Source organism: Oncorhynchus masou, chromosome 24 (assembly GCF_036934945.1).
Source record: "Oncorhynchus masou masou isolate Uvic2021 chromosome 24, UVic_Omas_1.1, whole genome shotgun sequence".
Taxonomy (NCBI): domain Eukaryota; kingdom Metazoa; phylum Chordata; class Actinopteri; order Salmoniformes; family Salmonidae; genus Oncorhynchus; species Oncorhynchus masou.
Window position 1 is genome coordinate 43609249 of NC_088235.1, and position 144179 is coordinate 43753427.

The 144179-nt window shown below is 43.4% G+C and overlaps 3 protein-coding genes across 4 annotated transcripts; 1 reads left to right on the plus strand and 2 right to left on the minus strand.

Annotated features, from left to right (window-relative positions):
• Nucleotides 1–13102: 13102 nt before the first annotated feature.
• Nucleotides 13103–90270, plus strand: LOC135512226 (testican-2-like). The gene is made up of 10 exons (XM_064934016.1): nt 13103–13468; nt 49347–49395; nt 76219–76333; nt 76846–76951; nt 77424–77535; nt 77907–78044; nt 78492–78710; nt 81395–81457; nt 87163–87300; nt 89144–90270. The coding sequence occupies exons 1-10, from the start codon at nt 13280–13282 to the stop codon at nt 89269–89271; spliced, it is 1257 nt and encodes a 418-aa protein (XP_064790088.1). The 5' UTR covers nt 13103–13279; the 3' UTR covers nt 89272–90270.
• A 16626-nt stretch (nt 90271–106896) lies between these two features.
• Nucleotides 106897–123623, minus strand: LOC135512227 (GTP-binding protein SAR1a-like). Of its 2 annotated transcripts, none has more exons than XM_064934019.1 (7): nt 123568–123623; nt 115875–115947; nt 115193–115312; nt 114993–115058; nt 114762–114865; nt 110239–110370; nt 106897–109704 (listed from the first exon to the last, which is right to left on the minus strand). In XM_064934019.1, exons 2-7 carry the CDS (start codon nt 115930–115932, stop codon nt 109588–109590), a joined length of 597 nt encoding a protein of 198 aa, XP_064790091.1. In that variant the 5' UTR covers nt 115933–115947; nt 123568–123623; the 3' UTR covers nt 106897–109587. The 2 variants fall into 2 exon arrangements, with proteins under 2 accessions (XP_064790091.1, XP_064790090.1); XM_064934018.1 differs by lacking the exon at nt 123568–123623 and adding an exon at nt 122046–122321.
• Nucleotides 123624–124136: 513 nt separating this feature from the next.
• On the minus strand, nt 124137–140386 carry LOC135512228 (inorganic pyrophosphatase-like). The gene is made up of 11 exons (XM_064934020.1): nt 140240–140386; nt 139339–139403; nt 130290–130343; nt 129288–129407; nt 128915–129001; nt 128437–128563; nt 127979–128106; nt 125676–125761; nt 125336–125411; nt 125110–125149; nt 124137–124482 (listed from the first exon to the last, which is right to left on the minus strand). Exons 1-11 carry the CDS (start codon nt 140298–140300, stop codon nt 124451–124453), a joined length of 876 nt encoding a protein of 291 aa, XP_064790092.1. The 5' UTR covers nt 140301–140386; the 3' UTR covers nt 124137–124450.
• Between the last annotated feature and the right edge of the window lie 3793 nt (nt 140387–144179).

The following is a 144179-nucleotide window of genomic DNA, read 5'->3' on the forward strand; positions in this document are numbered from 1 at the left end:
TGATAATGGGAATCGGCACGCCTATGTAGATATTCCATCAAAAATCTGTCGTTTCTAGCTACAATAGTAATTTACAACATTAACAATGTCTACACTGTATTTCGGATCAATTTGATCTTATTTTAATGGACAAAAATGTGCTTTTCTTTCAAAAACAAAGACATTTCTAAGTGACCCCAAACTGTGATGTGTGTGTGTGTACATGTGTATATATATATATGTACACGTATATGTGTCGGAAGTTTACATACACTTAGATTGGAGTCATTAAAACTTGTTTTCAACCACTCCACAAATTTCTTGTTAACAAACTATAGTTTTGGCAAGTTGGTTAAGACATATACTTTCTGCATGACACAAGTCATTTTTCAAACAATTGTTTACAGACAGATTATTTCACTTATAATTCACTGTATCACAATTCCAGTGGGTCAGAAGTTACATACACTAATTTGACTGTGCCTTTAAGCAGCTTGGAAAATTCCAGAAAATTATGTCATGGCTTTAGACTAATTGATATCATTTGAGTCAATTGGAGGTGTACTGGCTCATCCTTGGGAGCAATTTACAAATGCTTGAAGGTACCACGTTCATCTGTACAAATAACAGTATGCAAGTACAAACACCATGGAACCACGCAGCCGTCATACTGCTCAGGAAGGAGATGAGTTCTGTCTCCTAGAGATTAATGTATTTTGGTGCGAAAAGTGCAAATCAATCCCAGAACAACAGTAAAGGACCTTGTGAAGATACTGGAGGAAACAGGTACAAAAGTATCTATATCCACAGTAAAACATTTACATTACATTTACATTTAAGTCATTTAGAAGACGCTCTTATCCAGAGCGACTTACAAATTGGTGAATTCACCTTCTGACATCCAGTGGAACAGCCACTTTACAATAGTGCATCTAAATCATTAAGGGGGAGGGGGAGGGGGTGAGAAGGATTACTTATCCTATCCTAGGTATTCCTTGAAGAGGTGGGGTTTCAGGTGTCTCCGGAAGGTGGTGATTGACTCCGCTGTCCTGGCGTCGTGAGGGAGTTTGTTCCACCATTGGGGGGCCAGAGCAGCGAACAGTTTTGACTGGGCTGAGCGGGAACTGTACTTCCTCAGTGGTAGGGAGGCGAGCAGGGCAGAGGTGGATGAACGCAGTGCCCTTGCTTGGGTGTAGGGCCTGATCAGAGCCTGGAGGTACTGCGGTGCCGTTCCCCTCACAGCTCCGTAGGCAAGCACCATGGTCTTGTAGCGGATGCGAGCTTCAACTGGAAGCCAGTGGAGAGAGCGGAGGAGCGGGGTGACGTGAGAGAACTTGGGAAGGTTGAACACCAGACGGGCTGCGGCGTTCTGGATGAGTTGTAGGGGTTTAATGGCACAGGCAGGGAGCCCAGCCAACAGCGAGTTGCAGTAATCCAGACGGGAGATGACAAGTGCCTGGATTAGGACCTGCGCCGCTTCCTGTGTGAGGCAGGGTCGTACTCTGCGGATGTTGTAGAGCATGAACCTACAGGAACGGGCCACCGCCATGATGTTGGTTGAGAACGACAGGGTGTTGTCCAGGATCACGCCAAGGTTCTTAGCGCTCTGGGAGGAGGACACAATGGAGTTGTCAACCGTGATGGCGAGATCATGGAACGGGCAGTCCTTCCCCGGGAGGAAGAGCAGCTCCGTCTTGCCGAGGTTCAGCTTGAGGTGGTGATCCGTCATCCACACTGATATGTCTGCCAGACATGCAGAGATGCGATTCGCCACCTGGTCATCAGAAGGGGGAAAGGAGAAGATTAATTGTGTGTCGTCTGCATAGCAATGATAGGAGAGACCATGTGAGGTTATGACAGAGCCAAGTGACTTGGTGTATAGCGAGAATAGGAGAGGGCCTAGAACAGAGCCCTGGGGGACACCAGTGGTGAGAGCGCGTGGCGAGAAGACAGATTCTTGCCACGCCACCTGGTAGGAGCGACCTGTCAGGTAGGACGCAATCCAAGAGTGGGCCGCGCCGGAGATGCCCAACTCGGAGAGGGTGGAGAGGAAGATCTGATGGTTCACAGTATCGAAGGCAGCCGATAGGTCTAGAAGGATGAGAGCAGAGGAGAGAGAGTTAGCTTTAGCAGTGCGGAGCGCCTCCGTGATACAGAGAAGAGCAGTCTCAGTTGAATGACTAGTCTTGAAACCTGACTGATTTGGATCAAGAAGGTCATTCTGAGAGAGATAGCGGGAGAGCTGGCCAAGGACGGCACGTTCAAGAGTTTTGGAGAGAAAAGAAAGAAGGGATACTGGTCTGTAGTTGTTGACATCGGAGGGATCGAGTGTAGGTTTTTTCAGAAGGGGTGCAACTCTCGCTCTCTTGAAGACGGAAGGGACGTAGCCAGCGGTCAGGGATGAGTTGATGAGCGAGGTGAGGTAAGGGAGAAGGTCTCCGGAAATGGTCTGGATAAGAGAGGAGGGGATAGGGTCAAGCGGGCAGGTTGTTGGGCGGCCGGCCGTCACAAGAAGCGAGATTTCATCTGGAGAGAGAGGGGAGAAAGAGGTCAGAGCACAGGGTAGGGCAGTGTGAGCAGAACCAGCGGTGTCATTTGACTTAGCAAACGAGGATCGGATGTCGTCGACCTTCTTTTCAAAATGGTTGACGAAGTCATCTGCAGAGAGGGAGGAGGGGGGGGGAGGGGGAGGAGGATTCAGTAGGGAGGAGAAGGTGGCAAAGAGCTTCCTAGGGTTAGAGGCAGATGCTTGGAATTTAGAGTGGTAGAAAGTGGCTTTAGCAGCAGAGACAGAGGAGGAAAATGTAGAGAGGAGGGAGTGAAAGGATGCCAGGTCCGCAGGGAGGCGAGTTCTCCTCCATTTCCACTCGGCTGCCCGGAGCTCTGTTCTGTGAGCTCGCAATGAGTCATCGAGCCACGGAGCGGGAGGGGAGGACCGAGCCGGCCTGGAGGATAGGGGACATAGAGAGTCAAAGGATGCAGAAAGGGAAGAGAGGAGGGTTGAGGAGGCAGAATCAGGAGATAGGTTGGAGAAGGTATGAGCAGAGGGAAGAGATGATAGGATGGAAGAGGAGAGAGTAGCGGGGGAGAGAGAGCGAAGGTTGGGACGGCGCAATACCATCCGAGTAGGGGCAGTGTGGGAAGTGTTGGATGAGAGCGAGAGGGAAAAGGATACAAGGTAGTGGTCGGAGACTTGGAGGGGAGTTGCAATGAGGTTAGTGGAAGAACAGCATCTAGTAAAGATGAGGTCGAGCGTATTGCCTGCCTTGTGAGTAGGGGGAAGGTGAGAGGGTGAGGTCAAAGAGGAGAGGAGTGGAAAGAAGGAGGCAGAGAGGAATGAGTCAAAGGTAGACGTGGGGAGGTTAAAGTCGCCCAGGACTGTGAGAGGTGAGCCGTCCTCAGGAAAGGAGCTTATCAAGGCATCAAGCTCATTGATGAACTCTCCGAGGGAACCTGGAGGGCGATAAATGATAAGGATGTTAAGCTTGAAAGGGCTGGTAACTGTGACAGCATGGAATTCAAAGGAGGCGATAGACAGATGGGTAAGGGGAGAGAGAGAGAATGACCACTTGGGAGAGATGAGGATCCCGGTGCCACCACCCCGCTGACCAGAAGCTCTCGAGTCCTATATGGACATAGCTTGGCAAGGAAGAAGCCACTGCTCCAAAACCGCCATAAAAAAAGCCAGACTACGGTTTGCAACTGCAGATGGGGACAAAGATTGTACTTTTTGGAGAAATGTCCTCTGCTCTGATGAAACAAAAATAGAACTGTTTGGCCATAATGACCATCATTATGTTTGGAGGAGAAAGGGCGATGCTTGCAAGCCAAAAAACACCATCCCAACTGTGAAGCACAGGTGTGGTAGCATCATGTTGTGGGGGTGCTTTGCTGCAGGAGGGACTGGTGCACTTCACAAAAAAGATGTCATCATGAGGCAGGAATATTATGTGGATATACTGAAGCAACAAGACATCAGTCAGGAAGTTAAAGTTTGTTCGCAAGTGGGTCTTCCAAATGGAAAATGACCCCAAACAAAATGGCTTAAGGACAACAAAGTCAAGCTATTGGTGGCCATCACAAAGCCCTGACCTCAATCCTATAGAAAATATGTGGGCAGAACTGAAATGCGTGTGCGAGCAAGGAAGACTACAAACCTCACTCAGTTACACCAGCTCTGTCAGGAGGAATGGGCCAAATTCACCCAACTTATTGTGGGAAGCTTGTGGAAGGCTACCTGAAATGTTTGACCCAAGTTAAACAATTTAAAGGCAATGCTACCAAATACTAATTGAATGTATGTAAACTTCTGACCCACTGGGAATGTGATGAAAGAAATTAAAGCTGAAATAAATTATTATCTCTTCTATTATTCTGACATTTCACATTCTTAAAATAAAGTGGTGATCCTAACTGATCTAAGATGGGGAATTATTACTAAGATTAATTGTGGGGAATTGTGAAAAACTGAGTTTAAATGTATTTGGCTAAGGTGTATGTAAACCTCTGACTTCAACTGTATATGTAGTACCAGTCAAAGGTTTGGACACACCTACTCATTCAAGGATTTTTCTTAATTTTTTAGTATTTTCTACATTCTAGAACAATAATGAAGACATCAAAACTATGAAATAGCACATATGGAATCATGTAGTAACCGAAAAAGTGGTAAACAAATCAAAATATATATTTTTATTTTAGATTCTTCAAAATAGCCACCCTTTGCCTTGATGACAGTTTTTTGCACAATATTGGCATTCTCTCAACCAGCTTCATGTGGTAGTCACCTGGAATGCATTTCAATTAACAGGTTTGCCTTGTTAAAAGTGAATTTGAGGAATTTCATTGTTGAGAGAATTTCCAAGAGTGTGCAACGCTGTCATCAAGGCAAAGGGTGTCTACTTTAAAGAATCTAAAATAAAAATATATATTTTGATTTGTTTGCCACTTTTTTTGGTTACTACATGATTCCATATGTGCTATTTCATAGTTTTGATGTCTTCACTATTATTCTACAATATAGAAAATAGTAAAAATAAAGAAAAACCCTTGAATGAATAGGTGTTACAAAACTTTTGACCAGTAGTGTGTGTGTATATATATATGCATGTATGTGTGTGTATATGTGTGTATATATATATATATATATATATATATATATATATATATATATATATATATATATATATATATATATACTGATATAGACTATATATATATATATATTACAGGATTCAAAAGTTGGAATTTGTTACAGGAATTAAATTCCTCTGTTTTAATTCCCATAAAAAAATCAAACACACCGTCAATTCATAAGGATTTGTATGACCCTTATTTGTATAAAATGGACAGAGCCCAGTCTTAAAGTCAACCATCAGCTTTTTATTCACAAGAGTACTGCTCCTTACACATTTTACCACAGGTTATAAACTTAAAATGACGTCATTAGTTTCAGTACCAGCCCGTGTCATCTCTGCTCTAGTACAATGGCTGTATGGTTCTCACATGTCTCTCCCTATTAAGATAATATATATGACTGAGCCAAGGTCAGCTTGTGTAGATAAGCCTTCTAGCCAGACTGGCTATAAGTTCATTCATTTATTCCATGGTACAGACAGTCATTGTTCTAATTCTTGATTATATTTACACACATTATATTTAATACTAGGATTAAAAAGAAAATTCATACATATACAGTAACATAATAGTATTCTGATTAGTACATATACAGTAACATAATAGTATTCTGATTAGTCAGTCCTGATTGAAATGTATACATAATTAGTCATCATTGATAAAAAATTCCTTTAACAGACTTGTAAGAGTTGTTGTCCTGTCCCTTTCTCTGCGATTGTGATTCTAATGGAATCCAGAAAGAACAAAACCCTGTCCTCAAACATTTACATCAAAAGGTGCAAAGTTATTGACAAAAACACAAAACATACACATCAAAAAAATCAAATAACATGGAAAACAAACACTTTTTGTGCAGTATTAATTTCCCATCATTAAAAAACACTTCATGTGCATTACTGTATTGTACATAGACTGGTCATCTAGGTTTGTAACTAGACTTTCCATCACCATGAAGAAAAACAATGCACAATACAGTAATTGTCACGACTTCCGCCGAAGTTGGTCCCTCTCCTTGTTCAGGCGGCGTTCGGCGGTCGACGTAACAGACCTTCTAGCCATCGCCGATCCACTTTTCATTTTCCATTGGAAAATGTCTTGTCTTCCATCACACCTGGTTCCAATTCCATCATTTACATGTTGTGTATTTAACCCTCTGTTTCTCCTCATGTTCTTGTCAGTAATTGTATCTTGTAGTGCTTATGCACGGCTTGCTGGTGATTACCGGATTTTGTTTGACCCATTTCATGTATTGTTCTGTTAACGGTGGTTTATGTTTATTAAACGACTCCGTTTTCGCTCTCCTGGGCCTGACTTCTCTGCCGCCAGGACGCACCGCATTACAGTAATTGAGTTCATTAAGACATCAAGTGTTATCTGATGATGTGGCTCAGTTGGTAGAGCATTGCCTGTGCAATGCTAGGGTTGTGGGTTCAATTACAAATAAGTACAGTACAAATAAGTATGAAAATATATTCACTCACTACTGTAAGTTGCTCTGGATAAGTGTGTCTACTGAAGAGGAATGATGTATAAACCATTTCAGTTTTCACATAGAAATAAGTATACTGGAAAACGTATATAAAGCAAGTATTTTTATATTCCACAAGTGTTATAAGATTAAATGTTTTGTACAGATAATTATCAGACTCAAGTTACAAATATTGGTAAACAACACAAATACATTTAGTTTAAATTGCTTCACAAAAGTAGTGCACTGGGCCTTTCCTAGTCTTGTATTAGCAGACTGATATACTGATATAGACTTCTTCAATGCAGGCAATTATTTTATTTTTGCATTCCCTGTCTTGCAAAAAACAAAAATCACAGCAACACTACTTACTGCAGCTATGGTAGAAGCTATAGAGTTAGAGATCACATCCTTACCTTTGGGGGAGCAAAGTAAATACAATATAGCAAGTAAAACACTGGAATGGTAGATTTGCAATGGAAGAATGTGCAAAGTAGAAATAAAAATAATGAGGTGCAAAGGAGCAAAATAAATAAATAAATTAAATACAGTAGGGAAAGAGGTAGTTATTTGGGCTAAAATATAGGTGGGCTATGTACAGGTGCAGTAATCTGTGAGCTGCTCTGACAGTTGGTGCTTAAAGCTAGTGAGGGAGATAAGTGTTTCCAGTTTCAGAGATTTTTGTAGTTCGTTCCAGTCATTGGCAGCAGAGAACTGGAAGGAGAGGCGGCCAAAGAAAGAATTGGTTTTGGGGGTGACTAGAGAGATATACCTACTGGAGCGTGTGCTACAGGTGGGAGATGCTATGGTGACCAGCGAGCTGAGATAAGGGGGGACTTTACCTCGCAGGGTCTTGTAGATGACATGGAGCCAGTGGGTTTGGCAACAAGTATGAAGCGAGGGCCAGCCAACGAGAGCGTACAGGTCGCAATGGTGGGTAGTATATGGGGCTTTGGTGACAAAACGGATTGCACTGTGATAGACTGCATCCAATTTGTTGAGTAGGGTATTGGAGGCTATTTTGTAAATGACATCGCCAAAGTCGAGGATTGGTAGAATGGTCAGTTTTACAAGGGTATGTTTGGCAGAATGAGTGAAGGATGCTTTGTTGCGAAATAGGAAGCCAATTCTAGATTTAACTTTGGATTGGAGATGTTTGATATGGGTCTGGAAGGAGAGTTTACAGTCTAACCAGACACCTAAGTATTTGTAGTTGTCCACGTATTCTAAGTCAGAGCCGTCCAGAGTAGTGATGTTGGACAGGCGGGCAGGTGCGGGTAGCGATCGGTTGAAGAGCATGCATTTAGTTTTACTTGTATTTAAGAGCAATTGGAGGCCACGGAAGGCAAGTTGTATGGCATTGAAGCTTGCCTGGAGGGTTGTTAACACAGTGTCCAAAGAAGGGCCAGAAGTATACAGAATGGTGTCTACGTAGAGGTGGATCAGAGACTCACCAGCAGCAAGAGCGACCTCATTGATGTATACAGAGAAGAGAGTTGGTCCAAGAATTGAACCCTGTGGCACCCCCATAGAGACTGCCAGAGGTCCGGACAGCAGACCCTCTGATTTGACACACTGAACTCTATCAGAGAAGTAGTTGGTGAACCAGGCAAGGCAATCATTTGAGAAACCAAGGCTGTCGAGTCTACCAATGAGGATGTGGTGATTGACAGAGTCGAAAGCCTTGGCCAGATCAATGAACACGGCTGCACAGTAATGTTTCTTATCGATGGTGGTTAAGATATCGTTTAGGACCTTGAGCGTGCCTGAGGTGCACCGATGACCAGCTCTGAAACCAGATTGCATAGCAGAGAAGGTGTGGTGAGATTCGAAATGGTCGGTAATCTGTTTGTTGACTTGGCTTTCGAAGACCTTAGAGAGGCATGGTAGGATAGATATAGGACTGTAGCAGTTTGGGTCAAGAGTGTGTCCCCCTTTGAAGAGGGGGATGACCGCAGCTGCTTTTCAATCTTTGGGAATCTCAGACGACACGAAAGAGAGGCTGAACAGCCGGTTGTGGAGGTCCTAGGCTGGCGTGGTTACACGTGGTGTGCGGTTTTTGCACGTTTATTGTTTTGTAGTGTTCATGTTTATCTGTTTTTATTAAACATGAATCAATATAACCACGCTGCGTTTTGGTCCTCCTCTACTTCACCATAGGAAAACCCTGACAGACTGTTGCCGGAGTCTCCCGCCTGCCCGGCGCTGCTGCCGGAGTCTCCCGCCTGCCCGGCGCTGCTGCCGGAGTCTCCCGCCTGCCCGGCGCTGCTGCCGGAGTCTCCCGCCTGCCCGGCGCTTCTGCCGGAGCCTCCCGCCTGCCCGGCGCTGCTGCCGGAGCCTCCCGCCTGCCCGGCGCTGCTGCTGGAGCCTCCCGCCTGCCCGGCTCTGCTGCCGGAGCCTCCCGCCTGCCCGGCGAAGCTGCCGGAGTCTCCCGCCTACCCGGCGCTGCTGCCGGAGCCCCTCAGCCCAGAGGCGCCAGAGCCCCGCAGCCCAGAGGCTCCAGAGCCCCTGCCCCTCTGTCCCGAGCCCCTGCCCCTCTGTCCATTGAGAAGAGTTGCCATGGTTAGGAAGCCACGGCGGCGGACTATAAGGTGGACTAAGACAATGGTGAAGTGGGGTCTGCGTCCCGCGCCAGAGCCGCCACCGCGGACAGACGCCCACCCAGACCCTCCCCTATAGGTCAAGGTTTTGCGGCCGGAGTCCGCACCTTTGGGGGGGGGTACTGTCACGTTCTGACCTTTATTTCCTTTGTTTTGTATTTATTTAGTATGGTCAGGGCGTGAGTTGGGTGGGCAGTCTATGTTTGTTTTTCTATGTTTTGGGGTATTTCTATGTTTCGGCCTAGTATGGTTCTCAATCAGAGGCAGGTGTCATTAGTTGTCACTGATTGAGAATCATACTTAGGTAGCTTTGGTTTCACTGTATGTTTGTGGGTGATTGTTTCTGTCTCTGTGTTTTACACCAGATAGGGCTGTTTTTGGTTTTCCACGTTTATTGTTTTGTAGTGTTCATGTTTATCTGTTTTTATTAAACATGAATCAATATAACCACGCTGCGTTTTGGTCCTCCTCTACTTCACCATAGGAAAACCCTGACAGACTTGTTGGTCTAGTATCCTTAAGTAGGCAACCTTATTACCAGTAGATGTATCCTTATCATTCTGTATATTTGAGGTACTGTTGCTAAGATTCAGTTACTTGTTTGATTGATGTATGGTGTTGATCACTCTATACCAGTAGCAGTGTGTGGGTAAAATCACTGTGGAAGCCAAGCCCCCCCAATAAGAAGACATAGTGGTAGAATAACTTCTACCACACCTTTTTTTATTATCACAAAACCGGATAGCAACCTCAGTCCAGTGGAGTCCACAAAGCTTATTGCATGTACAGTAACAGACAGTTACATGACCTACAGCATGGTCAAGCAAGTTAATGTTTATGACATTTTTGGACCACTAAACAACTATTGATTTAGAACCACCAAGAGTTACCGCAAGTCGCAAAGAAAACAGGATCTGCCATCACTATTCCACTATTCAACTTCAACATTTCAACATCATCAATTCACCTAATTCGTCTAATACAGTGACAACTAAAAGATCCCAAAAACTATTTTGTCCAATAAACGTAAGCTAAATATGATGTGGCGGTCCATGGTTCGGATTTCTTTGTGCGTGTGTGCGTGTGTGCGTGCAAGTAGAGAAACATGTTAACTCACCCTACTTGTAAAGAAACGTCAATGCCATCCTTTCTCTCTTTCATGTTTCCGAAACGGTCTATCACTCTGTCATACAGTACAAGCTTTTACTTGTTGTTGTCCTAGCCTACCTGGCTAAAATGCTTGCTCGCTAGCCTAACTTCCATTCATGGGGAACATTAGCTAGATAACATTAGCTTTCTACATCTAGCTACATATTGAACTTCCATCCTCTCAAACCAGGGGCTCAACAGTGTATGAATTAATGGTTGGCAAGAATTAATCATTGGCCAGTACGGAGAATTAAGTAAAACCACAAGTCCAAATCCCATCTCCATACATGGCTAATTTAGGAAAGGGACAATTTTAGCTAACTGGCTAGCTAGCCACCGGAGGATAACAACACAAAAAGATGCAACAATTGAAGTTTTTCTGTCAATGACGTATGCTCTCAATGGGATTTGATAGGAGTGACGCCAAATCCAAGCAGGCTTCACTTGACACTTTTTTTTGGTGCGCCAGGATCATTCACAGTTGAGCTCGCTCAGATTAGCTCAACGCTGTTTGGCAATTTTTTTACACTTTTTTTTTGTCGAGGGAGGTCCTTGCCTTCAATGCTATGTGCGGCAACAATGTCATACTCGTTTGGACCAGACAGCATCAGATGGATGGCCTACATGTAGAGAGACAGAGGAGTGCTGTTTCGCATGCTTGGATGATTTCTCATATGAGAAAATGATGTAAGATTATAGATAGATTTTCTTTTTCTTGGTGAATTTTCTGGGGGAAGCCTAGGAAGCTTCTCTTGGCATTCATTAATACACGCCACTGCTCTATACAAACAGTGACTTCAGGAAGTATTCATGTATAATAGAGCAAGATGGTGCCGACAGAGATGGTCGCCTCGATTCAAGTCCTTAGGAAACTATGCAGTATTTCGTTTTTTAATCTATTATTTCTTACATTGTTAGCCTAGAAGATCTTAATAGTTACTACATACAGCCATGAATAACTATTGGCTATAAGAGCGATGTCAACTTACCAACATTACGATCCTTTGTTCGGACCACCACCCAGGACTTTGGATCTAATCCCAGAGGCCGATCAAAACAACGTCACCGCAGAAGAGGTAGACGGAGCGGCCTCCTGGTCAGACTTCGAATGCCCACCGCTTCCGAGTATATTACTTGCCAATGTCCAGTCTCTAGACAATAAGGTAGACAAAATAAGGGCAAGGGTTGCCTTCCAGAGAGACATCAGAGATTGTAACATTCTTTGTTTAATGGAAACATGGCTCTCTCGGGATATTTTGCTGGTTTCAGCCACCTGGTTTCTTCATGCATCGTGCCGACACAAATAAAAATCTCTCTGGGAAGAAGAAGGGCTTCATGATTATTGACTCATGGTGTAATCATAGAAGATCAGCGAAGTGCTACCAATTTGCGAAGTGCAACCAATTTGCCAGAGCTTGAAAAATGTGCAGATATTGTACAATCCAGGTGTTTTTTAGAGACTACCCAGAAAGTCTGACAGCTGAGTTTAACATGTATTGACTCAGGGGGTTGAACACTATCTAATCAAGATATATTAGCGTTGTATTATTTTTTATTTATTTTTTATTAGTATTATAATTTTAATTATGATTATTTTTTACAAATGTTAGAATTTGTCTTCCTCTTTAACGTTAGAGTATTTTGTGTAGATCATTGACAACACAAATTACAATTAAATCCATTTTAATCCCACTTTGTAACACAATAAAATGTGAAAAAAGTAAAGGGGTGTGAATACTTTCTGAAGGCACCTTAAGTACTTAAGTACTTCCCCTCCACTTGCAGTTTGTGATGAATGTGAGACATGCAAAGTCTTAACAATAAAGAAAAACCTGCGATATGTAGGCCTACTAGGCAGTCACAATTCCCATCTGAATTCAATTTAGGTCTGTGTACTCGTGTGTGCGTTTTCAATCTAAACGATTTTCTCCCCCCCTCGCTCTTTTGCTGGAAAACTGATTGCTTTCTGTGGAGAGATTAGATTATCCCCTTCGAATACTGGCTTTAGAGAGAGGAGCAATAAAATGGTATATTCAGTGAAGGAATAGTAAAGACGGCATCGGTTAATCCTGTATTATAATTACAGCGCGTCTACAACAGAACTCCCTTGGGGCTGGCTTGTCCAACCTAGCTCAGCCATATGCAGGTAGGAAAGTGAGAGGAAATTAAATAGGCACGATAGTAATAGATAGGAGACTGATATAAAGTGATAGGCGATTCCCAGCTGTGAATTATTTGCACAGACTCATGATCTCTGTTACATCTGAACATGACCAAACGGGTATTGGGTTGTCCGTGTACCTCGAGAGTGACTGTGTTATCCCACTGAGCTAAAGCACATGGCAGTGGCATTGACTTTGCCGATAACTTCTTTATTGAGGAAAAATGTACTTACTACGACTGTGATGTGGTTATCTTCAGATGAATGCACTGACTGTAAATCGTTCTGGATAAGAGCATCTGCTAAATAACTAAAATGTAAAAAGAGTGGTCACAAGAGGACGTTTTAACTGAATGATGTATTGCTTTCTTTAAGACAAGTGGTATATTCAGATCATAGGCTACAATTAGTTAGTTAAATGAGGTAAGATATGATTACACCATCCACCATTTACCATTTGATGCATGTGTAATGTCCTTATATACGTCATATTCAATGCGAGCAATGAGAGGGAATGTCATATCAGTAGACACTATTGTACCTTTAATGCGTAACCTCGCCAGGTGCTATACATTTCGTAACACATGAAAGCGCCCCCCCCCCTCTCTCTCTCTCTTTCTCTCTCTCTCCCTCTACTTCTTTCTCTCTCCCCTCTCCTTTTCGCGGCAGCAGTAGTACGAAGGCGCATCTCCGCAAACAGGTCACATTTCACTCTGGTCGCATCCTCGCCTTTTTCTCCAGAGAGAAGCTATACCGAGTGCCGCGCGCCCTTTCTAAGCGCTTACCATGGTGATAATGACCGAATTGGGGGTCCTTCTCGTCCCGGTGATGATGCTGGTGGGATTCACCTTGCAGGCGGAAATTAAGAACGGGAAAGAGGCAGAAAAAGCAGGGAATTTCATGGAAGACGAGCATTGGCTGTCCACCATTTCACAGTACAGCCGCAAGATCAAGCACTGGAATCGCTTCAGAGACGTGAGTCGCTGTTTTGGTTGATTGAGAGATCCGCGGTAATGCGGTAAGCTGTGTTGATAGGGCAACGGATGCGAGCGGTAGGATTCCGCCCGAGGCACTTCTTTATAATAACCATGTAGCTATTAAAATATCGCATAGTCAGACCATTATTACTGCTCCAGCTGGCTGATATGCTTTATTATATGTAATGTTAAAGGGATTCATCGGGATTTTGGCAATGAGGCTTTTTAGCTACTTCCTCAGAGTCAGATGAACTCGTGGATACCATTTTTTATGTATCTGTGTCTAGTGTGAAGGAAGTTAGAGGTAGTTTCGCGAGCGAATGCTATATAGCATTAGCGCAATGACTAGTTGATGGGTATCTCCTACGTGCTTATTTGCGAACAGGGGACAGTTTCGTTGCACACAATACACACTGATTTGGCATTGGATAAATTATAAGAATAACACAGGCATATATCTCTGTCCATTCTTAGACTGTAATTTCAGTAATTTGTGTGGTCTAAAAAAATATTCTGCTAGTAAAATTATGTAGAATTGCATGACATTTTTAAAAAAGGCAATTGTTTTCTCTGATAGGCAAATACGATGATAGATGCTATGATTTTACTATAAATGAGATCTATCCACGCCTTCTCTTGTCCATGGTGGTCTGTGAACCCGTAACCTTCTGGCCCGTAGCCCTGTACGATATACAAATTCCTGCGTTCACATGTAATGGTGAACGGACGAAGAACAGTTTCTTAAACTGCATATCTAAGGCTCTAGTCTGTCCAATAAATGGTAGACGTTCTCTGCTATCCACTTTGTTTACATTATTATTTTGGTTACAGGGGAGCATCACTTGTTTTGTTTTTTCAAGCGTTTAGGGAGGGTTTAGGAAAACTATTTCCCTGAAGGGAGCGCCATCCATTTTCATTTTTGAGAGGTCAGATTTTCTCCAGGTAACCTTTTATTATAAATAACGTTCACCCCCAACCTTTAATTAGCATACTTCTTCAATTCCCGACTTGGAAGACAACAGGTCTTCTAAACTTCCACACAGAATTCGGCACAGAATCTGCAATTCTCTTGTTGTGTGATATGTGCAACGACAAGTTTTGAGAACGGTGATTGGTCAGGAATGCCCAACGACAGCACAGGAATGGCCAATGAGAGCCAGTGAATAAAATAATAATAATGTCTATTTTTTGTGGAACTCAGTCAGAGTCTGAACATAAGTCAGAATAGTATTCTGAACTAAAATATAAACGCAAGTTGCAACAATTTCAGCGATGTTTCTGAGTTTTTATTTATTTAACCTTTATTTAACCAGGATTGGCTCATTGAGATTAAAATCTCTTTTTCAAGAGCGCCCTGGCCAAGATAGGCAGCACCAAGTCATTACAAAAAAATTACAGACAGACAACATGAAAAACTACAAGTAATCTAGTAAAAACCATTGAATTCACAAGAGTATAAAACAGCAAATTAAAAACATTGACAGGTCAGGGAAATCAGCCTCAAAATCCTTCATCAGTGATTTAAAAACACCAACCGGGACAAGTTCTTCCAGTTTAAAAATATTTTGTAAGGTGTTCCAAGACGATGGCACAGAGTACATTAAAAGCCCTTTTACCAAATTCAGTTCAGACATTTGGAACAGTTAGCAGGATAAAGTCCAGTGAACGAAGAGAGTACCCACCACATTTCTGAACAAAAGGTATACCAGTGACTGAGCCTACGAGTGACTAGAGAAGGCCAGCCAACCCTGGTATACAAAGTGCAGTGGTGCGTAAGGGTTTTGCAGTTTAAAATAAATCTCAAAGTGCCATGGTAAAGAGTGTCAATTGATCTCAAACACTGAGCAGAAGCATTCATATATAAAATATCCCCATAGTCTAGTAAAGGCATAAATGTAGCTGATACTAGCCTCGTTCTGGTTTCAAACGAAAAACGGGCCTTATTCCTAAAATAAAATCCCAATTTCAGCGTCAATTTTTTTGTAAGTTGTTGAATATGCAATTTAAAAGAGAGGCCGTCATCAATTAAAATTCCAAGATATTTATATGAGGTTACAACCTCAATCTCCTTGCCTTGACAGGTAGTAAGTAATAGGTGAAAGGTTCAGAGGTCTATTTCTTGCATTAGAAAACACCATTAGTTTAGCTTTGTCAGTATTGAGGATAAGCAGTAAATAATAACAGTAAATAACAGTATCATCAGCATAAAAATGAAGTTGTGCATTTTTGACATTTTTGTCTAAATCATTTATATAAATAGTGAATAAGAGAGAGGACCAAGTACAGAGCCTTGGGGCACACCATTCAAGACAGACAATTTAACAGACATAAGCCCATCAAATTGAGTGCACTGAGTTCGATCAGGCAGATAGTTAGCAAAGCATGCAACTGATTGCTCCGAAAGACCTACACTCGACAATCTCTGCCTTGGTATAGCATGATCAACTGTATCAAAAGCCTTAAAGAGATCAATACAAAGTGAGACACAGTGCTGTTTTTTGTCAATGACTTCAGTGATATCATTTAAAACCTTAATGGCTGCTGTAATTGTACTATGCTTCTTCCTGAAGCCCGATTGGTACATTGCTAAAATATAGTTAGTAAATAAAAACTATTTTAGCTGTTCACTTACAAGGGTTTCAAATATTTTCACCAGGGGTGACAGCTTTGTGATTGGCCTATAATTATTTAAAAGAGTTGGATCTCCCCCTTTTAAAAGTGGTTGGAGAAATGCTGATTTCCAGGTATTTGGAATTTCATTACATTCCAGGGTTAGATTGAACAGAGATGTAAGTGGTTCAGCTATGAAATCAGCTGCCAGATTTAAAAAGCAGGGATCCAAAAGTTCAGGAACTGCAGGCTTTCTCTGATCTAAGGATTTCAGGGCTTTATGTACCACCTGCACTGAGAATGGCAAAAAGCTAAAAGTTTGACCAGCTCTCACTGGTTCATCCACACAGGGTTGTACAGAGACAGAGGACACTGAATAAAACAGCCTACCAGATGATACAAAGTGCTCATTGAAACAATTCAGCATTTCAGTTTTGTCATATATAGCAACAGAGTCCTTCAAAACACAGTTCATGTAAGGAAATCAGTCAATTGAAATAAATGTATTAGGCCCTAATATATGGATTTCTCATGACTGGGAATACAGATATGCATCTGTTGGTCACATATACCTTAAAAAAAGGTAGGGACATGGGTCAGAAAAACAGGCAGTCTCTGGTGTGACCACCATTAGCCTCATTCAGCGTGACACATCTCCTTCGCATAGAGTTGATCAAGCTGTTGATTGTGGCCTGTGGAATGATGTCCCACTCCTCTTCAATGGCTGTGTGAAGGTGCTGGATATTATCGAGAACTGGAACACGGTGTCGTACACGTCGTTCCAGAGCATCCCAAACATGCTCAATGGGTGACATGTCTGGTGAGTATGCAGGCCATGGAAGATCTGTGACATTTTCAACTTCCAGGAATTGTGTACAGATCCTTGCAACATGGGGCCGTGCATTATCATGCTGAAACTTGAGGTGATGGCAGCGGACAAATGGCACGACAATGGGCCTCAGGATCTCGGTGTCTCTGCATTCAAATTGCCATCGATAAAATGCAATTGTGTTCATTGTCCATAGCTTATGCCTGCCCATACCATAAACCCACCGCCACCATGGGACACTGTTCACAACGTTGACATCAGCAAACCGCTCGCCCACACAACGCCATACATGCTGTCTGCCATCTGCCCGGTACAGTTGAAGTCGGGATTAATCCGTGTGCCAGTGGCCATTGAAGATGAGAATTTGCCCATTGAAGTCAGTTACGACACCGAACTGCAGTCAGGTAAAGACCCTGGTGAGGACGACAAGCACACAGATGAGCTTCCCTGAGACAGGTTCTGTTGTCTGACAAAACTTCACATTTTAGAGTGGCCTTTTATTGTCCCCAGCACAAGATTCACCTGTGTAATGGAGAAATGCTCACTAAGAAGGATGTATACACATTTGTGCACAACATTTGAGAGAAATAAGCTTCTTGTGCATATGGAAAATGTCTGGGATCTTTTATTTCAGCTCATGAAACATGGGACCAACACTTTAGAAGTTGAGTTTATGTTTTTGTTCAGTGTAGAATACACCAGGTGCAATTTTGTAATGTGGTTGTGCAGCAGCAGTTTTTCTCTTGTTATGTCAGGTACTGATAGTCAGCTAACAATTGTTTTGATCGCAATTTGTTCTCCTTTAAAGCACTGCACCCACATTCACCCCTTATACGGTTTGCCATGTCCACTTTCTCACAATATGCATTCTGGCCTGCTGTCATCCTGCTATTGACTCAGCCAAGTGTTTGCAAATGACATGTTACATACAGAATAGGCACAATGCAATAATGCAATTATAATACAAGTTCTGATCATTGATTACCAAGGTAATGCAGTTAGCTTCAAACTGAATCCGGCTTTTAGCCTAAATGGCATCTAGGTATTGCTTTGTCTACGAATATTGTGTGTGTGTGTGTGTGTGTGTGTGTGTGTGTGTGTGTGTGTGTGTGTGTGTGTGTGTGTGTGTGTGTGTGTGTGTGAAATCCTGCCTCTATCCTGCCTCAATATGATTACTAACGATCACAACCTGACTTGGACGAGAGGCCTGTTGGATTATACAATGAGTGTAGAAAACATTATGAAACCCTGCTCTTTCCATAACATAGATTGACCAGGTGAATCCAGGTGAAAGCTACAGTGTGATCAACTCAATATTATGAATGTGTTCTTAATGTTTTGTAAACTCATATTATTTTCAATAATTATATTTCTGTTGTTTTAATTGATCCCATATCTAGGTTGAGGGATTATGACTAAATTGGAGCATACAACACAATACCAGCTTTTTTTTCTCTGAGTTAATTATTGCAAGAAAATGTGTGGAAATAGTCCTTATTTCTGTATTGAGGTGATGGTTGGCCCCCTCCATGTCCACAATAATTCAATAATGTGTCATTGTAAAGGGCAATTCGACATTAATGGAATTACGTTTTGACTCAGATTTTCCACTTTAAAATCTCTTGATGTAAAGTCCCCTGTTTAGGGTACCTGCGTGGTTCTGGTACCGATTCCGACGGACATTTTTGCTTATAAATCGATCTGTGGACACCATAGATAAAAATGGCTTGGTTTGAGCGATGTTTGCGGGAACCAGGCCTATCAAAGATGCACCAGAACCACTGCAAAATCAATGTAATATCACATTTTGCAAAACACGGTTGAAAAAAGCATGTGATTAAACAAAGCTTTGGACATCATTGATGACAACCTTCTGATAAAGTGATACAAGCATCGGCACACTGCTTCAAAGTTAGCTGCTTACGCTTCGATCACACCGACAGCGACCTTGTGCAAAATAGTATGCAGCATCATCTGGATATGTGTGCAACAAAAGTTCAAAATTCACCTTCTGCTACCATTTCTGTCAAGCAGTTTATGCATACGTTGGATAAATACAACGTATGCACCGAGCGCACTGCAACTGCCTCTGCATCGCAATGCTACAAGGCAAATGCAGCGTTTCATTGGAAATGAATGTAATTCTGGTGTACCAAAATGCAATGCCACTGTTGGTGTGATCGAAGCTTTAGTGATTTCGATGCCTGCCTTGGAGCTCCGGTATCAAACGTAACATCACTAGCCAGCATCCCATATGCCTAATGTTTGAAACTATCTCTGCCACGGGATAAGATATTATCTTCCCCAGTTATTTAAGTTGAAGTTATTGCCTTAAAGGTTGACTTAGTGAAATGACGTTGCCATGAGCAGCACCGCAGATGTTGAGATGAGCGAGATGCAAGACTTTGCTCTCAGACATAAACACACTATCTGCGCTTGTGCACGAGTTTGCTTCAAGCTGTTCACAGTGTGTTAGCCAGAGCACCAAAACAGCAGAGAAGTTGAACCTTGCGCTTCAACACTTAGTTGTTGCTGAAATTGACCCACTATGACAGGGGTGTCAAACTCATTACATGGCAGGCCTAGTGTCTGCGGGTTTTGGGGTTTTCCTTTCAATTAAGACAGACAACCAGGTGAGGGGAGTTCCTCACTAATTAGTGACCTTATTTCATCAAATCAAGTACAAGGGAGTAGCAACTAATGTGCAGATACTCGACCCTTTGTGGAAAGAGTTTGACACATGCATTATGCTGTTTACTTTCTGCATCTAGGTCATATCGCTGAGTATACCTTTAAAAGGGCCAGTAGTTGATTTTGAAGGTTACCCATGTTTCTTGGAGTAAAAACATATTTTGTGACCTGAAGGTTCCCCTAGCTACCTGTCAAGCCTTTTGAGTTAAATAAATCCCCATTTGAGAACGGAATTGCCTTGTCTGACTCTTGGTTTTGCACTACCACACATGTGACAGTCCTCCAACTATGGAGTGGTGACACATCTTTGAACAGAAATAAATGGAAAATGCAAACAATTGGAAAATTAGTTAAACGGCAGTTTTTCAGGAAATGACTTGTTTATTCTATGAAGGATCACCCATGACACTGTTAAATAAGCCACATTTACTCAAATTATTGCTGACGCTCCTTTAAGGGACAGGAAGTTTAATATTAATGCAACAATGGAAAACAATAATTATAAGCAGATCATAAGAACATGCACACAAATATGCTTCGCACACACAGTATATACACACACAACCACCAAAACATACATAAATATTAAATATGTATTCTATTTCAAAATAAAGACCTACGGTATGCAGAGCTTGCATTGGATTTTTTGTGGCCGACGGATGTTTCGCTTTTGATAAAATCTCATCCCCTAACTCTAAATAGACTTGATTCTTGTTCTTTCTATATTCCTGGTATAGTCAGTGTCTTCTGTACCCTAGCGTGATTCACTGTTGAGCCAACATGCTTTATCCCTTGGCCTCCTCTTCAAATGGCCATTGTGATGATGAAACAGTCAATTTGCACTCAATTAGTAGTCCATGTTCAATATGAACTCTTAACACAAAGCAAAGGACGCCGAAAGAGGCTGTTGATCCAGCAAAGGAAATTGAATTGGTCGCATACACATGTTTTGCAGATGTAATCGCAGGTACAGCGAAATGCTTATGTTTCCTCTGTCTCAAACTCCATTAAATGTCTCAAACTCTCCTTTTCCACCCAGGTTTCACAGTCACACAAACTGGTCAAAATGTTAATATGTTAATAAAATGTTCAATGAGACTCCATTATAGGGGTGATGAGCTATGATTGCTGTTATTACTCTATCAACCTGGATCAAATTTAGATAGACTCATCCGATGAGTCCGGCTATGTCTTAAATTGCACCCTATTCCCTATGTAGTGCACTACTTTTGACCAGGATGCATAGCACTATATAGAAAATAGGATTTGGGATTCAGCCTCCATCATTGTGTAGCAGCTTACCAGTCAAGCCACCATCTTATCCATTCTTGTTATAAAAATAAATGAGATGACACTGCATTATTGAAATTGCAGTCATTCTGCACGTTATGCATAATTTATCAGATTTAGTCTCTCTGATTGCAGAAGCCAAATCAACAGTGAATACAATTTTATGCTCAACTAACTTCCCCCTATTAACATCACATTGTGAAGTCATACTTCGAATCAGTCTGATCAGCATTGGAGACAGTGGGCTTGTCCCAAATGGCACCCTATTTCCTACATAGAGCACTACTTTTGGTCAGAGCCCTATGGTGTTTTCAATCGTTGATGATGACACAGAATAGATCAGTTTAGAATGTTCATCAGACTGCTAATGAGACGCACCTGTGGGAGAGGATCACACACTCCTTATTTTTAGTTTAGGAGAGTGTGTAGTGGTGCCGAAATACACAAATGCACTCACAGAGTAGCACACTGTTGGAATAAAAACAAGCAGAGCTGACCTATCCGTAGGTCTCTCTCTCTCTCTCTCTCTCTCTCTCTCTCTCTCTCTCTCTCTCTCTCTCTCTCTCTCTCTCTCTCTCTCTCTCTCTCTCTCTCTCATCGAATCGGTTCAATCTGCATTCCCCCTCCAACAATTCTTCCCCCTTTCTCTCGTTATATCCTACTCTTCATCACCCTTCTCTCTCTCCGTGCTGGTTAGAAGTAGCAGTAGCACTAGAGAGCACAGGTCTCTTCCACAGCAGTGGGCCAGGGCTGTGCCACTAAGTCCCTGCCTGCACCTGTTCTTCTCCTCCACTTCATTTTTAATGAACAGAAAACGTTCTGTGCATTCACACAAACCTCAGTCCCCCATGCAGTCGATGCCAGTCAAATATAAAATTCAGGATGGCTGGGCACGCAGGTAGGTGGGGGGGTGTAGACAGTTTGGTTGTCGAAGCGAAGCTCATTATGAAGATGCAGTGATTCAGGCTCGGATGTGGTCATGATGGTGTTGGGTTCAGTGTGTGTCTGTTGTTTGCCAGCTTGATCATCAAATCATGTGGATGTTGTTTCGCTTGTGTTTGTGAACCGTTAAAGCTAGAAAGTAATGCAAGCAGTTGGCTTGGTGGCTAAAGCAATATAACGTGCCACATGGAGCCTAGCATTCACCTGGGCTCCGAGACAATGATCTTTATGTCAGGGTGGTTGCATGACATATATAGGTTGCTCCCAAATGGCACCCTATTCCATATATAGTGCACTACTTTTGACTAGAGCCCAAGTACGGAATAGGATGCAATTTGGGATGCATCCACACACACTCTTCGACTTAACAAAACACACACAAAACAAAGGTTGTTTGATAAACGCCAACCATGGCACCTGTTCCTCATCTTGTCTGATGTTGGCACAACAAACACCCGCCCCTTCAGTCCCCCAAACAGAAATTGTTAGAGACCACACTGTAAAATGGAAACAGAACCATTGGCCTTATTCAAATACTTCAGAAATGCATCCTTCCTTGAGGAAGATTGTGTTTGTCACCAATCCAACCAAATGAGGTCTGTGATTACTTCAAGGAAGGATGCATTTCTGAAGTATTTGAATAAGGCCAATGGATTCTGTTTCCATTTTACAGTGTGGTCTTAACAATTTCTGTTTGGGGGACTGAAGGGGCGGGTGTTTGTTGGTGACAGTGCAGCCACATACTCAATTTAAGATGATTCAGGAGATTACTGTGTGGGTGATGTCAGGGAATTATTACTGTAGCTTACTGTACCAGTCCTGGATATTGCCCTTGTTCGGAATGTCAAAGAGAGTGCATGCATTCCCTTTAACAGCTGTTTATTTAATTATTGTTTATTTAAAGTATGTTTATGTTTTTAGATTGAGATATTTCATGTACTTTCCTCATTTGGTTAGTATTTATAGCTTTTTTCAAGAAAGATCCCCTCACCAACACTTTGTTGTCTTGTGAACATAGATCAGCAGGCATGGCGTAGTAGATAGTGTGCCTAGCTCAGCAGCTATATAGCGCTGTTGGGTGTCTTGGCCCAGCTCCACAAGATGTGGGCTCTTGGGAAGTCTGCGTAGATAGACTGTGCATAGATCAGCAGGCATGGCGTAGATTGAGTGCACCTAGATCAGCACTGACAGAGAGAGGGGTTGAGAGCATCATGCTGCTCTGTGGGGTGTTTAGGCTCCGCATCAGAGGTTGAGAGCACAGTGCTACACTGTGGGGTGTCTTGGCCCAGCACAAGAGAGATGGGTGGGATGGAATTGCATGAGAACAAAACAAAATATCCTTTCATCATCCTCCACTATGCACTCCCAGACAGCATTCCAAATGACAACCTATTCCCTGTATAGTGCACTACTTTTGACCAAGGCACATTGGGGCAGCAGGGTAGCCTAGTGGTTAGAGCTTTGCAAGTTCAAACCCCCGAGCTGACAAGGTACAAATCTGTCATTCTGCCCCTGAACAGGCAGCTAACCCACTGTTCCTAGGCCGTCATTGTAAATAAGAATTTGTTCTTAACTGACTTGCCTAGTAAAAAAGACACAATAATTTTTGTGAATTCCTATAATTTCCTGGAAAGACACAATAATTCATAATAAGTGTCCTAGTCGGTCTCTGAAATGCCACTGAAGTTGTTGTGTTGTTTTGCCTTGAGGCACTTGGGCCCTGGTCAAAAGTACTGCACTACATAGGGTACAGAGTACCACTTGGGAGACAGCCTGTGTTTCAGTGCAGGCTGTCGTGTTGTATGAAATGTAGACCTTTCTGTTCCTCTTCCTCCCACTGTGTGTGTTGTGGAAGACAACTACACTGTATGTGTGAAATAATTCAATAGTATTGAAATATTCGCAATACTCAATATTTCACAACTGGATTAACCAAGTATTATTGTTTGTTCTACTTTAATCTCACTATACTACCCTCTGTCACTATTGTAGCATTAATGCAGTGACGGGTCATACACTCCTGTGAAATGGTATCAGGCCTGATTAGATGTGAATCACTTGAATTCCCTTGCTGAGTCCAGAAAGGGTTCTAAATTCAGCAGTATTTAGGATGGCCTGCCCGGCCGAGGCTGCAAGCAGCAGCAGCAAGACACGCAATCTATAATCAATTATAGCTGGATACTGTGACAGTACTGTGTGTGTGTGTGTTTGACAGCACTAGGGGACATTAATAAAACAGCATGGGGGGAAATGGAAACACTTAGAGGATTTAAAATGTTCAATCGCTTTCTGCTCTTTTCTTTTTTTCTTGTTTTTCTCTGGTTCTCCTCTCTCTTGCTCTACCACTCTTTCTCTCTCATCCCTCTTTCTCTCTGTCTCTTTCTGCCCCCTTCTCTCTCACATGCTCCCTGTCACTCATTCACCCTCTTTCTCTCTTCATCTCTCCTTTTCCCACTCTCCCTCTGTATTCTCTAAATCCGACTCTCCCAGAGGTACTGAACACCTCTCACCTCGCCGCTCTGACAGTTCTCATATAGCCCTCCCTACCCTCCCTAGCCTCTACTCTCTACCTCCCTACCCTCCCTACCCTCCCTAGCCTCTACTCTCTACCTCCCTACCCTCCCTAGCCTCTACTCTCTACCTCCCTACCCTCCCTAGCCTCTACTCTCTACCTCCCTACCCTCCCAGCCATCCCTAGCCTCTACTCTCTACCTCCCTACCCTCCCTAGACTCTACGCTCTAACTCCATACCCTCCCTAGCCTCTACTCTACCTCCCTACACTCCCTAGCCTCTACTCTCTACCTCCCTACGCTCCCTAGCCTCTACTCTCTACCTCCATACCCTTCATAGCCTTTACCCTCTACCTCCCTACCCTCCCAACCCTCCCTAGCCTCTACTCTCTACCTCCCAACCCTCCCTAGCCTCTACTCTCTACCTCCCTACCCTCCCTAGCCTCTACTCTCTACCTCCCTACCCTCCCAACCCTCCCAACCCTCCCTAGCCTCTACTCTCTACCTCCCAACCCTCCCTAGCCTCTACTCTCTCTACCTCCCTACCCTCCCAACCCTCCCTAGCCTCTATTCTCTACCTCCCAACCCTCCCTAGCCTCTACTCTCTACCTCCCTACCCTCCCTAGCCTCTACTCTCTACCTCCCTACCCTCCCAACCCTCCCTAGCCTCTACTCTCTACCTCCCTACCCTCCCTAGCCTCTACTCTCTACCTCCCTACCCTCCCAACCCTCCCTAGCCTCTACTCTCTACCTCCCAACCCTCCCTAGCCTCTACTCTCTACCTCCCTACCCTCCCTAGCCTCTACTCTCTACCTCCCTACCCTCCCAACCCTCCCTAGCCTCTACTCTCTACCTCCCTACCCTCCCTAGTCTCTACTCTCTACCTCCCTACCCTCCCAACCCTCCCTAGCCTCTACTCTCTACCTCCCTACCCTCCCTATCCTCTACTCTCTACCTCCCTACCCTCCCAACCCTCCCTAGCCTCTATTCTCTACCTCCCTACCCTCCCTACCCTCCCTACCCTCCCTAGCCTCTACTCTCTACCTCCCTACCCTCCCTAGCCTCTACTCTCTACCTCCCTACCCTCCCTAGCCTCTACTCTCTACCTTCCTACCCTCCCAACCCTCCCTAGCCTCTACTCTCTACCTCCCCACCCTCCCAACCCTCCCTAGCCTCTACTCTCTACCTCCCTACCCTCCCTATCCTCTACTCTCTACCTCCCTACCCTCCCTAGCCTCTACTCTCTACCTCCCTACCCTCCCTAGCCTCTACCCTCTACCTCCCAACCCTCCCTAGCCTCTACTCTCTACCTCCCTACCCTCCCAACCCTCCCTAGCCTCTACTCTCTACCTCCCTACCCTCCCTACCCTCCCTAGCCTCTACTCTCTACCTCCCTACACTCCCAGCCCTCTAAGCGCTCCCATGATCAGCAGCTTCTGAGCTGGATCTCCCCACACAAGACCTGACCCGCCTCCGTACACTTCCCTACAGCCAGAGGGAGGTGTATAGATATATATATATATATATTCTTAATTCCATTCCTCTACTTAGATGTGTGTATTGGATATATGTTGTGAAATTGTTAGATATTACTTGTTAGATATTACTACACTGTCGGAGCTAGAATCACAAGCATTTCAATACACCCACAATAACATCTGCTAAACACGTGTATGTGACCAATAACATTTAATTTTGATTTGATTTGAGAAGCGGAGTGGGCTGGTGCTGCTGCTACTGCAGTATGGGATCTGCCTCCATTCACTCCACACTTTTAATCTGGAAACCCCTGGTTGGAAACGAGGGAGACCCCTGTGTCAATATATACACACATCCATGCATATCAACCAATTAGTAGGCTCTAGTGATCTTTTTTAAATGTATTTTTAAATGTATTGGTTTTAGATCACAACAGAATCAAAACAAAATATATATACATTTACATTTAGGCTCTAGTGAGCAAATCTGTGCTTCACAGCTCCTGTGAAGCAACACACTGCTGACATAGCAACACACTGCTGACATAGTATAACACTGCTGACATTGCATAACACTGCTGACATAGCAACGCACTGCTGATATAGCAACGCACTGCTGACATAGCAACACACTGCTGACATAGCAACACACTGCTGACATAGCAACACACTGCTGACATAGCAACACAATGCTGACATAGCAACACCTTGCTGACATAGCAACACACTGCTGACATAGCAACACACTGCTGACATAGCAACACACTGCTGACATAGCATAACACGTTGGAGGAGAGAAGAAAGTATACAATGTTCTGGAGTCCAGAGAGGATGTCCCATGTGTTCTCCTCTTAGACCATGACTGATTAGATCCAAAATCAAAGGGAGGAGTCTGTGTTACTTATCGTGAAGAGTCTGTCTGGTTCTCAGGAGACTAGAATATAAGAACATGATGTAGCACAAAGCCTGTACATATGTAGCAAAGCAGTACTGCAGTAGAGGCTCCTACAGATGGAACTGAAGGTTTGGTTCTAAACTTCGATCAAATCAAATCTAATTTTATTGGTCACATACACATGGTTAGCAGATGTTAATGCGAGTGTAGCGAAATGCTTGTGCTTCTAGTTCCGACTATGCAGTAATATCTTACAATTATTTGAACAAATTCACAATAACTACCTTGTTGTACACACAAATACACACAAATGTAAAGGGATGAATAGAATATGTACATATAAATATATGGATGAGCGATGGCGTGCGGCATAGGCAAGATGCAGTAGATGGTATAGAATACAGTATATACAGTTGAAGTTTACATACACTTTAGCCAAATCAAATCAAATTTATTTACAGTGGGGCAAAAAAGTATTTAGTCAGACACCAATTGTGCAAGTTCTCCCACTTAAAAAGATGAGAGAGGCCTGTAATTTTCATCATAGGTACACTTCAACTATGACAGACAAAATGAGAAAAAACAATCCAGAAAATCACATTGTAGGATTTTTAATGAATTTATTTGCAAATTATGGTGGAAAATAAGTATTTGGTCACCTACAAACAAGCAAGATTTATGGCTCTCACAGACCTGTAACTTCTTCTTTAAGAGGCTCCATTTAAACTTAAAAAATTAAATAAAATCACTTTCACAATTTCTGACATTTAATCCTAGTAAAGATTCCCTGTCTTAGGTCAGTTAGGATCATCACTTTATTTTAAGAATGTGAAATGTCAGACTAATAGTAGAGAGGGTGATTGATTTATTTAAGATTTTATATCTTCCATCACATTCCCAGTAGGTCAGAAATTTACATGCACCCAATTAGTATTTGGTAGCATTGCCTTTAAATTGTTTAAGTTGGGTCAAACATTTCGGATAGCCTTCCACAAGCTTCCCACAATAAGTTGGGGGAATTTTGGTCCATTCCTCCTGACAGAGCTGGTGTAACTGAGTCAGGTGGATAGGCGTTCTTGCGCGCACACGCTTTTTCAGTTCTGCCCACACATGTTCTATAGCATTGAGGTCAGGGCATTGTGATGGCCACTCCAATACCTTGACTTTGTTGTCTTTAAGCCATTTTGCCACAAGTTTGGAAGTATGCTTGGGGTCATTGTCCATTTGGAAGACCCATTTGCGACCAAGCTTTAACTTCCTGACAGATGTCTTGAGATGTTGCTTCAATATATCCACATAATATTCCTGCCTCATGATGTCATCTATTTTGTGAAGTGCACCAGTCCCTCCTGCAGCAAAGGACCCCCACAACATGATGCTGCCACCCCCGTGCTTCATGGTTGGGATGGTGTTCTTCGGCTTGCAAGCCTCTCCCTTTTTCCTCCAAACATAACGATGGTCATTATGGCCAAACAGTTCTATTTTTGTTTCATCAGACAGAGGACATTTCTCCAAAAAGTGTGATCTTTGTCCCCATGTGCAGTTGCAAACCGTAGTCTGGCTTTTTTTATGGCGGTTTTGGAGCAGTGGCTTCTTCCTTGCTGAGCGGCCTTTCAGGTTATGTCGATATAGGACTCATTTTACTGTGGATATAGATACTTTTGTACCTGTTTCCTCCAGCATCTTGACAAGGTCCTTTGCTGTTGTTCTGGGATTGATTTGCACTTTTCGCACCAAAGTACGTTCAACTCTAGGAGACAGAACATGTCTCCTTCCTGAGCGATATGACAACTGCGTGGTCCCATGGAGTTAATATTTGCGTACTATTGTTTGTACAGATGAACGTGGTACCTTGAGGCGTTTGGATATTGCTCCCAAGGATGAACCAGACTTGTGGAGGTCTACATTGTCTTTTCTGAGGTCTTGGCTGATTTCTTCTGATTTTTCCCATGATGTCAAGCAAAGAGGCACTGAGTTTGAAGGTAGGCCTTGAAATACATCCACAGGTACACCTCCAATTGACTCAAATGATGTCAATTAGCCTATCAGAAGCTTCTAACGCCATGACATCATTTTCTGGAATTTTCCAAGCTGTTTAAAGGCACATTCAATTTAGTGTATATGTAAACTTCTGACCCACTGGAATTGTGATACAGTGAATTATAAGTGAAATAATCTGTCTGCAAACAATTGTTGGAAAAATGACTTGTGTCATGCACAAAGTAGATGTCCTAACCAACTTGCCAAAACTATAGTTTGTTAACAAGAAATTTGTGGAGTGGTTGAAAAATAAGTTTTAATGACTCCAAACTAAGTGTATGTAAACTTCCGACTTCAACTGTACATATGAGATGAGTAATGTAAGATATATAAACATTATTAAAGTGCCGTTATTTAAAGTGACCAGTGATACCTTTATTAAGTCCATTTATTTAAGTGGCCAGAGATTTGAGTCTGTATGTTTGCAGCAGCCTCTCTATTAGAGGTTGACCGATTAATCGGAATGGCTGATTAATTAGGGCCCATTTCAAGTTTTCATAACAATCGAAAATCGGTATTTTTAGACACCGATTTTGCCGAATTTAAAAACAAATATTTTGATTTTTTTTACACCTTTATTTATCTAGGCATGTCAGTTAAGAACATTCTTATTTTCAATGATAGCCTAGGAACGGTGGGTTAACTGCCTTGTTCAGGGGCAGAACGACAGATTTTTACCTTGTCAGCTCGGGGATTCAATCTTGCAACCTTACAGTTAACTCGTCCAACACTCTAACCACCTGCTTTACATTGCACTCCACGAGGAGCCTGGCTGTTATGCGAATGCAATAAGAAGCCAAGGTAAGTTGCTAGCTAGCATTAAACTTATCTTATAGAAAACAATCATTCAATCATAATCACTTGTTAACTACAATTGGTTAGGGCCTCCCGAGTGGTGCAGTGGTTAAGGGCGCTGTACTGCAGCGCCAGCTGTGCCACCAGAGACTCTGGGTTCGTGCCCAGGCTCTGTCGTAACTGGCTGCGACCGGGAGGTCTGTGGTGCGACGCACAATTGGCCTAGCGTCATTAGGGAGAGATATCCTTGTCTCATCGCCCACCAGCGACTCCTGTGGCAGGCCAGGTGCAGTGCACGCTAACCAAGGTTTCCAGGTGCACGGCATTTCTTCCAACACTTTTGGTTTGGATGCGCGCTGTGTTAAGAAGCAGTGCGGCTTGGTTGGGTTGTGTATCGGAGGACACATGACTTTCAACCTTTGTCTCTCCCGAGCCCGTACGGGAGTTGTAGCGATGAGACAAGATTGTAGCTACTAACAATTGGATACCATGAAAAAGGGGTAAAATAAAAAACTACACATGGTTGATGATATTATTAGTTTATCTAGAGTGTCCTGCGTTGTGTATAATCGATTCATACAGCACTTTTGTGCGTTTTGCCAGCAGCTCTTCGCAATGCTTCAAGCATTGAGCTGTTTATGACTTCAAGCCTATCAACTCCTGAGATTAGGCTGGTGTAACTGATGTGAAATGGCTAGCTAGTTAGGGTGGTGCGCACTAATAGCGTTTCAAACGTCACTCGCTCTGAGACTTGGAGTAGTTGTTCCCCTTGCTCTGCATGGGTAACGCTGCTTCGAGGGTGGCTGTTGTCGATGTGTTCCTGGTTCGAGCCCAGGTATGGGGTGAGGAGAGGGATGGAAGCTATACTGTTACACTGGCAATACTAAAGTGCCTATAAGAACATCCAATAGTCAAAGGTTTATGAAATACAAATTGTATAGAGAGAAATAGTACTATAATTCCTATAATAACTACAACCTAAAACTTCTTACCTGGGAATATTGAAGACTCATGTTAAAAGGAAACACCAGCTTTCATATGTTCTCATGTTCTGAGCAAGGAACTTAAATGTTAGCTTTCTTACATGGCACATATTGCACTTTTACTTTCTTCTCCAACACTTTGTTTTTGCATTATTTAAACCAAATTGAACATGTTTTATTATTTATTTGAGGATACACTGATTTTATTGATGTATTATATTAAGTTAAAATAAGTGTTCATTCAGTGTTGTTGTAATTGTCATTATTACAAATAAATAAATACAAATTGTCCGATTAATCGTTATCTGCTTTTTTTTGGTCCTCCAATAATCGGTATCGGTATCGGCGCTGAAAAATCATAATCGGTCGACCTCTACTCTCTAAGTTAGTGATGGCTGTTTAACAGTCTGATGGCCTTGAGATAGAAGCTATTTTTCAGTCTCTCGGTCCCAGCTTTGATGCACCTGTACTGACCTCGCCTTCTGGATGATTGCGGGGTGAACAGGCAGTGGCTCGGGTGGTTGTTGTCATTTGATCTTTTTGGCCTTCCTGTAACATCGGGTACTGTAGGTGTCCTGGAGGACAGGTAGTTTGCCCCTGGTGATGCGTTGTGCAGACCGCACTACTCTCCGGAAAGCTTTGTGGTTGAGGGTGGTGCAATTGCCGTAGCAGGCGGTGATACATATTTAAAAGTTTTTGAGTGTTTTAGATGACAAGCCAAATTTCTTCAGCCTCCTGAGGTTGAAGAGGTGCTGTTGCACCTTCACCACGCTGCCTGTGCGGGTGAACCATTTCAGTTTGTTGCTGATGTGTACGCCAACTTTCCTCCTTCTTCACTACTGTCCCGTCGATGTGGATGGGGGTGTGCTCACCCTCTGCTGTTTCCTGTAGTCCACGATCATCTCCTTTTGTTTAGTTGACATTGAGAGAGAGGTTATTTTTCTGACACCACACCCCGAGGGCCCTCACCTTCCCTATAGGCCATCTCGTCATTGTTGGTAATCAGGCCTACCGTTGTAGTGTCGTTTGCATACTTGATGATTGAGTTGGAAGCGTGCATGGCCACGCAGTCGTGGGTGAACAGGGAGTGCAGGAAAGGGCTGAGAACGCACCCAGGGTCTCGAGTTTAATGACGAGTTGGAAGGTACTATGGTGTTAAATGCTGAGCTGTAGTCAGTGAACAGCATTCTTTCATAGGTATTCCTCTTGTCCAGATGGGACAGGGCAGTGTGCAGTGTGATGGCGATTGCGTCGTCAGTGGACCTATTGGGGCGGTAAACAAATTGGAGTGGGTCTAGGGTGACAGGTAGGGTGGACGTGATATGATCCTTGACTAGCCTCTCAAATCACTTCATGATGACAGAAGTGAGTGCAATGGAAGATGAACTAAGGGGTACGGTTACAACCTCTACTCAACGGCTGGATCAGTGTTAAACTGGGACTGTATGTTGTCATCAGTGATAGGACATGAGAGAGGGAATGAAAGAGGGGAAGAGTAGTTTGAGATGCAGAGGAAGGAAGATGGGAATTAAGAAAGAGGAGAGGGGGATGGAAGAGAGGTGAAAGGGGATGAGATAAAAGAGAGTGAGAGAGAGAAACAGAAGGAAAAAGAAGACAGAGAGAATCACATATGGAGAATAAAACCGAGACGGTGAGAGGAATGGAAATGAGGAAAGTGCAGACTGCAGAGTCTTATATGGTCTAAAATCATTTTTGGGCCGGCGGTCGGGTGCCAGGCAAAATGAGAGCTTCACAGCAGGTAGTGTGAAGCAGCAGGGTGGAACTGAATTTAGTCCGAAGCAAAGAGGCAAAGCAGAACTCACTTTATTTTCCTCTCTGTCATCTCAAAGGGTAATAGCTTCTATAAAGAAGAAACCTCCATTTACCTCAATGATGAGTGGTTGTAGACTCAGTTGGTAAGAGTGTGGTGCTGGCAACCCCATGGTTGTGGGTTCACTTCCTGCAGAGAACAAATACACTCTGATACTGCAGTCCGTCATTGAGTAATGTTAGAAAGGAAGGTGTTGAGAAGCTCATTCCCTATGAGATTTGTGTTGCTAATTGCTCGTGTTTTAAATGCCTCCTCTGATAAATTACTGATGTTTTCTCCTTCCTCGTCTACACATGATGAAAGATTTTTTGGATCCCCAATAGTGTATGGATAGTCATGCATACATAGATTATCAGCGGAGGTGCATGTCCCACTACCTTCTGTTTTGGTATTGTGATCCACCCCATCCCTAATACTTTCTTTGGGACAACTGAACAGGATATGACAGCTGACGTTTACTTAGAAATACCTGTCATTCACAGACAAACATGTGCACGTGAGCACATTCACACACACACAGGCTGAGTCTCGCCCCAGTGATATGAGGGATTATAACCTGTCAGTCAGGGTGTGGATACACAGCAAGGGGTGGAGCTGTCTGCCATGTCAGATACTGAGACATCCAAAGTTAAGTAGATACCTGTCATATACATGTAGCTACCCCCCCCCCCCCCCACACACACACACACACACAGAGAGTAGACATCACTGAGGGATTCTTACATGACATCAGGTGTTCGGCCCATTCATTTCAAATGGTTCAAACATGCTTGAATATGCATCATTGAAGAATGACAGGCATTTGCATACCAGATTGATTTGTGATATCGTGGCCCTCTTTCACACTTTTTTATTTGATTTATTTTTATTTCAACTTTATTTAACCAGGTAGGCAAGTTGAAAACAAGTTCTCATTTACAATTGTGACCTGGCCAAGATAAAGCAAAGCAGTTCGACACATACAACGACACAGTGTTACACATGGAGTAAAATAAAACATACAGTCAATAATACAGTAGAAACAAGTCTATATACGATGTGAGCAAATGAGGTGAGATAAGGGAGGTAAAGGCAAAAAAAGGCCATGGTGGCAAAGTAAATACAATATAGCAAGTAAAACACTGGAATGGTAGATTTGCAGTGGAAGAATGTGCAAAGTAGAGATAGAAATAATGGGGTGCAAAGGAGCTAAATAAATAAATAAAATAAATACAGTAGGGAAATAGGTAGTTGTTTGGACTAAATTATAGGTGGGCCATGTACAGGTGCAGTAATCTGTGAGCTGCTCTGACAACTGGTGCTTAATTCTAGTGAGGGAGATAAGTGTTTCCAGTTTTAGAGATTTTTGTAGTTCGTTCCAGTCATTGGCAGCAGAGAACTGGAAGGAGAGGCGGCCAAAGAAAGAATTGGTTTTGAGGGTGACTGCTGCTGGAGTGCGTGCTACAGGTGAGTGATGCTATGGTGACCAGCGAGCTGAGATAAGGGGGGACATTACCTTGCAGGGTCTTGTAGATGACATGGAGCCAGTGGGTTTGGCGACGAGTATGAAGCGAGGGCCAGCTAACGAGAGCGTACAGGTCGCAATGGTGGGTAGTATATGGGGCTTTGGTGACAAAACGGATGGCACTGTGATAGAATGCATCCAATTTTTTGAGTAGCGTATTGGAGGCTATTTTGTAAATGACATCGCCGAAGTCGAGGATTGGTAGGATGGTCAGTTTTACACGGGTATGTTTGGCAGCATGAGTGAAGGATGCTTTGTTGCGAAATAGGAAGCCAATTCTAGATTCAACTTTGGATTGAAGATGTTTGATGTGGGTCTGGAAGGAGAGTTTACAGTCTAACCAGACACCTAGGTATTTGTAGTTGTCCACATATTCTAAGTCAGAGCCGTCCAGAGTAGTGATGTTGGACAGGCGGGCAGGTGCAGGCAGCGATCGGTTGAAGAGCATGCATTTAGTTTTACTTGTATTGAAGCTTGCCTGGAGGGTTGTTAACACTTTTGACATTGCCTAGTTGCCACAAACTGCAATTAAACCTTGTGACATTTCCCCAAATGATAATGTCACCTTGCTACCGTGTGCACTTTAGCCACTATATGTGTTTCGCAGTCCATGATACATGTACATGTACATGTCTAGTGGTTAGAGCGTTGGACTCGTAACCGGAAGGTTGCAAGTTCAAACTCCTGAGCTGACAAGGTACACATCTGTCGTTCTGTCCCCTGAACAAGGCAGTTAACCCACTGTTCCTAGGCCATCATTGAAAATAAGAATTTGTTCTTAACTGACTTGCCTGGTTAAATAAAGGTAAAATAAATAAAACATGTACACAAAATAATAAATTCTCCCTGAATAAATGTTTTGTAGCCTTCTCTGCATAAAAGCATTGATTTCCACTTCTTGACAGAAGGACACCTATTACACTGGGCCTGGCAGAATACCAAAAACACACACACACACACACACACACACACACACTTTAAATAATGCACGAGCTGCAGCATCAATAACAATAACTTCAGAGGTGTCCAATTTAATGGTTGGGTCATAAACTCTGTGACACACACAAGGCCTAGCTAATGTGTGACTCCATAAGAGAGAGGCAAAAATTCACAGAGCCAAACAGCAAAGGTAGATCTAAAGGCAATGTACAGTCAAAATCATGTTTTTCATGAAATTGGATGACATTTAATGACATTTAGATGAAACCAGATCAAAGTATGATGACCAAAGTCAGAAAAATGACTATTGTTTCTACATTGATAAAGTTTGTTCATAAAGTTACTGGTCCGATACCCCGTGTCAAACACTTGGATTCAGGAGGTGGGATTGTTAAGAGGATAGGATGAAATCCCCTTAACTCTCTCATTTTAATACACCAATTGTAACATGCGTGTTTGCAAAGGGGCGTGGTTTAAATAGCTAGATACAGTGCATTCGGAAAGTATTCAGTTTCTGGATTGCAGGAAGCTTGGCCCCAGTGATGTATTGGGCCATACGCACTACCCTCTGTAGCGCCTTACGGTCAGATGTCGAGCAGTTGCCATACCAGGCGGTGATGCAACCGGTCAGGATGCTCTCGATTGTGCAGCTGTAGAACTTTTTGAGGATCTGGGGACCCATGCCAAATCTTTTCAGTTTATTTTCATAAGTATTCAGACCCTTTACTCAGTAATTTGTTGAAGCCCATTTGGCAGCGATTACAGCCTCGATTCTTCATGGGTATGATGCTACAAGCTTGGCACACCTTTGGGTAGTTTCTTCCATACTTCTCTGCAGATCCTCTCAAGCTCTGTCAGGTTGGATGGGGAGCGTCGCTGCACAGCTATTTTCAGGTCTCTCCAGAGATGTTCAATCGGGTTCAAGTCCGGGCTGTGGCTGGGCCACTCAAAGACATTCTATCAGGCTTGAAGGTAAGACCCAGATGTAGACTGTGTCGGAGTAACAATGTGTATTACAGGCAGCAGGGCAGGCCAACGACAGGTCAAGGCAGGCAGGAGTCGATAACCAGAGTAGTGGGGTAAAGGTACAGGACGGCAGGCAGGCAGGCTCAGGGTCGAGTCAGGCAGAGGTCGGTAATCCAGAGGTGGGGAAAAGGTACAGGATGGTAGGCAGGCTCAGGGTCAGGGGCACAGGGGCAGGCAGAGTGGTCAGGCAGGCAGGCTCAGAGACGGGACAGGCAAGGGACAAAACCAGGACTGCGAGAAAAAAGAGAGACTGGGAAAAGCTGGAGCTGAGACGAAAAGCGCTGGTTGACTTGACAAACAAGACGAACTGGCAATACCAATAACTCGGGACACATGAAAGGTGGGGTGTATACGAAGGGTACGGGGCAACAGAAGACGAACAGCAGAGGGACTAGTCATTTTAGAGATGGGAAATGGCCAATAAACCTTGGGGAGAGTTTGCGGGATTCCACCCGGAGGGGCAGATCCTGGGTGGATAGCCATACCTTCTGCCCGAGACGATACCAGGGAGCCAGGGTCCGATGGCAATCCCGCTTGTCGTCGATACCTGGAGGTGGTCTTGAGGAGGGCCGACCGGGCTCTCCTCCAGGTACGACGACAGCGGCGGATAAACATCTAGGCAGAAGGTACACCATACTCTTCCTTCTGCTCAGGGAAGAGCTGGGGCTGATACCCCAGGGAACATTCAAAGGGTGATAGGCCCGTGGCAGAGCAGGGAAGGGTGTTGCGTAAATATTCCACCCACACAAGCTGCTGGCTCCAGGTGGTGGGGTTGGCGGATACCAGGCAGCACAGAGTTGTCTCAAGGTCCTGGTTGGCCCCCATTGGACTGGGGGTGGAACCCAGAGGACAGGCTGGCCGACGACCCAATGAGGGTGCAGAACGCCTTCCAGAACTGGGACAAGAACTGAGGACCCCAGTCGGAGACCATGTCCACGGTCGGTCCATAGATCTGGAAGACGTGCTGCACCATGAGCTGGGCCATCTCCTTGGCCAAGGGTAGTTTGGGGAGAGGAAAACCGGTCGACCACAGTCAAGACGGCAGTGTTGCCCTCAGACGGGGGGAGACCCATGACGAAATTCAGGGATATGTGGGACCAGGGACGGTGAGGGACAGGCAGAGGTTGCAAAAGGCCAGCCGGAGCTTGCCGAGGAGTCTTGTTCTAAGCACACACTGCAATCGGTGACGAATGCGGAGACGTCAAGGACCATGGTGGGCCACCAAAAGTGTTGTTTCACAAATCCCAGGGTCCGGTGGGAACCTGGGTGGCAGGCCAGTCTGGAGGAGTGTGCCCACTCCAGGACCGCGGAGCGGACTGTGTCAGGCATGAACATCCGGTTATCAGGACCCCCGTCCCCGGGGGTTTGGCTGGGAACACTGTGCCTCCCCGACCTGTTTCTCTATACCCCAGTTGAGTGCCCTTGCTAGGCACGAGGTAGGAAGGATGGTCTCAGGCTCCGGGGTAATAGCCGTGGGGCTATAACGGCTGTGATATTTAAATTAAAATGCCTTCACAAATATTTTGCAACCTTTATGGCGCCACTATCAACATTTTGGTCCTCAAGTAAAACGGATATATATTTTTTATTTACTACCTTTTTTTTGTGCCAAATTTGGTCTTTAATAAAGAGTAGACAAACAAGTTCCCTACCTTCTTCCACTTGCCTCCATTTTTGCGGTAATGCTGCAATCAGTTGGTTGTAATTTTGGATAAAGCAAACATTTCCATATATTTTGGTTAACTTTACATGTGACATTACTCCACCTTTCCTATTCATAATATCATTAACAAAGATAGTTAGTGTTTTTTTAATGTTTCCATAAATAATGTATTTTTTCAACAATTAGTATATTTGAATTTAATATTTATTTTCTGAAGGATGAAACTGGAATTCCAAACAGCTTTGTATGACTTGTTTTACAAATGGCGATAATTAAAATATTTTCAGATAACTGAAAGTGAGAGGTTGTAATCTGGATAAAGTACTGTATTTGAACATGGGGTGAGCCATTCTTACTAATCTACTGGAGAACCAGTTTGGGTTTAAGTATAACTTTGGTATTTAATTTTACCAGGCAAGTCAGTTAAGAACAAATTCTTATTTTCAATGATGGCCTGGGAACAGTGGGTTAACTGCCTGTTCAGGGGCAGAACGACAGATTTGTACCTTGTCAGCTCGGGGATTTGAACTTACAACCTTCTGGTTACCAGTCCAACGCTCTAACCACTAGGCTACCCTGCCGCCCCAGAGGACAGGCTGGCCGACGACCCAATGAGGGTGCAGAACGCCTTCCAGAACTGGGACGAGAACTGAGGACCCCAGTCGGAGACCATGTCCACGGTCAGTCCATAGATCTGGAAGACGTGCTGCACCATGTATGCTTTTAGTGAGAGGCTTAATGCTTTAATATTTAATCACTTTAGCCCCTCAAACTTATTATCAGTATATAAATAAGCATGTTTAATTTTGTCTTGCTTTCCATTCCAAGTTTTTTTTTCTCAAATAATTTTAAATTATAAAAATCTGTCGTAAATAGGTAAACTGGGATATATCTAAGTAGTTAATCAGTGTGATTTTTCCATAAATAGACAGGTATTTACCTTTCCATGGTGGCAAGATCTTAACTATTAACTTCCTATTAAAATGAGTTGTACTACACTGCTTTATTTCTTTAAGGATATGAATAACTGTGTCTGGTGTTAGCTAGTTACAGGCTAGATGGGTCTTCAGCCAGCATGGAACAAAAGGGGGGGAAGGGTCGTTCAAAACTCAGACGCAGTTGTCAAGTCAAAACATCCATCAGTGCTGCTGTGAACTGCATCACATTTTGTACATAATTAGCTAGGTTTCCATCTGTCCAAACATGTTGTTTCGGTACAATTTTATAAATGCTGACAGATCATTTGTTAATTCTACTTGGTGGGATCTTTTTATGTCTGTAAAATTTATTATGCGAGAAATGGTGGTGGAAACGACTATTTAATACAACAGGTTTTGTGAAAATACTATAGGTTGAGTTGAAAATGCACTGGAAACACATTGAACTCAAAAAATGTATTCGGTACATGAACACTTAAGAGAAAAAGTACATTTTGTGTGCACCAAGTCATCATGCACTGACTGTTATACACAACAAGTTTGTTGGGTGGGAAAATGCACATTTTCTTTTTGTACATTTTCCCACCCTGTCAGGACCCGGTTTCGAACCTGGGTCTCCGGAGTGAGAAACAGTCACTTAACCAACTGAGCCACGAATAGACAGCAGAACCCAGAAGATGAGGCAGACACAGCAGTACTTAAGACGGTGTATTTAATAAAGAAAAAATCCTAAAATGCAAAAAATGGCAAATCCAAAAGGTGGTAGGAAAAACACAAAAAGACCTCAAAAGAAACTCACCAAAAACAAACAAAAACAAAAAACAGAATACCACAAGAACTTCACCCGGAATCGACAAGAGCACACAGAACACTAGGGCAGGGTGCTAACATACAAACACAGAGCACAGAACTGAGGGAAACAAAGGGTTTAAATACAATCAGGGGAAACGAGACACAGGTGCAAATAATAATGGGGATCAAGGGAAAAACATAGGGACAAAAAGCACAATGGGGACATCTACTGACCAAAACCCGGAACAACCCTGGCCAAATCCTGACAGAATCCCCCTAGGAACGGCTCCTGACGTTCCTACCAGCTCTCTCAGGGTGGAGGACCCTGAACTGACGAATGAGGTCAGGGTCCAGGATGTCTTTGGCAGGAACCCAGGAGCGCTCCTCAGGACCGTAGCCTTCCCAGTCCACCAGATACTGCCAGGACCGCTGCACCCGGCGGGAATCCAGTATCCGGTGGACGGTATAAGCCGGCTGGCCTCCAATGACACGAGGCGGAGGTCTGTCTGCCGGGACAAGGGGAGAAAAAACAACAGGTTTTAACAATGACACATGAAATGTGGGATTAATCTTAAGGGATCTGGGTAAGTGTAGGCGATAAGAAACTGGGTTAACTCTCCTGGCAACCTTGAAGGGACCGATGTATTTTTGGGACAGCTTGCGAGACTCCACCCGTAGAGGTAAGTCTCTTGTGGAAAGCCAGACTCTCTGGCCGGGGCGCAGGGTAGGCCCGGGACGGCGACGTCTGTTGGCTTGTTGTTGATACCTCTGTGAGGAACGCATCAGATTAAGACGGGTCTTCCTCCACATAAGCCGACAGCGTCTGACGAACTTCAAGGCTGAAGGCACTCTGACTTCTGCCTCCTGGTCCGGGAACAATGGAGGAGCATAGCCAAACTGACACTCGTGCGGGGACATACCAGTGGAGGAGGAGCGCAAGGTGTTGTGCGCGTATTCGGCCCAAACAATAAAGGATGACCATGTGGACGGGTTGTCACGAGTCATACATCGGGTGGTTTCCAGCTCTTGATTCATCCTCTCTGTTTGGCCGTTGGACTCCGGATGGTACCCTGAAGATAGACTGGCAGAAGCCCCCATGAGTTGGCAGAAGGCCTTCCAAAACCTTGAGGCGAACTGGGGACCTCTGTCAGAAACCACATCTTGAGGAATGCCGAAGACTCGGAACACATGATTAATTACCAACTCAGCCGTTTCCTTGGCAGAAGGTAACTTAGTCAGAGGGACGAACCTGGCCGCCTTTGAAAACCTGTCGATTATGACTAGGATAGTAGTATTGCCATGGGATGGAGGAAGTCCAGTAATAAAGTCCAATGAGATATGGGACCAGGGTCTGTGGGGAACAGGTAAAGGGTGAAGGAGTCCTTGAGGGCGGAGGTGAGAAGATTTGCCCTGGCAGCACACGGGGCAGGCATTGACGAAAGTGGCAACGTCTTCTCTTATGGTAGGCCACCAGAACTTACGCTGGATGAACTCCAAGGTGCGACCTACGCCCGGATGACAGGTGAGGCGAGAGGAGTGCCCCCACAGAAGGACCTGAGTCCTCACTGCCTTGGGGACAAACAACCGATTGGCAGGGCCTCCTTTAGGGTCCGGTTCGCTAGCTTGAGCACGTCTCACGGTATCCTCAACTTGCCACGAGATCGGAGCCACAATCTTAGCAGCAGGAAGGACAGGCATGTCCGTGTCATCTCGAATGGCAGGAGCGTAGACTCGGGACAGGGCATCCGGTTTGAGATTCTTCGACCCGGGCCGATAGGTGAGGATAAACTGGAATCGATTGAAGAAAAGAGACCATCTAGCTTGTCTAGAGTTCAATCGCTTCGCCTGCTGGATATACTCCAGATTTTTGTGGTCCGTAAGCACTTGAAACGGGTGAGAAGCCCCCTCGAGCCAGTGTCTCCATTCCTTCAATGCCATCTTAACCGCTAGGAGTTCACGATCCCCCACATCGTAGTTCCTCTCAGTCGGGGTAAGCCGGTGTGAGAAGAAAGCGCACAGATGAAGCTTCTTGTCTTCACCCCTCTGAGACAGGACAGCTCCAACACCAACCTCTGATGCGTCTACCTCCACCACAAATGGTTCATCCGTAGTTGGTAGTATCAGGATGGGAGCAGAGAGGACGCACTGCTTGAGTCCTTGGAAGGCCGTCTCAGCTTCTCTTCCCCACAAAAACCTTGCATTGCCACCTTTGGTTAAAGCTGAGAGAGGAGCTGCCACCAAACTGAAGTTCTTGATGAACTTGCGGTAAAAGTTTGTGAAGCCCAGGAAACGCTGAACATCCTTAACGGATTTGGGGGTGGGCCAATCCGCTACCGCCCCTACCTTCCTAGGGTCCATTTGGACTCGACCGGGTTCCACTACAAATCCCAGGAATTGTACTCGGGATGAATGGAATTCACATTTTTCCGGCTTAACGTACAGATGGCTGTCCAGGAGGCGTTTGAGTACTTGTCTGACATGCTTAGTGTGTTCTTGAAGGGAGCTCGAAAAGATGAGGATGTCATCCAAGTAAACGAACACAAATATGTTAAGCATATCCCTAAGCACATCGTTTATGAGCGCTTGGAACACCGCTGGGGCGTTGGTCAGGCCGAAGGGCATCACCAAGTATTCATAGTGACCAGTAGGCGTGTTGAAAGCGGTCTTCCACTCGTCACCAGGTCTGATCCGCACAAGATGGTATGCGTTCCGCAGGTCAAGCTTAGTGAAAACAACTGCTTCCTGGAGCAGCTCGAAGGCTGTGGCCATAAGGGGTAGCGGGTAACGGTTACGGACGGTTATGTCATTGAGTCCCCGGTAGTCGATGCAAGGACGTAATCCACCATCTTTCTTGGCCACAAAGAAAAACCCTGCTCCCGCCGGGGAGGTTGATGGACGCATGAGGCCTGCTTCCAGAGAGTCCTTGATGTAGGTATCCATAGCAGCTCGTTCGGGTGGAGATAGGGAAAAGATCCGACCCCTGGGGGCAAGTGCCCGGAAACAGGTCGATGGGGCAATCGTAAGATCTATGGGGTGGTAGCATGGTGGCCCTCTGTTTGCTAAACACCAGTTTGAGGTCATGGTAACACTCGGGAACTCGGGTCAGGTCGATGGATTCTAAAGACTCGGGAGTAGAACTCGGGAATTCTGGAAAATACAAGTAGCTTGGCACGTAGGACCCCACTGCTTGATAGTGCCCACAGACCAGTCGATGTGAGGGTTATGGCTGTGAAGCCAGGGGTATCCAAGGACGAGAGGGAACTCGGAACAGGAGATCAAATGAAAGTTCATCAATTCCTGGTGTTGTGAAACTGAAAGTCTCAAGGAGGTAGTGACATGAGTGACAAGTCCAGATCCCAAAGGGCTTCCATCCAATGTAGTAACCCTCATGGGGTCACTTAGAGGTTCAGAGGGAACGCCATTCTCCTTCGCCCAGACACCATCCATGAAGTTACCTGCGGCTCCAGAGTCTACCAAGGCTTGAAGGTGAAGCTTGTGGTTGTCCCAGGAGAGGGTGACTGGAATGAGCAGACGGGAGTTGGACGGATGGGAGGAGGTTATGTTTCCCGTTACAGTTCCCCCGGTCTGTACGGGACAGAGCGTTTCCCTGGAGCCCGGGACACGTGGAACGGAAATGGCCCGGTTTGCCGCAATATAGACAGCGTCGCTCCCTCATCCGGCGGTCTCTCTCAGCCTGGGAGATGCGTCCAATCTGCATGGGTTCCGGTGGAGCCAGCGATGATAAAGGTGGCGACTCGGAGCTGGGACTGATAGGGGCTAGAGGTCTACGGTTGAGTTCTCTCTCTCTCAGACGCTGGTCAATGCGTGAGGCCAACTTGATCAGGGACTCGAGATTGTCCGGTGGTTCCCGAGTGGCCAGTTCATCTTGGATAGTGTCGGAAAGGCCTTTCAGAAAGCACACCGTGAGCGCCTCGTTGTTCCAGCCACTCGCTGCTGCCACCGTGCGGAACTGGATGGCATAGTCCGTCACGCTGCGCCAACCTTGATGGAGAGTCAGGAGCTGTTTGGCTGAGTCAGAACCACTGCTTGGGCCTTGAAACACTCGTTTGAATTCCTCAGCAAAGGCAGAGTAGCTGGCACAGCAGGAACTATGGGCATCCCACACAGCAGTAGCCCAGGCCAGGGCTTTTTCCGACAGCAGGGTAATGATATATGCGATCTTAGACCGGTCGGTGGGAAACGACGAGGGTTGCAGCTCAAAGGAGAGAGAACATTGAGTGAGAAAGCCTTTACAAGCACTTGGATCACCTGAGAACCGTTGGGGAGGTGGAAGACGAGGTTCAGCCAGGGGGTTAACTGCCATGGGTACGTGAACCTGAGGTACTGGGACGGGAACTGTTGCCGGGGTAAGTCGATCAGATATTTGCTTAATGGAAGTCAGCATCTCCGACAGAAGATGAGAATGTCTAGCCATTAAGGCCTCTTGCTGAACCAGGGCGGCTTCGTGGCGTTGGACAGTCTCCTGGTGGTGGAACAGCGTGGCAAAAAGGTCCTGGGAACTGGCTGCCTCTGGGTTCATTTTTGGCTCTGTGTTTCTGTCAGGACCCGGTTTCGAACCTGGGTCTCCGGAGTGAGAAACAGTCACTTAACCAACTGAGCCACGAATAGACAGCAGAACCCAGAAGATGAGGCAGACACAGCAGTACTTAAGACGGTGTATTTAATAAAGAAAAAATCCTAAAATGCAAAAAATGGCAAATCCAAAAGGTGGTAGGAAAAACACAAAAAGACCTCAAAAGAAACTCACCAAAAATAAACAAAAACAAAAAACAGAATACCACAAGAACTTCACCCGGAATCGACAAGAGCACACAGAACACTAGGGCAGGGTGCTAACATACAAACACAGAGCACAGAACTGAGGGAAACAAAGGGTTTAAATACAATCAGGGAAAACGAGACACAGGTGCAAATAATAATGGGGATCAAGGGAAAAACATAGGGACAAAAAGCACAATGGGGACATCTACTGACCAAAACCCGGAACAACCCTGGCCAAATCCTGACACACCCAACAAACTTGTTGTGGATAACAGTCAGTGCATGATGACTTGGTGCACACAAAATGTACTTTTTCTCTTAAGTTTTCATGTACCGAATACATTTTTTGAGTTCAATGTGTTTCCAGTGCATTTTCAACTCAACCTATAGTATTTTCACAAAACCTGTTGTATTAAATAGTCGTTTCCACCACCATTTCTCGCATAATAAATTTTACAGACATAAAAAGATCCCACCAAGTAGAATTAACAAATGATCTGTCAGCATTTATAAAATTGTACCGAAACAACATGTTTTTTGTACAATTGTATTTACGATTTATATATATTTTTTATACAAAACATCCACATACAAACTACAACATACAGACATACACAAACATTCACATCACCCCTGTCTAGATTCACCTGCTCACACCCCATCTCCATCGCCCGTATCACTCTCTGTCACATGGCCTCAAACTGTTTCTCTCCGTCACGCTTGCACTTTCAACATTTAGATAATAAAACCTTGACCTTTCCATTGTGTTAACGATGGAGGATTGGTTGATTTCCAATTTTTAAATATACTTTTTATTTTTTTAAGTAAATTTACATCGTACTACTTCTGACAGCCAACTTTCTAACTTTGAACTTTATAGCATTCCTGGAAGGCATGGCTTATTGAGTCAGTGATTTTTTTTTAATACAGTATGACTTTACTCACATAAAAACTGTGGATGGAAACTGGTTAGTGGTTAATGATGCAATTTCAATGTTGATTGAGTAGCTTTGTATACCATCAAATTAGCTTGAGATGATTTTACTGCAACATTGCTCACTGCAATCCAAGTTACTTGGCATTTCAAAGATCTGTCAGTCAAGGCAAGCTCATGAATATAATCTCCCTGCCCACTCAGCCAGTCTTTTCAAACTTTCTGGTACTTAGCCATGAGAGAAAAATAAAAATTTCTTACATTTTGAGCACTTCTATCCAAAACAAATATTATTTATGATGTTTTAGTCACTCAAAAGGCTATTTTACATGTGCATCAGAATGACTGTTTTGAGACTTTTAAATTCAGTTCCTCCCCTTGTCAGAGACACCACCCAGTTTACTGTAAGTACTCTGGCTGGGACTGAGGAGGAGAGAGGGATGGGGACAGATAGTGGAAGTGGAGAGAAATGGGTTCAGGGAAATTAGCTCATTCCCAGAGAAGGGAGAGAGAGAGAACAGTAGTGTTGTGGTCTGGGAGGTTCTAAATGGCAGAGTTGAGTCTCTGCCATGAGCTAGGTTAACAGATTTTCATACCAATATTCTAAAATCTGCATAAAATAATATATGCGCATTTTCCCACCAGAGATGTGATGCCACTAAATTGACTTGTTGCGGATAAAAGCCTGTGCGTGATGACGTAGTTCACATTACATTTGCGGTTAAATTCCCATATACCAAAAAAAAGAAAGTTAAGCGGGTTTCCATCGCATTTTCAAATCTGCTGATGATTTTGTCACAACATGTTTTGTATTATATAGTGAATGTTCCACTCTGGTATTGACAAGTGCGGTATAGCCAACAGCTGGCAGATACAGTGCGGCTAGGCTCTACCGGCAGTGTTGCCAACTTAGTCACTGTATTTAGCGAGTATTCAGACCCCTCTAGCGACACATTTTTAAAAAAATCAACTAGTGACAAATCTAGCGACCTTTTCTGGTGTTATTGGAGACTTTTGGAGACCCTGACATGAAAGCACTTTCGTTCTTTCTCTTCTCAACTAGCAGCGGGTGCTGCCGTGCGTGGCCCCCACCCCGTCCCAAAGCACTCACAGGCGGCTCAGTCCTCGCGCCCCTCTGCGTCCAGACTGCAAATGAATCGCACATGCGGGAACCCCCCGCTGGCTGATCCAGGGCGGGATGTAAATGTAAAATGTTCTTTGCCTAAAATAAATCACTGCACAAAAATCAATCACTGCATTTGACTCACACAGCCTCAGTCACTTACTCACCTTGTCCACTGTGTGTCTGCCTCTCTGTGAAATAAGCTAAACATCTAGCTGGCTAGCTCATCATGTCTCAGTCTAAACTGTATACTCAAAAATACAGAAAGGTGTGGGAATCAAACCCTGAATTCAAAAGCTGGTTGAAGCCGTTTATTGGAGATGATACACAGGCATACTGCTTCTATTGTAAGGCTGATTTCTATGCCAAAACACATGACAACTCAAAAACATACTCAAAAGGCAAAGCCTTATAACAGTTCCACCCAAAACAAGCTGCCATTTATGGTTAAAAACATTGACTCTTTAAAAAAGGCTGAGGCCACCATGGCATTAGCTATCGCTGAACACTGTTCCATGCTGGCATGTGATCACATTGGAGAAGCATGTAGAGCTGCTTTCTCCACTGCTGCTACCCACTTCAAAGTGCACAGAAATGATTAATGGTGTTCTAGCACCATACTTTCTGAAAAAGTTGGTTGCAAATGTGGGTGACCAGCGTTTCAGCCTCCTCCTCGATGAGTCCACAGATGTAAGTGTCTCTAAGTACCTGGGGGTTGTGATAAGGTACTTTAGTGACACCAAGCAGACAATTGTATCAACATTTCTGGGGCTTGTTGAGTTGGAGGAAAGAGATGCCAAATCTATAGCCCTGTGCTGTTGTGGCTTTCCTGGAGAAGTGTTGTCTTAAAAAAGAGAAACTCCTGGGGACAGGGACTGACAATGCCTCTGTTATGACGGGGATTAACAATGGGCTCCATAAAGTGCTGAAGGAGGAGTATGGCCTCAAATATCTGGTTCTTATTCGCTGTGTGTGCCACTCTCTCCAGCTTGCTCATTTGTAGTTATAAACATATTTAGTTTTTTACTCGCTTTTTGTCTCTCCCGAGACATTATTACTCTCTCCTACAGTGTCCATCACAGTTACATGCACATGGCCAATTATGCAAATTAGGCGATGACGTCATGTAGAGACTTCTAGTGACGTTTAGAACAGCCAATAGCTACTTTCCTTACTGAGGAGTTGGCAACACTGTCTACAGGTTGGCTAGTCTACTTGATGAGATTATTATCGATAAGAGCTAAATACTTTTTTTGTCAAACGGCAACCAAGCATCGATCATCATGTCACCAGAATAAGACCCTTAATATTTATTGAAATCAGCATCAAGCTCATCACCCTGTGAAGTTCATCATAACTTATTTAATCTGTAGCCTAATAAACTGCATGCTTTCCCGAATCGTTGTGGGAGGACCACACACCATATCATCACGTGACTACAACTTTACTTTGATATGATGGTTAATATATCAATATTTGTTCATAAAAGGAATTCCACTGCCATTTCTCACATATTTAATTTTACAGACACAAAAAGATCCCACTTTGTATAGCATATTTTGTTTTGCTGTTTCCATCAGGCCTGTCCTGTCATTTGTTATCCGACATGTACTTTACTCTCATAAAAAGGTTGTATGGAAACCTGGTTCTAGATGGAAAATATTTACCTCCATGAAAACAGCCCCAAGGAGCAGAGAGGGAAGACCCCAGTACGCCTTTATGAGGGTGTCCCGCTTTATTGCTTCCATTGGGAGCTTTTTGGCACCTATTCTTCCTGTACAGTAAATGTTTATGGTGATGTATTTGCTGCAGAGTATACCATCGCTAAGGAGGGAGACCGTATATTTCACCAAATGGCTGCTATTTACTGTTCTGAGGCCAAGAGATAGGCCTAAGCCAATATGCTTCATTTCTTTGCTGTTTGCTGTAGAGCATATTCACAACCAAATAGATACAGGGAGGATATCACAATGTACATTTGTGTATATTTATTGATACGGGGGAAATATGCTTGCTCTTTCTTTTACTTCTGTTGTGCATTCAGTTTTATGAGGATACAAATGCTTTGAACAATATAGTTTTTTCTCTGCTTGTTGCAGAAGCAATTATATGTGAATTCACTGCTAACAAAAGCTGGTTGTTATTTATTGTGTCTTTGTGGAAACCTTAGCAATAACCAAGAGACACTGTATACTGAAGATGGTGATGAATGTTGATTAATACACTTCGATATATTTGATGTTACACTTCTTATCCTCAAACTATCCCTCTGTTTTCTTCTCTTTTGCATCTCGTTCTACCAGGAAGTAGAGGTCAGTTTCTTTTTAATCTATATTCTACTCTTCCCTTTTTCTTTTGTCTGATGTCTTTAAAAAAATACTTGTAACTCATTTTCATTGTGTCTCTGTCTCTCTCTTTATTGCAATTTCCTCACTCTCCCGCCCGCCCTAGACACTTTCTCTCTCTCTCTCTCTCTCTCTCTCTCTCTCTCTCTCTCTCTCTCTCTCCTTCAATTTATCCATTTTAATGAGGATGGTTACTGTTGTAATGAAAGGAAAAATCACTCCACAACTATCTTTTGGCATTTTTTTCATTAGTCCGCTGTTGATACAGTCTTAACATGTTTTGCATGTCAGCAACGACATTTTCAAGATTTAGGACTTTCAAAAAGCAAATTGTCATTTGCCGCATCATCATGATGATGCAAATGGCTTCATATGATGCAAAACGCATCACTATGATGATGTGGCAAATAATAATTCGCTTTTTGAAAGTCCTGTATCTTGAAAACGTCATTGCTGACATGCAAAACATTTGGGACTATATCAACAGTGGACTAATGGAAAAAATACCAAAAGATAGTTGTGGAGTGATTTTTCCTTTAAGTATAAAAAGTAAGGATTACAATTCAAAGCCCGCTTCCCCCTGAAGCCATATATTCCACAGCCATTGGATGCATACCAAATGCATCCAGACTTCATTCCCTATATTTTGCACTACTTTTGACTTTACACCAGAGCCCCATGGGATAAGTAGTGCGTTATATAGGGAATAGAGTGCCATTTGGGACACACAGTGTGTGCAAGACTATTCTGGTGAATTACTACAGGCTGCCATGCTGCTCCTTAAATCCCCATGCAGACTCATAGGGCTCTGGTCAAAAATAGTGCACTATATACCGAATAGGGTGCCATTTGGGAAGCAACCATTGACTCACTCACTCAGTTAATCATGATGCTTATTTTACTGTGGGTTAACTTGGAACTCTCTGTCTCTGCAGGATGACTATGTGCGGACCTTGGATGAGAATCAGGGAGGCTCTAATGAAAGTATGTTTCAGCTAAGTTCTTTCAAGTACCCTTTTATCTATTACAGTGCCTTCAGAAAATATTCACACCCAAAGTTTGTTGTGTTACAGCCTCAATTTAAATGGATTACATTTCGATTGTGTGTTCCTGGCCTACACACAATACGCCATAATGTCAAAGTGGAATTATTTTTGGGGAAATGTTACAAATTAATTAAAAATTAAAAGCTGAAATGTTTTGAGTCAATAAGTATTCAACCCCTTTGTTATGGCAAGCCTAAATAAGTTCAGGAGTAAAGATTTGTTTAACAAGTCACATAATACTGTCATGACGTTGGCCTCTTTGGGTATAGCAACCCCATCCCCCTCTCCCTGCCTCCCACTTGCCTCCTTCAACTAGGCTGCTGTGGTCAGAGGTCGTAAATTCCTGAGAAGACCCTGCCACATGGCCACATAGTAGAGAGAATAAATGATCATAGAACACTAGGGAATTTCTTCCACCTCACAGAACTTGAGTTACGAACAAATTTCATGTTCCGGAGAAAGTATAAAAGATCGGTGAAGAATCCAGCAACGACCTGGTCCGTTTGTTACAACTTGGGGAAGCTCATGGCAGATGGTGTGGCCACATTACCATAACGCTGTTTTTATAATAGCAGATAACCAACAATTTACGACGTGTGCAATAATAGTGCTTAACATGATTTTTGAATGACTACCTCATCTCTGTAGCCCACACATACAATTATCTGTACACCGATTCAACCACAAAGACCAGGGAGGTTTTCCAATGGCTCACCTATTGGTAGATGGGTAAAAATATAAAAGCAGACATTGAATATCCCTTTGAGCATCGTGGTTACTAATTCAAATCAAAGTTTATTTGTCATGCGCGCCGAATACAACAGTCACATTTTTATTTTACCTTTTTTTAACTAGGCAAGTCAGTTAAGAACAAATTCTTATTTTCAATGATGGCCTAGGAACAGTAGGTTAACTGCCTGTTCAGGGGCAGAACAACAGATTTGTACCTTGTCAGCTCAGGGATTTGAACTTGCAACCTTCCAGTTACTAGCCCAACGCTCTAACCACTAACCAAATGCTTACTTACAGACTCTAACCAATAGTGCGAAAAAGGTGTGTGTGTGTGTGTGTGTGTGTGTGTGTGTGTGTGCGTGTGCGTGTGTGCGTGTGCGTGTGTGCGTGCGTGCGTGCGTGCGTGTGTGTGTGTGTGTGTGTGTGTGTGTAAGTAAAGAAATAAAACAACAGTAAAAATACATTTGAAAATAAGAGTAGCAAGGCTATATACAGACACCGGTTAGTCAGGCTTATTGAGGTAGTATGTACATGTAGATATGGTTAAAGTGACTATGCATATATGATGAACAGAGAGTAGCAGTAGCGTAAAAAGAGGGGTTGGCGGGTGTTGGGACACAATGCAGATAGCCCGGTCAGCCAATGTGCGGGAGCACTGGTTGGTCGGACCTATTGAGGTAGAATGTTCCTGTGCATGAATGTAAAGTTAAAGTGACTATGCATATAAGATAAACAGAGAGTTGCAGCAGCGTAAAAGAGGGGTGGGGGGGGGGACACACAATGCAAATAGTCCGGGTAACTATTTATTTACCTTTTCAGGAGTCTTATGGCTTGGGTGTAAAAACTGTTGAGAAGCCATTTTGTCCTAGACTTGGCACTCCGGCACCGCTTGCCATGCGGTAGTAGAGTCTATGACTGGGGTGGCTGGGGTCTTTGACAATTTTTAGGGCCTTCCTCTGACACCGCCTGGTCTAGAGGTCCTGGATGGCAGGCAGCTTTGCCCCAGTGATGTACTGGGCCGTACGCACTACCCTCTGAAGTGCCTTGCTGTCGTAGGCCTAGCAATTGCCGTACCATGCAGTGATGCAACCAGTCACGATGCTCTCGATGTTGCAGCTGTAGAACCTTTTGAGGATCTCAGGACCCATGCCAAATCTTTTTAGTTTCCTGAGTGGGAATAGGCTTTGTCGTGCCCTCTTCAAGACTGTCTTGGTGTGTTTGGGCCATTCTAGTTTGTTGTTGATGTGGACACCAAGGAATTTGAAGCTCTCAACCTGCTCCACTACAGCCCCGTCGATGAGAATGGGGGCATGCTCGGTCCTCCTTTTCCTATTGTCCACAATCATCTCCTAAGTCTTGGTTACGTTGAGGGATAGGTTGTTAGTCTGGCTCCACCGGGCCAGGTCTCTGATCTCCTCCCTATAGGCTGTCTCGTCGTCTGCAAACTTAATGATGGTGTTGGAGTCGTGCCTGACCGTGCAGTCGTGGGTGATCAGGGAGCACAGGAGGGGACTGAGCATGCACCCCTGGAGAGCTCCAGCGTTGAGGATCAGCGTGGCACATGTGTTGCTACCAACCCTCACCACCTGGGGGCGGCCCGTCATGTTGTCCAGGATCCAGTTGCAGAGGGAGGTGTTTAGTTCCAGGTTCCTTAGCTTAGTGATGAGGTTTGAGGGTACTATGGTGTTGAACACTGAGCTGTATTCAATGAATAGCATTCTCACGTAGGTGTTCCTTTTCTCCAGGTGCGAAAGGGCAGTGTGGAGTGCAATAGAGATGGCATCATCTGTGGATCTGTTTGGGCGGTATGCAAATTGGAGTGGGTCTAGGGTGGTGTATCAATACACCCAGTCACTACAAAAATGCAGGCTTCCTTCCTAACTCAGTTGCCGGAGAAGAAGAAAACCGCTCAGGGATTTCACCGTGAGACCAATGGTGACTTTAAATCAGTTACAGAGTTTGTCTGTGATAGGAGAAAGCTGAAGATGTATCAACAACATTGTAGTTACTCCACAATACTAACCTAAATGACAGTGAAAAGAAGGAAGCCTGTTTGCAATAAGACACTAAAGTAAAACTGCAATAAATGTGGCAAAGAAATTAACTTTATGTCCTGAATACAAAGCGTTATGTTTGGTGCAAATCTAACACAACACATCAATGAGTTCTATTTTCAAGCATGCTGGTGGCTGCATCATGTTATGGCTAGATAGTTACAGTTTTGGACTTAAATCAGCTTGAAAATCTATGGCAAGACTTGAAAATGGTTGTCTAGCAATGATCAACAACCAACTTGACAGAGCTTGAAGAATAGACTTACCTAGAAAGACTCACAGCTGTAATCGCTGTGAATACTTATGTAAATGAGATATTTCTGTATTTAATTTTCAATCAATTTGAAAACATTACAAAAAACATGTTTTCACTTTGTCATTAAGGGGTATTCTGTGTAGATTGGTGAAAAAAAGAAGATATAATCAGTTTTGAAATCAGGCTGTAACACAACATAATGTGAAATAAGTCAAGTGGTATGAATACTTTCTGAAGACACTATATGTTTGTGTGCTGTCCATGTAATTTAGTTAATTTACTATGAACTTTATTTAGGATGCTGCATCGCCCAATCAGTTTTTTTTTCTGAATCAAAAAGGGTCTTCGGTGGTGGGCATGGCAGGGGGGGGCAGCGCAGTTACATTATTGAGAAAATGTTTGAATCCCCCATCTGGGCAGTGTAGAGACATTTTTGCCATGCAGCTGTGAAAGAACTTTGCCGTTTTAAAGCAAATTTCCCATGATTCTACATATTCTGCATATTCTGCCATTTAGCAGTTGTAAAGCTATTTTCCTGAAATCCGATGCATTGTACCATGGCTAATGCTGTGTTCTATTGATCAAACATAATAACATAATTTATACTGGTAAATGCATTTATTTTGTTATTTTCCCTGACTGTCTATCTTTTTATTTTGGTGGTTGTTTGTCCTCAAAGATTATATTACAAAAATATATATATAGGTCCATAATCTTTTCTACATACTTTATATCTATTTTTAGTTGTTTAAGTTAACACTAAAAGCGTTTTTCCACCCCCCCCCCCAATAAATATATATAGTACATTCAGAATGTATTCAGACCACTTGACTTTTTCCACATTTTGTTACGTTGCAGCCTTATTCTAAAATTGATTACATTAGTTTTTCCCTCATCAATCTACACACAATACCCCATAATGAAAAATAAAGAAATTATTTTTAGAAAACTTATTGTACATTTACATAAGCACTCAGACCATTTACTCATTACTTTGTTGAAGCACCTTTGACAGTGATTACAGCCTGAAGTCTTCTTGGGTATGACGCTACAAGCTTGGCACAACTGTATTTGGGGAGTTTCTCCCACTCTTCTCTGCAGATCCTCTCAAGCTGTTTCAGGTTGGATGGGGTGTGTTGCTGTACAGCTATTTTCAGGTCTCTCCAGAGATACTCAATCTGGTTCAAGTCTGTTCTCTCGTTGGGCCACTCAAGGACATTCAGAGACTTGTCCTGAAGCCACTCCTGCATTTTCTTGGCTGTGTGCTTCGGGTCGTTGTCCTGTTAGAAGGTGAACCTTTTCCCCAGTCTGAGATCCCGAGGGCCCTGTAGCAGGTTTCATCAAGGATCTCTCTGTACTTTGGTCCATTCATCTTTCCCTCGACCCTGACTAGTCTCCCAGTCCCTGCCGCTGAAAAACATCCCCACAGCATGATGCTGCCGCCACCATGCTTCACTGTAGGAATGGTGCAAGGTTTCCTTCAGACGAGACGCTTGGCATTCAGGCCAAAGAGTTCAATATTGGTTTCATCAGACCAGAGAATCTTGTTTCTCATGGTCTGAGAGTCATTTAGGTGCCTTTTGGCAAACTCCAAGCCGACTGTCATGTGCCTTTTTACTGCCTTTTTACTGTCAGTGACCATCGGGTTCTTGGTAGAGGTCGAGCGATTATGATTTTTCAACGCCGATACCGATACCGATTTTTGAACACTTATTTTAACTTAATATAATACATCAATAAAATCAATTTTGCCTCAAATAAATAATGAAACATGTTGAATTTGTTTTAAATAATGCAAAAACTGTAACGAACCTCGTCCTCCTCTTCTGAGGAGGAGTAGCTTGAAGGATCGGAGGACCAAAATGCAGCGTGGTAAGTGTCCATAATGTTTATTTTAAAACATAAACTGAACACTACGAAATACAAAACAAATAAACGTGAAATGAACGAAGCAGTCCCGTGTGGCGACAAACACTGACACGGAAGACAGACAAATACCCACAACCCAAAAGTGAAACCCAGGCTACCTAACTATGATTCTCAATCAGGGACAACAATTGACAGCTGCCTCTGATTGAGAACCATACTAGGCCGAACTCAAAAACCAACATAGAAAAACAAACAGACTGCCCACCCGACTCACGCCCTGACCATACTAAAACTGTTACGGTCGTCCTCCTCTTCATCTGAAGAGGAGAGGCGATAAGGATCGGAGGACCAAAATACGGCGTGATATGTGTTCATGTTGAATGTTTTAATTAAAGAAAGAACTGAACACAGAAACACTATACAAAAACCAGTAAACAAAATAACAACCGTGAAGCTAATGCGAGCTGCGCTGAAACAAGCCATCAACATAGACAATTACCCACAAACAAACAGTGCAACCCAGGCTACCTAAGTATGATTCTCAATCAGAGACAACTAATGACACCTGCCTCTGATTGAGAACCATACTCGGCCGAAACATAGAAATCCAAAATCATAGAAAATCAAACAGACTGCCCACCCAACTCACGCCCTGACCATACTAAATAAATACAAAACAAAGGAAATAAAGGTCAGAACGTGACAAAAACAAAGATAAAATAACAGAACTATGGTCAGAACGTGACAAAAACAAAGTGTTGGAGAAGTAAAAGTGCAATATGTGCCATGTAAAAAAGCTGACGTTTGAGTTCCTTGCTCAGAACATGAGAACATATGAAACATGAGACTTCAATATTCCAAGGTAAGAGGTTTTAGGTTGTAGTTAATATAGTATTTATAGGACTATTTCTCTCTATACCATTTGTATTTCATTAACCTTTGACTATTGGATGTTCTTATATGCACTATAGTATTGCCAGTGTAACAGTATAGTTTCCATCCCTCTCCTCGCCCCTACCTGGGCTCGAACCAGGAACCCATTGACAACAGCCACACTCGAAGCAGCGTTACGCATCGCTCCACAAAATCTGTGGCCCTTGCAGAGCAAGGGGAATATCTACTCCAAGTCTCAGAGCGAGTGACGATTGAAACGCTATTAACGCACACCCAGCTAACTAGCTAGCCATTTCACATCGGTTACACCAGCCTTTAGGCTGATAGGCTTGAAGTCATAAACAGCGCTGTGCTTGCGAAGAGCTGCTGGCAAAACGCACTAAAGTGCTGTTTGAATGAATGCTTACGAGCCTACTGCTGCCTACCATCGCTCAGTCAGACTGCTCTATCAAATCATAGACTTAATTATAACATAACAACACACAGAAATACGAGCCGTTGGTCATTAATATGGTAGAATCCGGAAACTATCATTTTGAAAACAAAACGTTTATTATTTCAGTGAAATATGGAACCGTTTGGTATTTTATCTAATGGGTGGCATCCCTAAGTCTAAATATTCTTGTTACATTGCACAACCTTCAATGTTATGTCATAATTACATAACATTTGGGCAAAGTAGTTTGCAATGAGCCAAGATGCCCTAACTGTTGCATATACCCTGAAATGGCACAATTTCACCTGGTTAATATTGCCTGCTAACCTGGATTTTTTAAAGCTAAATAGCTATATATGCATGTTTAAAAATATATACTTTTGTGTATTGATTTTAAGAAAGGCATTAGTGTTTATGGTTAGGTACAGTCGTCCAACGATTTAGCTTTTTTCGCAAATGCGCTTTTGTTAAATCATCCCCCAGTGTTGCATCGATTATATGCAACGCAGGACACGCTAGATAAACTAGTAATATCATCAATCATGTGTAGTTATAACTAGTGATTATGATTGATTGATAGTTTTTTGTAAGATAAGTTTAATGCTAGCTAGCAACTTACCTTGGCTTCTACTGCATTCACGTAACAGGTAGGCTCCTTGTGGAGTGCAATGAGAGGCAGGTGGTTAGAGCGTTGGACTAGTTAACTGTAAGTTTGCAAGATTGGATCCCCCGAGCTGACAAGGTGAAAATCTGTTGTTCTGCTCCTGAACCCACCGTTCCTAGGCCGTCATTGAAAATAAGAATGTGTTCTTAACTTACTTGCCTAGTTAAATAAATCGGCAAAATCGGCTCCCAAAAATACCAATTTCCGATTGTTATGAAAACTTGAAATCGGCCCTAATTAAATCTGCCATTTCGATTAATCGGTCGATCTCTAGTTCTTGGTCACCTCCCTGACCAAGGCCCTTCTCCCCCGATTTCTCAGTTTGGCCGGGCGGCCAGTTCTAGGAAGAGTCTCGGTGGTTCAAACTTCTGCCATTTAAGAATGATGGAGGCCACTGTGCTGTTCTTGGACTTTCAATGCTGCAGACATGTTTTGGTACCTCGACACAATCCTGTCTCGGAGCTCTACGGACAATTCCTTCGACCTCATGGCTTGGTTTTTCTCTGACATGCAATGTCAACTGTGGGACCTTATATAGACAGGTGTGGGCCTTTCTAAATCATGTCCAATTAATTTAATTTACCACAGTTGGACTCCAATCAAGTTGTAGAAACATTTCAAGGATGATCAATGGAAACAGGATGCACCTGAGCTCAATGTCCAGTCTCACAGCAAAGGGTCTGAATACTTATGTAAATAAGGTATTTCTGTTTTTTATTTTTTATACATTTGCAAATATTTCTACAAACCAGTTTTTGCTTTGTCGTAATGAGGTATTGTGTGTCGATCGATGAGTAAAACATTGATTTAATCAATGTTAGAATAAGGCTTTAACGTAAGAAATTGTGGAAGAAGAGAAGTGGTCTGAATACTTTCCAAATTCACTGTATTTACACCTTTTGGACTTATGCGACCCCAAACAGTGCTTAAGTGGCCTGACAAAGGATTTAAATGGCAGAAAGAAATCCTGTCAACCACTCTTGAGAGCTGGCTAAATCAGTGTAGGCTAACTAGCTAACCATCTGAGAGACCGGTCCGCAACATCACAATGACCAGTGCTGGGCAAGAAACTGGGGGTTGAAGATCACTGTGTTTATCAGACACGACACGGTACATAGGAATGAGAATCGATGCACCATGACGCGCTCAAGCCCAGGTTGAATAAAAGGGAGCAAAAAGGTGCTCAACTGAGGAACGAAACGCTGCTCTGGTGTATTAGACACAACAGGGTGAATGTTTGTTTACAATCCCATTTGTTTTCTCGGGTCAGATGTTGTCCACACGTGTAGTGGCCTCTCAGTGAAAAGTTCAAGTGATGTTAGAGATGTAAACTCACTGTAGCAGCAGCCGTCTGACTGTCTCCCTCTCTCTGTGGAGGTTCTGAGCTCTGCTGTCGACCACCTACCAATCAACATTGAGTACCCTGTGTTTTCTTTACTCCTCTGTCTTTAATTCAGCCACAGGCAGATAAAGTCATGACATCCAGGTTGCATCCCAAATAACACCCTATTCCCTATATGGTGCACTACTAGTACGCTATATAGGGAATAGGTTTCCATTTGGAACATAGACTGAAATTATGTCCATGACCATTGTCTTGATTTGCAGCTCAAATAACGTAGTGGGAATGAAATGGCTGAGTCCATTAGTACTGCTATATCTCTCCGAGTTTAATTAGTGGGTAATTATGACTTCCTGTAGAGGGCTGGAGAGAGAGGGAGAGGAGGGAAAGTGGAGGAGGTAGAGGGGGAGAGAGAGATTGTCTTGCTGGAGTCCATTTTGTGTCTGTTGTATTTTATTATAATCAATAATTGAAATATCAAACGATGCTGTAGAAATTGTTGGAGCTCTCATCTTAATAATCTATTGATAGTCTTTCCTCTAAGACTGGCTTAATGAGGCAATGGAGAGAAGGATAGGGGGAGAGAGAGAGAGAGAGAGAGAGGGAGGTAGAGAGAGAGAGGGGAAGAGAGATTGAGATACAGAAAGAGTTAGAGAAATGGAGAGGGGGAGAGATTTTGTCCCTCAGACATCTCTAGAGTCAGTGTGATGTCTCACTGTAGAGCCAGGCTGATCAGACACCATTTCAGGCCTCGTTAGTCTAAACCCAGAGAGGATAGACAACCAATCCCACTCAATACTGTCACACACAATGGCTATGTTTACACAGATTTTTCTTCCGTAGACCTATCCTATCTTTTTTACTGACTGTCCACGCGGAGTTTTACATTTGACCTATTACAGATTTGCTCACTCAAAAGATGTAATATCTGAAAAAGTATACAGATGCTATGCTCATTTCTTGTCACTGTTCCTTTAAATGTTGAGGGGGTTGTCTTGGTAACGGTAGGTTATGTGCAAAAAAATATATACTTCATAGCAAAAAAATCTGATCTGAGAATCCAGACAGAAGTTGCATGTGGAGGATCAGGTTTGTATCCGGATTTAAATCCACATATAGAGGTGCTATAAATTGTAAGTAAAAAGATCAGATTCCGTGTGTTGTTTTGCTGTTTACACATTAGGGAAAAGATCCGATAGGTATCAGATATGCAAGTAATTGGAAAAATAATTGGGCTGACTGTGTAAACACAGCCATATGAATGTAGTATAAATCGCAAGTCAAAAGATCATGGAATAATTGTTATTTAGTAGACTCAATAGACACAACTAGTGTAGAGAATGCAACACTGTCACAAAAGCAGGAAGGCACTGCCAGGTCACAAATAACATAGTCTACATATAGGCCTTGAATATCAATGACCTTGAATCAATTTCCTCAAATCAGTGACGGTGAAACAGTTATGTTCTCTAAGGAGGTAGGGAAACTAGCTGACTCTGCAGCCCTCAGGTCTTTAGTTTAATACCCCTGCTCCAGGGACTGTAGGGTATCGATATGTTAGCAGTTTAATACCCCTGCTCCAGGGACTGTAGGGTATCGATATGTTAGCAGTTTAATACCCCTGCTACAGAGACTGTAGGGTATCGATATGTTAGCAGTTTAATACCCCTGCTACAGAGACTGTAGGGTATCGATATGTTAGCAGTTTAATACCCCTGCTCCAGGGACTGAAGGGTATCGATATGTTAGCAGTTTAATACCCCTGCTCCAGGGACTGTAGGGTATCGATATGTTAGCAGTTTAATACCCCTGCTCCAGGGACTGTAGGGTATCGATATGTTAGCAGTTTAATACCCCTGCTCCAGGGACTGTAGGGTATCGATATGTTAGCAGTTTAATACCCCTGCTCCAGGGACTGTAGGGTATCGATATGTTAGCAGTTTAATACCCCTGCTCCAGGGACTGTAGGGTATCGATATGTTAGCAGTTTAATACCCCTGCTCCAGGGACTGTAGGGTATCGATATGTTAGCAGTTTAATACCCCTGCTCCAGGGACTGTAGGGTATCGATATGTTAGCAGTTTAATACCCCTGCTCCAGGGACTGTAGGGTATCGATATGTTAGCAGTTTAATACCCCTGCTCCAGGGACTGTAGGGTATCGATATTTTAGCAGTTTAATACCCCTGCTACAGAGACTGTAGGGTATCAATATGTTAACAGTTTAATACCCCTGCTACAGAGACTGTAGGGTATCGATATGTTAGCAGTTTAATACCCCTGCTACAGAGACTGTAGGGTATCGATATGTTAGCAGTTTAATACCCCTGCTACAGGGACTGTAGGGTATTGATATGTTAGCAGTTTAATACCCCTGCTACAGAGACTGTAGGGTATCAATATGTTAGCAGTTTAATACCCCTGCTACAGGGACTGTAGGGTATCAATATGTTAGCAGTTTAATACCCCTGCTACAGAGACTGTAGGGTATCAATATGTTAACAGTTTAATACCCCTGCTACAGAGACTGTAGGGTATCGATATGTTAGCAGTTTAATACCCCTGCTACAGAGACTGTAGGGTATCAATATGTTAACAGTTTAATACCCCTGCTACAGAGACTGTAGGGTATCGATATGTTAGCAGTTTAATACCCCTGCTACAGAGACTGTAGGGTATCAATATGTTAACAGTTTAATACCCCTGCTACACCCCTGCTACAGAGACTGTAGGGTATCAATATGTTAACAGTTTAATACCCCTGCTACAGAGACTGTAGGGTATCGATATGTTAGCAGTTTAATACCCCTGCTACAGGGACTGTAGGGTATCGATATGGTAGCAGTTTAATACCCCTGCTACAGAGACTGTAGGGTATCAATATGTTAACAGTTTAATACCCCTGCTACAGAGACTGTAGGGTATCGATATGTTAGCAGTTTAATACCCCTGCTACAGGGACTGTAGGGTATCAATATGTTAGCAGTTTAATACCCCTGCTACAGAGACTGTAGGGTATCAATATGTTAACAGTATAATACCCCTGCTCCAGGGACTGTAGGGTATCAATATGTTAGCAGTTTAATACCCCTGCTACAGGGACTGTAGGGTATCAATATGTTAGCAGTTTAATACCCCTGCTACAGGGACTGTAGGGTATCAATATGTTAGCAGTTTAATACCCCTGCTACAGGGACTGTAGGGTATCGATATGTTAGCAGTTTAATACCCCTGCTACAGGGACTGTAGGGTATCGATATGTTAGCAGTTTAATACCCCTGCTACAGAGACTGTAGGGTATCAATATGTTAGCAATATGTTTCTTCCTAGGTTTTGGCTTTTCTAGGGAGTTTTTCCTAGCCACCGTGCTTCTACACCTGCATTGCTTGCTGTTTGGGGTTTTAGGCTGGGTTTCTGTACAGCACTTTGAGATATCAGCTGATGTACGAAGGGCTATATAAATAAATTTGATTTTGATTTGATTAATACCCCTGCTACAGGGACTGTAGGGTATCGATATGTTAGCAGTTTAATACCCCTGCTACAGGGACTGTAGGGTATCAATATGTTAGCAGTTTAATACCCCTGCTACAGGGACTGTAGGGTATCAATATGTTAACAGTTTAATACTCCTGCTACAGAGACTGTAGGGTATCGATATGTTAGCAGTTTAATACCCCTGCTACAGGGACTGTAGGGTATCAATATGTTAGCAGCTTAATACCCCTGCTACAGGGACTGTAGGGTATCAATATGTTAACAGTTTAATACTCCTGCTACAGAGACTGTAGGGTATCGATATGTTAGCAGTTTAATACCCCTGCTACAGGGACTGTAGGGTATCGATATGTTAGCAGTTTAATACCCCTGCTACAGAGACTGTAGGGTATCAATATGTTAACAGTTTAATACCCCTGCTACAGAGACTGTAGGGTATCGATATGTTAGCAGTTTAATACCCCTGCTACAGAGACTGTAGGGTATCGATATGTTAGCAGTTTAATACCCCTGCTACAGGGAATGTAGGGTATCAATATGTTAGCAGTTTAATACCCCTGCTACAGGGACTGTAGGGTATCAATATGTTAGCAGTTTAATACCCCTGCTACAGGGACTGTAGGGTATCGATATGTTAGCAGTTTAATACCCCTGCTACAGGGACTGTAGGGTATCGATATGTTAACAGTTTAATACCCCTGCTACAGAGACTGTAGGGTATCGATATGTTAGCAGTTTAATACCCCTGCTACAGGGACTGTAGGGTATCAATATGTTAATAGTTTAATACCCCTGCTACAGAGACTGTAGGGTATCAATATGTTAACAGTTTAATACCCCTGCTACAGGGACTGTAGGGTATCAATATGTTAGCAGTTTAATACCCCTGCTACAGAGACTGTAGGGTATCGATATGTTAGCAGTTTAATACCCCTGCTACAGGGACTGTAGGGTATCGATATGTTAGCAGTTTAATACCCCTGCTACAGGGACTGTAGGGTATCGATATGTTAGCAGTTTAATACCCCTGCTACAGGGACTGTAGGGTATCGATATGTTAACAGTTTAATACCCCTGCTACAGAGACTGTAGGGTATCGATATGTTAGCAGTTTATTACCCCTGCTACAGGGACTGTAGGGTATCAATATGTTAATAGTTTAATACCCCTGCTACAGAGACTGTAGGGTATCAATATGTTAACAGTTTAATACCCCTGCTACAGGGACTGTAGGGTATCAATATGTTAGCAGTTTAATACCCCTGCTACAGAGACTGTAGGGTATCGATATGTTAGCAGTTTAATACCCCTGCTACAGGGACTGTAGGGTATCAATATGTTAGCAGTTTAATACCCCTGCTACAGAGACTGTAGGGTATCAATATGTTAATAGTTTAATACCCCTGCTACAGAGACTGTAGGGTATCAATATGTTAACAGTTTAATACCACTGCTACAGGGACTGTAGGGTATCAATATGTAAGCAGTTTAATACCCCTGCTACAGAGACTGTAGGGTATCGATATGTTAGCAGTTTAATACCCCTGCTACAGGGACTGTATGGTATCAATATGTTAGCAGTTTAATACCCCTGCTACAGAGACTGTAGGGTATCAATATGTTAGCAGTTTAATACCCCTGCTACAGGGACTGTAGGGTATCGATATGTTAGCAGTTTAATACCCCTGCTACAGGGACTGTAGGGTATCAATATGTTAGCAGTTTAATACCCCTGCTACAGGGACTGTAGGGTATCAATATGTTAACAGTTTAATACTCCTGCTACAGAGACTGTAGGGTATCGATATGTTAGCAGTTTAATACCCCTGCTACAGGGACTGTAGGGTATCAATATGTTAGCAGTTTAATACCCCTGCTACAGGGACTGTAGGGTATCAATATGTTAACAGTTTAATACTCCTGCTACAGAGACTGTAGGGTATCGATATGTTAGCAGTTTAATACCCCTGCTACAGGGACTGTAGGGTATCGATATGTTAGCAGTTTAATACCCCTGCTACAGAGACTGTAGGGTATCGATATGTTAGCATTTTAATACCCCTGCCACAGAGACTGTAGGGTATCAATATGTTAACAGTTTAATACCCCTGCTACAGAGACTGTAGGGTATCAATATGTTAGCAGTTTAATACCCCTGCTACAGGGACTGTAGGGTATCGATATGTTAACAGTTTAATACCCCTGCTACAGAGACTGTAGGGTATCGATATGTTAGCAGTTTAATACCCCTGCTACAGGGACTGTAGGGTATCGATATGTTAGCAGTTTAATACCCCTGCTACAGGGACTGTAGGGTATCGATATGTTAGCAGTTTAATACCCCTGCTACAGGGACTGTAGGGTATCGATATGTTAACAGTTTAATACCCCTGCTACAGAGACTGTAGGGTATCGATATGTTAGCAGTTTAATACCCCTGCTACAGGGACTGTAGGGTATCAATATGTTAATAGTTTAATACCCCTGCTACAGAGACTGTAGGGTATCAATTTGTTAACAGTTTAATACCCCTGCTACAGGGACTGTAGGGTATCGATATGTTAACAGTTTAATACCACTGCTACAGAGACTGTAGGGTATCGATATGTTAGCAGTTTAATACCCCTGCTACAGGGACTGTAGGGTATCAATATGTTAATAGTTTAATACCCCTGCTACAGAGACTGTAGGGTATCAATTTGTTAACAGTTTAATACCCCTGCTACAGGGACTGTAGGGTATCAATATGTTAGCAGTTTAATACCCCTGCTACAGGGACTGTAGGGTATCGATATGTCAGCAGTTTAATACCCCTGCTACAGAGACTGTAGGGTATTGATATGTTAGCAGTTTAATACCCCTACTCCAGGGACTGTAGGGTATCGATATGTTAGCAGTTTAATACCCCTGCTCCAGGGACTGTAGGGTATCAATATGTTAGCAGTTTAATACCCCTGCTACAGAGACTGTAGGGTATCAATATGTTAGCAGTTTAATACCCCTGCTACAGAGACTGTAGGGTATTGATATGTTAGCAGTTTAATACCCCTGCTACAGGGACTGTAGGGTATCAATATGTTAGCAGTTTAATACTCCTGCTCTAAGGACTGTGTGTGTGTTCGTGTGTGTGTGTGTTCGTGTGTGTGTGTGTGGTTCTGTGTATGTGCATTTATACACACACGTGAGTGAGCACACACTGTGTGTGTTCATAAACTAAAGATGTCTGAGTAATAGCTCCGTTTATCTATTTCCAGGAAAAAGCTATATGCAGTAGCTGATGACATTAGTAGCAGAGAGTTTGTAAACAGAGGATGAGAGATGATGATGAGGCAGTGGACTGAGCTGAGCTCCCCATTCACCAGCCCCAATATGCAGGGATTAGCCTGATGATAATCTGTATTAGGATGGATATCCACATACAGGGCCTAATTTGGAGAGTTTATAGCAGCACACTCTTATGGCATGGCATAACAAGAATAGAGATGGAGAGCGATGATGGGAAGAGGAGTGAGAGATGACGTGAGGACAATACAGAGGGAGAAGGGTGTAGAGTGTGAGACTCGGGATGTAAAAGAGACTGTTGAGAGAGACCATGATAAAGAGAGAGTAGATGTGGAGACAGAGAGACAAAGGGAGATGGTTGTTTAAAGAGAGGGAGCGTGGGAGGAAGAGGAAGGGGGGACAGGGGGTACTGAGAGGGAGAGAGTGAAAGAGAGAGAGTTCTCAGTAATATAGCAGATTGAGCTGCAAATCAGTCAGTCCAAAAACTAGACCCCCATCAGACCGCAGTGCACAGAGCCTGTTGCTATGGAGACGTCATCATTGTGGTGCAGGCACTACTTTAATCCATGGAAGCCTGTTAAATTATCACTGGGTTAAGGCAACCACCTTATGCTATTGTACAACACACAACGCAACTCCAAGCCTGCCAGCGCTGGTATTGTGGCGGCTGCTATACCAACAAGGTTTATTTACAAATGTTTTCTATAAACATTACGAAGAATGTCTTTTCTATTTGCATGTATTTTCTTATTTCTTTAGCTAAGGTTAAGAGAGAGAGAGAGAGAGAGAGAGAGAGAGAGAGAGAGAGAGAGAGAGAGAGAGAGAGAGAGAGAGAGAGAGAGAGAGAGAGAGAGAGAGAGAGAGAGAGAGAGAGAGAATCAATGCCAGCTGCAGAGAAGAATGACCAGTTGATGATAGACTGAAAGGGTGATGACTTGGTCATTTTGTAAATATTTATTATTTTCTGGAACTACTACATTTACCCAACTCATTGTTATTAGATTATTAGAGAAACCCATTGTTTTTGCATCCACCATGCGTCATTTCCGCAATGGTCATGTGAGGTGAAATGTGGATATTTTGGGATGTGAGCACTCAGTTGGTTTGTTTGATCTGACGAAGAGCCGTTTTGTCAATAAAGCGGTGAATTGGGATCTTCAACAGTGTGCGGTCATTCTTGTTCTTCACAGGCTGGATCTTCACCATGACTCTTCTGTGGCTCTGCCGTCTGCACATGTATGCAAGTGTGAGGCTCAACAGGCCCGTGGCGGACGAATACGGGGTGTATTGTTTTGGATTTGCTTTTCCAATCTGATCTGTGGGTTTGCTCTGATAATCTGCTATGATAATCTCCTATGATAATCTGCTGCAGAACTCTTTTTTACAGATTTAGTCTTCTTCATCCTACAATGCCATAACATGAGATGATACCGGTCACCACAGGCGTAGATATAAGATGACTATGTGTACAGTATGCCTCTGTGCATCACAATATCTGCTCTAATTGTGCCATAAGAGCTGATTTAGAAGAGAAGAGAGAACAGCAATTCTGTTATGAGAATGCTTGAGATGTGAGAATGAATAGAAATGTCAAGGGATTTAAGTCTTGCTAATTGATAAAGCACTAAGTGGTATTGTGTTGTAAGGACCCAGTTGCCTGCAGTAGCCTAAGGTATTGATGGATATGTAACCAAATATAGTGTTGCTGTATGGAGGTGGGGGAGGGAGAGAATGTGTCATCCGGTTCAGGATTTGGTGGGCTTGGTAGTTGCATACAGTGGTAACATGTAAGTGTGTGCGTCTGTGTGCACGTCATCCGGTTCAGGATTTTTTGGGCCTGTTAGGAAGACGTGTGTGTGGTGCCGACACACAGCCACTGGCGTACCGGACCCTCCCTCAAGAGGGGGTTGACCTTTACTGGTACATAATAGCAAGTACACATTCTTGTTCCCCGGCCCCAGTATGCCCACATGTGTTCAGAGAAAACAGTGCTCTGCTCACTGGTGCTTCTGATGACTGCTCTGCTGTCTCTCTGATCAATATGATGCACACTCGGGTGAGTTTGGTTACATACACTGCATTTGAGACGTCTATTGCAGTCTCTTGTGTCCACTTGACAAGCAACCAAAACAAATTCCCTATTCTTTTAGGAAACCAATCTTCTCCCTATGGCTCCTTTTCCTAAATTGTGGACACAGCTCCAATTTGTGACAGCCGTTACACAACAGAGGTGTGATGTGTTGGGTTTGGGGGGTGGGGGGGGGGGTGCTCTGGTGATGACATGCTGGTAGCCAATCTGCCCCCTGTGCATTTGTGAATAGACGTGTGAATGAGCCTCGACGTATGGTCTGTGAGTCCTGCTTTTGGATTGTATGGGGTCTATTCTCACCTGTTTTTCCATGAACAGGATGAGATCAAGTAGTCTTGCACGCCTGCTCCTGTAACTCACAAGCAGCTGACCTCCACCTCTCCCTGACTTTGTAGGGTAATTACAGGATGATGTTCTTTAAGCTGGAGGCCAGATCCATCTCGCCCACGTCTTCCATATCTACCATTCCATTACAACAACCTCTGGGCATTTCGCTACACCGGCCATAACATCTGCTAAATATGTGTATGTGACCAATACAATTTGATTTGATTTGAGGTATAATCCATAGGCCTGTAATGCCTTGTGGTCTTTGGATTTGATGCTAGGCCAGATAAAAGCCTTCTCCGTGCATTGGCAATCTTAATTACCGTAGTTCTCCTTTAATCAGCACATGGCTTTCTGATAGCCTTATCTGGAGCCATATGTTGGCAGCTCCTAACCAGCTCTCCAGCCTGCCCTCTGGTTTACTGTTCGAGGAAGTGCCGTTTGTGTTGACTAGTTTGGCCTATATACCATGTTCTAATGACTGAATGAAGGACCTGTACTGTAAAATGTCACCATTAAAAAGAGTAATTTCTCCGGATGGCAGAAAGTAATGATGTTGCTGTTTGACTAGCATAGCAGTAACCTCATTCTGTCGTTGGAGAATGGTGGTGAGAGGGTTTTCTACGTTTTCCTGTGAAGTGTCCTGAGCGCCGTCCTGTGAATTGGAAAGTCTTGCCTGTTCTCCCCGTGGCCCTCTGTGTGAGTTGGTCAGCACAGAGGGGCCTTGTCCTGTATAGGCCTGCAGACTTGGGTTAGAGTTGCAGCAGTGTGCTCTCTGTGAGCTGCTGTCTGAATCACACTGTGTCCTGACTGTTCTGATTGAGCTGAAACACTGTGAGTCTGGGCTGTTTGAAGGTCAATGTGCTCAATGAATTGGGGTCCTTCTTTGGGACGCATACTTGGTTCATGCCTGGCTGAAGTGTCCCTCTGCCCTGTGTGAAATTCAAGGTCAGAGAACTTGTATCTCTCTGCCGTTTCCTCAAAGTAGTCATGCATGCCATCTATTATTGAGTTTGCCTTTCTCTCCCTACAGATGTCTAGACTTTGAGCTTTGCTGAGGCAGCTGCTATTTCAGTTTGCAGCTCAAGAGTCTCCCTTCTTTTCCTCAGTTTATCTTTTGTTGGTTTAATTCCTCCTCCGTATCCTCTAGAAGGTGTTTGAACTTGAGAGCAGCAGCCTTTGTTATTAATGCTGCTCTGTCGGCCTCTGGTCGGATGCAGGCTGAGGATGTGGAGGATTCAGCTGAGCGTGAACTCCTGATAGACCTGCGGCTGGAGGTTTGGCTGGAGGTTTGGCTGGAGGTTTGGCTGGAGGTTTGGCTAGAGGTTTGGCTGGAGGTTTGGCTGGAGGTTTGGCTGGAGGTTTGGCTGGAGGTTTGGCTGGAGGTTTGGCTGGAGGTTTGGCTGGAGGTTTGGCTGGAGGTTTGGCTGGAGGTATGGCTGGAGGTTTGGCTGGAGGTTTGGCTGGAGGTTTGGCTGGAGGTTTGGCTGGAGGTTTGGCTGGAGGTTTGGCTGGAGGTTTGGCTGGAGGTATGGCTGGAGGTTTGGCTGGAGGTTTGGCTGGAGGTTTGGCTGGAGGTTTGGCTGGAGGTTTGGCTAGAGGTTTGGCTGGAGGTTTGGCTGGAGGTTTGGCTGGAGGTTTGGCTAGAGGTTTGGCTGGAGGTTTGGCTGGAGGTTTGGCTGGAGGTTTGGGACACACTGTCAGTAGGTTTAACATCTTTCTCATCAGTGCATTCATCAGGTTTCTCTGCTGCTGGGGCTGCACCTGCAATCCATTTCAAATCAAATCTGGGTCCTGTGTGGCTCAGTCGGTAGAGCATGGCGCTTGCAACGCCAAGCGTCGTGGGTTCGTTTCCCACTGGGGCCACCCATATGCAAAAGTAGTGGCCCCAGCCGACTTGTAAGTCGCTTTGGACAAAAGCGTCTGCTAAATGGGATATATTATTATTATATAAATCTAATTGTATTGGCCAAATACACATATTTAGCAGATGTTATTTTGGGTGTAGCGAAATGCTTATATGTTGGACACAGAACTAGAAATGTGTGAATATGCTGCCATTTGGGTTCATACCAATTCAGCATATCATTTTTTCTTTCATCCTCAGGTATCATGTGATGATAAGAATTAATAAAAACTTTGAATCCATTCAACATTTCATTGAACTGAATCATTTTATTTTTATTTTTACAACTCAGTCATCAGATCAGTAACAATGTTCATTTTTCTAGTCAGCATTGCCAGTTTTACCCCTTCTGGATTTGCACATTTGGGAAACGTTCTCCTACAAGGCCTTTTCTGATAAAGGCTCCTCCACTAGCACCGTATCGCCCCCATACACAATTCTATCTGCAGTGGTAGAATTCAGCCATATTCCATCAATAGCCTATCACAGTAATATCTATATAAACAGATGCATATCTGTATTCCCAGTCATGTGAAATCCATAGATTAGGGCCTTATGAATTTATTTCAATTGACTGATTTCCTTATATGAACTGTAACTCAGTAAAATCTTTGAAATTGTTGCATGTTATGTTTATATTTTTGTATTTCCCCTATAATGTTATCATCCTACCTCCTATTTCTCTCTCTAGTGTGGCTTCATTCCTTCCTCACTTTCAGCAGTTAAATGAAATATGTTTTCTTGTCCTTCTTTTCACCATTCTAATGCCACCCTTTAATAATATTGGACTAGAATTAGATGCAGAAGGCTTTCACTTCTCTTCAAGAAGAATGGTTATAGGTCTGAATAAGTAACTGCTATAGCCTCCCGCCGTCACGCGTTCGCTCTCCTTTCAAACTACCTGGGAGTTCTATTGGCTGCTGTATTTAACATTCAGCAAACAAGAGCTAGCGTCCCTCTTTGAATAGTCTGTTGGTAGAAGAAACGCTAAACAAAAATAAAGTCCAGCAAGCTATTCTCGTCTAGCTTTTCCTGTATTGGACTTGCTGTGTTGTGTTCATCACTGATTGTCTAGTATAGCATCCATGATTTGTGTCATTGATCTGACAGTCTATTTTGTTTATATGTTTTTTTTATCTGAAATGACTGTGATTTGGTGGTCCTATTTACGTTTTTTTTTAGATGCTACTCATTGAGATAAAGATCAGCTTCAACTGAGAACAAGTGTTTATTTTTTTATATTTTTTATACATAACATTTGGCGAACGTGGATGTCTGAAAGTATTTCTACAATATCCCTACCTCCCCCGAGCGGTCCTTTCCTCACGATGGTGAACCAACAATCCAATGGGACAGATGGAAGTTGTCGTTTGATACGTACATGCTACCTACTGGACTGGATGTGATCAGCCCTGAGAGGAAAGGGGACATTCTTCTCTGCTGTCTCCGCGCCGAGGGCCTTTTTAGGGCCTTCCTCTGACACCGCCTGGTCTAGAGGTCCTAGATGGCAGGCAGATTAGCCCCAGGTAGTGATGCAACCAGTCAGGATGCTCTCAATGTTGTAGCTGTAGAACCTTTTGAGCATCTGAGGACCCATGCCAAATCTTTTTAGTCTCCAAAGGGGGAATAGGCTTTGTCGTGCCCTCTTCACGACTGTCTTGGTGTGTTTAGACCATTCTAGTTTGTTGTTGATGTGGACACCAAGGAACTTGAAGCTCTCAACCTGCTCCACTACAGCCCTGTGAGAGAATGGGGGCGTGCTCGGTCCTCCTTTTCCTGTAGTCCACAATCATCTCCTTAGTCTTGGTTACGTTGAGGGATAGGTTGTAATTCTGGCACCACATGGCCAGGTCTCTGACTAACTCCCTATAGGCTGTCTCGTCGTTGTCGGTGATCAGGCCTACCACTGTTGTGTCGTCTGCAAACTTAATGATGGTGTTGGAGTCGTGCCTGGCCATGCCATCGTGGGTGAACAGGGAGTACAGGAGGGGACTGAGCATGTACCACTGAGGGGCTCCAGTGGTGAGGATCAACGTGGCTGATGTGTTGCTACCTACCCTCACAACATTTGGGGTCGGCCCGTCAGGTTGTCCAGGATCCAGTTGCAGAGGGAGGTGTTTTGTCTCAGGATACTTAGCTTAGTGATGAGGTTTGATGGTACTATGGTGTTGAACGCTGAGCTGTAGTCAATGAATAGCATTCTCACGTAGGTGTTCCTTTTGTCCAGGTGGGAAAGGGCAGTGTGGAGTGCAATAGAGATGGCATCATCTGTGGATCTGTTTGGGCAGTATGCAAATTGGAGTGGGTCTAGGGTTTCTGGGATAATGATGTTGATGTGAGCCATTACCAGCCTCTCAAAGCACTTCATGGCTACGGACGTGAGTGCTACGGGTCTGTAGTCATTTAGGCAGGTTGCCTTTGTGTTCTTGTGCACAGGGACTATGGTGGTCTGCTTGAAACAGTATTACAGACTCAATCAGGGACATGTTGAAAATGTCAGTGAAGACACCTGCCAGTTGGTCAGCACATGCCCGGAGCACACATCCTGGTAATCCGTCTGGCCCCGAGGCCTTGTGAATATTGACCTGTTTAAAGGTCTTACACATGTCGGCTACGGAGAGCGTGATCACACAGTCGTCCGGAACAGCTGAATGCTCTCATGCATGCCTCAGTGTTGCTTGCCTCAAAGCGAGCATGGAAGTGATTTAGCTCGTCTGGTAGGCTCGTGTCACTGGGCAGCTCACGGCTGTGCTTCCCTTTGTAGTCTCTAATAGTTTGCAAGCCCTGCCACATCTGACAAGCGTCGGAGCCGGTGTAGTATGATTCAATCTTAGCCCTGTATTGACGCTTTGCCTCTTTGATGGTTCGTCGCAGGGCATAGTGGGATTTCTTGTAAGCTTCCGGGTTAGAGTCCTGCACCTTGAAAGCGGCAGCTCTAACCTTTAGCTCAGTGCGAATGTTGTCTGTAATCCATGGCTTCTGGTGGGGGTATGTACGTACAGTCACTGAGGGGATGACGTCCTCAATGCACTCATTGATAAAGCCAGTGACTGATGTGGTGTATTCCTCAATGCCATCGGAAGAATCCCGGAACTTGTTCCAGTCTGTAATAGTAAAACAGTCCTGTAGTTTAGCATCCGCTTCATCTGACCACTTTTTATAGACCGAGTCACTGGTGCTTCCTGCTTTAATTTTTGCTTGTATGCAGGAATCAGGATGATGGAATTGTGGTTGGATTTACCAAATTGAGGGCGAGGGAGAGCTTTGTACGCGTCTCTGTGTGTGGAGTATAGGTGATCTAGATTTTTTTCCCTCTGGTTGCACATTTAACATGTTGATAGACATTAGAAATAGAAATCCACTCTGTTGGAGAGAGGGAGGCACTAGCATGTGTCTGGGCCTGCTAGCGGTGGCAATCCAGCTCCTACACTCACCTCTCCAAGATACAGTGTCGCTCAAGGAGCTGACCCAAGAATCAACCAACGACCTTCACGATCTTACAGGAATACGTATCCAATGGCTGGCCTGCACAGCTCCCGTCGGAACTCCAACCATATGCCAAGTTCAAACATGAGCTGTCATGCTGGAATGACATATGTCTGGGTCACGGAAACTGCACTGTCATACCAAGCAGCCTCAGAGGAGGAGTGTTGGCCACGGCTCATGAGGGCCACCTTGGCATTGAGAAGCTAAAGCAGCGCTGCCGGAACCTGGTATGGTGGCCTGGCATCGATCATGATATCAAAGGGCTAGTACGTGACTGTGCTCCATGCCTTGTCAGTGGAAAGACAGGCCCTCCTCTGCCACCACCACTGCAGACACTGGCCTGGCCCTCCCGTCCATGGGAACATATCCAACTGGACATATGCGGTGATCTCTACAATGTGCCACATCACCAATGCTTCCTGGTGGTTGCATATGACCTACATTCAAAATGGACAGAGGTCACACCCATGGGTTCTGTCACATCAGGGGCCGTTATAAACTTCCTGGATATGCTCTTTTCTATCTGGAGACTGCCTGCAACTCTGAACACGGACACTGACCCCTCAGCTGGTCACGGCCGAGGTCAGCAACAACATCCAAAGCAAGGGGATCAAGCACATTAGAACAGCCTACTACCTTCCACAGGAAGAGATTCAATCAAACCCTGAAAAATGGACTGAGGGCTCACCTAGCTCAGGGTTGCTCCTTCATTGAGTCCTTGTTGCAAACTCTGCTGCACTATAGAGGTGCTCTACACCTTCTTGTCAACACCGTGTCAAGTTCGACGTCAGCTGGGCCCAGCAACATTTCAACTGACTGACGGCTCTCGCTGGCATGCCAGCCGACTGAGGAAGGTGCCACCTCCTGCATGTCCCCACTCTGCCATTGATGCCACCTGGAGTGGTTCACTACCGGTGGCAGACGTTCCCTTGGCCCTAGCTGAAGTACAAGTGCCAGCCCCACAGGCACCTATTGCTGTTGCTGCAGCACCCGCTCTGAACCCTCTAAGGGTGCGCTCTAGACCTGTTCACCTTCACTTTATCACCTCCTTTCATGCCTAGTTTAAAAGGGGTGGGGATCACTGATTGTCTATTATAGCATCCATGATTCCTATCATCAATTGGACAGTCTATTTTGTTTATATGTTTTTTATCAGAAATGACTAAGTGATTTGGTGGTACTATTTCTGTTGTTTTATGAGATGCTCCTCGTTGAGATAAACGTCAGCTTCAACTGAGAACAAGTGTTTGTTTGTTAAAAAAACAAACATAACAGGACTCGCTAAGGAGCGTTTTCTCAGGAGAGAGACCAGCGTGTGTATTGTACAAGAGACATAGGCTGTACATTAGAAGCTTATTATGCATTATATTACTGTAGAATAGGCTATGCTGCAGCAAATGTAGGCCTACCTGTCACAAGGAAAAAGGTTACCATGATGAGATAGCTCTACATGCATTGTGAACTGCGCTCCATACTGAGATGGGCTGTCTGTCCGCACCCTGAGCGTTGATGATTCATCATGCAGAGAGAAGGCCGTAGAGGAGCCAGATGTAGACATGGCATATAATGTAACAGTTCCCTTTCATGTCCTGCTGTTCATATAAATCATTTATTATAATTTACCGGTTTCTCACAGTTATTTATCCCGGGAAAAGGGAGTGGATTTGGGCGGTAAATCTCGGCAACCAGGTTCAAGCTATTCAACCCGAGTCTGGTATGGTCAAAAGACTGTGTGCTGCCATTCCAGTCACTCCCAGTAGGCCAGTCAATAACACAATATAAAAGTCTATGTACATTGTGTGCAAATGAAGTAAGATTAGAGAGGTAAAGGCAATAAATAGGCCATAGTGGCAAAATAATGACAATTGATCAATTAAACACTGGAGTGATAGATGTGCAGGCCTTGGAGCATGTATTCCTTTTAACAGTTTTCTCCATTGGCCTGTAGAGGGGTTACACACGCTTGACAGGGGATTAGTGGCAAACACACATTCAACTGAAATTCATCATGAACTGGAATAATTGGACCAATTTAACTTATTTGGCTCCTACACCGTTCACAGCACAAACAAATGGTGCACTCATACGTTTAATGCAACAGCAGTAATGGAGTTTATAGAAATGGAAATGTTTATACTTGGCAGGCATGAATGGAGAAGGGTGGTTCACCGTGATTAGGGAGCTTGTATCATCACGCAAGCCGTTGTTTCTAAAGGTTATGTCTGTCTCATAATTGGCCTGGACTATTGTTTGCATTCAAGACCAGGTCGTTTTTATTGCTCTGTTTGTCACTGTCAGAGTAGCCACTCATTTCTGTAAGTTGTGTGGTATTAAAAATTATTATGCTAATGTCATCTATCCATCATGTAAAAAAAAAGTCAAAAATCCAGACCCTGCACATTTTTAAAAAATGTGGAAATCCTAGAAACTTGTCTGCTCAACTGTATTCCACTACGCAAATTCAATTCTAGATGCAGGCAATGCTTTATTATGGGTCTTTATTCCACCCCTCTGGCAGCACCAGCCAACTCGAAATGTCTTCCCTCAGCCATGCCAGGGGACTTTCCTCTTTTGTTCTCTTTTGCTCCTCTGTTGTTCCTTAAGCGGGGGGGGGAATCACGGATTCCCATCAGACCAACTCCTTGAATGCCCTACTCTTTGAAGTTTGCAGTTTGCTTAAAACATTATTTTTTTTACCCTTTAGTGTGTGTACTTTACTGTATTTATTCTTGGGATATCGCTTTTTAACAGAAAAAGTATAAAATTCACTGGAGGAAGTCTTTTAATCCATGAGATTCAGCTGGGTTCCGTCACAAGCCAGCTGGCACGCTCCTTTCTGATTACTTCTAGCTTCAGGTGCAGGTGAGGGCGTGGATATGAAGTTGCTACCCCTCACAGCTCCTCAGGTAGAAGAAATACCATTCTAGACCATCTACAAAATCCATCTAGGCCCCTTGAAGAAAAAACATAATTGCGCCTAGGTCTTCCTCCACATAACATACTGTATAGTCTCTATACATTCAATGCTCAACTACAGAGGAAGTGTTAAATGCATGATTTTGGCATTGAACCACATGCTAATTGACACGTCAGAACACAAGAGCAACACCACCTGGAACAGACCCATTGAAAGAGCACAGTCCCTTGAAGGTCCTCCCCATAGACCTAAGAACAGAAGGGGGCTTATAATTGACAGCATCTGGACCTGGAAGGCCTGTTGATTGGCTTTATCTACTGGGTAGTGAAGTTGATGTCCATGTCACTGTAATGGCTATGTGAGGAAGGGTGGACTTCCACCTTCAGACATGTAAATATTGCCATTATTTGCCAAATGAATGAGTAGGCATGTTGAACAGCACTTTTAGACTACCACCATCTGACATGCAAACGCTTACATTGTTTTGCAACTAGTAAGTTCATGGAAGGAAAGTAACTTAGAAAATAGAGATGGGGAGGGGAGGGGAGGGGAGGAGGGTCGGCAGGGTAGCCTAGTGGTTAGAGCGTTGGACTAGCAACCAGAAGGTTGCAAGTTCAAACCCCCGAGCTGACAAGGTACAAATCTGTCATCCTGCCCCTGAACAAGACAGTTAACCCACTGTTCCTAGGCCATCATTGAAAATAAGAATTTGTTCTTAACTGACTTGCCAAGTTAAATAAAGGTCAAATAAATAAGAAAGAAAGAAAATGGAGAAAGTGGTCACAGCAGAAGGTTTACATAAAGCATGGAAAGAGGCAAGCAAAGAGCGAAAGAGAACCGGATAGTCACAGGAAGAGAGAGCTGGTGAGAAACACACATACTGTAGGAAGAAAGATTGCTCTTCTCGTTTCCTAAGAAAACGGGCACGGAAAATGAGATGGATAAAGGGGAGGGAGAAGGCGAGAAACACCAAGAGATTTCTATCGTCTGATGTCCTTGTCTGTCCATAGATGTTGACACCACCAAGGACCCCTGTCAGAAGGTGAAGTGTAGCCGACACAAGGTGTGTATCGCCCAGGGATACCAAAGGGCTGTGTGTGTCAACCGCAAAAAGCTTGAGCACAGGTGAGTGTGTCTAGCCCTCAAGAAAAATGGTTGATGAATTTGACTTGCCATGCACTCAAAGAGACAAATGTGTGAGCGCACACACACACATACTAACGCAAGCACGCACACACACGCACACACACTGTGGCCCTCAAGGACTAGATACAGTATGCTGTCACAGAATGAGAGTCTATTTCTATGGTTAGCACCCTAAAAGTGCTTTTCCCTCATTACAGCCTGAGGTTGAAGGATTCTGCTGCTGTGCTGTAGACAGATGATTAAACACCTCTAGGCGTTCTGTACTGCACAGTTACTGTACGTTCCCAGGTTTAACTCTAGCTCTATAAATACCCCGTGGTTGTTATGATACGAGGAAGGATCGTCAGGACATGTCTGTGGATGTGTTACCGGGTAGAAAACAGCACAAGCTTCCACTAAATGCAATATAAATATATAGTATCATTATGAGGTGGAATTCATTCAAAACAAACTGCTAAACTACTGTGTGTGTGTGTGTGTGTGCTCTGTAGACTGAAGCAGCCTTCCCTGAGGTCTCCTGAGGGAGGATGCCGGCCCTGCCCCATCTCCTCCTCTGTTCCTGTGTGTGGCTCTGATGGACACAACTACGCGTCACAGGTATAGCAACACACATAGTGACGGGGGAATTTATTTCAATCCCAGATACAGATTAAATATTCATAAAGGTAACTGTCGACTGACTGTACACCTTAATTTGAATCTCTTTCCGAAACAAGCCTTTAGATGAATAGAGCATAGTCTTTTCATTTCCTGTTTCCTCTTCAACATATCATTTCTCAACAAGGTCAGAGACAGTCCCAGAAGACAAAGCATAAATCACTAAAAACACATGCGAGAGATGCCTCACCACCACAACTCTCTGGTCCTCCTGTTCCTCTGAGGCTATTTATCACAACCCTTTGGCATTGTGTTGTATATCTTTGGACACTGTTCACCTCTAACAGTATCTATACCCTTATGTACATGTTCTAGATTCAGGAGAGACAACACAACAGCCGTGTTTTAATTCACTGATAATCACCACAAAACACAGAGAAACATAGCCTGGTAAGATAAGTGTGTGTTGCAGTGTAAACTGGAGCAGCAGGGGTGCCTCACAGGGAAGGAGCTGACTATGAAGTGTCCAGGTCTTTGTCCCTGTCCAACCACAGCGCCCATCACAGAGACAGAGGTCAAGCATGGTAAGTATGCACATGCAAACACACAAATGTGCACACATGCCCAAATGCACACACATGCTCACACACAAAACTGCAATGCTATACAATCTCTCTCTCTCTCTCTCTCTCTCTCTCTCTCTCTCTCTCTCCCCTCTCTCTCTCTCTCTCTCTCTCTCTCTCTCTCTCTCCCTCCCTCTCTCTCTCCCTCTCTCTCTCTCTCTCTCTCTCTCTCTCTCTCTCTCTCTCTCTCTCCTCTCTCTCTCTCTCTCTCTCTCTCTCTCTCTCTCTCTCTCTCTCTCTCTCTCTCTCTCTCTCCTCTCTCTCTCTCCCTCCCTCTCTCTCTCCCTCTCTCTCTCTCTCTCTCTCTCTCTCTCTCTCTCTCTCTCTCTCAGAGAGTTGTACAGGGCAGGACCTCTCTGATCTGGGGGAGAGGCTGAGGGACTGGTTCCAGCTGCTGCAGGGCAATGCCAAGCTGAACAACAACAGCAAGACTGGAGGCAGCAACCCGGCAGTGGCTAACACTGGATCAGGTAGGAGATAGATCCGATGCAGAGCCTGGGGTCCAGAGGTAACGTCAACTCCTCTCCCCACCAGAGACGGTGGTTCAAATTCTGCTCCAACCCTTTCATCTCCTTATCCCACCTGTCTGTCTCACCCTATGTCATTGCATAAATGTCTCAATAAAGTAAACAAATACAGTAGACGAGAAAAAAAAAAGAGACAGCTAAGTTATTATAGGACCAGCACTGCATCAGGTCAGATTAAAATAGGACCAGCAACATACTGTATCAGATGCAACAGTGAAGACATTCTCCTTTCTTTTGCAATCTAGTGACATTTTACTCACTGTAATCCTGACGTCTACCACTGTTATAAATATTTGTTCTGTATATGAAGATTATAACTCATTCCCCCTCCCCCTTTTCACTGATTGTGTGTGTCTCTCTCTAATATGTGTCTCATATCTCTGTCTGTAGTCATGGACAGGAACGTGGTGGCCAGCTGTAAGGACTCTATAGGTTGGATGTTCTCAAAGCTGGACACCAACAGTGATCTGTATCTGGACCAGGCCGAGCTGGCAGCCATTAACCTGGACAAGTATGAGGTCTGCATCCGACCCTTCTTCAACTCCTGCGATTCCTACAGGGATGGGAAGGTTTCTACAGCCGAGTGGTGCCTCTGCTTCTGGAGACAGAGTGAGTATACTGTGGGCAGAGGGGTGTGTGTCTGTGAGGGAGAGGGGTGTGTGTCTGTGAGGGAGTGAGTATACTGTGGGGAGAGGGGTGTGTGTCTGTGAGGGAGAGGGGTGTGTGTCTGTGAGGGAGAGGGGTGTGTGTCTGTGAGGGAGAGGGATGTGTGTCTGTGAGGGAGAGGGGTGTGTGTCTGTGAGGGAGAGGGGTGTGTGTCTGTGAGGGAGAGGGGTGTGTGTCTGTGAGGGAGAGGAGTGTGTGTCTGTGAGGGAGAGGGTGTGTGTCTGTGAGGGAGAGGGGTGTGTGTCTGTGAGGGAGAGGGGTGTGTGTCTGTGAGGGAGAGGAGTGTGTGTCTGTGAGGGAGAGGGTGTGTGTCTGTGAGGGAGAGGGGTGTGTGTCTGTGAGGGAGAGGGGTGTGTGTCTGTGAGGGAGTGAGTATACTGTGGGGAGAGGGTGTGTGTCTGTGAGGGAGAGGGGTGTGTGTCTGTGAGGGAGAGGGGTGTGTGTCTGTGAGGGAGAGGGGTGTGTGTCTGTGAGGGAGAGGGGTGTGTGTCTGTGAGGGAGAGGAGTGTGTGTCTGTGAGGGAGAGGGGTGTGTGTCTGTGAGGGAGAGGGGTGTGTGTCTGTGAGGGAGAGGGGTGTGTGTCTGTGAGGGAGAGGAGTGTGTGTCTGTGAGGGAGAGGGGTGTGTGTCTGTGAGGGAGAGGAGTGTGTGTCTGTGAGGGAGAGGGGTGTGTGTCTGTGAGGGAGTGAGTATACTGTGGGGAGAGGAGTGTGTGTCTGTGAGGGAGAGTGGTGTGTGTCTGTGAGGGAGAGGGGTGTGTGTCTGTGAGGGAGAGGAGTGTGTGTCTGTGAGGGAGAGGAGTGTGTGTCTGTGAGGGAGTGAGTATACTGTGGGGAGAGGAGTGTGTGTCTGTGAGGGAGTGAGTATACTGTGGGGAGAGGAGTGTGTGTCTGTGAGGGAGAGGGGTGTGTGTCTGTGAGGGAGAGGGGTGTGTGTCTGTGAGGGAGTGAGTATACTGTGGGGAGAGGAGTGTGTGTCTGTGAGGGAGAGTGGTGTGTGTCTGTGAGGGAGAGGGGTGTGTGTCTGTGAGGGAGAGGGGTGTGTGTCTGTGATGGAGTAAGTATACTGTGGGGAGAGGGGTGTGTGTCTGTGAGGGAGAGGGGTGTGTGTCTGTGAGGGAGTGAGTATACTGTGGGGAGAGGGGTGTGTGTCTGTGAGGGAGTAAGTATACTGTGGGGAGAGGGGTGTGTGTCTGTGAGGGAGAGGGGTGTGTGTCTGTGAGGGAGTGAGTATACTGTGGGGAGAGGAGTGTGTGTCTGAGGGAGTGAGTATACTGTAGGGAGAGGGGTGTGTGTCTGTGAGGGAGAGGAGTGTGTGTCTGTGAGGGAGTGAGTATACTGTGGGGAGAGGAGTGTGTGTCTGTGAGGGAGAGTGGTGTGTGTCTGTGAGGGAGAGGGGTGTGTGTCTGTGAGGGAGAGGAGTGTGTGTCTGTGAGGGAGTGAGTATACTGTGGGGAGAGGAGTATGTGTCTGTGAGGGAGAGTGGTGTGTGTCTGTGAGGGAGAGGGGTGTGTGTCTGTGAGGGAGAGGAGTGTGTGTCTGTGAGGGAGTGAGTATACTGTGGGGAGAGGAGTGTGTGTCTGTGAGGGAGTGAGTATACTGTGGGGAGAGGGGTGTGTGTCTGTGAGGGAGAGGGGTGTGTGCCTGTGAGGGAGAGGGGTGTGTGTGTGTGTGTGTGTGTGTGTGTGTGTGTGTGTGTGTGTGTGTGTGTGTGTGTGTGTGTGTGTGTGTGTGTGTGTGTGTGTACTGCGTATAGTATACTGCGGGGAGAGGGGTGTGTGTCACTGTGGGTGGGTGTGTGTGAGAGAGAGTGAGACGCTAAGGTCTGCACCGTTGCCTGGTAACTCTGTTTCCAGAGAGAGTGAATATGGGGGATATTGTGTGTGTAGATGGGGGGTGGAATGTGTGTGTGTCCGTGTGCAGTTATGTGTGTTTTTCATGTAACCTGGCATTCAGAGTTCCCTACTGTGGCCATGGCTACACAACGTACAGGTATTGAAAACTCTGTGTCCTCTCCCCCTCTCTCGCCCCTCACCCTTTTTGCGCCTCTCACGGTCCGTCACAGTTTGTCTCCCCCATTGTTGTTTTGGGGGAATGGCCACCATTGTGCAGTAACAACATGACTGTAGCTTGTTGACAGGCTGGTCCTCCCAGAGCTCTCACAGACTGTATGTGTGTCAGCCAAGCAGCCGAGCAGAAACCAGACGAGACCTGTGTTTACCACTGGACCTGGCTGGAGCCACTGACTGTGTTCCAAATGGCATCTTATTCCCTGTCTAGTGCACTACTTTTTGCCAGAGCCCATTAAAGTAGTGCACTATGTATGGGATAGGGTGTCATTTTGGGCACAGCTTCTGTGGAGTCCAAGTCCACTGCATAGCCTACAGAGGGGGGAACCTGAGAAACACAGTAGTTCAAAGTAGCATTTAAATCATGCATAATAACGGGAGATTTGTGCGAATGTTTGACGTCTGAATTATTTTCTACAGATTTCCTATGCCTTGATTTCAAAGTTTACCGTTGACTTACCAATAAAAGCTCAACCCAATGTGTACACACGCACACGTGTGCTTTAGTGTTTGTGTGTATTGGAGTGATGAACTGAAGCATTGATGTGTTTCCCTCTCAGAGCCCCCCTGCCTGGCTGAGCTGGAGAGGATCCAAGTCCAGGAGGGAGGCAAGAAGAAACTGGGTATGCATTATGTTCCTGCATGATTCACATTTCCCAGATGAACATGTGCGCTTTGTGCTTGAGTGAACATTTGTGTACCACACGTTAGTGTGCGTATGCGCACAATGTGTGTGTGTGTGTGTGTGTGTGTGTGTGTGTGTGTGTGTGTGTGTGTGTGTGTGTGTGTGTGTGTGTGTGTGTGTGTGTGTGTGTGTGTGTGTGTGTGTGTGTGTGTGTGTGTGTGTGTGTGTGTGTATCACTGAGGAGTTTCATTAAACAGATGCCAAGCAGAAGGCAGGGATAATCCCCTGATCAGCCCGGTGGATTATAGCTCCATACAGACAAACGGCTAGGGTCTGCAGGAACCAGGGTGTGTGTGTGCAGTGGTGGAAAAAGTACTCATACTTGAGTAAAAGTAAAGCTACCTTAATAGAAAATGAGTCAAGTGAAAGTCACCCAGTAAAATACGACTTGAGTAAAAGTCTAAAAGTATTTGGTTTTAAATATGCTTAAAGTATCAAAAGTAAATGTAATTGCTAAAATATACTTAAGTATCAAAAGTACAAGTGAAAATATATGTTTCTTCTTCCTTATATTAAGCCAACCAGTCAGAAGAATGATGCTGTTTTTATTTATTCATGGCTCGGGGTAGACTCCAACACTCCAACAAATAAAGCATTTGTGTTTAGTGAGTCTGAAAGATTAGAGGCCAGAGTGATGTCCAGGGATTTTCTCTTGATAAGTGTGTGAATTGGACTATTTTCCTGTGCTGCTAGGCATTGAGTACTTTTGTGTGTCAAGGAAAATGTATGGAGTAAAAAGTACATCATTTTCTTTAGGAATGTAGTGAAGTCAAGAATATAAATAGTGACGTAAAGTACAGGTACTTAAGTAGTACTTCAAAGTATGTTTTACTTAGGTACTTTACTCCACTGTGTGTGTGATGCTAACCACATGGCAGTGTGTCTGTGACACAATGCGGACTGTGCGTGTGTGTGTTATGCAATACACTGAGTGTACAAAAATTTAAGGAACATGACATAGACTGACCAGGTGATGTCACTTATTAAATCCACTTCAATCAGTGTAGATGAAGGGGAGGAGACAGGTTAAAGAAGGATTTTTAAGCCTTGAGACAATTATGACATAGATTGTGTATGTGTGCCATTCAGAGGGTGAATGGGCAATACAAAAGATTTAAGTGCCTTTGAACGTGGTATGGTAGTAGGTGACAGGCGCACCGGTTTGAGTGTGTCAAGAACTGCAACATTGATGTTTTTCACGCTCAACTGTTTCCGGTGTGTATCAAGAATGGTCCACCACCCAAAGGACATCCAGCCAACTTGACACAACTGTGGGAAGCATTGGAGTCAACTTGGGCCAGCCTATCTGTGGAATGCTTTCCACACCTTGTCGTCCATGCCCCGATGAATTGAGGCTGTTCTGAGGTCAAACGGGGATGCAGTTCAGTATTAGAATGGTGTTCCTTGTTAGTAGACTCGGTGTATATCATGTGTAAGGTTTTCGTGTTTGTGTGTGTTTGCATGTTTGTGCCTGCTTGTGCATGCATATCGTGGGTACTGTGTGTGTGTGTGTGTGTCTGTGTCTGTGTCTGTGTCTGTGTCTGTGTCTGTGTATACTGTATGTGTGTGTGTTGCTGACTTGGCTAAGCTGTGTATCAAGGCTCCTCAAGGACACGGAGTGGAGCAGAGAGGAGGCTGGGCAAATTCTGCCAGTGATACTCAGACACAGGTCCCTGGAAAGCCAATCACCCAGGGACTAGAGGGCTGCCTCAGCTGATAAGAACACAGCCCAATGCAATGTTATGTCATTTATTTACATGAACACATTTTTCAACTTATTCTCTCACTTACATTATAGAAGTCCTATGACATCCTACCCCGATGTCATTCTTTTTTGGGGAGCAAATTCTGACCATCTGTAGGAGGCTGTTTAAATAGTAATGCATATATTACATATATACATATATTATATTATTATAACATACAGTAGATGCTGATATATTCCAAAGTATCTTAACAGTCTTGTAAAGGTTAACTAGTCCAGATTCAGAGCATGTCTGTCCTTGTTCTCTTGTTATGAGCCAGCCCCTTGGTGCAGCAGTAGTATGCTGACCATAGAGTATTAGAATTAGATTGTCATTCTATCTCTATGGTACTGACTACAGTTATTCACCTCCATCTCCTGACTCCTTAATGAATGGATATGTGTTCATGAAATGTGAAAAATGGCTGATGGTTTGCCAGAATGTATAGCTTACTGGCCTACAGATGGAGGATCTTTAATCACCCTGTTACAGGGGAACTTTCCTGCAATGCATGACATTTCTAACTTGTATTGTGTTTAAGGTTTAAAAAGGCCTTTAAAGTTTGTAACTCTTTCCATGAATTATTTTCCTGCGGTAGCAAACTGGCTCAAATGAAGATCTGCCATCTGTATGCAGGTCTAACTGTAGATGTTAACCTGCAAACATCAGCAAGTCAAATGCTTTTTGAACATGGATCTCTTGATTAAACCGAATAAATGAAGAAAAATAAAACTCACAATTAACATTTTATTTACAAATAGCCTGGTTCTCCAACAGTGATAAAAAATAAGCACCAAAGACCGAAAATAACAAACCAAAAAAGAATGAACAATGCAGTAAGGTGTCATGAACAGGTGTGCCAGTTGAGAGTTGCTCTCTGTTCTCAAAAGTGTTGCAGGGCAGTCATTTTCCTGTGTGGTTGAAGGTGGCGATGCCTCTCGGGTACACAGCCAGTGGTTTATTCTGGCAGTCCTCCACGAGCTGCTTCAATTCCTGCTCGCTGCTGCGCAGAAGTTGCACATTTAGTAGCGGTTGACTACCAGCGAGGTACTGCTCCTTCTGCAGTGTCATCCTATGCTGTTGCAGTTGCAAGGCATCGAAGAACTAACAAATTGTGGGTTTTGTCACTGTGGAATAGGTATTATGCCCCACAAACGACCGACAACAGCCCTTTGGGATGTTATTGGCCTTCCCCATGTCCTTCAGGACAGCATCTTAGTAGTTCCACATTTCTGAAGTCCAAAGATCGAAACATGTTTAACACCCATTTGCCATTGTCTTTAACCTTGTTACAATAGCCTATTATACATATTATACTCACATTACTATTAGTATATTATTATTAGCCTATTAGTAGGGCCTATTTTGTTAGATTATTTAGTGTTATTAGTAGTATAATAACATTGCATGTACTAATGAAATGACTGGCCTACAGACATCTAGACAAGTACATACCCATGGCAAATTCCAGTGCTCTTCTGCATTGTTTTTTACCCTTGCCCATCGGGCGCCCAATCCATGTGTCCTCAAAGTGGACAGCGCCGGGTCCTGAAAGAACAGATTTTTGCTTCATCTCCTTGAAACATCTCACCACTTCAGCGGGCGGGGACAGATGTCAGCCTGTGAAGCATCTTGATGTGGAGGGCGAAGTCGGGGTCTCTCCAGGACTTTGATGCCACTTCAGGACAGCGGGACAGTTGCTGCCTAAAAAAGTGGACCCAGATGGAAGAAGCATCACTGGTTGTGGATTCCCGGAAACACCTTCTTGAAGGCCTTTACGGGAGCTGCTGGCTTGAAGTCAGTCATGACGGATTCTGGTTTCAGATCCAGGTTCAAGTTCTTCAGTGCAAGGAAGGCACGAGTGTATGTCCGCAAAAATGTATGTTGATGTTTACCCCCCATTCAAAACCATATTTTATGGTTTTGAATGCATCACTAACTGAAACTACCCATTTCCACTAGCATTGCTACGTTCTCCAAAAATCTAGCCAGATTCGTATTCTTATTCTCAACCTTGCTTAATAACCAGCTAACAAATGGTTTAAAGGTTTGGAGGAAACAACCACAGCCCAGGGATGTCGAAAACAAGCAACAACAAAAAAAGAGTTAACTATCCCTTTAAAACAACTTCAATAGGATAGTGAAGGATGATGCTTACCTCAGAATTATCGGGCAACATAATAATGGCTGCTGCAATCACGTGCTCCTGTCGCATCAGGTCGGCTTCATTTGGTGAATATGTGGGAATTCCATGGATGGTATTCACCTGCTGGAACAGACGTGGGACCTTCTCGAATGTTCCGTTGGCAAGCCAGGGATCGCAGTTGCACAGGAATTCCAAGTTGTCTTTGGTTGTTAAGATCAGAAGCCTGTCTGGTCCTGGCCCACTGTTGTGTTGGAGGAACAGATCTCCACAATGTGTGGTTTGATAGAGCTCAGATATTACGAGTTTGGAGAGGGTTGCAGGTGTAACCTGGCCTCCACCCACTGCCGTACCATTGCCCCCGGGAACTGGAGCCAGTACCGGCGACATCTGCTTGTCTTTGTTCTTCTGCCGGTGCCTCTGTATACACCTTTTCAAGTTATTTTCTGAGGGCAAATAATGCCTTACAACACCTGTCACGGCCCGATGAGGCAGGCTCCAAAACATGCAGCGCGCTTTCCTCAGTCTCCACACTCCTCTTCTTCAAGTTGTTCAGTACCTGTCGGACTTCAATCTGCTTTCCATCCCGGGATGTGGTTGTGGTCTCCAGATACCTTGGAGATAACCCTGTCAATGAGGACAATGCAACCTCGGCACGAGTATGAATGGTACTCGGTGCATTTCCAGATTGATTTGTTGGCCATGATCTTGTTTCTTTCTATAGGTGTATCCGCCCCAGGATTCTGCTTCCACACACAGAGAGGACAAACTTGAGTTCTGTAGTTCCAAAGTTGGGTCTCATTGCAGCTCCATTGGACCTCCTCAGAAATGAAAGACTGATTTTTTTTGCAAAACAATCTTAGGGTTATTAGCATTCTAGTGATTTGCCGGTCTATTGTTGGACTATCAAGGTCCCTCCACACAAAGTGTCTATTCAGTGTGCATTATGTTCCTATTCAGTGTGCATTATGTTCCTATTCAGTGTGCATTATGTTCCTATTCAGTGTGCATTATGTTCCTATTCAGTGTGCATTATGTTCCTATTCAGTGTGCATTATGTTCCTATTCAGTGTGCATTATGTTCCTATTCAGTGTGCATTATGTTCCTATTCAGTGTGCATTATGTTCCTATTCAGTGTGCATTATGTTCCTATTCAGTGTGCATTATGTTCCTATTCAGTGTGCATTATGTTCCTATTCAGTGTGCATTATGTTCCTATTCAGATGCATTTCAGAAGTGTTAATGCTGGGAAAGAATGTGCACCTATAGCTGCACCCACAGCAGTTAGGCCTTTTATAGGCCACAGGCGTTCATGTTTGGATCACCTTCATGACTATATATATTACTTTCTACAATCATGTGAAAACGAGCCTTTTTGTCATGTGAAACAACCAAGCTGTCTTCTAATGCAAACCACAAAATGTATAATTAAATATATAAAATCATAGGATAATGAATAGTCAATAATAGGATTGGAATCACAAGTGACTAGGCAAGTCAGTTAAGAACAAATTCTTATATACAATAACAGCCTGCAGATTTCTACCTTGTCAGCTCGGGGATTTGATCTCGAAACGATTCGGTTACTAGTCCAACGCTCTAACCACTAGGCTACCTGCCGCCCCATATATGTAATGGAGTAGGCTAATGAAAATGTAACATCACATACACCGCAATGCAAATCTAGATTTATTCGGTCTAAAAAAGCATGTGTGCCTCCATATGTAACTTCCCTTTGCTTGTGTGTGTCTTAGGCCTGTTCATCCCTAGCTGTGATGAAGATGGATACTATAGAAAGCTACAGTGTGATCAGGCCAGGGGAGAGTGCTGGTGTGTCGACCAACACGGTGGGGAACTAGCCAGCTCCAGAATCCATGGCAACCCTGACTGTGGTAAGACCCCCGTCAGTGTTCAATTGCTCTCAGATCTCAAACTGATGGTGAAAACCCTGGCACACACTCCATATAGAACCTCACGCACATACTCGGGTTGGCTACAGACCATCACACACAAGCGGTACGCCAAAACACACACACACACCCTCACACCCTCAGTATTGATACCCATACACTGTCGAATGATCAGTATTGACCCGTCACACACACTCTGTACCCCAACACTCGTCTGTGCTCAAACACTCGTTGCAGAACCTCGACACACACCGTCTATATTGATTGTCCTACACACTCGATACAGATCCCTACACATACTCAGTAAAATGCACCCTTTATGTGTCAGCTAGGGCTCAGGTCCACAGCACCACTAGCAGTCAGGCACAGTGCCACATTCAAACCATGTTGTCAGGGATCATTTGCATTCTAAAGGGTCGCTTGTCGCTGAGAGAAAAGTCTTTCAAGATAAATGGTTGTCTGGCTGTACGGAACCTGCACCTGATAAGAATGGCTCCCCTGGCAGGGTCCAGAAATAGCCATTAAAACCCAGACAAAGTCAAACACATGCCCTTTACCTCACCATTGTCAAATTCACTCAGTGTTTTTTTAAAGAGATGTATTTCTCGGATTAAATAGATGGAATTGATCAAAGCCGGGAAGTATACATGCAGGGAACAGAAGTCAACTTCTAATGAAATGTCATATATATACAGGTACATTGATTAATTCAATCTCTCTCTTCCTTCTCCCATCCCCCTCTCTCTCTGTCTCTCTTCCTCTTCTCCCATCCCTCTGTCTGTCTTCCTCTTCTCCCATCCCTCTGTCTGTCTTCCTCTTCTCCCATCCCTCTGTCTGTCTTCCTCTTCTCCCATCACTCTCTCTCTCTGTCTCTCTTCCTCTTCTCCCATCCCTCTGTCTGTCTTCCTCTTCTCCCATCCCTCTGTCTGTCTTCCTCTTCTCCCATCCCTCTGTCTGTCTTCCTCTTCTCCCATCCATCTGTCTGTCTTCCTCTTCTCCCATCCCTCTGTCTCTCTTCCTCTTCTCCCATCCCTCTGTCTGTCTTCCTCTTCTCCCATCCCTCTGTGTCTTCCTCTTCTCCCATCCCTCTGTCTGTCTGTCTTCCTCTTCTCCCATCCCTCTGTCTGTCTCTCTCTCTTCCTCTTCTCCCATCCCTCTGTCTGTCTTCCTCTTCTCCCATCCCTCTGTCTGTCTTCCTCTTCTCCCATCCCTCTGTATGTCTTCCTCTTCTCCCATCCCTCTGTCTCTCTTCCTCTTCTCCCATCCCTCTGTCTGTCTCTGTCTCTCTTCCTCTTCTCCCATCCCTCTGTCTGTCTCTGTCTCTCTTCCTCTTCTCCCATCCCTCTGTCTGTCTTCCTCTTCTCCCATCCCTCTGTCTGTCTTCCTCTTCTCCCATCTCTCGGTCTCTTCCTCTTCTCCCATCCCTCTGTCTCTCTCTGTCTCTCTTCCTTCTCCCATCCCTGTCTCTCTCTGTCTCTCTTCCTCTTCTCCCATCCCTCTGTCTGTCTCTCTCTCTTCCTCTTCTCCCATCCCTCTGTCTGTCTCTGTCTCTCTTTCTTCTCCCATCCTTCTGTCTGTCTTCCTCTTCTCCCATCCTTCTGTCTGTCTTCCTCTTCTCCCATCCCTCTGTCTGTCTTCTTCTTCTCCCATCCCTCTGTCTGTCTTCCTCTTCTCCCATCCTTCTGTCTGTCTTCCTCTTCTCCCATCTCTCTGTCTGTCTTCCTCTTCTCCCATCCTTCTGTCTGTCTCTGTCTCTCTGTCTGTCTTCCTCTTCTCCCATCCTTCTGTCTGTCTCTGTCTCTCTGTCTGTCTTCCTCTTCTCCAGATGAGGCGCTGACATATTCAGGTGATTTTGGCAGTGGTGTAGGATGGGAGGATGAGGAAGAGAAAGAAGCGGAGGAGAATGAAGAGGAAGAGGAAGGAGAGGCGGATGACGGAGGATATATTTGGTAGAGGTGAAGAAATAATGGAGTCTAGCTGGTCCAACATTACTACCGGAGCATCTCAACTTCTCTTGCTTCTCTGTCTCTTACATACATACATACACACACACACACACACACACACACACACACACACACACACACACACACACACACACACACACACACACACACACACACACACACACACACACACAAATAATGATCCCGAAAACTCACTCTGAACAACACTGAATCGGTCCTGGACTAAGGGAGGGGGTTGGAGGGACAGATGGGGGGTGGGTGTAGTGGCGTGACAATGTGTGATATCAATAGCTAGCAACTGTGGTCTGACGAGTCAGGAGATGTGTCCTAAATACCTGGGAATATCTTGGCTCTTTTTTCTGTTGTATGTACAAGACAACTTTCTCATGGAGCAGGTTTTAGCAGCTTAAAATGTTTTATTAAAGGCAGGAAGCAACTGGAGGTTATGTGCTCATGTTGGGAACTGGAGACGCAATTGGGTGCATCTCAGTAGTCAAAAGTGGCATCCTCCCCTTGCTTCCGTTCCTTCATTTCCTCCTTTCTCTGCACTGATGTGAACAAACTGGACAGGCAATTATAGTCAGGCTTTCACCTTACTGTTTTCACCAACCCGGGGCTTTCATTTCAGGGCAGATGGAGAGGAGACAATGAGAGGAGTCCACTTTAGACTAATTGCATATTCCTATTGCATCCTTTGACTTACCCCATTCCATCCCGTATGCTTCACCTCATATGACAGTAGTGCTCTGTCTCATCAAGTCTAATAGAATAAAGTTTCTCACGCTACACTCCTAAATGTGAATAAACTGTGTATCTGAAGACAGATTTGCCATTATTATTATTAGTCCTGTATTGCTAAAGCCTTGAGAGACTGGCAGACTGTACTGCTTGATTGACAAGTGTCCATTGTATTATCTGCAGATCAACATTGTGTTTAATAATAAAATTAATTGGTTCTATGTGGCCCAACAAGGCCACCATATTCCTCTGTCGTACTGTTCTTCCCTTGGCTAAAAACTGACGCTGGAGATGAAAAGCAGGTACGGGAAGTTGAACATTTAATGTAGGACAGACATGGAACAGGACAAGAACAGCGTCAGAACCAGGTAACAAAATGACATATGAACATTAATGCAGCTGTGGGGAACAGAGCTGGGGAACTGACAAACACAGGGGAGGTAATAAACAGGTGATTGAGTCCAATAAATCGCTGATGCGCGTGACGAGATGAGGGAAGGCAGGTGTGCGTAATGATGGTTGCAGGAGCCTGCAATTCTAGAAAAAACAATACCATAGATGCCCCTTCTACCCAGCATCCAGAAGACATTTATTTACCTGTAAGCTACTGCCATGTCAACCAGTAACCGTGACGCTTTATGTTGTCATATGTAAGTATGAGCCTTCAGCTTTCCCAGTCCCTCGTATCTCTACTGCCTGGTATTGTGCTATTTGAAATGGACAAGTCATCAATCATTTAAAATCATGTTTCTCAGCATCATAGTTCTGCCATGATGGAATCTGGTAATGGCCCGGTGGGGTCAAGAAGAAGACTTACCATATGTTACCTCAGAGTCTACAACAGATTTGGATTCAAATGCTATTTAAAATCTTTCAAAAACTTTGAGTATTCATGAAGTGCAAGTTGGGTGATGTTTTCAGTTTTGTGACTATTCTATTGGTCCTTTGCATCAGGCAAAATAAATCAAGCCGAGCTCAAGTATTTTCAATTACTTCAAATAGTACTTGAACCCAGGTTTGGCATCTATGCCTTTTTTCTGACGCTCCTCTCTGAGTGCAGGGGAGAGAATAACAGATGTGTGACAGCTTTTATATCTGAGCTACCCAAAGATGCCAATCAGTCTGTGCAACATGTCAGATAATCAGATTTCTCGTCCCATCCTGCCTGGCTGGATACGAGCCACGTGTAACGTTACCAGGTGTAAATCTCACACTTCAAAGGTCGATGCGATGGTTTTAGTTTTACATCCAGACTAAAGTGTACCGTACAGTATGAAAGTAGAGAAGATGAGATGGTGGAAACCACTGAAAGTGTTAGATACACATTCTCTGCTTCAGATTAGTATCTATAAAGCTTTATGTTTGCTCTCATGCTGTGAATACTCACTACAGCTAGTTTTAAAAGCCCTTATAAGCTAGGCACCTGTGTGTATAGTCTGTTACATATGAAGATAGTGTCAGTGGAACAGAAAGCAGAGAGTAATATGAATGAACCATGTATTCACTACAATCAGACCCATTTGGAAGACCAGAATTTCAGCTCTGGGACCAGTTTCCTAAAAACATCTTTAGTCTACTTTTAAGCTATTTTGGAAATACTTAGCATGTTAGCTGACCCTAATCCTAACCCCTTTTAGCTATCCCTTCACTTAATCCGAACCTTTTAGCTAACCCTTCCCCTAACCTTAACCCTTTAACCTAGCTCCTAAACTTAACCCTAACCCTTAGCCACCTAGCTAGAATTCGTAACATATCACACGTTTTGCAAATACCTAATCAAATTTTATTTGTCACATACACATGGTTAGCAGATGTTAATGCGAGTGTAGCGAAATGCTTGTGCTTCCAGTTCCGACAATGCAGTAATAACCAACAAGTAATCTAACTAACAATTCCAAAACTAATTTCTTATACACAGTGTAAGGGGATAAAGAATATGTACATAAAGATATGAATGAGTGACTATTGTAAAGTGGCTGTTCCACTGGATGTCAGAAGGTGAATTCACCAATTTGTAAGTCGCTCTGGATAAGAGCGTCTGCTAAATGACTTAAATGTAAAATGTAAATGTGATGGTGCAGAGCAGCATAGGCAAGATACAGTAGATGGTATCGAGTACAGTATATACATATGAGATGAGTATGTAAACAAAGTGGCATAGTTAAAGTGGCTAGTGATACATGTATTACATAAGGATGCAGTAGATGATAGAGTACAGTATATACGTATACATATGAGATGAATAATGTAGGGTATGTAAACATTATATTAGGTAGCATTGTTTAAAGGGGCTAGTGATATATTTTACATCCTTTCCCATCAATTCCCATTATTGAAGTGGCTGGAGTTGAGTCAGTGTGTTGGCAGCAGCCACTCAATGTTAGTGGTTGCTGTTTAACAGTCTGATGGCCTTGAGATAGAAGCTGTTTTTCAGTCTCTCGGTCCCAGCTTTGATGCACCTGTACTGACCTCGCCTTCTGGATGATAGCGGGGTGAACAGGCAGTGGCTCGGGTGGGTGTTGTCCTTGATGATCTTTGTGGCCTTCCTGTAACATCGGGTGGTGTAGGTGTCCTGGAGGGCAGGTAGTTTGCCCCCGGTGATACGTTGTGCAGACCTCACTACCCTCTGGAGAGCCTTACGGTTGTGGGCGGAGCAGTTGCCGTACCAGGCGGTGATACAGCCCGCCAGGATGCTCTCGATTGTGCATCTGTAGAAGTTTGTGAGTGCTTTTGGTGACAAGCCAAATTTCTTCAGCCTCCTGAGGTTGAAGAGGCGCTGCTGCGCCTTCTTCACCTATGCTGTCTGTGTGAGTGGACCAATTCAGTTTGTCTGTGATGTGTATGCCGAGGAACTTGAAACTTACTACCCTCTCCACTTCTGTTCCATCGATGTGGATAGGGGGTTGTTCCCTCTGCTGTTTCCTGAAGTCCACAATCATCTCCTTAGTTTTGTTGACGTTGAGTGTGAGGTTATTGTCCTGACACCACACTCTGAGGGCCCTCACCTCCTCCCTGTAGGCCGTCTCGTCGTTCCTGGTAATCAAGCCTACCACTATTGTGTCGAAATACGTAACATATTGTACGTTTGCAAATTCGTGACGTGGTACTTTTTGCAAATTCGTAACATATCATATTAATTGTAATTAGTTACATATCGAAGAGGTGATGGACATCCACATATTAATACATACCATACAAAACGTAACATACAGTGAGGGAAAAAAGGTATTTAATCTCCTGCTGATTTTGTACGTTTGCACACTGACAAAGAAATTATCAGTCTATAATTTTAATGGTAGGTTTATTTGAGCAGTGAGAGACAGAATAACAAACAAAAAAATCCAGAAAAACGCATGTCAAAAATGTTATTAATTGATTTGCATTTTAATGAGGGAAATAAGTATTCGACACCCTCTCAATCAGAAATATTAGAGAAGCTCCCAGGTGTCTTTTATACAGGTAACAAGCTAAGATTAGGAGCACAGTCTTATTTTTTTTTATTATTATTGTTATTATTATTATTTTTACATTTTCTCCCCAATTGTTAGTAGTTACTATCTTGTCTCGTTGCTACAACTCCCGTACGGGCTCGGGAGAGACTAAGGTCAAAAGCCATGCATCCTCCGAAACACAACCCAACCAAGCCGCACTGCTTCTTAACACAGTGTGCATCCAACCCAGAAGCCAGTCGCACCAATGTATCGGAGGAAACACTGTGCACCTGGCGACCTGGTTAGTGCGCACTGCACCCGGCCCGCCACAGGAGTAGCTGGTGCGCGATGAGACAAGGATATCCTTACCGGCCAAAACCTCCCTAACCTGGACGACGGCAGGCCAATTGTGTGTCACCCCATGGACCTCCTGGTCGAGGCCGGCTGCGACAGAGCCTGGGCGCGAACCCAGAGTTTCTGGGTTCGAGCAGTGCCCTAGACCAATGCGCCACCCAGGAGGCCAGCAGCACACTCTTAAAGGGAGTGCTCCTAATCTCAGTTTGTTACCTGTATAAAAGACACCTGTCCACAGAAGCAATCAATTAATCATATTCCAAACTCTCCACCATGGCCAAGACCAGCTCTCCAAGGATGTCAGGGACAAGATTGTAGACCTACACAATGCTGGAATGGGCTACAAGACCATCACCAAGCAACTTGGTGAGAAGGTGACAACAGTTGGTGTGATTATTCGCAAAATGGAAGAAACACAAAAGAACTGTCAATCTCCCTCAGCCTGGGGCTCCATGCAAGATCTCACCTAGTGGAGTTGCAATGATCATGAGAACGGTGAGGAATCAGCCCAGAACTACACGGGAGGATCTTGTCAGTGATCTCAAGGCAGCTGGGACCATAGTCACCAAGACAACAATTGGTAACACACTACGCCGTGAAGGACTGAAATCCTGCAGTGCCCGCAAGGTCCCACTGCTCAAGAAAGCACATATACATGCCCATCTGAAGTTTGCCAATGAACATCTGAATGATTCAGAGGACAACTGGGTGAAAGTGCTGTGGTCAGATGAGACCAAAATGGAGCTCTTTGGCATCAACTCAACTCGCCATGTTTGGAGGAGGAGGAATGCTGTCTATGACCCCAAGAACACCATCCCCACCGTCAAACATGGAGGTGGAAACATTATGCTTTGAGGGTGTTTTTCTGCTAAGGGGACAGGACAACTTCACCGCATCAAAGGGACGATGGACGGGGCCATGTACCGTCAAATCTTGGGTGAGAACCACCTTCCCTCAGCCCAGGGCATTGCAAATGGGTCGTGGATGGGTATTCCAGCATGACAATGACCCAAAACACACGGCCAAGGAAACAAAGGAGTGGCTTAAGAAGAAGCACATTAAGGTTCTGGAGTGGCCTAGCCAGTCTCCAGACCTTAATCCCATAGAAAGTCTGTGGAGGGAGCTGAAGGTTCGAGTTGCCAAACATCAGCCTCGAAACCTTAATGACTTGGAGAAGATCTGCAAAGAGGAGTGGGACAAAATCCCTCCTGAGATGTGTGCAAACCTGGTGGCCAACTACAACAAAACGTCTGTCCTCTGTGATTGCCAACAAGGGTTTTGCCACCAAGTACTAAGTACTGTTTTGCAGAGGGGTCAAATACTTATGTCCCTCATTAAAATGCAAATCAATTTATAACATTTTTGACATGTGTTTTTCTGGATTTTTTTCTGCCTCTCACTGTTCAAATAAACCTACCATTAAAATTATAGACTGATCATTCCTTTGTCAGTGGGCAAACGTACAAAATCAGCAGGGGATCAAATACTTTTTTCCCTCACTGTATCATACTAAATGGAGTTTCCAGGATTTCCGTAAAGAATAATACAAAATGCTCTGAGACCAGGTTGCCCAAAACCATTGCTATTAACATTACACTTAAAAATGCTAGTAATCTAACGCCTACCTCTGACTACTCATAGAACAGCTAAGTGCATCGTTAGATGCTTTTCCCCCTTAATTAACAGAAGATCGCAGAGAAAATAAAATCACATTATCGGTCTCTCTGTGAACACTGATACCTTCAGAACAAAGTTGACCAGAAATGCAAAGTTGCCAATATCTTTGCAATTGATACAAACAAGCGACATGAGCTATAAAACGATGCTTCAAATGAAAACCGAGATGACTGCATTCAAATATAAACAGTTGGCTATCAACCTATCATATTGAAATACAATGAACAAAAATTGAAATGTAACATGCAGCAATTTCAAAGATTTTACAATTGTGATTGTTGTCCGTAGCTCATGCTTGCACATAGCATAACCCCACTGCCACCATGGGGCACTCTGTTCACAATGATGAAATCAGCAACTGTCATCTGCCTGGTACAGTTGAAACCGGGTTTAATCCGTGAAGAGCACACTTCTCCAGTGTGCCAGTGGCCATTGAAGCTGAGCATTTACCCACTGAAGTCGGTTACAATGCCGAACAGCAGTCAAGTCAAGACCCTGGTGAGGAAGACGAGCACGCAGATGAACTTCCCTGAGACGGTTTCTGACAGTTTGTGCAGAAATTCTTTGGTTGTGCAAACCCACAGTTTCATCAGCTGTCTGGGTGGCTGATCTCAGACAATCCCGCGGGTGAAGAAGCCGGATGTGAAGGTCCTGGGCTGGTATGGTTACATGTGGTCTGCAGTTGTAAGGCCGGTTTGACATACTGTCAAATTCTCAAAAATGACGTTGGAGGCTGCTTATGGTAAAGAAATGAACATTAAATTATCTGGCAACAGCTCTGGTGGACATTCCTGCAGTCAGCATGCCAATTGGACACTCCCTAACAACTTGAGACACGAGTGGCATTGTTGTGTGGCAAAACTGCACATTTTAGAGTGGCCTTTTATTGTCCCCAGCACAAGGTGCACCAGTGTAATGATCATGAGGTTTAATCAGCTTCTTGATATGCCACACCTGTCAGGTGGATGGATTGTCTTGGAAAAAAGAGAAAGGCTCACTAACAGGGATATAAACACATTTGTGCACACAATTTGAATGAAATACGCTTTTTGTGGAAACATTTATAGGATATTTTATTTCAGCTCATGATAAATGAGACCAACACTTTACATCTTGCATTTATATTTTTGTTCAGTATACAGTTGAAGTCGGAAGTTTACATACACTTCGGTTGGAGTCATTAATTCTCGTTTTTCAACCACTACACAAATTTCTTGTTAACAAACTATAGTTTTGGCAAGTTGGTTAGTTGGTTAGGACAAGTACTTTGTGCATGACACAAGTACATTTTCCAACAATTCTTTGCAGACAGATTATTTCACTTAGAATTCACTGTATCACAACTCCAGTGGGTCAGAAGTTTATATCCACAAAGTTGACTGTGCCTTTAATTAAACAGCTTGGAAAATTCCAGAAAATGATGTCCTGGGTGAGAACCATGAGCGTCCGAGGCTTTGTATTAAAGTCAATGTACCCACTGGAGGATGGAAGTTAGTTGCACTCTGGCTACACCACCCCTACAGTGATGTTGAGGCTACTGTAGACCTTCATTGCAAATCAGTGTGTTTAAATTAATTATTTGGTGACATCTGAATATATTTAGTATAGTTTTATCTAAAAAGGCTAACTTTTGAAACGTTTTACAATTCTTATTTTTATGAAATTCACTGAAGAGGATGGTCCTCCCCTTCCTCCTCTGAGGGGCCTCCAACAGTTTCAAAACATTAGGAACACCTTCCTAATATTGAGTTGCACTCCTTTTGCCCTCAGAACAGCCTCAATAGTGGCGCAGTGGTCTAAGACACAGCATCGCAGTGCACGCTATGCCACTAGAGATTCTGAGTTCGAGTCCAAGCTCTGTCGCAGCCGGCTGTGGCCGGAAGACCCATGGAGCGGTGCACAATTGACCCAGCATCGTCCGGCTTAGGGGAATGTTTTGCCGGCAGGGATATCCTTGTCACATTGCGCACTAGTGACTCCTGTGGTGGGCCGGGCGCAGTGCACGCTGACACAGTCGCCAGGTGTACTGTGTTTCCTCCGACACATTGGTGTGGCTGGCTTCCTGGTTAAGTGGGCATTGTGTCAAGAAGCAGTGTGGTTGGGTTGTGTTTCGGAAGACGGCTCTTGACCTTCGCCTCTCTCGAGTCCGTACAAGAGTTGCAGCGATGAGACAAGACTGTAACTACCAATTGGACACCGAGAAAAGGAATTAATAAAAAGAAAAAAGAACGGCCTCAATTAGTCGGAGCATGGACTCGAAAGCTTTCTACAAGGATGCTGGCCCATTTTGACTCAAATGCTTCCCACAGTTGTATCAAGTCCTTTGGGAGGTGGACCATTCTTGATACACACGGGAAACTGTTGAGCGTGAAAGCGTTGCATTTCTTTTGACATACTCAAACCGATGCGCCTGCCATCTACTACCATACCCTGTTCAAAGGCACTTAAATCTTTTCTTGCCCATTCATCCTCTGAATGGCACACACACACAATCCATGTCTCAAGGCTTAAAATCCTTCTTTAACCTATCTCCTCCCCTTTATAAACACAAATTGAAGTGGACTTCACAAGTTGCATCAATAAGGGATCATAGCTTTCACCTGGTCAGTCTATGTTATGGAAAGAGCAGTCAAGATAATGTTTTGTACACTCAGTGTATTTTCTATGGTCAACAAGTGCCCCCCAATGTTCAAAAAGGGTATAACTCTTTCCAAATCAATGGTTGCCACTATCCCACCTTGAGGATTTTGACTAGGTGGTAAACAGTAGCAGGTTAGGAGAGTTAACATAGCAGGTTTGCCTCCTAACTTGTTACAAAAAGTTTATTCCGGTCATAGCTGTACTCCATCTAGTCACTATCCTCCTGGAGAGCTGTGTACAGGCTTTTGTTCCAGCCTTGGCCGATTATCAGGGCCTTAACCCTGAATCAGGTGTTTTAGAGTAGGGCTGGAACAAAAGCCTACAAACCCAATAGCTCTACCAAGAGTAGGGTGGCCTTACCTAGCGGCTTTTCTGATTCTGCATGCACCACAACTCCCCCACTGGTGCCTGCCTGCACTGCAATGGTGGTCTGCAGCATGATGGCCGTGACAGCTGAAGGCCCTAGACAGGATGTCACTGGCCAGAGAGGGAAAGCAGCGCTGGCCGAAAGGCTCCGTAACCCCCACCACATCCTCACCTGGGGACAGACCCAGGTAGATATTTTCAGATCATTTCAATCTCTCAATCACCTTTTGTTTATAAAGCACTTTTTACATCAAAGTGCTTTAAAGTAATTCGGCTTAGTTGACCTACAGACCCCAAAGAGGGATCAGAGAAACAATGGCAAGGAAAAACGTCCTGGAAGGAGGAAACCGTGAGAAGATCCTGACGTGGCAGAGAGGCCCATCCTCCTCTGGCTGTCCTCTTGTGCAGAGAACAAAAATTGCCCGCCCTGAAGACGTCTATATCTGTCCGCTAATGCAGAACTAATAAAACCCCAATGCAATACTTTTGTGAAAATATATACAGTGGGGCAAAAAAGTATTTAGTCAGCCACCAATTGTGCAAGTTCTCCCACTTAAAAAGATGAGAGAGGCCTGTAATTTTCATCATAGGTACACTTCAACTATGACAGACAAAATGAGAAAAAAAAATCCAGAAAATCACATTGTAGGATTTTTAATGGATTTATTTGCAAATTATTGTGGAAAATAAGTATTTGGTCAATAACAAAAGTTTATCTCAATACTTTGTCATTGCCAACAAAGGGTATATAACAGAGGTCAAACATTTTCTGTAAGTATTCACAAGGTTTTCACACACTGTTGCTGGTATTTTGGCCCATTCCTTCTCTAGAGCAGTGATGTTTTGGGGCTGTTGCTGGGCAACATGGATTTTCAACTCCCTCCAAAGATTTTCTATTGGGTTGAGATCTGGAGACTGGCTAGGCCACTCCAGGACCTTGAAATGCTTCTTACGAAGCCACTCCTTCGTTGCCCGGGCGGTGTGTTTGGGATCATTGTCATGCTGAAAGACCCAGCCACGTTTCATCTTCAATGCCCTTGCTGATGGAAGGAGGTTTTCACTCAAAATGTCATGATACATGGCCCCATTCATTCTTTCTTTTACACGGATCAGTCGTCCTGGTCCCTTTGCAGAAAAACAGCCCCAAAGCATGATGTTTCCACCCCCATGCTTCACAGTAGGTATGGTGTTCTTTGGATGCAACTCAGCATTCTTTGTCCTCCAAACACGTCAAGTTGAGTTTTTACCAAAATGTTATATTTTGGTTTCATCTGATCATGTGACATTCTCCCAATCTTCTGGATCATCCAAATGCTCTCTAGCAAACTTCAGACGGGCCTGGACATGTACTGGCTTAAGCAGGGGGACACGTCTGGCACTACACTTGGGTCGTTCCACGAAATGAGTGCCTTTTGTGTCCCTTTGATATTTTAAGTAGAAATTGTCCACAAATATTGAATTTTAAAACCCTGTTAAATGACACGAAGTGCCATTTAATATAGACAACATGGACAATTCAATAAATCTGATTTTTTATATGAATAAAGTTGATAAAGTGCACAGACTGTATTACAGGGTGCGTTCTCCGAGCATGCGCAGAACAGCTGGCAGGCATATTTACGGTTCTTTTCACAACTCCTTTTCCCAGTTGGTAATTTCCATGTCTTAAACTGACCATCATTCCTGTTCCAAAGAACTATAAGGCTTCATGCCACAATGACTACCGGCCTGTAGCACTCATTTCTGTAATCATGAAGTGTTTTGAGAGGCTGGTTATGGCACATAACTCCATCATCCCAGACACCCTAGACCCACTCAAATTTGCATACCGACAGTGGTGGAAAAGGTACACAATTGTTATGCTTCAGTAAAAGTAAAGATACCTTTTTAATAGAAAATGAATATAAAAGTCACCCAGTAAAATACTATCAAAAGTCATTTTCCTGTCCTGCTAAGCATTCAAAATATAACGAGTACTTTTGGGTGTCAGCGAAATTGTATGGAGTAAGAAGTACATTATTTTCTTAAGGAATGTAATGAAGTAAAAGTTATCAAAAATATAAATAGTAAAGTACAGATACCCCAAAAAACTGCTTAAGTAGTACTTTAAAGTATTTTTACTTAAGTATTTTACACAACTACATACTGCCCCAACAGATCCATCGATGACACAATTGCACTCCACACTGCCCTCACCCACCTATATAAGAGAGAAACTCCCCAGTCCTTGCCGACGACAAGCATACCCATACCATAATGCAGCCACTGCTATGCTTGAAAATATGAAAAGTGATACTCAGTGATGTGTTATGTTGGATTTGCCTCAAAAAGAACACTTAGTATTCAGGACAAAAAGTTTCTTCATTTGACACTTTATTTGCAGTATTACTTTAGTGCCCTGTTGGAAACAGGATGCATGTTTTGGAATAGTTGTTTTATTCTGTACGGGCTTCCTTCTTTTCACTCTGTTATTTAGGTTAGTATTTTGGAGTAACTACAATGTTGTTGATACATGCTCAGTTTTCTCCTATTATTACAGCCATTAAACTCTGTTTTAAAATCACCATTGACCTCATGGTGAAACCCCGGCAACTGAGTTCGGAAGGACGTCTGTATCTTTGTAGTGACTGGGTGTATTGATACACCATCCAAAGTGTAATTAATAACTTCAGCATGCTCAAAGTAATATTCAATGTCGGCTTAGGGGTTGAATCTGTGCTTGAAATTCACTACTTAACTGAGGGACCTTACAGATAATTGTATACAGTTGGAGTCGGAAGTTTACATACACTTAGGTTGGAGTCATTAAAACTCGTTCTTCAACCACTCCACAAATTTATTGTTAAACTATAGTTTTGGCAAGTCGGTTAGGACATCTACCTTGTGCATGACACAAGTCATTTTTCCAACAATTGTTTACAGACAGATTATTTCATGTATAATTCGCTGTATCGCAATTCCAGTGGGTCAAGATTTTGCATACACTAAGTTGACTGGGCCTTTAATCAGCTTGGAAAATTCCAGAAAATGATGTCATGGCTTTAGAAGGTTCGGTTAGGCTACCTCCAATTTGAGTCAATTGGAGGTGTACCCGTGGATGTATTTCAAGGCCTACCTTCAAACTCAGTGTCTTTTTGCTTGACATCATGGGAACATCTAAAGAAATCAGCCAAGACTTCAGAAAAGAAATTGGAGACCTTCACAAGTCTGGTTCATCCTTGGGAGCATTTTCCAAATGCCTGAAGGTACCACGTTCACCTGTACAAACAATAGTACGCAAGTATAAACACCATGGGATCACACAGCCGTCATACCGCTCAGGAAGGAGACGCGTTCGTTCTGTCTCCTGGAGATGAACGTACTTTGGTGCGAAAAGTGCAAATCAATCCCAGAACAACAGCAAAGGAACTTGTGAAGATGCTGGATGAAACGGGTACAAACAAATCTATATCCACTGTAAAATGAGTCTTATATGGACATAACCTGAAAGGCCGCTCAGCGAGAAAGAAGCCACTGCTCCAAAACCACCATAAAAAAGTCAGACTATGGTTTGCAACTGCACATGGGGACAAATATCGTACTTTTTGGAGAAATGTCCTCTGGTCTGATGAAACAAAAATAGAACTGTTTGGCCATAATGACCATCGTTATGTTTGGGGGGAGGCTTGCAAGGGGAGGCTTGCAAGCTGAAGACCACCATCCCAACCGTGAAGCATGGGGGTGGCAGCATCATATTGAGGGGGTGCTTTGCTGGAGGAGGGATTGGTGCACTTCACAAAATAGATGGCATCATGAGGTAGGGAAAATTATGTGGATATATTGAAGCAACTTCTCAAGACATCAGTCAGGAAGTTAAAGCTTGGTCACAAATGGATCTTCCAAATGGACAATGACTTAAGGACAACAAAATCAAGGTATTGGAATGGCCATCACAAAGCCTGACCTCAATCCAGTAGAAAATTTGGGGGCAGAACTGAAAAAGCGTGTGTGAGCAAGGAGGCCTACAAACCTGACTCATTTACACCAGCTTTGTCAGGAAGAATGGGCCAAAATTCACCCAACGTATTGTGGGAAGCTTGTGGAAGGCTACACGAAACATTTGACCCAAGTTAAAAATTTAAAGACAATGCTACCAAATACTAATTGAGTGTACAGTCGTGGCCAAAAGTTTTGAGAACGACACAATATTTTCACAAAGTCTGCTGCCTCAGTTTGTATGATGGCAATTTGCATATACTCCAGAATGTTATGAAGAGTGATCAGATGAATTGCAATTAATTGCAAAGTCCCTCTTTGCCATGCAAAAACATTTCCACTGCATTTCAGTCCTGGCACAAAAGGACCAGCTGACATCATGTCAGTGGTTCTCTCGTTAACACAGGTGTGGGTGTTGACGAGGACAAGGCTGGAGATCACTATGTCGTGCTGATTGAGTTCGAATAACAGACTGGATGCTTCAAAAGGAGGGTGGTGCTTGGAATCATTGCTCTTCCTCTGTCAACCATGGTTTCCTGCAAGGAAACACGTGCCGTCATCATTGCTTTGCAAAAAAAGGGCTCCACAGGCAAGGATATGGCTGCCAGTAAGATTGCACCTAAATCAACCATTTATCGGATCATGAAGAACTTCAAGGAGAGCGGTTCAATTGTTGTGAAGAAGGCTTCAGGGTGCCCAAGAAAGTCCAGCAAGCGCCAGGACCGTCTCCTAAAGTTGATTCAGCTGCGGGATCGGGGCACCACCATTACAGAGCTTGCTCAGGAATGGCAGCAGGCAGGTGTGAGTGCATCTGCATGCACAGTGAGGCGAAGACTTTTGGAGGATGGCCTGGTGTCAAGAAGGACAGCAAAGAAGCCACTTCTCTCTAGGAAAAACATCAGGGACAGACTGATATTCTGCAAAAGGTACAGGGATTGGACTGCTGAGGACTGGGGTAAAGTCATTTTCTCTGATGAATCCCGTTTCCGATTGTTTGGGGCACCCTGAAAAAAGCTTGTCCGGAGAAGACAAGGTGAGCGCTTACCATCAGTCCTGTGTCATGCCAACAGTAAAGCATCCTGAGAACATTCATGTGTGGGGTTGCTTCTCAGCCAAGGGAGTGGGCTCACTCACAATTTTGCTTAAGAACACAGCCATGGGAGAGCACGTGATGAAGCGGAGCTCTTCAAAGTTATTCTATTTTTACCTAAATAACATTGAAACAATATTCTAACATCGGCTGATAAATTGTCAAGTACTTACCTTCCCAAAGAGCCATGGACCTCCGACCGAGAGGCAAGAAGGACGACCAAAACGTTGTTGATTCCCAAGATAACGCTACAGCTAGCAAGATTAGCATTAGCCCTCATAACTCAGACGACAGTTCCAGACTGTTGCTCTCAGCAGCCTCTTGCGAGCCTGCCGACATGCTGGCTACTCTCCTCCGGGAAATTCAGGATGGTAACAGAGGTCTTTCTCTGAAAATTGATAAGAAATCGGCTGAACTCCATTCTTCCATTGACGACCTGAAATCCTCCATGAATGATCTCCTTTTGAGAACGACCGAGTCAGAGTTGCGCATTAGCACAGTTGAAGATACCATCGCTAGACATGACCAGGTCATGATACAACTGCAAAAGGACAATGCCTACCTCAAAAACAAGGTAGATCAGATGGAGAACCAGAGTAGACGTAGTAATATCCGTGTGGTGGGATTGAAAGAGGACAGCGAGGGCCGTGACCCGGTCCGTTTCTTCACTCAATGGATCCCGGAGGTCCTAGGCATAGGAAATCGAACGCGCCCACAGAACATCAGCGCCGAAACCCCGGCCAGATGAGCCCCCACGAGCCATCCTGATCGGGTTCCTCCGTTTCCAAGACAGAGAGAAGATACTGCAACTCGCAAGAGCCAAAGGGGACATCAGCATCGATGGAAAGAGGGTCAGCCTTTTCCCGGATATGAGCGCGGATCTCTCCAGACGTCGCAAGTCGTTCAGACCTGCCGCCAAAGCACTGAAGGAGAAGAACATCACCGGCTACCTCATCCACCCTGCGCGGTTGAAAGTTCAGTACAAAGGCCGAAGCCATCTCTTCAACACACCGGGAGAAGTGCATACTTTTCTCAAAGAACTGAGCAATGTCTGAGCCAGGACGGTCTCTCTGGGGGATAAAAAAAACATTTGACTTTGACATTATGGGGTATTATGTGTAGATAAGTGACACATCTCAAATAAATCAATTTTAAAATCAGGCTGTAACAACAAAATGTTGAAAATGTTAAGGGGTGTAACACCATTCCTTACTATAGCAAAGTAATAACTTAGAGTGGGCTATTAGACCACCATTTCTCTCTATGGGTATTTAGTGATCTAGATCAAACTTGAGGCAATTCAAATATCATAGATTGTAGTCTCATATCCATTGCAATTTTAAGACAACCAACCATAAATGTGTCATAGCATTTAAGAACATAAAATTAAATTTAAAAAGGGTAATATATAGCAAAACAGATTGTCCAAAATATTTATTTTGATACTGATCTAAACCGAAGGAAAAAACATCTAAATCAATAAACGACTGTAAGAGATAATGCAGAATAATTTCACATTATTTACAAAAAGGATGAAAGGAAGGCGGCAGGGTAGCCTAGAGGTTAGAGCGTTGGACTAGCAACCGGCTAGTAACCGGAAGGTTGCAAGTTCAATCCCCCGAGCTGACAAGGTACAAATCTGTCGTTCTGCCCCTGAACAGGCAGTTTACCTACTGTTCCTAGGCTGTCATTGAAAATAAGAATTTGTTCTTAACTGACTAGCCTATTTAAATAAAGGTAAAAAAAAAATCTACTGCACTCTCAGATATTGTGAGTCTGTCCTACAAAGCCTATTATCTTTAGTATCACACAAGTACTCTCATAAACTCAGCAAAAAAATAAACATCCACTCACTGTCAACTGTGTTTATTTTCAGCAAACTTAACATGTGTAAATATTTGAACATAACGAGATTCAACAACTGAGACATGAACTGAACAAGTTCCAGAGACATGTGACTAACAGAAATGGAATAATGTTTCCCTGAACAAAGGGGGGGGGGGGAGGGAGGGGGGGAGGGTTTAAAATCAAAGTGTGGCCACCAGCTGCATTAAGTACTGCAGTGCGTCTCCTCATAGACTACACCAGATTTGCTGTGAAATGTTACCCCACTCTTCCACCAAGGCACCTGCAAGTTCCCGGACATTTCTGGGGGGAATGACCCGAGCCCTCAACCTCCGGTCCAACAGGACCCAGAGGTGCTCAATGGGATTGAGATCCGGGCTCTTCGCTGGCCATGGCAGATCACTGACATTCCGCTCTTGCAGGAAATCACGCACTGAACGAGCAGTATAGCTGGTGGCATTGTCATGCTGGAGGGCCATGTCAGGATGAGCCGGCAGGATGTCAGGATGAGCCCTCAGTCCAGCCTCTCTCAGCCTATTGCGGACAGTCTGAGCACTGATTGTGCATTCCTGGTGTAACTCGGGCAGTTGTTGTTGCCATCCTGTACCTGTCCCGCAGGTGTGATGTTCGGATGTACCGATCCTGTGCAGGTGTTGTTACACGTGGTCTGCCACTGCGAGGGCGATCAACTGTCCGTCCTGTCTCCCTGTACCGCTGTCTTTAGGTGTCTCACAGTATGGACATTGCAATTTATTGCCCTGACCACATCTGCAGTCCTCATCCTTCCTTGCAGCATGCCTAAAGCAAGTTCACGCAGATGGGCAGGGACACTGGGCATCTTTCTTGAGGTGTTTTTCAGAGTCAGTAGAAAGGCCTCTTTAGTGTCCTAAGTTTTCCTAACTGTGACCTTAATTGCCTACTGTCTGTAAGCTGTTAGTGTCTTAATGACCATTCCACAGGTGCATGTTCATTAATGGTTCATTGAACAAGCATGGAAAACAGTGTTTAAAGCCTTTACAATGAAGATCTGTGAAGTTATTTGGATTTGTACAAATAATTTTTGAAAGACGTTCCTGAAAAAGGGACATTTCTTTTTTTGCTGAGTTTATTATAGCTATGCGCAGCCAATAGTCAAAGTACTTATTTTACAGTAACAAAAACCATGTATACAGTTGGTAGACTATAGGAAATTGCATACATTATCTGTAACCTACAAAGTTGTGATAAAACCCTGGTATTACAAAATACTGCACTTTTGTATTAAACAATTTATAAATAAAACGTGTTAATGCACTTGTAGTCACATCCATGTCATTGGTTGGTAGTGAAACAACTGGAATTATCAATACAAAAACAGTCATTTATGAGAAAACAACAACTTTGTCCTCGTTGGTAAAACCTGTCGGGTATGTAACTATTTCTAATGGTCAAATAACCTGAAAAAGCATGTCTTGAGGGGTGCTGCTATATTAAGGAGTGAGACCATAGTATTACATATAGAACAGAATAATAGGATATCAATATATTCTTGAAGGAATAACCATGTAATAAAACATCAATTATCATCTGCATAGATTTCATGTTTTGTACAGTAAAATACATGTAGGGCACCATTGCTTTCCTTTTATGATATGCATTTGAAAAGAGAAATGCTTAGATAAATGTAAGGGTGTAGGCCTATACGCTTTGGCAGTTATAGAAAAACGTATTTGGCCTGGTTGGTATAGCAGACCTAGCTCAATTACAATTTGAAATCATTTAAAATACTTCCGCTGTGCTTGATTGAGCTTGTATGTTGCAATAGAACCAACAGAAAATTCCCAGAAGTACAAACCTGGCAATCCAGGCAGGCTAAATAAAAAGATCAAAGTATTTGAAAGATTTCTAAAAGTATGTGAACCCAGGCCTGCTATGTAGTACAGTTGAAGTCAGAAGTTTACATACGTCTAAGCCAAATACATTTAAACTCAGTTTTTCACAATTCCTGACATTTAATCCAAGTAAAAATTCCCTGTTTTAGGTCAGGTAGGATTACCATTTTATTTTAAGAATGTGAAATGTCAGAATAATAGGAGAGAGAACGATTTACTTCAGATTTTATTTATTTAATCACATTCCCAGTGGGTCAGAAGTTTACATACACTCAATTAGTATTTGGTAGCATTGCCTTTAAATTGTTTAACTTGGGTCAAACGTATCAGGTAGCCTTCCACAAGCTTCCCACAATAAGTTGGGTGAATTTTGGCCCATTCCTCCTGACAGAGCTGGTGTATCCGAGTCAGGTGTGTAGGCCTCCTTGCTCGCACATGCTTTTCAGTTATGCCCACAAATGTTCTATAGGTTGAGGTCAGGGCTTTGTGATGGCCACTCCAATACCTTGACTTTGTTGTCCTTAAGCCATAACTTTGGAAGTATGCTTGGTGTCATTGTCCATTTGGAAGACCCATTTGTGACCAAGCTTTAACTTCCTGGAAGACCCATTTGTGACCAAGCTTTAACCTCCGTGCTTCATGGTTGGGATGGTGTTCTTCGGCTTGCAAGCCTCCCCCTATTTCCTCCAAACATAACAATGGTCATTATGGCTAAACAGTTCTATTTTTGTTTCATCAGACCAGGGGACATTTCTCCAAAAAGTACGATCTTTGTCCACATGTGCAGTTGCAAACCGTAGCCAGGCTTTTTTATGGCAGTTTTGGAGCAGTGGCTTCTTCCTTGCTGAGCGGAAGTTGATATAGGTGTCGTTTTACAGTGGATATAGATACTTTTGTACCGGTTTCCACAAGCATCTTCACAAGGTCCTTTGCTGTTGTTCTGGGATTGACTTGCACTTTTTGACACCAAAGTACATTTATAGACGGAACGCATCTCCTTCCTGAGCGGTATGACGGCTGCGTGGTCCCATGGTGTTTATACTTGCGTACTATTGTTTGTACAGGTGAACGTGGTACCTTCAGGCGTTTGGAAATTCCTACCAAGGATGAACAAGACTTGTGGAGGTCTACAATTTTTTTTCTGAGGTCTTGGCTGATTTCTTTTGATTTTCCAATGATGTCAAGCAAAGAGGCACTGAGTTTGAAGGTAGGCCTTGAAATACATCCACAGGTTCACCTCCAATTGACTCAAATGATGCCAAGTAGCCTAACAGAAGCTTGTAAAGCCATGACATCATTTTCTGGAATTTTCCAAGCTGTTTAAGGGAACAGTACACTTCGTGCATGTAAAATCTTGACCCACTGGAATTGTGATAGAGTGAATTATAAGTGAAATAATCTGTCTGTAAACAATTGTTGGAAAAATTACTTGTGTCATGCACAAAGTAGATGTCCTAACAAACTTGCCAAAACTATAGGTTGTTAACAAGAAATTAGTGGAGTGGTTGAAGAACGAGTTTTGATGACTCCAACCTTAAGTGTATGTAAACTTCCGACTTCAAATGTTCGTGGAAGGAGAGAGCAGCAATGTCGAAAAGACACAAACGCGGAACTGTTACACCAATAACCCCTCTGAAATCCAATGCCAGCAACTTAAAAATAAACCATGGTTACGAACTGGTTCAAAGCGATGACATGTCCTACCCTGTAACGTCATCATAAGTGGGAGGAGAAATAATACTGTAATAATAAAACTGTTTGACTGACATCACGTGAGGTATGATTCAAAACGCCCACCACCACAGTACTTTCAGAAAGTAACAGATCATTATTGAAAATGACGCAACGTGTAAACTACACAATATTGGTTTTGAAGTTTGAATTCACTACATAGGGCTCAGACTATAAAAGGGTGTACCAATTATTATTAGATTTTACTATTCTACTATCAAACATTTACATATTTCAACACTGTTTGAACCCAAAGAAATATGTCCAAAACACAAGAGTATAAATACTGTATCAATACAAATATATTTGTCTTAGAAATATATTTACTTATCGAGGCCACACTTTCTCAAATGTAAAAATTACAATAAATATAGCACGCTAGCAGTTAATAGCTTTTCCAGGGGGTAGATTCGTGAGGCATGTCTGTCCTCTTGTGTACTTGGCTGACCTGAACTTGTTACACATCTATCAGTTGCTTGAACCATGCTGGAAATGGCCATCTTATTTGAAATAATCTAGCCCACCCAGTAAGTTGAGTTGGCTTGTATAGTGTGAATCTAGTAAGAGAAATAGTGATGGATCGATCAGTCAATGTACTGTGAGAGCCAGCGGAAACCATCTCCGTATCCCTGCCTCTTCAGAACACTACACATGAAGATCTCCATGGGCCTCAGGTTCAGCTCCTTCAGTGACACATTACCCTAAGGAGAGAAACACATAGGCAGAAGAGACAAGTAAAGATTACTCTCCAATCCAACCTTTTCCTTTGCATTGGAGTCAATGTGAGACTACAGAGTTACCATAATAAACTACTACAATGAAGTGGATCCTAACTGTACTCTAAATCAGTCATTTGTCATCCACATTTAGTCATTGTCAATACTAGACCCAATTGCCTAGCTCTGTAGTAGTGTTCTCACAATACCAGTATTGCAATACTATGATACCAGATTTACTTGGCAAATAGGAAAATACAAAGAAGACTTAACTCTATGGTCCTTCAAAAACCTATTAAAACACGCATGGAAAATAGTGTCAATTGTGTGCTTTCAAAATAAACCAAATGTGACAACATAATGCGTTTTTTTTTCAACATTAGGACTGCTTTATGTTGTTTCTTTTTCTTCTTAGTATGATAGTACTGGTACTATCTGATGTCAGTTGCTCTGGAGGCTGATGCTCTAGAGGGTAAATTATGTTGTGTGCATTCAACAGTAAGCCCCTCTCCTCCTCACCTTTCCGGTAGTGTGTCCAATGAGTCCGAACATCCCTCGGAGTGCGTCTTCACTGATTGCCTCTTGGCGGTCGATCTTATTCCCGAGGATAAGTACAGGCACATTGTAGATGGTCTCATCTGTTAACAGCGCCTGGAGAGGGAGAATGTAGAGGGCCAGTTAAACCTCTAAAAGTTCTACAAAGATTTCATGTGATATTGTTTAAAGATGGTCATACCATGGATCCTTTAGCTATTTCAGTTGGAATTTTAGGACCCCTTTAGGTATAAAAGTAATTGTAAAACAAATATCCTATAAAATATTTACATTTGGCCTTTACTACTATTGCCCTTAGAAACGCATTGAATAAGACATGCATAAATGGCAAAAAAAGACAGTCAAAAAATAAATAACAAGGAATAAGCGGTCTGTCCTATATCTAGGAGATATAAGAAAGCTCGCAAATATGTTGTTTTAGACATATTTAACCGCTTATTTTTGTTGGCTTAAAACTTCCTCCATTAATTTGTATTGGTTACCTTGAGACTAGTTCTGTGACACCTGTGGGGGTCGTGTTCGTGAGAATGTCATCTTTCCATAGAGTGGTCATATTAGTTAGTAGGCCAAACCTTTCAGACGCTACAGACGTTTTCGTGACGAGACCTATTTTCAGGATGTCTCCTGGTATGATAAACAGCTCTGTAATGCTGCCACTTTCCACCACAGATGCGGAAGGGCGACATAGGCGGATGCAGTGGATTGGGACGCATCCCATGCAACTGATATCTAGCTTAAAGACGCACTATGCAGAAATCGCACCGACATTTCCTGGTTGCAATAGGTTCCTGGTAGTAATAGTTTAATTTCAGTTTATGTGACAAAACAAACAAGTATAGTCTGGAGAATCATTGTACCATTTAAATGGCTGTAAAATACATTTTCCATAACCAAACATCTAGTATTTTCAGCTGTTTGAAGCTGGTGTACAAAACCGAAAGTTAAAGACTAAAAAAAAAAAAAAAAACTAGAAGCATAGAAATACTTTAAGAATGGTGCCGGAGGGGATGACCAACTGATGACTAACTCCTAACCAACTGTGCTATTTTGTTATTTTTTTCACATTGTTTGTAACTTTGTTTTCTGGACATCAGAACAGCGATTACTCACCACGAACTGGAAGACTTTTTCTTCAACGAGTCTGACGCAAAAGATATCCTGCTTTCTTGGGAACGGGCCCAAATCCCCGTCATTTGCGTGAAGAAAAGACGGAGAAAAAAGGGTCGGAGGTAAGGCTGCCTTAAGATAATTTGTAGGCGAGTGAGTAAACCTCCACTACCATCTGTTCTATTGGCCAACGTGCAATCATTGGAAAAGAAAATGGATGATATACGATCAAGACTATCCTACCAATGGGATGTTTCACGAGTTGTGGCTGAACAACAATACGGATAATATAGAGCTGGCGGGATTTTCCATGTATCGGCAGGACAGAGAAGCTACGTCTGGCAAGATGCGGGGCGGGTGTGTGTCTATTTGTCAACAGCTGGTGCACGTTGTCTAATATTAAAGAAGTCTCAAGGTATTGCTCGCCTGAGGTAGAGTACCTTATGATAAGCTTTAGACAACACTATATACCAAGAGAGTTCTCATCTATATTATTTTTCGTAGCTGTCTATTTACCACCACTAACCGATGCTGGCACTAAGACAGCACTCAACCAGCTGTACAAGGCCATAAGCAAACAAGAAAATGCTCATCCAAAAGCGGCACTCCTAGTGGCTGGGGATTTTAATGCAGGCAAACTTAAATCCGTTTTACCTCAATTCTACCAGCATGTCACATGTGCAACCAGAGGAGAAAAAAACAAAAACAACTCTAGACCACCTTTACGCCACACACAAAGATGCATACAAAGCTCTCCCTCCATTTGGCAAATATGACCATAATTATATCCTCCTGATTCCGGCTTACAAGCAAAAACTAAAGCAGGAAGTACCAGTGACTCGCTCAATACAGAAGTGGTCAGATGACGTGGATGTTACGCTACAGGACTGTTTTGCTAGCACAGACTGGAAAATGGGATTCATCCAATGGCATTGAGGTGTATACCACCTGTCATCGGCTTCATCAATAAGCGCATCGACAACGACGTAGTCATCCCCACAGTGACCATACGTACATATCCCAACCAGAAGCCATTGCTTACAAGCAACATCCACATCGAGCTAAAGGCTGTTTATGTAATGCGGATGTTGCTTGTAATCCATGGCTTCTGGTTGGGATATTACGTACGGTCACTGTGGGGACGATGTCGTCGATGCACTTATTGATGAAGCTGATGACTGCTAAGCCCTCAGACGATCCATCAAACAAGCAAAGCGTCAATACAGGATTAGGATTGAATCCTATTACACCGGCTCTGACACTCGTCGGATGTGGCAGGGCTTGAAAACTGTTACGGAGTACAAAGGGAAACCCAGCTGCGAGCTGCCAAGTGATGCGAGCCTATCAGACGAGCTAAATGCCTTTTATGCAACACTGAAGCATGCATGAGAGCACCAGCTGTTCCGGATGACTGTGTGATAGAGCTCTCGGTAGCCGATGTGGAGACCTTTAAACAGGTCAACATTCACAAAGCCATAAGGCCAGACGGATTACCAGGACGTGTACTCAAAGCCAACTGGCAAGTGTCTTCACTGACATTTTCAACCTCTACGTGTTTCAAGCATACCACCATAGTCCCTGTGCCCAAGAAAGCAAAGGTAACCTGCCTAAATTATTACCTCCCCGTAGCACTCACATCTGTAGCCATGAAGTGCTTTGAAAATCTGGTCATGGCTCACATCAACACCATCATCCCAGATACACTAGACCCACTCCAATTTGCATACTGCCCCAACATAACCACAGATAATGCAATCTCTTTTGCCCTCCACACCGCCCTTTCCCAACTGGACAAAAGGAACACCTATGTGGGAATGCTGTTCAAGGACTACAGCTCAGCGTTCAATACCATTGAGCCCACTAAGCTAAGGACCCTGGGACTAAACACCTCCCTCTGCAACTGGATCGGATCCTGGACTTTCTGACGGGCCGCCCGCAGGTGGTAAGGGTAGGAAACAACACGTCTGCCACGCTGATCCTCAACACAGGAGCCTCTCAGGGGTGAATGCTTAGTCCCCTCCTGTACTCCCTGTTCACCCATGACTGAGTGGCCAAACACGACTCCAACACCATCATTACGTTTGCTGACGACAACAGTGGTAGGCCTGATTAGCGACAACGATGAGACAGCCTATAGGGAGGAGGTCAGAGACCTGGCAGTGTGGTGCCAAGACAACAACCTCTCCCTCAATTTGAGCAAGACAAAGGAGTGATCGTGGACTACAGGAAAAGGCGGGCAGAACAGGCTCCCATTGACATCGACGGGGCTTTAGTGGACCGGGTCGAGAGTTTCAAGCTCCTTGGTGTCTACATCAACAACAAACTATCATGGTCCAAACACACCAAGACAGTCGAAGAGGGCACTATACCTTTTCCACCTCAGAAGACTGAAAACATTTGGCATGGGTCCCCAGATCCTCAAAGTTTTGCATCTGCACCATCGAGAGCATCCTGACAGGTTGCATCACCGTCTGGTATGGCAACTGCTCAGCATCTGACCGTAAGGCAGTGGTAGTGGCTTCCTGCCATCCAGGACCTATATACTAGGCGGTGTCAGAGGAAAGCCCAAAAATTGTCAAAGACTCTAGTCACCCAAGTCATAGACTGTTCTCTCTGAAACCGCATAGCAAGGGGTACCGGAGTACCAAGTCTAGGACCAAATGGCTCGTTAACAGCTTCTTGACACCAAGCCATAAAACTGCTGAACAATTAATCAAATAGCCACCCGGACTATTGACATTGACACACCCCCCATTTGCGGCTACTCGCTGTTTATTATCTATGCATAGTCACTTTACCTTTACCTACATGTACAAATTACCTCGACTAACCTGTACCTCCTGTATATAGTCTTATTTAAATTGTGTAACTTTTTTCATTTAAAAAACAACAACAATTTGTTAATTTGGTAAATATTTTCTTAACTCTTCCTTTAACTGCATTGTTGGTCAAGGGCTTGTAAGTAAGCATTTTACAGTAATGCTTGTAGTTGTTGTAGTCAGCGCATGTGACAAATAAAGTTTGATTTGATTTGAAATAGCACACATAGAACTGATCTACCGTTTCTTAGACTTGTTTTCAATGAGTGACAGATCTACCGCTCAAATTTCTATGTAACTTTTTCGGGGGTCGCCCAAAAAGTTACATATTGCAGCTTTTAAACTGATGGATTTCGATCAGGATTTTTGTAGTATGTTCATTAAGTTGATGCACGGGTGCGTCAATAGACTTAAGGATTAATGCCCTGCTCATCAGTGAAAAGCAATGGTGTATTGATTAGCATTTAGCCATACAATAACTACCGGGTGTAAGATACTGTATACTGCTTATTTACTACTACCATCTATTTTCTTTGTAGAAATGTGTTTGGGGTTGCTTACATCCAGTTCAATTTTGGCTTCTTGTAGTCTATCATGGTCTGCACAATCCACCAGGTAGACTATACCATTTATAGCTGGGAGGTAGTTCTTCCAGATTCTTCTGGCTGTGAGTGAAAATCAAAGCAGTTTCATTGATCCCAAGTGACTTGTCACTGCCACTTAAGCCTTAGTATCACCTGAAGATTTCAAGACTTAACCATAAGTTAACTAAGTTTGAGTTCTAATGTGTACCTTGTGTGTGACCACCAAGATCAAATGTTGTGAATGTCATCCCAGCAATGGTTAACTCTTCTGATGCTGTGGGACAGAGGCAGACAAATAGACTACTTTAGGAACACCAGACAAAGGTCATTCAATAAGAGCACTTAAAAGAGAACGATGGACAGCCATAGCTAAGTAAGCAAAAGGTGTCTGAACCTCCTTTGCCTTACTGGGATGTAGGGTTGGCACATGCTGTCCCAGTCGGTCATCTCTGAGCATGTGCAGTAGTGTTGTTTTCCCAGCATTGTCCAAACCAAGGAACACCAGCTTCCCAGACTTCTTATACAAACCTGGAGGGAGATACAAGCGAAGAGACAGTCTATTTACCATCAAATTTAATGTAGGAAAATATGATGCTGACAATACGACATGGGATTAAATAGCAGATTTGACCATAATATGATTAAGTTAGGAATGTGCTTGAGAAAGAAAACACAGTTATTGGTACAGCATGAGTCAAACGCTACAGATACACTCAGAAATAAAGTTGATCACTCTTCAGTATGTAATTCATCTTTCTTCAGTAGTTAGTTTGAATGATTGAATGGTTTAAATTGTATTATAAACTGGGTGGTTCGAGCCCTGAATGCTGATTGGCTGACAGCAGTGGTATATGAGACTGTATACCGTGGGTATAACAAAACATGTATTTTTACTGCTCTAATTACGTTGGTAGCCAGTTTATAATAGCAATAAGGCACCTCAGGGCTTTGTGATTTATGGCCAATATACTACGGCTAAGGGTTGAATCTAGGCACTCCCCGTTGCGTCATGCATAAGAACAGCCCTTAGCCGTGGTATATTGGCCAAATACCACACTTCCTCTAGGCTTATCGCTTAAATGCACTGTACCTAGTAACTGCAGCACACCACTGAGGCCTCTGTAGATCCAGTTAAATATAAACGACATGTCTGTTATCTTCACCTGAAACAGAAAGTTTAAATAACAAACAGTCACTTACAGTGTTAATGAAAATCCTGACGGTACTTAACTCTTAACTATACTCAGCTTCATTCATTAGAGGACAGACAAGGGCCAACTACAACTCTGCCACACAAGAGAAAGTTAGACATATTGCCTCTACACATTGCTTCTGGCTCTACCCATATACTACACATTTTATTTGTGAAAGAGCAAGTAAAGTGCCAAGTTTCCCAGACATTTTCCATATGCACCGAATTTCTCTCAAATTTTGTGCACACATTTGTTTACATCCCTGTTAGTGAACATTTCTCCTTTGTCAAGATAATCCAGCCACCTGACAGGTGTGGTATATCAAGAAGCTGATTAAACAGCATGATCATTACACAGGTGAACCTAGTGCTGGGGCCACTAAAATGTGCAGTTGTCACACAACACAATGCCACAGATGTCTCAAGTTGAGGGACAGTGCAATTGGTATGCTGACTGTAGGAATGTCCACCAGAACTGTTGCCAGATATAGAAATGAACATTGAATTATTATAAGCCGCCTTCAACATCGTTTTAGAGAATTTGGCAGTACCTCCAACTGGCCTTATAACCACAGACCACATGTAACCATGCCAGTCCAACACAATTGGCCATTTGAATGCACAGAGATACTGTGACGAGATCCTAGAGGCCCATTGTCACGCCGTTCAGCCGCTGACATCACCTCATGTTTCAGCATGATAATGCACGGAGCCGTGTCGCAAGGATCTGTACACAATTTTTGGAAACTTTAAAATGTCACAGTTCTTCCATGGCCTGCGTACTCACCAGACATGTTACCCATTGAGCATGTTTGGGATGCTCTGGATCGCTGTGTACAACAGCGTGTTCCAGTTTCCGCCAATATTCAGCAAATTTGAACAGCCATTGAAAAGTAGTGGGACAGCATTCCACAGAACACAATCAATAGCCTGATCAACTCTACGTGAAGGAGATGTGTCGCGCTGCATGAGGCAAATGGTGGTCACACCAGATACTGACTGGTTTAATGATCCATGCCCACATTTTTTTTTAATCAACAGATGCATATCTGCATTCCAAGTCATGTGAAATCCATAGATTAGGGCCGAATGAATGTATTTCAATTGACTGATTTCCTGAACTGTAACTCTGTAAAATATTTGAAATTGTTGCATGTTGCATTTATATTTTCGTTCAGTGAAATAACAAAATCTCTAACAAATTGTTAGAGGTGATACAATTTGTTTATCAATGAAACATGATGAAATAAAAATACAGAAATAGTAAATTGAAATAATATAACAGCTAAATCACAAATCACACAGTGCAATAGACTTAGTCACACCTACAGTGGGGCAAAAAAGTAGTTAGTCAGCCACCAATTGTGCAAGTTCTCCCACTTACAAAGATGAGAGAGGCCTGTAATTTTCATCATAGGTACACTTCAACAATGACAGACAAAATGAGAAGGAAAAAAATCCAGAAAATCACATTGTAGGATTTTTAATTAATTTATTTGCTAATTATGGTGGAAAATAAGTATTTGGTCAATAACAAAAGTTTCTCAATACTTTGTCATTGCCAACAAAGGGTATATAACAGAGGTCAAACGTTTTCTGTAAGTCTTCACAAGGTTTTCACACACTGTTGCTGGTATTTTGGCCCATTCCTCCATGCAGATCTCCTCTATAGCAGTGATGTTTTGGGACTGTTGCTGTTGCTCTTGTAGGAAGCAATCACAGCCCTATTGCTGACTACAAATTATCTTTCACTGGGCTAATATCTCACTAACTAGCAAAGGATATGAACAAAATGTGCACACGTGGCTACATACATCACTTTGATCTCAAAATCAAGCTAATTTACTCACGACCGCTCATTCTGTAAACACAGTCTGTGTAGAGTAAGGGCTGAGTAGTGCATGTCAACTCAATAGAATCCTACTCCGATGCGTTCTGCCAACAACAAAATCTCTTGCATAGTTCATTTTCTATCGGTATGTTGCATTGAAAGTGGCTAATATTGCATTGATTCGATCACAATTGCGACAGTAAAGGGAAACATTGATAGGGTTTACAAGGAAAACTCTAGAACAGAGGACACCAACCTTTTCTGAGTCAAGATCACTTTGAGTCAAAATGCAAGCCTCGGTCTACAATCAAGATTTTTTTTAACATGACTTAAAAAATACTGCAACATTAACCAATTTAAAACAGTACTGTAACAATGAAGTTTGTGCTGTAAGCTATAGGCCCAATAAATTATCACCGCATATTGGCTTTGCTTTAATTTCCCTGCCAATGCATTGTTGTTCTTGACCAATCTTTTAAAATTATATTTCAACATTTGAGGTAGGCTATATGATCACACCATTAACAGATCTGTTGTTGTATTACTTGTGAAGCACAGCTGAGTGAGTGTAACAGATAGGAAATACTTTTTGTATGGTTTTCCTCAGATCAGCCTTGGGAGGTTGAGCAACAAACTGACCTGTGTCTCTGTTGCCGAACACATTTAACTTCACCACGGTATTTAGTAGTAGTGACTAGGGTTGCAAAGAATCTGAAACTTTCTGGTAAATTTCAGGAACAGTGAACCTATTACGTGAGATACACATAAGGAAATTCTAGGTCTTGTGGCATATTTTGCTTAAACTATCCCCAATTCAATGGAATTGCAACCCTCTGCATGCACAGTGCATTCTTCCATCACATGTAGAGCTGATTCTCAAGGTCTTACACACTAATGAGATGCTTTGAGCCCACACTACTACACTGTCTGAGCTAAGGACTACATGCTTTCTGGTAAGTTTTGATTTCAATACTGTGTGGGGTGAATATACACTATTTTATATGACATACATAATGTTTTATTAACTAGTAAATAGCAGCATACAGCAAAGTGTGTTTAAATCATTTATAACTTGTTAACAATTTCTGCTAGTTAGTTTTTGCTACCATGTGGGTTTAGCTTGCTTGAGCCTGCTAACTGAGTGTTAATTCACCTGTTTCCATACATGTTTAATTGTAAAACATGTATCTTACAAAGGAGTTGTTTAATCTAACTGCTTTACTATTTATCTGTACATGGAATTGTATTTGTTTTTTTAAAACAATTTTTACATGAAAATGCCACATGCACTATCTGATGTGGGAGACATTTCACTGCAGCTAATGTAGAAGGAAAAGCTGTGTACATTTGAAAATATTGTGCCAAATCCCTCTATTCGAGGTGAAAATGATGAATCAGACACCTTATCGAGAGCAACAGCTCATGGTCCTCCTGGAATCAGAATTTATTTTGACACAATGGAGGAATGTAGTCAGAGAAATGCTGATGAATGTCTTGCTCGAGCTGTGTATGCAACAGTGTATTGGAAGAGATTTCTGAATGTTCTTTGCCCAGCATACACCCCCCCCAACCAGACATGCTTTATCTATTCATTTGCTGGATGGATGCAAAGTTCAACAGAGTTCAAGTGAAGGTTAAGCAAATCATAGAGAAAGAAGACTGTATTGCAATCATCTCTGATGGGTGGTCGAATGTTCGTGGGCAAGGAATAATTAACTACATCATCTCCACCCCTCAACCAGTATTCTACAAGAGCACAGACACAAGGGACAACAGACACACAGGTCTCTACATTGCAGATGAGCTGAAGGCAGCCATCAATGAACTTGGACCACAGAAGGTATTTGCACTGGTGACAGACAATGCTGCAAACATGAAGGCTGCTTGGTCTAAAGTGGAGGAGTCCTACCCTCACATCACACTCATTAGCTGTGCTGCTCATGCATTGAATCTGCTCCTCAAGGACATCATGGCACTGTAAAAGTGGACACACTCTACAAGAGAGCCAAGAAAATGGTTAGGTATGTGAAGGGTCGTCAAGTTATTGCTGCAATCTACCTCACTAAGCAAAGTGAGAAGAATAAGAGCACCACATTGAAGCTGCCCAGCAACACCTGTTGGGTGGAGTTGTCATCATGTTTGACAGTCTCCTTGAGGGGAAGGAGTGTCTCCAAGAAATGGCCATATCACAGTCTGCCGATATGGACAGCCCCATCAAGAGGATCCTCCTGGGTTATTTATTTTGGGAGAGTGGTAAGCAGCCTGAAACTCCTGAACCCTATAGCAGTAGCCATTGCACGGATTGAGGGAGACAACGCCATCCTGTTGGATGTTGGAGATTGGAAAGTGACAGTGAAGATGAGGCATCAGAGTCTGATGTTCAAGAGGTGGACATTGAGGAGGTCTAGGGAGAAGTCATGGAAGCCTGAGAGGGAGACAACCAAAGCTCAAGTTTCTAGACTATCATTTTACAGATGTATGTTGAAAAGGTTTTTGGGAGATGCGATGGATCATTGGGGATCATTCAATATTCCCGATCTTTTGTTGTTCAGTGAAATCCTCCCATGTGAAGAGTCAACTCATTTAATTAAAGTTCAATTTGTAACTAATTGTTGTTGTTTTTTTTCTATTGGAAGGATTTAATAATTTGCAATTATGTCTAGTTATGATAAGGTAAAAGGTTTATGTTTCTGTCTCCATATGATATGGTAAATATATCCAATGCAAATCAACATCTACATTTAAATGGTATAATATTAATTTGCATATTCCCACATAAAGTTTCCACCTCTGAATATTCACCAAAATGTGCAACCTTAGTAGTGGCACTTTTCCTAATAGTATAGGGTGAAAAAAATACAAATAACTCACTGTATGCAGCCCCTCAGATTACATGGTTAATAGCATGGAGCATCCACCCGCAATACATCCCAATACCTATGACAGGTTAGACCCCTTACCCCAAGGCAGTAGTAATATAAAGATAGTTCTGCTTTAAAATAATGAGACTATATTACCAGTTTTAAGGAAACACAACTGGCAAAATAGCACAGAATAACCTACAGTAACCTACCTCACGTGCAAGGTTAGCCTAGCTTGAAGACACTATATCAGATATCCCAATAACAAACTAAAATAACGAATGACACCCGTTACTGTGTTCATGGGGTCTGTATGAGGTCTAATAGAAGTAACGTAAACTCAGCCCATTCCTTACAAATGTGCGCAACTGCAACATTCAAACGATGCTACAAAGAAAACTAATGGGACTGTAGCGACTGTGTTGACTTCAAAATCGGGTGTGTGAACTATGTTTCTATTCAAGTGTTGATTGACATGGTAATGGCTCTATAGTACTGGAGAAAAGTTTAAAAAACGGGCCCTCCTTTCCATCGTGGCGTGTCATGTCATGTCGTAACGTACAGCATGCATAAAGCAACTATTTCTGTCTTGCAATCTCTCTCCACTAGGTGTAGCACTTCTCTCATTCTTTAGAAACAAGAAATGGCCAGTGACGGGGGTAAGGGTGGGATACCTAGTCATTTTTTGAGTCATCATTCTCAAAGCCGCTGTTTACTTCTAATATCACTTTAGCACCGCCCTAAAAACCCGATTCGAATTCGATACAAACCTTCAAATAGGTATGTAATGACACAAACTCTTTATGGTGTTTTATTTACGTTTTAGAGGCGATAAGGTGAGAAGTTGGACAGATCTAGTGAAAAAAAATAATTCCCACACGACAACTCCTTCTCACCATCACGCATTAGTTGCGCTTCCCCACCCGCCATTTTCAATTTGCCTGCATGAATTATGCAGAAACGGGCAGCGTTTAGGTCATGTCATTTATTTTGTTGGAAAGGGGATAAATTGTGCTTTTGTATGGAAAGGGGATACATTGTACAATGGTATTGACATTACAGTTGATCTGGAAGTGTTACGTTTTTGGGGGGCTAAAATAAGGGCAATTGTACGGACCAAGGTGATGTACGAGTATACGTGAGTTTACGTTAGTCTGCAACGTTGTCACGGTAATATTATTCTCCTTTGAATGGCTAATTAGGCCTAAATGTTCAGTATTAGGTGTCCCTTCTTATCCTTGCACTAACGTTACTATGTAATGTCAAACAACTGAAAAGTCCCCAACTTTAGATTTCATGTTCTTTCAGGTCATAAACAGAAAGTTCAATTACTTCCAGGGAATATTTTAGAACTAACGTTAAATCACTTCAACTCACGGTAACAATGATTTGATGTCCATCACTCCAGTGGGTAACGTTAGACAGCTAGCATCACTCTGGCGAAAAAGACAGTCACTCGGTGGTATGGAACAATCCTCTTCCAGAACTAGCACGTCCTCTTTCTCCAACGATACTCAGACGTAAATTACTTCCTGAATTCGGCTCCTCTCTACTCGCTATCGTTCTTTCTCTCCTCCTTTTACAACACACTTGCCTGCGCACTCCCTCGCGCCATCTCTCCCGGGGACCTTTTTTAGAACAGGTCCCCCTGTCAGAATTAGATGCTGCGCTGTACAGCTGCCCATGTCGCCCGTACCTAAATCCGCTACTGATTTGTATTAGTCTATAAATAAATCTCTTTGCCAAAATTCGTCATCTCTCCCATGTCTTATTCGACAAGTATTTTTGAAAGTGTAAGATAATTCAGCCATAGTTGTTCTGAAATGTTTATTGCTTGTCAACATTTTACTCCATGTTTATGATAACACACAAATTCATTATTCATTTCGGTTTCCTTTTCCGGAGGTGAAGTTTGTTCTATAGAAAGTATTTGACTCTAGCCACATAATTAAGGAAATTAGAAGGGAGGGGGGAATTCTGGCAGGGGGGAGATTTTCATCACAACACTGGCAGTGATGTCACCTGGCTCACAGTCGTCTTGGAAAGCCATATTCCTAGACTCCACCACATGAGCATACATTTAAAATTGTATTTTTCTGGGCTGATGGTGCCTACATATCTGAAGGTCCGTCTGCCTCTCAACATCCCTCCACTCTCCCTTTCCTCCACTGACACTGACTAAAATGGGCCACCATCTTCCAGCTGATGGTGAAACTCGAGTCACATGGCATTATTTTTGACACATGCACAAATTCATGTTACTCCTATGAAAGAGAGAAAGTGAAATATTCCTTGACAAACTCCCCAAGCCACTAATAATAACACAAGCCACTATCCTACACTCATTGCTGCTGCAGTGCAACGCTGAGTGGGAATAGGAAGAACACACATTTTATGGCTTTTAAAAGTGTTGACAGTGCTGCGTAAGAACTTAAACATGAACTCACTAATAAAAACAGCATCTCTTTGCTGTATTTGTTGACAGTCTCTGCATTGTGCTCTTGATAGTGTCTACTAACTTGCTGTGTGAATATCATGACAGTGACCTTAAGGAATGCAACAACTAATTCTAGAGTTTACCTATATATGCCCGGCTATGATAAAACGCAAGGTTGTTGGAGTAAGATTTGTTATTGACTATAGATATACAATGGACAATATAATATAGCTATAGGCCTACTGTTGTTGACACCATATAGTAATCCAGTCAGGAAGCAGGTGACTGTAAACTTGCAACATCAGCGATGCTAGAATATACATCAGTGTAAACAAGAAACAGGCAGAACAAGGTCGCAAAACAACCCACTCCAATTGATCAAACTCAAAACATACTGGTCTGATAAACAAGTGTGTAACGTTGATTTTCATGGAACTGATGGCAAAAAAATATATAATTTACCTTGTGTCCGTGGCTCTAACACGACTTTTGGTCAAGGCTTTTTTTTTCCGTGAATGACTGGTCCAAAAATAATTTTAGTTTACCGGAACTGCGTAACAACTGCTATTGGGACAGGCGTCACGTAAAATTACGTTATAATTTGATTTTCTAAGACAAGGAACTCAGAATCTCACATCAAAACACAGTTTATATATAATTTCAAATCTAAAAATACACGAATGGCAATTTATAGTCGCACCACTATGCAGAGAATGTTCCATAGGGCGGCGCACAATTGCCCCAGCGTCGTCCGAGTTGGGGGAGGATTTGGCCGTCATTGTAAATAAGAATTTGTTCTTAACTGACTTAAATAAAGGTTAAAAAAATAAAAATGATAATTCCTGAGCGCCTTGGTATGGAAAATGGCCGCTAGATGGCAGTAGAACACAACATGCAAGCAAAGGGTAACCAAATCAGCCCTCATCTAAATGTCAGCTGGGTCAGAGTACAACTTCCTACAAAATGTCAGACAAAATCAAATTGAAAGTTATTACAATTTTTTTACATTATCCAACAAAACGATCATAGTATTTTTGTTTTACAGATAAAGCTTTATTAAAGGAGTTACAATCCCATACAGTACATGAGTTGCTAGCTATAGGAAGCACACTACCAGTACTATCTGTTCGACAGCACATCTCCAATGAGACGTTTGTTAAATAACAGTAACACATTACCTCAGACACTATTTCACTTTTTTTGCCCCATCTTCTCTTATCTTCAGAGTATGGAGAAGAGTCTATTCTTTCGCAGCCACACCCCTAACTGTCATTAAGTCTATGATCTTCAAGTACACTTGCTAAACAGGTGAGAGACACTGGTCCATTGAGTCTTCATCTTAAAGTTACTCCTTCTCATAGTAGAACCATTTATCCACTGGAAATAGAAAATCACATGATTAGACGTGTACAGAGTAAGTCAAGTTTTTCTTGCAACCTTTCGTTTACTAGTCCAACGCTCTAACCACTAGGCTACCTGGTTCTAACCACTAGACTACCTGTCACCCCAGTGAATTCACATGAATCCATTGGGTCAATTCCATTTCAATTCAAGAAGTAAACTGAAATTCAAAGTTTTCCCCACTGACGAAAAATGTAATTGGAATCTTTAGCTTACTTCCTGAATAGCAATGGAATTGACCGTCATAAAATAAAATGTGTGTACAACCATGCAGTCCTTTCCTATCATTCCAGGTTGGTCATAAAGTGACAAAGAGTTGGAGGTTTACAATATGTCAAATAAATATCAGAGTCAAGGCAGGATCCAATACGTAAATATATGATCATAGCAAGGATCATTATTAACTATGGGAGTTATTTCACTTTTGTTGATTAATTTAGATCTGTTTTTATTATATGTTCAAGCAAATAGGCAGAATTAACCAAATAACAATAGCATTATCAGCGCCCGTCCAACACATTTTCACAATACTCAATAAAACAAAGTAGATTCATAGTAAACGTTTCACAATCTTGAGGTAAAAATTATTTTAAAGAGACATACCTGAGCAGGGGATAGGATCTTCGGTTCCACAAGGGGTTGTCTAAAAAAAATCAAAACATAAATAAATACACATAATTGGATGGTCTGATTGAGCAATTTATATATGTATATGCTAGACATGTTTGACCACAGCAGAGGCATGTAGGAGCACGGCACATAAAGGAGACAGGTCTGACCCGACCCTGAAGTTCTAGAAACTAGCCAAAGAGAAGTAGACGGTACTGACCCCTTCTATGACAGCCTTGGCCTCGTCCGTGGAGCAGCAGAAGGGGCTGTCGCCAGCTGACACACACGTGTTTTTACTGCAGGATTGGAGAAAAAGGTCACATCAGTCAGGTATTCATTCATTTTGTATTCAGATTCAAACAAATTCTTGCTTGTTCTTCAGAAGTAAGGTCTAATTTCACAAATTAAGTGGCGGGGCTTACATGTTGGAATTACAGATTGGGCCTTTAAAGATTGATCTAATTTACAGTAATGATTTTAAGATGATGGGACTGTAACAAATGCCAGTTTTAGAGGTATTTTACTGTACGAGGATTGCAAATCGTGTATGCTCTCCTCACCAGTTGAGTCCTCCAGAGTTGGTCTTCTGAGAGATAAGTGCCTTCCAGAAGCCATGGGTGCTCTTGATTGTCTCAATGGCAAATTCCTGAGAAGGGGAAACACAGAGCTGAGGTTGTTGTAGGGCAAGGAAACATCCAGTTTGGGTGGTTTTCCGGACACAGATAAAGCCTACTCCTGAAAACGCAAACTCAATGGAGAATCCCAAATGTGAGTGCATTTTAGTCCAGGATAGTCTTCATCTATGTCCGTGAAACCAGCACTACGCATTTCTGTATTTTAGCTGAACCGATCACTTTCAAACAAGCCTGTATTGAACTTCATTGGACACTGTATATTGTAAAAAGTTTTGCATCCTCAGGGACATACTATGTTGCAACAGGATAATACAACCCTATGGGTCTTGCTAAAAAAATGTCAGTTCTTGTGCAACAAACTGAATTTGCCTCTATCTGGCGAACGCAATCTAGCCTTGGTACCGGACTTTACTTGCATTCAACAACGCAACATTTAACAAGGCTATTGCAGACAGACTGACATTCAGGCTAAACAACTATCCATGAACAGTTGAAGTCGGATGTTTACATACACTTAGGTTGGAGTCATTACAACTAGTTTTTCAACCACTACACAACATTCTTGTTAACAAAACGTTAGTTTGGGCAAATCAGTTAGGACATCTACTTTGTGCATGACAAGTAATTTTTACAACAATTGTTAACAGACAGATTATTTCCCTTATATATCACTGTATCACAATTCCAGTGGGTCAGAAGTTCACATACACTAAGTTGACTGTGCCTTTAAACAGCTTGGAAAATTCCAGAAAACGATGTCATGGTTTTAGAAGCTTCTGATATGCTAATTGACATCATTTGAGTCAATTGGAGGTGTACCTGTGGATGTATTTCAAGGGCTACCTTCAAACTCAGTGCCTCTTTGCTTGAAATTATGGGAAAATCAAAAGAAATCAGCCAAGACCTCAGAAAATAAATTGTAGACCTCCACAAGTCTGGTTCATCCTTGGGAGCCATTTCCAAACGCCTGAAGGTACCACTTTCATCTGTACAAACAATAGTACGTATGTATAAACACCATGGGACCACTCAGCCGTCATACCGCTCAGGAAGGAGACGCGTTCTGTCTCCTAGAGATGAACGAACTTTGGTGCGAAAAGTGCAAATCAATCCCAGAACAGCAGCAAAGGACCTTGTGAAGATGCAGTAGGAAACGGGTACAAACGTATCTATATCCACAGTAAAACAAGTTCTATATTGACATAACCTAAAAGGTCGCTTAGCAAGGAAGAAGCCACTGTTCCAAAACCGCCATAAAAAAGCCAGACTACAGTTTGCTACTGCACATGGGGACGAAGGTCGTACTTTTTGGAGAAATGTCCTCTGGTCGGATGAAACAAAAATAGAACATGTTGTGGGGGTGCTTAGCTGCAGGAGGGATTGGTGCACTTCACAAAATAGATGGCATCATGAGGGCGGAAAATTACGTGGATTTATTGAAGCAACATCTCAAGACATTAGTCAGGAAGTTAAAGCTTGGTCGCAAATTGGTCTTCCAAATGGACTATGACGCCAAGCATACTTGCAAAATGGCATAAGGACAACAAAGTCAAGATATTGGAGTGGCCATCACAAAGCCCTGACCTCAAGCCTATAGAACAATTGTGGGCAAAACTGAAAAAGCGTGTGCGAGCAAGGAGGCCTACAAACCTGACTCAGTTACGCCAGCTCTGTCAGGAGGAATGGGCCAAAATTCACCCAACTTATTGTGGGAAGCTTGTGGAAGGCTACCCAAAATGTTTGTTAAACAATTTAAAGGCAATGCTACCAAATACTAATTGGGTGTATGTAAACTTCTGACCCACTCGGAATGTGATGACAGAAACAAAAGCTGAAATAAAATCACTCTATTATTCTGACATTTCACATTCTCAAAATAAAGTGGTGATCCTAACTGACCCAAGACGGGGAATTTTTACTAGGATTAAATGTCAGGAATTGTGAAAAACTAAGTTTAAATCATTTGGCTAAGGTGTATGTAAACGTCCCGACTTCAACTGTATCTAGATTGAAAAATCTGTTTTAGATGAGGGTGGATGTGTTACAAGGTAAATAGATAAATTAAAAGTATGTTGATGAGGATGGATGTAGCTACTGTAACAAGGCTGTGACAACTTCAAGGCTGCAATACCTTGCCAAATACTACAGAAACAGGAGATGAGCCATTCTGGCTCGGGCCAAAAGTTTACAGAACACAAACTCCTGTGTATGGGGTACAAGATGGATACCTTGTCTTTGAACTCTCCGTTGAAGGCAAACTGGTTCTCTGGTTTCCCATCTGGTACCTTGTACCTCCTGAACCAGTCCACGGTGGCCTCCAAGTAACCTGGCTTCAGCCTCTGGATGTCACCGATGTCTGAGGTTCACAGGATAGGGTGACAGGTGAGGGAAAAGGAGTGGGGGGGGGGGGACTTGTGGCAATAGGAGTAGACACACATGCACGCAGCCACACACCCACATTTGGGAAAACATAGATGCATTACATTCTTCACTTGCAGATGACTGTGGCAATAGGAATACACACTTGGAGGGTGGGGGAATTGTTCAATCACTGCATTCTTCACTTGAGCAATCATATTCCAATACTACTATATGTAGTGACTTGGCTAAATGGGCATTATTAAGAAATGGCATGTTATATTAGGGATTCTCTGTTTAGTCCACATCTAGCTCCTCCAATGCTTACTATTCAGGTCCTTAGCTTCAAGGTCCTCCACGTTGATGGCTATGACCTTCCAGTCCGTCTCCCCCTCGTCGATCATGGCCAAAACCCCCAGTACCTTCACCTTGATCACCTCCCCACGTGAACACACCTGGAGGAAGAGGCAGATTCATGATCAGTACAGCATAGAAAAGTAAGATATTGGTCAATTTCAATGATGGTCAGAAAGCAGATCACATGCTGAAGGAAAGTGCATTTCATCACACAACCATAAACAAAGCTCATAACACAACATCTGTACGGGCAGCTGATGATGTAACAAACACAGCTAAATTGGCGGGCATACTTTCTCGAAATTGGACACCTTGCTTAGGTGATGAAAAGCTGCTTTGAATGACATCTTAAGTATGTAGGAATGGCAGAGATTGAATGGAAGAAACAATATCAAGATCTTAGAAACGGCTCCAAAGGTTAATTGTAGTTAGAGGATAAGGTGCTGTACCTTGGTACCGATTTCACAGACGTCGATAGGGTCATTGTCACCACAGCAGTCAGTGTCTTCATCTTTGTGCCCGGGATCCTCCCAAGTCTACCGAGAAAGATAAATACCACAGTCAAAAGAGATTGTGATATTTAGTTCATATGACAGAGAACTTGGCAATCATGGCCATTTCAACTCTAGGTGATCAATGAATTGAGTTGGACATGTAGCGTGGGTCTGCTTCTACAAACGTATTAGTCTGCATCGTAATGTTTGAATGCAGAAACAGTGACACACTACAAGGATTATGTTGGAATGCCAAAAGTCTTGTAAATGTACAGTCGCAAGCCTGTACTTGCATTTCAGACCATGTGCAGTTTGGTGACTGTCTGACCTGAGGTATTGCTCCATAGTTCCAGATGTAGCCTTTGTGGGGGAAAACATTGGCGACGTAACGCAGGTTCCCCTTCTTCACATCCTGCTTGATCGGGTTCAGGGGGTCTTTGGTTGCAATCTGGAAGTAGAAAAGCCAAACATTATTGAATTATCTTTTGTGTCTTATTTTGCTTGACGAGCAAGATAATCTTGTTTCTCACGTCTTTAAGTGCCTTTTGGCAAACTCCAAGCAGGCTGCCTTTTCCTGAGGAGTGGCTTCCGTCTGGTCACTCTACCATAAAGGCCTGATTGGTGGAGTGCTGCAGAGATGGTTGTCTCCCATCTCCACACAGGAACTCTAGAGTTCTGTCAGAGTGACCATCGGGTTCTTAGTCACCTCCCTGACTAAGACCCTTCTCCCCCGATTGCTCAGTTTGACCGGGCGGCCAGCTCTAGGAAGGCTTGGTGGTTCCAAACTTCTCCCATTTCAGAATGTTGGAGGCCACTGTGTTCTTGGGGACCTTTAATGCTGCAGAAATGTTTTGGTACCCTTCCCCAGATCTGTGCCTCGACACAATCCTGGATCAGAGATCTACGGACAATTCCTTCGACCTCATGGCTTGGTTTTTGCTCTGACATGCACTGTCAACTGTGGGACCTTATATAGACAGGTGTGTGCCTTTCCAAATTGTGTCCAATCAATTGAATTTACCACAGGTGGACTCTAATCAAGTGGTAGAAAGATCTCAAGGATGATCATTGGAAACAGGATGCACCGGAGATCAATTTCAAGTCTCATAGCAAAGAGTCTGAATACTTATGTAAATAAGGTATGTTTTTTCTTTTTAATACATTTGCAAAACATTCTAAAAACCTGTTTTCACATTGTCATTCATGGGGTATTGTGTGTAGATTGATGAGGAAAAATATTTGATTAATATTAGAATAAGGCTGTATTACTTTCTGAACACACTATGTATTGCTTTTAACTGGGTAATAAAATCAATCAAGGTGAACCTACCTCCATCTTTGCATTTGTCCATCTTGGTACTTCAACAACCACATTGAAAATGTTCTGAAAGAGAAGAAAGCAAGAAAGCATTAGTAGTAAACAAAGGTGTTTGTTCGCTGAGCTCCCCACTTGTGCCATCAAACCCCTGCAACTCATCCAGAACACTGCAGACCGCTTGGTGTTCAACCTTCAAGTTCTCCCATGTCACCCCCCTCCTCCGGACACTCCACTGGCTACCAGACAAAGTTTGCATCTACTACAAGACCATGGTACTTGCCAACGGAGCAGCAAGAGGTGGTGCCCCTCCCTACCTCCAGGCTATGCTCAAACCCTACACCCCAACCCGAGCACTACGTTCTGCAACCTCTGGTCTCTTGGCCCTCCCACCCCTATGGAAGGGCAGCTCCCGCTCAGCCCAGTCCAAGCTCTTCCTTGTCCTGGCACCCTAATGTTGGAACTAGCTTCCCCTTGAAGCTAGGACAGCAGAGTCCCTGTTCCTGCCCCTGCCCTGAAAACATCTGAAACCCTACCTCCTCAGAGTATCTTAAATACACCCCCCCCACCCCCACCCCCCCCACCCCCATTTTCAAGCAGAAGTGCTTATCCAGAGCAACTTACAGTAGTGAGTGAATACATTTTCATACTTGTGTCCCAGTTTGTCACATATGATATCAATATACCCAGCAATAATTTTTTTATGCCTATGGCTATGTTGGAGGAAAGGAAAGGCCATCCAACTCTGATATATTACTCCAGAGAGATAAGACAATGATTAAAGAGTTCAGTGTTGGAGTGGTAAAGACCATTGCTTTGACAAGCAGACTATGACATTACTAGCTGTACTCCTACTCTCCCACACGCATAGGGAACAAAAATGAATACATTACAAACAATTCCAACCACAAATGCTATGGAGATACAATAACATCTTTAAAGGTGCAGTATGCAGAAACCACTCTAGCATTTCCTGGTTGCAAAAATTCGAAGTGATAACGAATAGTTGTTTGTGTCATCCGTTTCGGGAAAGTACTTGCATGATTGTGTACCCAACTTACTCAGGTGCTTCGCTATATCACATTTGCCATTGTCCTTAAGCTTGAGTTAATTTGCACACAAAAAAATCATACAATGATGGAAAGACTTGTGTGTTGTCCTTGTTAATGGAGACAGAGAAGAGCTCCAACTTCTTAATCATAGCCTCAATTTTGTCCCGCAAATTGAATAGTTGTCCCTGTAATCCTAGATTCAGATTATTCTGGCAAGAAAAAAACATAACCCAGATAGGCCAGTCATGTGAGAAACTCGTCATCACGCAAGCAGTCAGACAAGTGAAAATGATGGGTCAATAAAGAACTTTAAGCTCGTCTCTCAATTCAAAACAACGTGTCAATACTTTGCCCCTTAATAACCAGCGCACTTCTGTATTTTGTAAAAGCGTTACATGGTCGCTGCCTATATCATTGCATCGTGCAGAAAATACACGAGAGTTCAGGGGCCTTGCTTTAACAACGTTAACCATTCACTGTAGTGTCCTTCCTATTTCACAACAAAGCATCCTTCACTCAAGCCGCCAAACATACCCTCATAAAACTGACTATTCTTGACTTCGGCTGTCATCTACAAAATAGCTTCCAATACACTACTCCGAAAACTGGATGCAGTCTATTACAGTGCCATCCATTTCGTTACCAAAGCCCCTTATACCACCCACCACTGCGACCTGTATGCTCTAGTCGGCTGGCCCTCGCTACATATTCGTCGCCAGACCCACTGGCTCCAGGTCAGCTATAAATCTATGCTAGGTAAAGCTCCGCCTTACCTCAGCTCACTGGTCACGATAACACCCACCCGTAACACGCGCTCCAGCAGGTATATCTCACTGGTCATCCCCAAAGCCAGCGCCTCATTTGGCCGCCTTTCCTTCCAGTTCTTTGCGGCCAGTGACTGGAACGAATTGCAAAAAGATAATAATAATAATAAAAATGTAATCGCTGAATCTGGAGACGCAAATTTCCCTCACTAACTTTAAACATCAGCTATTTGAGCAGCTAACCGATCGCTGCAGCTGTACATAGTCCATCTGTAAATAGCCCACCCAATCCACCTACCTCATACCCATATTTTTTATTTACTTTTGTTATTTTTCACACCAGTATCACTACCTGCACATCATCTGCTCATCTATCACTCCAGTGTTAATCTCCTAAATTGTAATTACTTTGCTACTATGGCCTATTTATTGCCTTACCTCCTCACGCCATTTGCACACACTGTGTATAGACTTTCTTTTTTTTCTCTATTGTGTTATTGACTGTACGCTTGTTTATTCCATGTGTAACTCTGTTTGTGTCGCACTGCTTTGCTTTATCTTGGCACGGTCACAGTTGTAAATGAGAACTTGTTCTCAACTAGCTTAACTGGTTAAATAAAAGTTAAATAAAAATACAAATTTGACTAAGCTACCTGTATTTGACATTGTGTTGTTATTTCACTGAACACTAGATGGCTTCATTTTAGGCAGTGAAACGAGACTACTCAGGTGAGAAAACAATCACCCAAATGTATAGCCCCGTTGAAAAACAAATGGAATCACATTTTTACTTGGTGTACCCAGGTGGGAATACCTGGTGTAGAGTCACTGTAGCATCTAAACCGCTGTGAAATATATTTTCATTTCATTTTCATTGGTGTATGCGCGAGTGGGTGTGTCGAAAGGAAAGTAGTGGGTGTATCGAGACCGCTCTGCTATAGGTTAGGCGGTTTTGATTGAGATGTTTTTGTGGTGAATAACTTCATGATTTTTGGTGTCGGCTCTGACTTCTGTAGGTAGTCGCAGGAGTCGACTCTTGCTTGACTCCCAAAACACGCAGAAACTAATGCGCGCACACATACACACCATCTCATATATTGCAGTCCTACATTTTGTTTGAATATATAAATACCCTGGGAGTACTTGTCCTATCCGCAGGGGGTACTTGAACTCATGAGACCGTAGGCAAAATGTACATGGTAAAATGTACATGAGGGGGTACTTCAGGGGTACTCCGGGCAGAGCAAAATTCAGTTAGTGGTACAGTAACCAAAAAAAGTTGGGAACCACTGGTATAGCCTGTGCTCACGGTTCTGACCGTCTCTCTGCCTGTCCCGATCCGAACTCTCACTCACCTACTCCCCTTTCTGTTCGCTATGAAAAACTCTAGTATGTGTTTTGTTTTTGGTCTGTTACGTGTAGAATAGCTCAGCATACTCACTGATAGCCCCTACTTCAGTGAACTTGCTCAAGACCTTGTAATCCAAGAAATTGCAAAATACAGCATTGCGATAGCCTATAGCCTACATCTTTTGATTACCAATGCACTGTTCTGGCCTGGTGGCCGACATGCCTGCCTGTACCCCTCCCATCCCGCTCTCCCCTCGCTAGCTCGGTCTTTCTTTGCTGTGAAAGATGAGAGTTTGTGTTCTCCAAGTAGACCACGGAAAATTGTTTTCTCCGTTGCAAAAAATACAGAATCTTAAGAGTCGAAGCTTGACACCTAGAAATAGGAGTCAGGGATTTGATACTTTGAGTCCACTCCCCACCAGTAGTTCTCCCCAGGCAACTACTATATATTGAACTACTGTACCGTGAGAGTCAGGACTTCTGTTTAAGTCCGAGGACGAGTCATATTTCACTGTTAGTTTCACACATAATTGTATATGTTCTGTTATAAAACTGACGACTGTTTATTAGTTATTAAAATTATTGATGATGGGTGTACTGTTGTTTCATGCGTTGCATGTGTGTGCTTACTATGACTGTCACCATGATATTGGCTGTTAGGTACTCGTCGAGCGGGAGCAAAGGGCACTGTGTCCCGGTGTGGTTACTGTATTATTGCTGTTCAGGCCCTCACCATTGAGTAGTTGACTATGCATGCATGCATGTAACATCTAGATGGTTATCAATAGGGTTGAACATTTTGGGGAATATTCAGAGGTGGAAACTTTGTGGAAATATATGCAAATTAATACCATTTAAATGTAGATGTTTTTTGCATTGGATATATTTACCATATCATATGGAGACAGAAACATAAACCTTTTTTTTACCTTATCATAACTAGACATAATTGCAAATGATTCAATCCTTCCAATAGAAGTAAAAAAAAACTATTGTTACAAATTGAACTTTAATTAAATGAGACGAATGTTCACATGGAATGATTTCATTGAACAACAAAAGAAAGGGAATATTGAATGATCCATCGCATCTCCCAAAAACATTTCCAACATACATCTGTAAAATGATAGTCTAGAAACTTGAGCTTTGGTTGTCTTCCTCTCAGGCTTGCATGTCTTCTCCCTAGACCTCCTCAATGTCCACCTCTTGAACATCAGACTCTGATGCCTCATCTTCACTATCACTTTCCAACCTTGTTGAGGAGGGCTCGTTGTCAGGCTCAGAAAGGGTCAAATTAGCCCGGATGGCCACCAATTTGTCAACCCTGCAGTTTCCTCTGCTTGGAGCGACAGTGAAGTGGTCAGAGCAGAGTCTGAACATCAGACAGGATGGCATTGTCTCCCTCAATCTGTGCAATGGCTACTGCTATAGGTTTCAGGCTGCTTACCACTCTCTCCCAAAATACATAATCCAGGAGGATCCTCTTGATGGGGCTGTCTATATCGGTAGACTGTGATATGGCCATCTCAACCCTTGTATTGGTCAGCCTGTTGCGTGCTTTGGTGTGTGTTCCCAAACAAGGACCAGTTGCGCTCTGAGGCGGCTGATGGTTTGTGGGATTTGAAGGCAACAGGGGAAAAGGCCTCAGATCCACAAAGTCCCTTCCACCAGGTGGCTGATGAGATATGTTGGCACGACTGCGATATTACATCTCCATCCCAAACCCTTGCTTGGAAGTGTACTCTGCCAGACTGCCAAGAATCTTGCCCTCATCCAGGCCAAGGTGGCGAGACACTGTAGTGATGACACCATAGGCGTTGTTGATCTCTGCACCAGACAGAATGCTCTTGCCAGGATACTTGGGGTCCAACATGTACGCAGGGCTTCAGGCAGAAGTCTTCACGCTTTTTGATGTATTTCAGAACTGAAGTTTCCACTGCTTGGAGCCATAGTTTAGTGGGCAGGGCAGTACGGATTTCTTCTCTTACATCTGCAAGCAGAGTCTGAACGTCAGACAGGATGTGCAATGGATACTGCTATAGGTTTCAGGAGTTTCAGTCTCCTTACCACTCTTTCCCAAAATACATCATCCAGGAGGATCCTCTTGATGGGGCTGTCTATATCGGCAGAATGTGATATGGCCATTTCTTGGAGAGAGTCCTTCCCCTCCAGGAGACTGTCAAACATGATGACAACACCACCCCAACGGGTGTCGCCAGGCAGCTTCAATGTGGTGCTCTTATTCTTCTCACTTTGCTTGGTGAGGTAGATTGCTGCTATAACTTGATGACCTTTCACATACCTAACCATTTCCTTGGCTCTCCTGTAGACTGTATCCATTGTTTTCAGTGCCATGATGTCCTTGAGGAACAGCTTCAATGCATGAGCAGCACAGCCAATGGATGTGATGTGAGGGCAGGACTCCTCCTCTTTAGACCAAGCAGCCTTCATGTTTGCAGCATTGTCTGTCACCAGTGCATATACCTTCTGTGGTCCAAGGTCATTGATGACTGCCTTCAGCTCATCTGCAATGTAGAGACCGGTGTGTCTGTTGTCCCTTGTGTCTGCTCTTGTAAAATACTGGTTGAGGGGTGGAGATGATGTAGTTGATTATTCCTTGCCCGCGAACATTCGACCACCCATCAGAGATGATTGCAATACAGTCTGCTTTCTCTATGATTCACTTGACCTTCACTTGAACTCTGTTGGAACTCTGCATCCAGCAAATTAATAGATAAAGCAAGTCTGGTTGGGGGGGGGGGGGGGGTATATGCTGGGCAAAAAACATTCAGAAATTTCTTCCAATACACATTGCCTGTGAGCATCAGAGGTGAACCAGTTGCATACACAGCTTGAGCAAGACATTCATCAGCATTTCTCTGACTATGTTCCTCCATTGAGTCAAAAAACTTCTGATTTCAGGAGGACCACGAGCTGTTGCTATTGATAAGGTATCTGATTCATCATTTTCACCTCGAATGAAGTAGAGGGACTTTTGTCAGAGGTTGTTTGTTGTAAGCGCTGGGGGACTTTATGCACTTGGCCAGTTGATTCTGCATCTTTGTTGCATTCTTCACATATGATTTGGCACAGTATTTGCAAATGTACACAGCTTTTCCTTCTACATTAGCTGCAGTGAAATGTCTCCACACATCAGAGTGCCCATGGCATTTTCCTGTAAAGATTATATAATTGTAAAAATAAAAAATACAATTCCATGTACAGATAAATACTTAAGCAGTTAGATTAAACAACTCCTTTGTAAGATACATGTTTTAAAATGAAACATGTATGGAGAATGTGGTGAATTAATACTCAGTTAGCAGGCTCAAGCAAGTTACAACCCACAAGGTAGCAAAAACTAACTAGCAGAAATTGTTAACAAGTTAGAAATTATTTAAAAACACACTTTGCATTAGGATATTTACTAGTTAACAAAAAATGATGTATTTTATGACACTGCTCAAAAAAAATAAAGGGAACACTTAAACAACACAATGTAACTCCAAATCAATCACACTTCTGTGAAATCAAACTGTACACTTTGGAAGAAACACTGATTGACAATAAATTTCACATGCTGTTGAGCAAATGGAATAGACAACAGGTGTAAATTATAGGCAATTAGCAAGACACCCCCAATAAAGGACTGGTTCTGCAGGTGGGGAACACAGACCACTTCTCAGTTCCTATGCTTCCTGGCTGATGTTTTGGTCACTTTTGAATGCTGGCGGTGCCTACCCTCTAGTGGTATCATAAGCCGGAGTCTACAACCTACACAAGTGGCTCAGGTAGTGCAGCTCATCCAGGATGGCACATCAATGCGAGCTGTGGCAAGAAGGTTTGCTGTGTCTGTCAGCGTAGTGTCCAGAGCATGGAGGCACTACCAGGAGACAGGCCAGTACATCAGGAGACGTGGAGGAGGCCGTAGGAGGGCAACAACCCAGCAGCAGGACCGCTACCTCCGCCTTTGTGGAAGGAGGAGCAGGAGGAGCACTGCCAGAGCCCTGCAAAATGATCTCCAGCAGGCCACAAATGTGCATATGTCTGCTCAAACGGTCAGACTCCATGAGGGTGGTATGAGGACCTGACTTCCACAGGTGGGGGTTGTGCTTACAGCCCAACACCGTGCAGGACGTTTTTCCATTTGCCAGAGAACACCAAGATTGGCAAATTCGCCACTGGCGCCCTATGCTCTTCACAGATGAAAGCAGGTTCACACTGAGCACATGTGACAGTCTGGAGACGCAGTGGAGAACGTTCTGCTGCCTGCAACATCCTCCAGCATGACCGGTTTGGCGGTGGGTCAGTCATGGTGTGGGGTGGCATTTCATGTGGCTGGAGTGTGTCAGCAGTTCCTGCAAGAGGAAGGCATTGATGCTATGAACTGGCCCGACCGTTCCTCAGACCTGTATCCAATTGAGCACATCTGGGACATCATGCCTCGCTCCATCCACCAACGCCACGTTGCACCACAGACTGTCCAGGAGTTGGCGGATGCTTTAGCCCAGGTCTGGAAGGAGATCCCTCAGGAGACCATCAGCCACCTCATCAGGAGCATGCCCAGGCGTTGTAGGGAGGTCATACAGGCACGTGGAGGCCACACACACTACTGAGCCTAATTTTGACTTGTTTTAAGGACATTACATCAAAGTTGGATCAGCCTGTAGTGTGGTTTTCCACTTTAATTTTGAGTGTGACTCCAAATCCAGACCTCTTTGGGTTGATAAATTTGATTTCCATTGATAATTTGTGTGATTTTGTTGTCAGCACATTCAACTATGTAAAGAAAAAAGTATTTAATAAGAATATTTAATTAATTCAGATCTAGGATGTGTTATTTTAGTGTTCCCTTTATTTTTATGAGCAGTGTATATTCACCCCATACAGTTTTGTAATCAAAACTTACCAGAAAGCATGTAGTCCTTAGCTCAGACAGTGTAGTAGTGTGGGCTCAAAGCATCTCAAGTGTGTGCCAGACTGAGAATCAGTTGTACATGTGATGGAAGAATGCACTGTGCATGCAGAGGGTTGCAATTCCATTGAATTGGGGATAGTTTAACCAAAATATGCCACAAGACCTAGAATCTAGAAGCCTTATGTGTATCTCACATAATAGGTTCACTGTTATAAGCTAACCTTTTTGATGAATTTAAGCAAAATTCCCAGGCTTAACTTCCCATGGAAAATTTACCGGAAAGTGTCCGACCCTTTGCAATCCGAGTTATCAATATTAGTTATTTGTTGTGTACTGCGCTATCCTACTTGAAATACAATTCCACGTAGCTACTACCGGCGACACAATAACGTTACCCATTAGGAAGCACAACACCTCGCCGGCTTACTATCGACTCGTAGCGCAGCCCAATCAGCCACGCAAAACGGTCTTGAATGTTAACAAATCTGCCCAAATAGCTGATTTGCTTTCCATCCTTTAACCCGGACGACGCTGGGCCAATTGTGCGCCATCCTATGGGCCTCCCAATCACGGCCGGTTGTGATACAGCCTGGAATCAAACTAGGGTCTGTAGTGACGCCTCTAGCACTGAGATGCAGTGCCTTGGATCGCTGCACCACTTAATACGTTTGCTTGAGCTGGTGTACAAAACCGAAAGTAAAAGATGCAAAAATGAAACTTAAGAATGAGAAGCATAGAAATAGAGAACATAAAAACAACATATACCACTTCTTAGATTTGCTTTCAATGAGTATGACAGATCTACAACTCACATTTCTATGTACATTTGTTCAGGTCACCCAAAAAGATATTATTGCAGATTTAACCATCAAAAGTTAGACTAAGTGGGTATCTTTCTATAAAGAAACAGTTGAATTGATCTCCATTCAGTGTGTGTGTGATATGTAATGGGGCGTTGTAGGAGGATAAATGTGACATACCTGGCTCTCATCAGCATACATAGGTATGTCATGGAATGGGGAGACATACTTTCCATCAGCATTTTCTACAGAGAACAGACGACATACATCATGAGAATGTGATATTATGAGTGACCTTTAAGTTTAGTGTGTGTAAATGTATGAAAGTAAGAAATCAACCACTTACACGATACAATTAACCCCCAGTGTAATGGTAATTAAATGCGCAATCATAAAGGCTGCACTTTACGCAACAAATATGAAAGACTGCTACATCACATTTTGAACAATGATATATTTAGGCTAACACTGGTTACATGAGAAACACCTTTTGTTTGACAGGTCTTAATGCCTAGTCTTGATCTTAGAAACTGAAACTGGGCGTAACCCACACGTACAGTAACTAAAATATGATTTATCGAGGTTACTGGTGTGGTATCCCAACAAGACTAGCTAACTAATATTATCGAGATTGCTGGTGTGGAATCCCAAAAAGACTAGCCAACTAATGTCAGAAATACCACAATGACAGGATAACTTTAACACACTAAAACAGCTGAATTGGATCTTGATACCGGTAAATCAAATTCACGTCCAGCAAACCGGCAAAACTGGTCCATGCAATTGCTAGTTACTGTATGTCTGCTCAACTCAAATGGGGAGCAAAGGTCAATGCGCTGATGTATGCATATACTCAACAATCCTAACTAGGTGCAAATACCTGTGAAATCTACACTTGAACTTGACATTAGAAGTATAAAACCAACGCAAAATTAATAAATAAGTAACACGTGGGAGGTGGGGCCCGATCCCACTAGTAAGCCGGCAAATCCACAATGGACTCGACCCTTGCCGTATTATAGCTAGCTATTAACTAAGCTAGCTTAAGCTATATTTCCATTAAAAAGTGGACCACACTTACTGAAAAACAAACGATAGCTCAATGTATTGGGGTTTCCCCTCTCTTCGACTGTGAAGCTCATGTTTAGTCTGCGTTGGGCTCTTGCCGAGGATGCAGTGATGGCTCGTGTACTGAATGTTGCAAATAAGTCCACCTAGAACTGTATTGCACATGCGCATTGTTAGACAGAAAGCTTAGAAAGTGTGATGCAACTGCGCATAATGAATAATCATAAACGCATGATGGAGTGTTCACGGGCTATCAAAATTCAGAACCTCCGAGTTAAAATAAACCTAGTTATTTGCTTTGAGCTTTCTATTTGGTTGATTCTGATACCTTTCAAGTGGGTATTATCTTTCTACAACGAGTTTTCCATTCTGCGTTTCCTATTTCTGACTAGCACATCTGAGTTGCCTATTAAGGCAGCATCACAAACAACATGTTATGCTGTGTTCTTAACCGAGTGGGAAGGAGGTATTTACCACATACGACTGTGAAAATTCCACTTAAATGCCCCTCCAACTGGTAATTACTGGTGGGAAACTCTCATCCCTGATGCTGCGTTCAAGACAACTCGGAAGTCAGAAACTCTGTGATTATTAACTGGAATCTCGTTGAAGAAAGGTCTGGGTTTACCACTTGGAAAGTATCAATGAACCATTAGGAAGCTCTACACAAAAAAACATATGCAAACTTTAACTGAGGCTCTGATTTGCCGTGCTTGCCGTGCGGTAGTAGAGAGAAGAGTCTATGACCAGGGTGGCTGGAGTCTTTGACAATTTTTAGGGCCTTCCTCTGACACCGCCAGGTATAGAGGTCCTGGATGGCACGAAGCACGGCTCCAGTGATGTACTGGGCCGTACACACTACCCTCTGTAGTGCCATGTGGTCGGAGGCTGAGCAGTTGCCATACCAGGCAGTGATGCAACAAGTCAGGATGCTCTTTATGGTGCAGCTTTAGAACCTATTGAGGATCTGAGGACCCATGCCAAATCTTTTCAGTCTCCTGAGGGGCAATAGGTTTTGTTGTGCCCTCTTCACGACTGTCTTGATGTGCTTAGACCATGTTCGTTTGTGGGTGATGTGGACACTAAGGAACTGGAGGCTCTCAACCTGCTCCACTACAGCCCTGTCGATGAGAAGAGGGGCATGCTCGGTCCTCCTTTTCCTGTAGTCCACAATCATCTCCTTTGTCTTGATCACGTTGAGGGAGAGGTTGTTGTCCTGGCACCACACGGCCAGGTCTCTGACTTCCTCCCTATGGGCTGTCTCGTCATTGTCGATGATCAGGCCTACCACTGTTGTGTTGTCAACAAACGTAATGATGGTGTTGGAGTCATGCCTGGCCATGCAGTCATGGGTGAACAGGGAGTACAGGAGGGGACTGAGCACGCACCCTTGAGGGGCCCCTGTGTTGAGGATCAGCATGGCGGATGTGTTGTTACCTACCCTTACCACCTGGGGGCGGACCGTCAGGAAGTCCAGGATCCAGTTGCAGAGGGAGGTGTTTAGGCCCAGGGTGCTTAGCTTATTGATGAGCTTTGAGGGCACTATGGTGTTGAACGCTGAACTGTAGTCAATGAATATCATTCTCACATAGGTGTTCCTTTTGTCCAGGTGGGAAAGGTCAATGTGGAGTGCAATAGAGATGGCATAATCTGTGGATCTGTTAGGGCGGTATGCAAATTGGAGTGGGTCTAGGGTTTCTGGGATAATGGTGTTGATGTGAGCCATGACCAGCCTTTCAAAGCATTTCATGGCTACAGACGTGAGTGCTACGAGTCGGTAGTCATTTAGGCAGGTTACCTTAGTGTTCTTGGGCACAGGGACTATGGTGGTCTGCTTGAAACATGTTGGTATTACAGACTCAGACAGGGAGAGGTTGAAAATGTCAGTGAAGACACTTACCAGTTGGTTAGTGCATGCTCGGAATACACATCCCGGTAATCCATCTGGCCCTGCGGCCTTGTGAATGTTGACCTGTTTAAAGGTCTTACTCACATCTACGGAGAGCGTGATCACACGGTCGTGCAGAACAGCTGATGCTCTTATGTATGTTTCAATGTTACTTGCCTCGAAGCGAGCATAGACGTAATTTAGCTCATCTGGTAGGCTCGTTGTCACTGGGCAGCTCACGGCTGTGCTTCCCTTTGTAGTTTGCAAGCCCTGCCACATCTGACGAGCGTCGGAGCCGGTGTAGTATGAGTCGATCTTAGTCCTGTATTGACACTTTGCCTGTTTGATGCTTTGTCGAAGGGTATAGCAGGATTTCTTACAAGCTTCCGGGTTAGAGTCTGCCTCTTTGAAAGTGGCAGCTCTACCTTTTAGCTCAGTGTGAATGTAATCCATGGCTTCTGGTTGGGGTATGTACGTACAGTCACTGTGGGGACTCCTCAATGACATTGGAAGAATCCCAGAAAATATTCCAGTCTGTGCTAGCAAAACAGTCCTGTAGTTTAGCATCTGCTTCATCTGACCACTTTTTTATAGATTGAGTCACTGGTGCTTCCTTCTTTAATTTTTGCTTGTAAACAGGAATCAGAAGGATAGAATCCTGGTCAGATTTGCCAAATGGAGGGCGAGCTTTGTACGTGTCTCTGTGTGTGGAGAGGTCTAGAGTGGTCTAGGCTGGTCTAGAGGTCTAGGGTGGTCTGGAGTTTTTTCCCTCTGGATGCACATTTAACATGCTGATAGAAATTTGTTAAAAACAGATTTAAGTTTCCCTGCATTAAAGTCCCCGGTCCCTAGGAGCGCTGCATCTGGATGAACGTTTTCCTGTTTGCTTATGGCGGAATGAGTGCGGTCTTAGTGCCAGCATCGGTCTGTTGTGGTATGTTGACAGCTATGAAAAATAACGATGAAAACTCTCTAGGTAGATAGTGTGGTCTACAGCTTATCATGAGATACTCTTCCTCAGGTGAGCAAAACCTTAAAACTTCCTTAGATTTTGTGCACCAGCTGTTGTTTACAAATATACATAGTCCGCCGCCCCTTGTCTTACCAGATGCCGCTGTTCTATCCTGCCGATACAGCGTATAACCAGCCAGCTGTATGTTGATAATGTCGTCGTTCAACCACAACTCTGTGAAGCATGAGATATTACAGATTTTAATGTCCTGTTGGTAGTTTAATCTTCCTCGTAGAGCGTTGATTTTATTTTCCAATGATTGCAAGTTAGCTAGTAGAACAGAAGGCAGTGGGGGTTTATTCAATCTCCTACGAATTCTCAGAAGGCAGCCCGACCTCCGTCCTCTTTTTCTCCGTCTTCTCTTCGTGTAAATAACGTGGATTTGGGCCTGTTTCCAGGAAGCAGTATGTCCTTCACATCGGGCTCGTTGGACTCGTTAAAGGAAAGAAAGCTTCTGCCAGTTTGTCGTGACTAATTGCTGTTCTGATGTCCAGAAGTTATTTTCTGTCATAAGAGACATACAGCAGCAACATTATGTACAGAATACATTTTTTTTTTTACAACGCAAAAAAACGAACAAAAAAACAGTTGGTTAGGAGCACATAAAACATCAGCCATCTTCTCCAGCGCCTTGATACATTACATGGTTAGCAGATGTTATTGCGAGTGTAGTGAAATGCTTGTGCTTCTAGTTCCGACAGTGCAGTAATATCTAACAAGTAATCTAACAATTCCACAACAACTACCTAATACACACAAATCTAAGTAAATGGATGGAATGATAATATATATATTTAAATATATGGATGAGCGATGACCGAGCGGAATAGGCAAGATGTAATAGATGGTATAAAAATACAGTATATACATATGGGATGAGTAATGCAAGATATGTAAACATTATTAATGTGGAATTATTAAAGTGACTAGTGATCTATTTATTAAAGTGGCAAATTTATAAATATAAACCCAACATGTGAAGTCTTGGTGCCATGTTTCATGAGCTGAAATAAAAGATCCCAGAAATGTGCAGTTTTGTCACACAACACAATG

Excerpts from the sequence above, each read along its gene's own strand:
- LOC135512227 (XM_064934019.1), bottom strand. The coding sequence starts at position 115,932 with ATGTCGTTTATATTTAACTGGATCTACAGAGGCCTCAGTGGTGTGCTG. Across the intron at positions 114,866-114,992 it reads TCTTGGTGGTCACACACAAG|CCAGAAGAATCTGGAAGAAC; the intron begins GTACACATTAGA and ends TTTCACTCACAG. Across the intron at positions 109,705-110,238 it reads TTGGACACACTACCGGAAAG|GGTAATGTGTCACTGAAGGA; the intron begins GTGAGGAGGAGA and ends TTCTCTCCTTAG.
- LOC135512228 (XM_064934020.1), bottom strand. The coding sequence starts at position 140,300 with ATGAGCTTCACAGTCGAAGAGAGGGGAAACCCCAATACATTGAGCTAT. Across the intron at positions 128,107-128,436 it reads TGAAGCTAAGGACCTGAATA|ACATCGGTGACATCCAGAGG; the intron begins GTAAGCATTGGA and ends TGTGAACCTCAG. Across the intron at positions 125,412-125,675 it reads AACTCTGGAGGACTCAACTG|TAAAAACACGTGTGTGTCAG; the intron begins GTGAGGAGAGCA and ends CCAATCCTGCAG.
- LOC135512226 (XM_064934016.1), top strand. The coding sequence starts at position 13,280 with ATGGTGATAATGACCGAATTGGGGGTCCTTCTCGTCCCGGTGATGATG. Across the intron at positions 76,334-76,845 it reads CGCAAAAAGCTTGAGCACAG|ACTGAAGCAGCCTTCCCTGA; the intron begins GTGAGTGTGTCT and ends TGTGCTCTGTAG. Across the intron at positions 78,711-81,394 it reads CCTCTGCTTCTGGAGACAGA|AGCCCCCCTGCCTGGCTGAG; the intron begins GTGAGTATACTG and ends TTTCCCTCTCAG.